At 48.7% G+C, this 143855-nt stretch overlaps 1 protein-coding gene across 9 annotated transcripts; it reads right to left on the reverse strand.

The window, feature by feature from the left end:
* Positions 1 to 13662: 13662 nt before the first annotated feature.
* fam114a1 (family with sequence similarity 114 member A1) lies at positions 13663 to 93582 on the reverse strand. Of its 9 annotated transcripts, none has more exons than XM_070870496.1 (14): positions 93562 to 93582; positions 89063 to 89473; positions 74018 to 74102; positions 66115 to 66231; positions 64086 to 64186; positions 63540 to 63674; positions 61886 to 62038; positions 60859 to 60982; positions 51311 to 51396; positions 43384 to 43539; positions 38438 to 38577; positions 35377 to 35449; positions 34864 to 34917; positions 13663 to 17353 (listed from the first exon to the last, which is right to left on the reverse strand). In XM_070870496.1, the coding sequence occupies exons 2-14, from the start codon at positions 89459 to 89461 to the stop codon at positions 17252 to 17254; spliced, it is 1725 nt and encodes a 574-aa protein (XP_070726597.1). In that variant the 5' UTR covers positions 89462 to 89473; positions 93562 to 93582; the 3' UTR covers positions 13663 to 17251. The 9 variants fall into 9 exon arrangements, with proteins under 9 accessions (XP_070726597.1, XP_070726576.1, XP_070726590.1 ...); XM_070870475.1 differs by having other exon boundaries at positions 93487 to 93562; XM_070870489.1 differs by lacking the exon at positions 93562 to 93582 and adding an exon at positions 92960 to 93007.
* Between the last annotated feature and the right edge of the window lie 50273 nt (positions 93583 to 143855).

The following is a 143855-nucleotide window of genomic DNA, read 5'->3' on the forward strand; positions in this document are numbered from 1 at the left end:
GGACACCTTGGGACCCATATCACTGTGGACAGATTATGGCTATAACAGGCAGAGAGGGGCCCAAAGAAGTACCATTGCCGCCTGATTTAAAACAGGCTCAGCTACGGGATGTAGATCTTAGAGCTGCGATTAGGGACAAGATAGACGGGAAGTCTGCAGCAGGACCTTTTGGGGCTGCAGACATAGCAGTAAAACAGGGAATGTTGTTTAAGGGAGATAGCTGGATTGTGCCAGGGCAGTGCAGGGAAGAATTCTTGCAACTAGTACATGGGGGTCCAGGAGCTGGACATTCAGGGCCAGAAACAACGTGGAATAAAGATGGTGGCCCGGGCTTAGAAGTGAGGTAAGGAATTATTACCAGAATTGTCTGGTATGTGCCGCAAACAATCCAGACCCCCACCGGAGAAAGGCTCCGTTGGGACACACAAGGAGGGTAGAGAGGCCATGGCAGTATATACAGGTAGATTTCATAGGGCACTGCCCACCTCAGGCAGAGGCAATAAATATTGTTTGGTGTTAATAGATCTCTTTACAAAATGGGTAGAAGCTTTTCCTTGTAGGGCGGCCATCGCAGTAGTCACTGCAAAGATTTTGGTGCAAGAAGTATTTTCTCGATGGGGACTGCCCCTGATAGTAGAATCAGATCAAGGGAGTCATTTCACCGGAGCAGTAATGCAGGCCATCCTAAAGCTATTAAGGATACTGGAAAAATGGCATGTGGTGCATAACCCCCAGTTGTCAGGCCCAGTAGAAAGAACAAAAGAGAGGCTTAGACAGGAGATAGGAAATACCCCGAAGAAATGGGATGAGATCCTACCCCTAATACTGATGAGCCACCGAGCCAGTCTCTCTGAGAGTACGGGACATTCCCCACATGCACTGATGACAGGGAGACTAATGAGGACCCCGACCCATATCCTAGCACCAGTCCTGACCGAAAAGCAGGTTAAAGAGGTCTCACGGGATAGGTTTGTCAGAGATCTGTATGATACTCTGAGGGGGTTGCATTGGGAAGCAGCGAACAACATGGGCAGACAGCACTAGCAGAATAAACTACTGCTGGAACCCTGGTTACACAGGAATGGAGGGTCAGGAATTATGCCAGAATAGGGGCATTTGAACCATTGTACAAAGGAAGGGAATCTTGAAGGTTTGCGTTTGTATATAAAACTGAAGTCAGATCAAGGCCGAACATTTTTGTTGTAAAAAAACATTGGCTTATTGGGAAAAAGTACTGTTTTGTTGTTAAAAAAGAAGAAAAATGTAATCTGGAGTTTTTGACTGAGACTGCAATACACCCAAAAAGGGCTCATGGAAAAAGAAGAAACTCACGAGTAATGTCTCTGGTTTTATATTTACGAGACATTAAAAGATGGAGTGTAATGTTACAAATCTACAGAAAAGCACAGAAGGAGACCATGAACTAAAAATTGATTAATACAAGCTTTTGGAATTAACTGGACAATGGAAGCAAAAAGGCGCCAGCCTTAGGGAAGATGGTGACTCACCCCAATTAAGGACACGCTGTGGTCAGGAACCAAAACTGACTTTATGCATAACAACAATGGAATTGTTACATGAGGTCTTGGACTTGATTGGCCAAGGGTAGGATAAAACAAGCTCACTAGAGACGCCAAGTCTGCAAAAAGACCAGACAACAAAGGAATCACCACAGATACACATTTTTGGGGAACGAGGTGTTAAGATGGGGAGTTATTTTGAGTCTCGCAGATTCCTTGTGCAAACTGGGAACAGGAGAGTCCATTATTGTATTCAATCAACCAGGATCACCACAAAGCAACATATCGATACATCATGATAGGCAGTCCCTCGGAATCGAGGAAGATTAACTTCCACTCCTGAAGTGAATTCTTTGGTGGCTGAACAGTCCAATACGAGAGCCACAGACTCTGTCACAGGCGGGACAGATAGTCGTTGAGGGAAGAGGTTTGCCGCACGCTCTTTCCGCTGCCTGCGCTTGATTTCTGAATGCTCTCGGCGTTGAGACTCGAGGTGCTCAGCGCCCTCCCGGATGCACTTTCTCCACTTAGGGCAGTCTTTGGCCAGGGACTCCTAGGTATCAGTGGGAATGTCACACTTTATCAGGGAGGCTTTGAGGGTGTCCCTGTAACGTTTCCGCTACTCAACTTTGGCTCATTTGCCGTGAAGGAGCTCCGCATAGAGCACTTGCTTTGGGAGTCTCATGTCTGGCATGCGAACTATGTGGCCTGCCCAGCGGAGCTGATCGAGTGTGATCAGTCTTCAATGCTGGGGACGTTAGCCTGGACGAGGACACTGATGTTGGTGCACCTGTCCTCCCAGAGGATTTGTAGGATCTTGCAGAGACATCGTTGGTGATATTTCTCCAGCAACTTGAGGTGTCTGAGCCATACAGGAGGGCAGGTATTACTACAGCCCTGTAGACCATGAGCTTGGTGGTAGATTTGAGGGCCTGGTCTTTGAACACTCTTTTCCTCAGGCAGCCAAAGGCTGCACTGGAGGCGGTGTTGAATCTCCTCATTAATGTCTTCTTTTATTGCTAAGAGGCTCCCGAGGTATGGGAAATAGTCCACTTTGTCGAGGGCCATGCCTTGGATCTTGATGACTGGGGAGCAGTGCTGTGCGGCGAGGACAGACTGGAGGAGGACCTTTGTCTTACGGATGTTTAGTGTAAGGCCCAGGCTTTCGTATGCCTCGTTGACAAACATTTGGGGGCATCCAAAACGGAGGAGGATGCTCCATAGACCCTCGAGGTTGACAGTGTCAAAGGCTTTGTAAGGTCGAAAAAGGCCATGTATAAGGGCTGGCGCTGCTCCCTGCATTTTTCCTGCAGCTGTCGCGCTGCAAAGATCATGTCCATTGTGCCCTGTAGGGGACGAAATCCGCACTGTGACTCCGGGAGGAGCTCCTCGGCCACAGGGAGAAGACAGTTGAGGAGGACTTTAGCGACAGGTTTCCCAGTGGCTGATATCAGGGAGATTCCCCTGTAAATACCGGTCGGACTTGTCCCCTTTTTTAAAGATGGTCACGATCACTGCATCTCTGAGATCTCCCGGCATGCTCTCCTCCCTCGAGATGAGAGAGACGTATCGATACAAACACTTTATCAGAAACCGCAGTGGCGGGAGATCAGTCAAAACATGGATATAAATATGCATGCTAAAAGCAGCTCAAGACACAGAAAGACATGTAAGAAGAACAGACCGAAGGAACAAATGGACGTAGAAGAAGGGTACACGTACACCCACCACCAATCGTCCATCATCGTTCGGCGGGGTAATGGCAGCGTGGTACTAACGCGAGGTACAGAACGTACATGGAAGGAACAGCACTGCAGAGAACGGCCAGAAGAATAACCAACCGCTCACGGAACCAATGACCATGAATTTACAAGCTACAACCAGGAATGGTGATTGTATGTCTCTAGCCGATTTCTCTCAGAAGTCTAGTTCTGTAGTTTTGGTTAGTTTTTCTGTGCAATAAAACTGGCACTGGGTTAAGCCTAAATTTTGTGTCACGTGTTGTCCTTTTCCCCTATAAGTTCCGAGGTCAAAGAATCAGGGTAGAGTGTTGTCATGTATGCACGCACATGGTGCTGCTCAGGTGTAAAAGGCCAGCCATTTTGAGAGTCAGACACTTCAGGCCTAAATAAAGCAGAGCCAAGGTTGTACCTTGCTTAGTTAAACAGTACTCAGTTTGAACCTTTATTGCATACTTAACATTTGGCGACGAGAATACAAGAACCTTTGTTTGCAAAATGAGCACAATTGGATTTTTAGAGCGATTCGTGGAGGGAGAAGATTGGGCAGACTTTGTGAGCCATTTGAACCAGTACTTTGTGGCTAACAAAATGAAGGGGGTCGACGATGCAGATCGGCACTGGGCCGTGTTCCTCACTGTGTGCGGTTCAAAGATCTACGGCCTGATAAAGAATCGACTCATGCCTAGTGATCCAACAGAGAAAACGTACGAGGGGTTGTGTACATTGGTACGGGAGCACCTCAAGCCAGACGACGGCATCATCATCTCGAGATACAGGTTTTATACACACATTCGATCGGAGGGCCAGAGCGCGGAGGGATTAGTTGCCGACCTGAGACGTCTAGCGGGACCGTGCAAGTTCAGGACGGTGTTGGCAGACTTGCTGTGGGACTTCTTTGTTATCGATATCAACCACGAGGTGATCCTGCACAAACTTCTGGCGGTGGAGGAGTTGGATTTAAAAAGGGCCATCCAGATCGCTCAATCATGTATGACGACGGACAGGAGTTTACAGCAAATAGCGGTGAAAAACCGAACCTCGGCAAGTACTGTAAATGCGATTTATTCGGCGTTCGGCAGAGCGGCACCTGGCAGGGCCTATCCGGCTGCGTTCTCGAAACCTGTGGCTGCCCAAAGTCTGCCAGCGGGAATGTATCCGACTTCTCCGTGTTGGCATTGTGCGGGAAATCATCGGCACCAGCAGTGCCGATTTAAGCAATATAGTTGCAAAGGCTGTCTGAGAGTGGGGCATCTCCAGCGCAAGTTTCCGCAGATGACGAAGCGAGCTGCGACACACCACGTGAAGGATGAGAGTCAGACTAGCGCGGATCGGGATACGCAATCCGTGATTCCAGAGGAGGAAGTGTATGGACTGTACTCCTTCATAACCAAGAGTAAACCAATTTTGATTAATGTGAAGTTTAACGGGATACCGGTATCACTGGAACTGGACATGGGTCAATCGATCATCAACGAGAGGGCATTTAATAAGCTGTGGGATACTAAAACTGTGAGGTCCAGGCTGAGCCCTGCTTTCCACCGCTGATCCCACCACTCACAGGGATTGCCAGGTAAGGGGTGGCAGTAGTTGCTGGGGCAGTAATGTTAAGTTTTCTGATGTCTCTTTTGGAGGGAAAGGGCCCAATATTGAGCATCAGTCCTTCCCCATAGTCATCAAATTCTTACCTTTGTTCGGCCTTGGTCTAACATTAAAGTTGCTGGCACATCTTTGGGGCTATTCTGCCCTTTTAAATTAAGCCTCCCCTTCTGGTGCTGCAGTGACGGTCTCACCGCATTTCTCTCCTCAGTAATGGCGCACTCCCTCTTGGTGTCGGGGATCCTGCTGGGAGACCCCTGCATATTAAACAGGGAAGGACATTCTCCTGGGTTGAATCGGAGTCTCCCGGAACTGAGGGCCGATCCCCCGGGCTCTGCTGCCTGCAGCCCAGGAAATAAGTACTTTACATTGATGGTTCACACCTGCCCACTTGTGTATTCCGGAGCTGCACTCTGTACTGCTATTACTAGATAAATCCTAAACCCATCTATAGCACTTCAACATTCACCTCTGTGCTGTGTGCCCACACTCTTCAACAGTCAACTGACTCAGGTCACCACCTCTATTGAACTTGGTGCTTGTGTGTCTTCGACAGTTGTCTATTAAGAGGTAGTCTCCTCCAGACTCAGACTTTAACACTTACTATTAAATATATTCACTCAGTACTCATCGAGTTCAAAAAAGTTTGAAAAACTTCATTTGAACTTTTTCGTTTCAGCTGGAGTGGCTTGTGTCATGTGGCTGCTGCCGAGAACATATCCTCCTTGTAATTTTATCTATTATCATAAATATTGCAGCTGTGATAAATTGCAAGTATAAAGCCTCTTGTGAAAAATGGCAGGTTTTTGAATTATTCAGAGCTGCACAGTAACTGATCTAGAGAAGCACTGTTAGATCTGTTCTTGTTGATGTTTGGCTTAATTTAAAGTTGTCGGCTGAGAAAAAAAAACACAAATCTTAAGGGTTGGTGACTTTAAGTATGCAGTCAGAACCCCTGAAGAACCTCCAACAATGTCAACAACTTGTATTTATGTAGCGCCTTTAATGTTGTAAAATGCCCCAATGCGCTTCATAGGAGCGTTATCAAACAATGTTTGACAACAATATTAGGATAGATGCCCAAAAGTTTAATCAAAAAGATAGGTTTTAAGGTGCATCTTAAAAGGAGGTGAGAGAGAGATAGAGAGACGGCGAGGTTTAGGGAGGCATTTTCAGAGCTTAGGGCCTTGGCAGATGAAGGCACAGCTACCATTGGTGGAGCGATTAATATCGGGGATGCTTATAGAACAGAATTGGAGGAGATCGGTGATCGCTGAGGGTTGTTGAGGAGGTTGTTGAGGAGTAAGGCCTGAAAGGATTTGGAAACGAGGATGAGAATTTTAAAATCAAGGTGTTTCCCAACCGGCAGCCAGTGTAGGTCTGCAAGCACAAGGGTGATGGGTGAACGGGACATGGTGCAAGTTAGGATTCAGACACCAGAGTTTTAGATGACATCAAGTTTACGTAGGGTGCTATATGCACCTAAAACCTTGTTTCTTTCAAGTGGAAGGGGCTGAACAATAAGGCTCTGCACCAATTTTATTTTGTAGCCCTGCATGCAGTGCCTCGTGTGGGAAATAGGCCAAGCATAGCAAGGGAAAAGAGAAGAAATTGTAAGCATTGCTCTGGGGTGGGCTGGTGCACTACCTACTGGTCAGCAGCAGTAACAACTTGCATTTATTTATATAGCATAGTAAGATGGTAAACATCCAAAAGTATTTCAGAGAGGAGAAAAGGCCCTATAGCACTATTCGAATTAGGAGAGAAGAGGGAAAACAAACAGATTGGGTTTGAGGAGTCTCTTAAAGGTTGGGAGAGAACAGCAAAGGGGTGAGGGGTTTAGGGAGGGAGTTCCTGAGAGCAGAGCTGCAATGGTTGAAGGCTTTGGTACTGATGGTGTTGCAGAAGGGAGGAAGCCAGAGTTGGAGGATGTAAGAGCACGAGGGCTGGAGGCGGTTGCTGAGGCTACGGAGGGATTTGTAAAAGAGAACAAGGATTTCAAATTCAGTGGATGGGGGACTGGGTGAAGGGCAAGCATGATTTTGTGTGAGCAGAACATGGGGTGGGGGTACACCAGAGAAAGAGAGAAAAGGTGGGACAAAGATGTAGTGCTGTCACTGCCAAAGGTGAATCAAACTTGGCGACGAGCATGGCAGCTTGTCTTAGGTCTCAGTTTCTAAAGATATAGCTGGTGATCAGGTGTGAGGACCCTGGCTGGTTTTCCCCTTCCTTAACGCAGGGGAGTTGAGATTAAATGTAGTGTCCCTACCACCACCCTAACTCAGCACAGTGCAGGGATCAAAGTCTTGACCTTTTGTTTGCATATTTACTCTGATCTGCTTTGCATCACACAAATTTAGTGAATCCCTTACCTTCAACAGGGTAGTCCCTGGAGGTGGCCATGTGATCAAATGTCATACGAACATAAGAATTAGGAGCAGGTGTAGGTCATACGGCCCTTCGAGCCCGCTCCGCCATTCAATAAGGTTATAGTTGATCTTCGAGCTCAACTCCACTTCCTTGCCCTATCCCCATATCCCTTGATTCCCCTAGAGTCCAAAAATGTATCTATCTCAGCCTTGAATATACTCAACAACTCAGCATTTACATCCCTTTGGGGTAGAGACTTCCAAATATTCACAACCCTCTGAGTGAAGAAATTCCTCATCTTAAATGGCTAATCCCTTATCCTGAAACTATGCCCCCTTGTTCTAGACTTTCCAGCCAGGGGAAACAACCTCTCAGCATCTATCCTATCAAACACCCTCAGAATCTTATATGTTTCAATGAAATCAGTTCTCATTCTTCTAAACTCCAGAGAGTATAGGCCCAACCTACTCAATCTCTCATTGTAGGAAAACCCTCTCATCCCAGGAATCAATCTAGTAAACCTTCATTGCACTGCCTCTAAGGCAAGTACGTCCTTTCTCAGATATGGAGACCAAGACTGTGCACAGTGATTAGATGTAATGTAGTTAAATCTCCAGGAATGCATCCAACCAGAGTTGGCAGCCCTAGATAGGCTGAATGTAATGGGCGCAAATCCTGCCCCGATCCTCCTGGACTATATTCAGAAAAATTCAGTTCTAAACATTCAGTTGAAATTCTTTCCAAACCTTCTCCCCCAGAATTGCAATTCTGTAATGCAATTTGCTTTCTTCAGTGCGTTGTAATATTATAATGAAAGGTGGGGCAAAAACAAAAAGCATATGTTAACATATGAACTAATTTATTTCTACATCTTAACATGGGTGTGCTTATTGTGTCCCCTCAACATGTGCAGCTACTCCTTGCTATTGAAAACTAAAATAGCAACAACTTGTATTTATATAGCGCCTTTAGCATAGTAAAACGTCCAAAAGCACTTCACAAGAGTGTTTTAAAACAAAATTTGACACCGAGCCACATAAGGAGATATAGGTAGGTTTTAAGGAGGAAACAGAGGTAGAGAACATAAGAAATAGGAGCAGGAGCCATTCAATAAGATCATGGCTGATTTGATCTTGGCCTCAACTTTACTTCCCTGCCCGCTCCCCATAGAGAAGCAGAGAGGCTTAGGGAGGGAATTCCAGAATTTAGGGCCTTGGCAGCTGAAGGCACAGCCACCAATGGTTGAGCAATTAGAATCAGGAATGTTCAAGAGGCTAGAATTAGAGGAGCGCAGATATCTTGGAGGGTTGTGGGGTTGGAGATTACAGAGATAGAGAGGGGTGAGGTCATGAAGGGATTTGAAAACAAGGATGAGAATTTCAAAATCGAGGTGTTGCTTAGTCAGGAGCCAAGGGCTAATGGGCTATGTTCCAGAGGTGGAAATAGGTGGTCCCAGTGATGGCGTGGATATGTGGTCGGAAGTTCATTTCGGGATCAAGGTTGCAGTCTGGTTCAGTCTCAGACAGTTGCAAGGGAGAGGGATGGAATTGGTGGCTAGGGAGTTTGTGGCGGAGACCAAAGATAATGGCTTTGGTCTTCCTAATTATTAGTTGGAGAAAATTTCTGCTCATCCAGTACTGGATGTCGAACAAGCAGTCTGACAATTTAAAGACATTGGAGGGGTTGAGAGAAGTGGTGGTGAGGTAGAGCTGGGTGTCGTCAGCGTACATGTGGAAATTGATGCTGTGTTTTCAGATGATGTCGCTGAGGGGCATCGTGTAGATGAGAAATAGGAGGGGGTCAAGGATAGATCCTTGGGGAACACCAAAGGTAACGATGCGGAAGCGGGAAGAGAAGCTGTTACAGGTGATTCTCTGGCTACGATTAGATAGATAAGAATAGAACCAGGCGAGTGCAGTCCCACACAGCTGGACGACAGTAGAGAGGCGTTGGAGGAGGATGATGTGGTCAATTGTGTCTAAGGCGGCAGACAAGTCAAGAAGGATGAGAAGGGATAGTTTACCTAGTTTAGGAGTGGTATAGCAAACAAAGGTAAAATGAAAATACAGTTATACAATATTACAAAAAAAATATTTGCACTGACATTAAGGTGAAAAACTCTGTCCCAAAAAAACTAGAGTTTTACAACATTGTGCAAAGAGCTTGTGTGTTGCATTTGGTTGCCCTCTGTGGGCTGGCATGGGTAGTGACTCTGAAGAACAGGAACACTGAAATTATAACCAAATTAATCTGTAATAAAGCATGTTTTTTAAAATCTCAAACCATGACCTGAAAAAGTGTGCAAACTTCTTATACAACACTAATAAAAATCTGGTTTAATTTAAATTGAAATAATAGAAGTGTATGTATGTGTTGCTAGCATGTACGCAGTAAACTGATCAGCCTTTTCATATATACCATTTATTCTTTGTGAATTGAATGTATGTACTGGTTGTAATGTTGATGCATGTTGTTCATTGTTGGGCTCACCAATGTAAAGCATTTAATTGTAATTAACTACATCATCCTCCTCCGTTGTCTTGGTGAAACTGACCTCTCTTGATTTCATTTTTGTCTATCTGATGGTAGCCAAAGCATCGCTTCTCACCCCCACATTGTCACCTTGAGTTCTACAAAGATCCATATTTAACCTCTTCCTCATTAACACGCTGACCATTATCTACAGACATTGGTCAGTTTCCACACGTACATTGCTTTATACTTGTTTGACAACTGGTGAGGTGGCATCAATGCCCAAGGTGGCACCGATAGGGTAATTTTCTGAATTCACACTGTCAGAGGGAAGCCTTGTCTTCTGACTATGCATATTGGGAAATTGCAGGTGTGCTGCCCATGATTTTCCACCCATTAAAGTTAATGAAAAGACAATCGCAGGCAAAGTGCTTGCAATATCCCAATATGCATCGCTACCAGATAAAGCTACTTACTGGTAATGTGAACTTGGAATATTACCCCCACAATAAACCCATACTGCAGGAGAATCCAGAATGATAAGCTTTGGACTCTTAAGATTTGGCAAAAACATTGCTTGGACACATTTTCTGTTACTGCAGAGAGCAGACAGCACTGACGTGGGGCAGGTCCAAACATGCCTCACAGGAATACACATCAGGTGGACAAGGAATCAATGGCAGGAATGGTTGATGGGCAGGCCTTTTGTCTTGCAATCAGTGAGACATTAAGTAAAGTGGCTGGGGTTTCAGGCCATCAAAAGACAAAGGAAAGCCATTCAACCACAGACTCACTGGAGCCACACATCGAGGTGCAGCCCAGTTGACAAAGGAACAGGCCTGAGACTTGATTTTGCTTTTGAGTTGCACAGCCTCAGGGAAGGACAGTTGGACTTTTGGCACAAGAGGAGGCATTTCTGCAAGTATAAGAGAGGCAGTTTTGGCTGCCATCTCTCTCACCTCTTCTATACCTGCTTGGTTCATTCAATGCACAAGGACTGAGCACTCTGTCTGGGACGGAGAGAATAAACACCAGAGAGCCTTGCTACTTCGACTGGGAAGCTCACCTCGAAACTGGACTTGAAGATCCCGAAGATACGCCTCATCAGGAGAAGCAGCGAGTGAGTCAGAGGGGTAATTGGTGAGCATTTATCCCAGCCAACACATCTTTAAGACCACCACATTGTGCGAAAGGGTGTCATGTGTCCCAACCAAGCCTTCGGGGTTTAAGTGGGGAGGATTTTGCAAGGATCATAAGCGTACGCACGTTCGGTTGGACAGATATCAGTGGTGCAATTTTGAATCCGAGCAGGAGTGTTTTAGACGTGGGTACTTCATGTTAGGGACCTGTTTAGACGGGCCAGACTGTGTGTTGTACTGTGTTTAGTTTGTATTACACTACCAGGGTGTGTTTTTACTGGGTGCGGGTGTGTGCTTTAACTTGAATAAAAGCACTGTGATGGTTGTGACCGAAAAGATCTTTCTTTGACTATATATTACCGCTCACAACTATAATTCTGGTGTCTAGAACTGTTGTAAGAGGGGTGATTCAAAACCACCAGGGGCAAAACTACTTACAACTCTCTTTGATGAGACCATCCTGGGCTTCTTTGCATACAAGAGCATAAAGGAAGTAGGGAAAGGTGGAGCATGAAACATCATCCAGTATCCATTACACTACCAGTCAGTAGCTTTACGTGGTGGCGATGCACACAACCACTTCACACATATGGGCTTGAATTTCCATGGGGGAGGGCGGGGGAAATTTACCCGCTCATCTGTCATAATTTCAATGGAAGAGTTGTGGAAATGTTGGAATAATGGCGGAAACAACAATTACACTGGTTTTCCATGGCATTTCTGCCAAAAGTTACAGTGGATGAGGAGAAACACATCCACAGTAATTCACCCCCATAGTATTTTACAATTCAAGCTGTTTGAAGGTATCTCTTGGGAGGCTGCATTCTAATGGATGTTCCTTTTCCGTCACAGTAAGCTTGGAAGAGTGGCCTTCCAGCACCCTGCAGTTAGTGAACTTAAGAGGGTAGCATCAGGTAAGCCACAGTACACAGATAAGGGAAAGCAAGTAATGGTGCAAGAGGAACAGAAACATGCTACCCAAATGGTTTTGGGATACAGTGCAGTGACATCAGGAATTTCATGATGTTCCTTTTATTCGGTGGTAAAGGAGGTGAATATACCAGCCCAGTTTACCAATGCATCAGTCACATGATTGATAAACGTGTGAGCTGCACATTGTGCGGAACTGAGTTGACGGTGGTGGTGATTTTGACTGCAATTAGCATTGCAAACCCTATTTTGCAAGTTGGCTGCAAGTGTTCTTTGCAGCAGGTGGTACAGCTCTGCAACTACCCCTCTTGTTAACCCAGAATCTGCTGAGGCAGTTTTTCCACATCATTGGAAGGTGGATGTACCAGGACGTTAGGTACAATTGGTGGCATAATGGCAAGTATAGTCACTCCAGGTCTGGTTTCCCTGACATGCCTCCAACTATAAATATTTGGGGCATTTAAAAACAACCTCCATTACTAATGCTTTAACCAGCACAGGGCATTATAGCTTCCAGTTGGATGTCTCATCACTCACTCAGCTGCAGTGCAAACCTATTAGTAAGAGTTCTTTTCATATTGGCTCTTCTCTGAATTGTGTGCAGAGCCTGAATATTTTTGTTGTATCTGTGCCCAGAACTAGATACAGGATTCAAAGTGTAGTCTGACCAGAGCATTAGTTGAACAAACCTTCTGACTTATATCTGACTATTTTGTTACATTTGCTCTGTTAACTGCTGCACCACATTGGCAAAGGATGAGTGATGTCTTATTTTAATATGTATACACGATAATGCATACCAAGTAATAAACACTAGTTAATAAGATGTGCTTTCAAGGGAGCTACAGATCAGTTAAATTAATTTCCCAAAGCTCCTGGTGATTGTATAAATGGTGACACTTTGCCTTCCAGCAGCAAGTTTGCATCAAAAGGCTTCTACATCACAGATGCAATTGCCAGAAGATGAATGGTGCGCACTCTATTCCAAAGAAAAATCCACATATATTAGGGAAAAAAATCTGCAACTCCATTGCACCATTAGAAGTGTGGTAGGTTGGAACTTCTGCCCGCCACTTTGACCTGGCCACAATCCCGCCCTAAATCCGGCGAATGGGATCATTAAAAAATATAAAGGCCCCTGCACCTGTAGCAGTGAAACAGGAGTGTTCACCCTGCGGAGGCATTGGAATCTCAGTGCGGCACTGTGCTGCTCCAAGAGGGGGAGCTAGGGAGCAAAGTTTGTAACTTTTTATGCTCTTACAGGTCATATGGCCCAATCTGGGATGCTAATCAATTCCTTTGGGATTGATTAGTTTGTTTTCTTGTGATGAGGATTACATTAGGCCCAGAATGAACCCACACCTACTCTCAGCAGACACAGGTGCATTTAGCAGGATTCCTGGTGTTGCTAGGAACGTCTGCCGCACCTCTACACTACTGCTGGAACACAAGTGAGGCGGGCAGAAGTGTCCACCCTTGCAATCGAAACTTGCCAATTGTTTTAAGTGTGACAGAAAAACTCAGCCCATCAGGTTCTGGACATTTTCTAACAGTCCTCCCCTCATGTTGGATTTGTGCTGCAATTACACTAATGCAATTATGCAATTTGCATCTGGTTATAGACGTAGTTGGAGAAAGATCCTCACCTTAATGTATTAGTACCAATTATACAAGTGCTGATGCCTTAAAACATACTTGGTAGATAGGCAAATTTTAGCCTTTCAATACAGTACACCAGCAGCAGATATATTTTCAGGTGGACTGCAAAACATAAATTGCTCACATACCATTTATGCTTATGGCCTTTCAGTGGGAGGAGCTATTTTGTCCATATTGTATTTGACAAGGTGCAGTGCACATTAATGAAAGACCATACATCAAACATTTTCCCTATGTAATGTTTATTCAAGACAAATGATTCATTAAGAAAAATTAAGGCAGAATCTACTGAACAGAGCAACTGTTACCCTAAATGTACCGTAAGATAAATCCATATGCTAGTTCATTTCATTTTAAGCACAGAGTGCTTCAAGTCCAAACATTAAAAACCTATTGAGCGCAGAATGGTTTTACACTTTTCAAACGATTACTTCATATAAAATACATATGAGAACTATAATGTGACATATGAAAAAAACTTTGTAAACTTCTGAATTCATATTACCATAGGAATCACTTGTGTTCCAGCAGTAGTGTGGAGGTGCGGCGAACATTCCCAGCAACACCAGGAATCCTGCTAGATGCACCTGTGTCTGCTGAAAGTTAGTGATATTGGCGGCCAAATATTTGGGTTTGCATCCTGTCCCTCTGTTCACTATTTTAACTAACCTGTTTATTTTAAAATCGATTAGTGCACTTTAAAAAAAAGACAAATGCCAATTTCAAGGCTATTATTCTTGCGCAAAGCTGAAAGAAGTGAAACAATTAAGTTACAATTCCTTTTGGGCATAAATGTTGATGCTGTTGCTTTAAAGCATTTTTGGTTATTTACTGTTGCCTTGAAGCAAGACTTGCATTTACTGAACAGTATATAATTCACAAATCATAGCAAATCTTTACATTTATGCATTATTTGAACTTCTGTTTTGTCATTAGGACAGATATTTTTCATTTTGAATGCAATTTAAACCATAAATAATACATAAATTTTAATCAAAAATATTGTAGTAATGTGAACAAGTATGTAATGACATACTTTTTAAAGCACAAATGAAAAACCACTGCTCAACCTGTGGAGGATTTATTAGTCTTTTGATTTTATGAGTAAATCTGATAATTGCTCCTCAAAAGGCGAATTCCAGAATTGGGGTTAAACTTGATAATACCTGCAAACATCAGCACTGGCGTAGTGCGAGTCTGGGATTATACAATCACTTTCAGTTTGATGCAGGGAGCAATTCCTCTCCTCAGTGCTGATGGACAGTATCAGCATAGCGTACAATCATACTGCACAAGATTCTACGGGGAAGAGTGGCGAGGATACAGCTGATGGTACATGCCAACACTCTTCAAAAAATTAGTGTTTCTTATTTACTTAGAAGTATTTTATTTGTCCCAAGCTTGTTTTGATGATTAACTCTATATAAACAAAGTTTTCTGATTGCAAACAAAGTTTTATTTTAACCTAAAAAATACAACTTGCTCGCAGGTGACTGAATTGAGGAAAAATTAAAACCTGAAAATCAGAAGGCCTAATTATTTACTATTGTCTTGAAGCAGGATTTGTATTTATTAAACAGCATATTATTTACAAATCTTTGTGTGTGTTATCTGAAATCCTGTTGTCATTAGGACAGACATTTTGCCCTTTGAATGCAATTTAAGTCATAAATAATTCATCAGTTTAAATCAATAATATTGTAGTAATGTGAGCAAGTATGTAATGACATGGATTAAAGAGGTAAGTGATAAGCCTTTCACTTTAAAAAAATAATCACCCCTCCTGAAGACATTTTGACTCCTGGAATATGGTTCCACAAACACTGGTTGATCTCCATTATCTTTCCCAAATAGCCTTTCCTCATCTGTGAACCTTGGCAGCAAGGTGATGGCCGACTATTCACCCACATGGAACATTACTGCCAAACCTGATTGTGTCCTTGTCCAGAGTCTCCAGCAGGTGTCACCGAATAGCCAATGGAAACAGGAGCCCTGGTTGATTTTGCTTTCCCTACCCAAGGGTAGCGAGGCCAATGGTAGCACCCCTTCTACAAGAGACAAAATACTGAAGCTGAGACTTTTTGTTGCTTGACTCAATTATACTACCTTTCGTATCCTAGCCATTGATGGAGCTAAGCCTTGCAGTTAATTGGTGCATTAATGCCTTAAACTAGAAGTCTTACAAGGAGTATCCTGAACTTCATTTATGGATACTTTGGTTCATGGATACTGATACCTCAGAACAATTCTCAGGTGCTCTATTTAAACTTTCCTTCATTTTTGTGAATACACTAGCCTATATAATAGCTGAATATCAAAGTGATCTGAATGCAAATTTTTGGCAAGGATTAAGGAATTAAATATGGACCAGTCGCAAGGTCAGCCTAGTTTCCCTTTCTGTACAGATTTTGTTTCATAGTTGGTGTACATCTCACAGGACAATTAGATATGCAGCTGCCTCTCATATTTCACCAATCACAAGCCAAATGCAGTGTTTTTGTGCCCATGAAGTTAGAGCCAAAGAGCTAGATTTTTCATCCACTTAATATGACTAGGCCAAAAATCTAGATAAAAGTGCATTTATCTACTATACTAGAGCTGTATTAAGCTACAGGTTTCTTTTGGTTATTGTTACATTTAAAAAAAATCTAAATACCATGAAAAATACCAGATCTTAAATCCATTTCTCATTGTTTTACTTCTCAAGATTACATAAATTGCAAGCAAGGCACGAACTAATCTGAACCTTGATAAGAATTTTTCTTGGATTCCAAGATGGGACATAGACAAGTACAGGACACATGGTTTAAGTATAAAAATGAGAAAAATAGGACTGAATTTCCACAGGGATTGGAACAATATCTTGCCATAAATTCACTGGGAGATCAACGGAGACGCTGGAGAAACTGCTGCTTTTACACGGTTTCTCCAGGGTTCTCTGCTGGTCTCCCGCTGAGGATACAGTGGGAGATCGGGACAATCCCCGTACAAATTCAGTGCATATATATTTACCAGGGATACAATTATTTTATTTTTGCCTACTTCAGTTCAGTGTAGATTAAATCAATGATAATTGTTTTAATTATTATTTTGCACAAGTTTTTAATCCAAGAAATTCAAAAATATACTACAGTTACAATTAACTTTATTCACATCAGCTTCTAAAGTATTGTAGTGATTTTCTGGCACATGACACTCTAGTATCCCCATCCTCAATCCAAGCATTATATTATAATAAAGATGAAACTAGGTGTTGAAGTAAAAATATTAGTGACGATGTTTGCCTAGTGCTTTGTATATTTCCAACTGGATCAGAAAGGATTTAGAATGAACATTTAATGTGACTAAAATAGCAAAATGCAGCTTTGGTGCCAAGTGAGTGGAAGCCTGAGTTCCTGCATCAATAGTGTGATTTAAATATCATCACAAATTGCATTTTTTATTTTGGATGAAAGGTAATTTGGAACGAAAAACAATTTCAAATAATAAATTTAATGCATGAGTTGAACCTCCATGCAGGTCTCCCAATCACATGAGTCAAGAAATCTGATTTATGCACTGTTGCTGATCATTTCTTTTAAGAGTATGGTACAACACATTTATTTCACTGTGTTAGCTCAGGTCTTTCAACAACAAAGGCGATTAGTGTTTCAATTGGTCTTCCAAAATTAACAGAAGTTCTACTAATGACTTTTGTACAGTCTTAGTGTCAACCCTTCAGTGCAGAATCAGGTTCATGTCAACTTTGCTGCAGGTTGTCTGAAATTCTGCAACTCAAAATCTAATATTACTGAATGTAAAGGTAGTCCCACAATTTCCCAACTTATTTGGCTGCTTTGTTGGTGCTGGACTGCATGTGACAAATCTGAAGAATTGGAAGCAGTAACTGAAATGCACCTTGGATGTAGTTGGTACTGTTAGAGCCCTGTAAAATGAACCAAAAGCATATTAGTTCCTTTAATTGTTAAGTCTTTTACACGCATAAGAGTGTCTTATTCTTTACAATCAAAACAAATGTAAGCATTTCTTCCAGCTTTACAATTTATTGGTTTGCTTTAAAAAAGACTGACAGAGTGGGATTCTGTGAGCCAATCACGTGATTTAGAAGCAGCAAAACTGTACCAGGTGTTTTCACAAGCAGCTTCTCCAGGATTGAATTAATTGACTGACATAGTGAATTATATTAACATAAAATAGTGAATGGGATGGTATAAATATTTTGAGAACTCTAATTCATAGTGTGTTACACAGCTTACAGTAAAAGTCTGAGACACAACTGGCTCAGAGAGCAGCATCCATTAGGATTGTTTGGAGTTCTACAGAATATTTAGATGGTAATTATTTTGTTTGAAATAAAAGTGAATAAAAAAGGGCAACTATTTTGTTCGAAATAAAAGCGATTAAAAAAGGGCATACCCATTTAGTGGCAGCTAATATTAAAGTCCTAGGGCCTCACTGATTGTATTTCCAGGTCATAAAAAAGGGAGTGAGGCCATAGCCCAGCATCACAACAAAAAAAGCAAAATGATCAGAGCATGTATTTTCAATAAAATAAAAATGGAAAATGCAAAGGATGGAAATCTGAAACAGAGATAAAATGGTGGACATATACATAATCTGTAAAGGGAAAATAGACTATGAAGTTTTTGTTGCATACCCTTCATCAGAACTGAAGACTGGAAATTAAGCATGCATTTTAGTAAGGCTGGAATAAAGGTCACAACTCTTTTTGGGGGGGGGGGGGGGGAACAAAATAACATTAGATCAAGTGCCCCCTGATCTGGGGGACACTCCAGACACTTAACTGCCCCCTTTTTTTTTAAATAAATGTTTTTTTTTGTAGGTTTTTTTTTGTGATTTTTTTTTTGGGACATTAAAACCATATATTTTTACAAGTGCCCCCTATAAAAGGGGAGGGGGACACTAAAACCCGGCAATTAAAACAAATTGAACTTTAAAACATAAAATCAAATTAAAATTTGGTTGCCGGGGGTGATGATGCACTCCAGTCCCTCCGGCGCCCACGTCTCGCGGAAGGCCGCGAGCGTACCGGTGGACACCGCGTGCTCCATCTCGAGGGACACCCTGGCCCGGATGTAGGCACGGAAGAGAGGCAGGCAGTCAGGCTGAACGACCCCCTCGACCGCCTGCTGCCTGGACCGGCTGATGGTCCCCCTTGGCCGTGCCCAGGAGCAGTCCTACGAGGAGGCCCTCGGACCTACCCGCTCCCCTCCTCACAGGGTGCCCAAAGATCAGGAGTGTGGGACTGAAGTGCAGCCAGAAATTGAGGAGCAGCCCCTTTAAATAATGAAACAGGGGCTGCAACCTCGTACATTCGATAAAAACGTGGAACACGGACTCTTCCAGACCGCAGAAATTGCAGGTGGCCTGGGAGCCTGTGAACCGGCTTAAAAATTTATTGCACGGGACTGCTCCGTGCACCACCCTCCAGGCCAAGTCCCCGATAAATAATGAGGACACCCGCGTAGAGTGCACTCCATCGGGGACCCCCGCCTCCTCCGGACGGCAAGATGGTACGCCATGGCGTGTCCGGACGGCAGACGAGGATGGCAAGTTTGAGAGTGTGCATGAGCAGCCCGTACAGAAAACCCCTCCGCGCAGAACTGAAAGGCACGGAGGGGATTTCCCCGAGGCGGCTTCAGTTGTGAGGCGCCGGCTCCAGAGGGAGGTTCTGGGGTTTGGCGCCGATGAGGAATTCCGTCCGGACGGGGGTCAGTTCGGACGGGATCGCCCCACGTGCTTGAGCCTCCTCGATACACCTAACGGAGTCAGGGCCCAGTGCTGTTTTTAGCGACTCGATGGCATCGGCCGCGCGGCGGACGTCGGCTGAATTTAAGCGCCGCGCCAGCGTGTCTGGCGCCATCCAGCCCGTTCCTTCGCCATCGAGCAGGTCCCTGACCACCTCGCCAGCCACAGCCCTCTCGTCCAACTGCCACCTAAAACCTCGGTCGTGGAGGTACGGATTCCCGAGCAGCGGCTCCTGCAGGACAGTCGCCACTCCAGCCGGTGGAGAGCTGCGCTTGGTGGAGACTTTGTTCCAGACCCTGGTGAGTTCCTTGTAAAAGACAGGCAGCTCCTGGACGGCGGTCCTGACGCCCCCCAAGCTCACAAACAGGAGCTGCGTGTCGTAGTTGAGACTGTGCTGCTGGCGGAAGAAATACGTCGCCAGCGCACGCCACCTAGGAGGGGGCTTGACGTAAAGGTATCTCTGCAGGATCTAAAGACGGAAAGTCGCTAGCTGGGTGTTGACGCACACCAACGACTGACCGCCCTCCCTAAGCGGGAGACTCAAGACCGCGGCAGAGACCCAGTGCTTCCTGTTGTTCCAGAAGAAGTCCACCAGCTTCTTCTGTATCTTGGCGACAAACGCAGGGGGAGGGGTCAAAGTGACCAGCCGGTACCACAGCATAGCGGCCACCAGCTGGTTTATGACTAGCGCTCGACCTCTGTAGGACAGCACTCGGAGCAGTCCTGTCCAGCGCCCTAGGCGAGCGGCGACCTTGGCCTCCAGCTCGGCGACCAGGCTTCCTCGTCGGGGCTAAGGTAGACTCCCAGATAGAGGAGATGGGTCGTGCTCCAGGCAAAAGGCCTGAGCTCCTCCGGCAGGGAGTCCACCCGCCACTGACCCACCAGGAGTCCGGAACATTTCTCCCAGTTGATCCTGGCGGAGGATGCGGCCGAGTAAATCTCCTGGCACTCACGCATCCTCCGCAGGTCAGCGGGATCCTCTACCGTGAGGAGCACGTCATCGGCGTAAGCCGAGAGGACGACCTCCACACCCGGCCCTTGCAGAGCCAGTCCCGTCAACCTCGTCCGCAGGAGGCGCAGTAAAGGCTCCACGCAGATGGCATATAACTGGCCGGACATGGGGCATCCCTGGCGTACCCCTCTCCTAAAGCGAAGGGGCGCCGTCAAGGACCCGTTAACTTTAATCAGACACTCCGCGGCGGTGTACAAAAGTCGGATCCGGGCGACGAAATGCGTCCCGAACCCGAAAGCGCGCAGAGTCCCGAACAGATAGTCGTGATCCACCCTGTCGAACGCCTTCTCTTGGTCGAGGGATAGGAAGGCGACCGACAGACCAGCCTCCTGGGAATGATGGATGAGGTCCCGGACCAGATGGATGTTATCGTGGATTGTCCGGCCCGGGACCGTGTAGTACTGGTCGGGGTGGATCATGTGGTCCAGCACGGCGCCGAGGCGAGCAGACATCACCCTGGCGAAGAGTTTGTAGTCCGTGCTGAGGAGGGAGACCGGGCGGCAGTTCTTAAGGAGGCGGAGATCGCCCTTCTTAGGCAGCAGGACGATGACTGCCCTGCGCCAAGAGAGGAGCATCTCCCCGGTCGCCAGACTTTCCCCCAGGACCCGGGCGTCCCAGAATGCCCTGTGGAACTCCACGGTCAGCCTGTCCAGCCCCGGAGCTTTTCCCCTCGAGAGCCGGTCGAGGCGCCGGTCAGCTCCGCCAGGCATAGCGGAGCTTCCAGATTTTCGGCGCCCTCCGAGCCGACCTTCGGCAAGTGCTCCCACAAAACTCTACGTGCCTCCTCGCTGGACGGCTCCGGAGAGAACAGAGCCCCGTAATATTCTCGGGCACTGTTGTTGACGCCCTCCGGATCCGAGACGAGAGAGCCGTCGTCGGCCAGCAGCGTCAAGAGCTGCTTACGGACATCCTGTCTTTTTTCCAGCGAGTAGAAGGGGGAGCCGCGGTCTAGATCCCGCAGGAACCGGATCCGCGACCTCACGAACGCGCCTCAGGACCCAACGTACTGCAGGTCCTTCAGCGCGGCCTTCTTCGCTTCGTACACCGTCCGCAGGGCCGGGTCCTCGACGACTTGACCAAGATGGGACTCCAGGTCGAGCACCTCTTTTTCTAGGCGCCCGATCCTGGCCACCAGCCTCTTGGTCGACCTCCTCGCATACTCTTGACAGAAGACGCGGACGTGAGCCTTGCCCACGTCCCACCATAGCCTCAAGGAGGGGAAGCCCTCCTGCTTCCTTCTCCAGTCGGCCCAGAAACGACGGAACGAGTCCTAGAACCGCTCGTCCTCCATCAGCTGGTTGTTAAAATGCCAGTACGCGGACCCCGTCCTCGTGCGGAGCGAAGCGAGCTCCGCTCACACCAGGTGGTGGTCCGAACATGGCACCGGCCGCATGGAGGCCGCCGGGACGCAGGAAACGTACGCCCGAGACACATAAGAATAAAGGTCACAAAGTTGAAGGACAGTCAACAGGTGCATCAATCTCAGGTGGATGTTGACCTGCATATTGAGAAAATATTTTCTTAAGATGCAATGAGGTTAAACTAGTGGAAAGAGAATGTGTAGTACTTCAGGAAGGGAACTGTGGACATTGGGTGATCTTCCACATGCCGTCCAGTTCTACCTCTCCACCGCCTCTCTCTATCTTGGATGAGCCATAATCTCCTCCAGCTAAATACTGAGATGACTGAAGCTATTATCTTCGGTCCTCGCCACAAACTTTGCATCTTCATCACTGAATTGATTTCCCCTCCCCAGCAACTGTCTAGGACTGAACCAGACTGTTCACAACCTAGATTTCCTATTTGATCCAATATCCTCTCCACTTACTTCCACCTCCAGCATAACCTGCCTCCACCCCTATATCTGCTAAAAATCATACACGTTTAAATCACCTACAGATTCAACTATTCCAATGCTCCCATAGCTAATCTTCCACTCTCCATAAATTTCAGCTCATATCACAGAATCATAGAATGGTTACAGCACAGCAGGAGGCCATTCAGCCCCTGCTGGCTCTCTGCAAGAGCACTTCAGCTAGTCCCACACCTCTGCCCTTTCCCTGTAGCCCTGCAAAAAAAATTTCTCCAGGTACTTAGCCAATTCTCTTTTGAAAGCCACGTTTGAGTCTGCTTACACCACCCTTTTAGGCAGTGCATTCCAGATCCTAACCACTCGCTGCATTAAAAAGTTTTTCTGCATGTCGCCTTTGGTTCTTTTCCCAATCAGCTTAAATCTGTGTCCTCTGGTTCTCGACCCTTCCGCCAATTGGAACAGTTTCTCTCTTATCTACTCTGAATAGACCCATCATGATTTGAACACCTCCATCAAATCTCCACTCAACTTTCTCTGCTCTAAGGAGAACAACCCCAGCTTCTCTAGTCTATCCACATAACTGAAGTCCCTCATCTCTGGAACCATTCTTGTCGATCATTTCTGCACCCTCTCGAAGGCCTTCACATCCTTCCTAAAGTGCGGTGCTCAGATTTGAACACAATACTCCAGTTGAGGCCGAACCAGTGTTTTATAAAAGGTTCATCATAACTTCCTTTCTTTTGTACTTTATGCTTCTATTTATGAAGCCCGTATGCTTTTTTAACTGCTTTCTCAACCTGCCCTGCCACCTTCAACGATTTGTGCACATATACCCCCAGGTCTCTCTGTTCATGCACCCGCTTTAGAATGTATTGGCTCTCCTCGCTCTTCCTACCAAAATGTATTACTTTACACTTTTCTGCATTAAATTTCATTGGTCATTTGTCTGTCCATTTCACCAGTCTGTCTATGTCTTCTTGAAGTCTACCACTATCCTCCTCACTGTTCACTATACTTTCAAGTTTTGTGTCATCTGCAAATTTTGAAATTGTGCCCTGTGCACCCAAGTCCAAGTCATTAATGTGCATCAAGAAAAGCAGTGGTTCTAATACCGACCCCTGGGGAACACCACTGTATACCTTCCTCTAGTCTGAAAAAGAACCGTTCAACACGACTCTCTGCTTCCGGTCACCTAGCCAATTTGGTATCCATTCTGCCTCTGTCTCTTTTATTCCATGTGGTTCAACTTTGCTGGCAAGCCTATTATGTGGCACTATATCAAACACCTTTTGGAAGTCCATGTACACCACGGCTTTGCTGTCATCAACCTTTCTGTTACCTCATCAAAAAACTCGATCAAGTTAGTGAAATACAATTTGCCTTTAACAAATCCGTGCTGACTTTCCTTAATTAATCCATACTTGTCCAAGTGACTGCAAATGTTATCCCCGAGTATCATTTCTAAAAGCTATCCCACTAACTAAGTTAAACTGACTGGCCTGTAGTTGCTGGGTTTATCCTTGCACCCTTTTTTGATCAAGGGTGTAACATTTACAATTCTCCAGTCCTCTGGCACCCCTCCTGTATCTAAGGAGGATTGGAAGATTATGGCCAGTACTTCCACAATTTCCACCTTAACTTCCCTCAGCATCTTGGGATGCATCCCATCTGCTTTAGGGGACTTATCTACTTTAGCCAGTATGTAACAAGCCCAACAAGGGAGGGGGCGGTTCTGGACTTAGTTTTGGGGAATGAAGAGGGGCAGTTGGAAGGGGCATCAGTGGGAGAGCATTTTGGTGCTAGTGATCATAATTGAGTAAGATTTAGGGTAGTTATGGCAAAGGACAAAGGGGGACCAGGAATAAAGCTGGGAATGCTTTCTTTGGAACAGAGGCTAAGGGAAGACCTAATTGATAGAATGGATAGGAAGGACCTGTTTCAATTGGCAGAGGAGTCAACAATCAGGAGGCATAGATTTAAAGTAATTGGGGGTGTTTTTAGAGGAGATAGGAAGGGAAATTTCTTCACCCAGAGGGTGGTGGGGGCTTGGAACTCACTGCCTGAAAGGGTGGTAGAGGCAGAGACCCTCACCACATTTAAAAGATACTTGGATGTGCACTTAAAGTGCCGTAACCTACAGGGCTACAGACCAAGAGCTGGAAAGTGGGATTAGGCTGGATAGCTCTTGGTTGGCCGGCGTGGACACGATGTGCCGAAATGGCCTCCTTCTGTGCTGTAACTTTCTATGATTCTATAAGTACAGCCAGCATTTCTAGTAGCTCCTCTATCAATTTTTATTCATCCAGTATCTCCACTACCTCCTCTTTCACTATGACCGGCAGCATCTTCTTCCTTGGTGAAGACAGATGCAAAATACTCATTTAGTAACTCACTTTTTATTTATCCATTCAAGAGATGTGGGTGTCGCTGGCAAGTCCAACAATTATTGCCCATCCCTAATTGCCCTCGAGAAGGAGGTGGTGAGCCACCTTCTTGAACCGCTGCAGACCGTGTGGTGCAGGTACTCCCATAATGCTGTTCAGGAGGGAGTTCCAGGATTTGAACCCAGTGATGAAGAAACAGCGATATATTCCCAAGTCAGGATGGTGTGTAATTTGGAGAGGAACTTGCAGATGACGGTGTTCCTATGCGCCTGCTGCCCATGTCCTTCTAGGTGGTAGAGGTTTGGAAGGAGCAGTCAAAGAAGCCTTGGTGAGTTACTGCAGTGCATATTTAGATGGTACACACTGCAGCCACGGTGCGCCGGTGGTGGAGGAAGTGAATGTTCAAGGTGGTGGATGGGGTGCCAAACAAGCGGGCTGCTTTATCCTGGATGGGTCGAGCTTCTTGAGTATTGTTGGAGCTGCACTCATCCAGGCAAATGGAGAGTATTCCAGCACACTCCTGACTTGTGCCTTGTAGAAAGTGGAAAGGCTTTGGGGAGTCAGAAGGCGAGATACTCGCTGCAAAATACCCAGCCTCTGACCTGCTCTTGTGGCCACATTATTTATGTGGCTAGTCCAGTTAAGTTTCTGGTCAATGGTAACTGCAGGAGGTTGATGGTGGGGGATTCGGTGATGGCAATGCCAAGGCGCATTGGTTAGACTCTCGCTTGTAGGAGACAGTCATTGCCTGGCACTTGTGTAGCGCGAATGTTAATTGCCACTTCTCAGCCCAAGCCTGAATTTTGTCCAGGCCTTGCTACATGTGGGCATGTACTGCTTCATTATCTGAAGAACTGAACACTGTGCAATAATGAGTAAACATCCCTATTTCTGATAACGGAGGGAAGGTCATTGATGAAGCAGTTGAAGATGACATGCCTGAGGAACTCCTGCAGCGATGTCCTGGGGCTGTGATGATTGACCTCCAACCACCACAACCATCTTCCTTTGTGCTAGGTATGACTCCAGCCAGTGGAGAGTTTTTCCCCAGATTCCCATTGACTTCAATTTTACTGGGGCTCCTTGATGCCACACTCAGTCAAATGTTGCCTTGATGTCAAGGGCAGTCACTCTCCCCTCACCTCTGAAATTCACCTCGAAAGCTGTAATGAGGTCTGGACCGAGTGGTCCTGCTGGAATCCAAACTGAGCATCAGTGAGCAGGTTACTGGCAAGTGTTGCTTGATAGCACTGTTGATGACACCTTCCATTACTTTGCTGCTGATTGAGTGTAAACTGATGGGGCAGAAATTGGCCGGATTGGGTTTGTCCCACTTCTTGTGGACAGTACATACCTTGGCAGTTTTTCACATTGTCGGGTAGATGTCAGTGTTGTAGCTGTACTGGAATAGCTTGGCTAGAGATGCAGCTAGTTCTGGAGCACAAATCTTCAGCATGACAGCCGGGATGTTGTCGGGATCCATAGCCTTTTCTGTATCCAGTGCACTCAGCCGCCTCTTGATATCATGTGGAGTGAATCAAATTGGCAGAAGACTGGCTTCTGTGATGGTGGAGACCTCAGGAGGAGGTCGATGTGGTTAATCCACTTTGCACTTCTGGTTGAAAATGGTAGCAAACACTTCAGCCTTGTCTTTTTCACTTGCGTGCTGGCCTCCGCCATCATTGAGAATGGGGATATTCATGGAGCCTCCTCCTCCTGTTATTTGGTTAATTGTCCACCACCATTCATTACTGGATGTGGCAGAACTGCTGAGCTTTGATCTGATCCATTGATTGTGGGATTGCTTAGCTGTGTCTATAAGCATGCGGTTTCCGCTGTTTAGCATGCATGTAGTCCTGTGTTCGAAAAGGAGCCAAAGAGAGGTGTGAGTTGGGGGCCCAGAAGAGGCGAGGGTCCAGGGATAGCACAGGCCAGCCCACACTGCAATATGTGTGCGCACTAGGTCTGTGCAGCAGAGCTGGTCTCCAGTCGTCTTGGATAAGCCTTGCCACTGTCAAGCCCGTGTGGTGGCTGGTGTGCAACGGCCACCACACGTTAAAAAAATCCACGCACAGGCATCTTCCACCCTTCAGTATTTAGTTCGGGATCTGGAATATTAGGTCCTTCATTGAAACATCTGTGAACTTTTTAGCGTGGAAGCAACTCATCCTCAACTCGAGGGACTGCCTATGATGAGTCCTATGTTGCAGCTTCCCTAGGTTGGCACCGCATTTTTAAGTACACCTGGTACTGCTCCTTGCATGCTCTTCTGTACTTCTCATTTAACCAGGATTGGTCCCCTGGTTTAATGTTAATGGTAGAGTGAGGGATATGCCGGGCCATGAGGCTGCAGATTGTGGTGGAATACAATTCTGCTGCTGCTGATGGCCCACAGTGCTTCGTGGAGGCCCAGTTTTGAGCTGCTAGATCTGTTCTGAATTTATCCCTTTTTGCACGTGGTACTGCCACACAACACGATGGAGGGTGTTCTCAGGGTGAAGACTTGACTTTGTCTCCACAAGGACTGTGCAGTTGTCACTGCTACCAATACTACCCTGGACAGATGCATCTGCGACAGGTAGACTGGTGAAGATGAGGTCTAATAGGTTTTTCCCTAGTGTTGGTTCATCCACCACCTGCCGCAGGCCCAGTCTGGTAGCTATATCTTTCAGGACTCAGCCAGCTCGGTCAGTATTGATGACCCGAGCCACTCTTGGTGATGGACATAGAAGTCGCCCACCCAGAGTACATTTTGTGTCCTTGCTACCCTCAGTGCTTTTTTTCCCCCAAGTAGTCTTCAACATGGAGGTATACTGATTCATCAGTTGAGGGAGGGTGGTAGGTGGTAAGCAGCAGGATGTTACCTTGCCCACGCTTGACCTGAAGCCATGAGAATTCATGGGGTCAAGAGTCAATGTTGAGGACTCCCAAGACCACTCCCTCCCGACTGTATACCACTATCCTGCCACCTCTGGTGGGTCTATCCTGGCGATGGGACAGGGCATACCCAGGGATGGTGATGGAGGAATCTGGGACATTGGTTGAAAGGTATGATTCTGTAAGTATGACTATGTCAGGCTGTTGCTTGACCAGTTTGTGGGACAGCTCTCCCAATTTTGGCACAAGTCCCCAAATGTTAGTGAGGAGGACTTTGCAGGGTCGACTGGGTTGCGTTCCCGGTAACCATGTACTCTGCCTTCATGCGCAGGTCTCCTTTTTGGTCCCTAATCAGCCCCACCTCTCCTCTTACTATCATTTACTATTTATATGCCTATAGAAGACTTTTGAATTCTCTTTTACGTTAGCTGTCAATCTATTCTCTACCCCCATTATTTTCTATTTCACTTCCCCTCTGATCTTTCTATATTCAGCCTGACTCTCACTTGTATTCTCGACTTGACATCTGTCATACAAGCTCTTTTTCTGCTTCTTCTTACCATCTCTTTCACCATTCTGGGAGCTCGGACTTTAGTTGCCCTACCTTTCCCGCTCGTGGGAATGTACTTCGACTGTACCCGAACCATGTCATTTTTAAAGGCAGGCCAATGATTGATTAGTTTTGCCTGCCAACCTTTGATTCCAATTTACCTGGGCCAGATCTGTTCTCAACTCACTGAAATTGGCCTTCCTCCAATTAAGTATTTTTACTCTAGATTGCTCCCTGTCCTTTTCCATAGCTAATCTAAATCTTATGACACTACGATTTGTTCCCTAGATGATCCCCTACTAACACTTGCTCCACTTACCCCACCTCACTCCCCAGAACCAGGAATGCCTCCTTCCTCATTGGGCCAGCAATGAACTGATCAAGAAAGTTCTCCTGAACACACTTCAGAAATGTTTTCCCCTCTCTGCCCTTTACACTATTACCATCCCAGTTTACATTAGGATTGTTGAAGTCCCCCATTATCACTACTATATAGTTCTTGCACCTCTCTAATTTCCCTGAAATTTTGCTCCTCTGTATCTATCCCACATGTGGTTGTTCAGGACACAGAAAGCGTCCTGGAGTTCCCACATGGCACAAAATGTGCATACAGGACTGAGATGTTCTGCCAAGCTTCTATTTAATAGACTATTAACAAACTTACAGAAATAAACTTAAGACTAAGGGGGAGAAATTCGGGAACGCCCCATTTGGAGTGCTAACTTTTAAAAGTTAAAAGCCAGACGCTAATAATTTTCAACAAAAAAAATTTGGGGTTTGCATTCCAGGAAGGAAGTGGAGCGCTAAATCAAGCACCCCTCTTCATTCGTGGAGCCCAACATGATGCAGGCGGGGCGGGGCTGTAGTTGTGCAGTGCTGCACAATGGGCCGTGCAGCACTGCCGCGTTCGGAGGCTCCTTCCCTCCCTTAAAGGGAAGGGCCATCGCTGCAGGCTCTGCATTGGAAACACTTACCTGGTCCCTGACCGCAGCCACGATCCAGCCCAATCAGCCCGATGCACTGCAGCAGAGTGCCGGACTGATCGATTCGCGGCCAAAGAGGATTAAAAAAAAAATTGACAGACACCATTGTAAAAATGTTTCACTTACCTCGTCCACCTCGCCTTTAAGTTTCCCCCCTGAAGTGCCCGGCCTCCCGATCAATGCCTCCTGCAGCTGCCGGTGTTTTCACCCGGCGATGCTGCAGGGGACAGAACAAAGTTCGGGTCTGGGCGCTACACATGGTGATGGGCACAATGTCCTACCGAATTTCGTGGGAGTCGTTTATCTCGCGCACCCGGTCAGTAAATGTTTAGCGCCCCGTTACTGTCCCCCTGGAGGCAATAACAAGAGGTGCTAAGTAGGCCAATTTCTAGACCTAAGAGTCTTAAAGGTTGGGCTTATCTTTAACTAAGAGCGAGAGAAGCAGCCGGAGATAAAGTCTTTATTCAAATGATGATTTATAGTTACATTAATTAGATTACAACTATCACCCAAAGCTCTGTTGCCCAAGTCCTATACCATATCAAGTACTCTGTACTCGCTGGCCTACATTGGCTCCTAGTCCCCCAATGCCTCCAAATTATAATTCTCATCCTTGTGTTTAAATCTCTACATGGCCTCATCCCTCAACCCCATTTCTGTAACGTTTTCCAGCCTTACAACACTCCCACACTGAAATCTCCATTCCCCTTACTCTGGCCTCTTGTTTGTCCCCTCCTTCCTTTGCCCCATCATCTCACATTTATCTACATTAAGATTTATCTGCTCAATCTACTCACCAGTCCATGTCCTCCTGAAGTCGCAGATAAGCACATTCTCTATTTTTGTGTCATCTGCAAATATCTTTGGTACTTTAACCAACTTGCTATCCAAGCTGCTTCATTCTCTTTAATACTGTGCACCTTAATTTTACCAACAAGCCTTCTATGTGGTAAACAGGGAAAAACTATTTCAATTGGTTTATGAACTAATAACTAGATGGCATAAATTATCACCTAGAGAAAATAGGAATAGATTAGGAGAATGTTTTGAAGTAGAGGGTTGCTGGGACATGGCATAGAATCATAGAATGATACAGCACAGGAGGCCATTTGGCCCATCGTGCCTGTGCCGGTTCTGTGAAAGAGCTATCCAATTAGTACTACTGCCCTTCTCTTTCCCCAGAGGCTTGAAAACTTTTCCGCTAATATTTATCCAATTTCCGTTTGAAAGTTATTATTGAATCTTTTTCCATCACCCTTTCAGGCAGTGCATTCCAGATCATAACTGCTGTGTAATTTATTTCTCATGTCGCCTCTGGTTCTTTTGCCAATTACCTTAAATCTGTGTTCTCTGGTGACCCTTTTGCCAATGTAAACAGTTCCTCCTTATTTATTCTATCAAAACCTTCATGATTTTGAATGCCTCTATTAAATCTCCCATTTACCATCTCAGTTTTGAGAACAAGCCCAGTTTCTCTACGTAACTGAAGTCTTTCATCCCTGGTACCATTCCAGTAAATCTCCACTACACCCTCCAAGGCCTTGGCATCCTTCTTAAAGTGTGATGTCCAGAATTGGCCACAGTACTCCAGCTGGGGCCTAACCAGTGTTTTATAAAGATGCAGCATCACTTCCTTCCTTTTGTACTCTGTGTCCCTCTTTAAAAAGCCAAAAATCCCATATGGCTTTTTAAACAGCCTTCTCAATTTATCCTGCCATCTTCAAAGACATGCAAGTACACTCCCAGATCTCTCCGTTGCTGCACCCCCTTTAAAATTGTACCATTTAGTTCATATTGCTGCTCCTCATACTTCCTATCACACAAATCACTTCACATTTCTCTGCATTAAATTTCATCTGCCACGTGTCTGCCCATTACACCAATCTGTCTGGTCATCCTGAAGTCTGTTACCACTGTTGACTACATTTCCGCGTTTCGGGTCATCTGCAAATTTTGAAATGGTGCCCTATGTACCCAAGCCCATGTCATATATCAAAAAAAGCAGTAGCCCCAACACCGACTCCTGGGGGAGGCCACACTTCTTCCAGTCTGAAAAACAACCGATCACTACTACTCTCTGTCCCTTAGCCAATTTCTTATACATGCAGCCAGTACCCCTTTAATCCCTTGGGCTTCAAGTCTATTATGTGATACTTTATCAAACATCTTTTGAAAGTCCATATACAGAACATCAACTGCACTACCCTTATCAACCCTCTCCATTACTTCATCAAAGAACTCTATCAAGTTAGTCAAACACAATTTGCCTTTAACAAATCCGTGCTGGCTGTCACCCCCACCCCCCCGCAATCAAAACTCTCAAGCACAACCATCAATAAATAAAAAATAAAACTGAAGTCCTACCTCGGCCCGAGAAGTCAGTGGACCGGCCGGCTAGTGCAGGAGGCCACTCGGTGCGGCGAAGATCGGGGCCTGCTCACAGCCCATAGGGAAGGCAGGAGCACGCGCGCAGACTTCACTGCGCATGTGCGCAGCTGCCGGCATTGCTTTCTGCGCTGGCCTGTTGCTCCGCCACCCACTTCACTAGCTAAGCCATGCTGGGACACCAGAGAGTCGGCAGAGCAGGCAGGAGGAGGCTCCGTTTCCAGCGCGCAAAGTCGGCGCATTTAAGGTAAGTGCGCCGAAAAAAGGTGTTGGGGAAAATTGGACCCTATATCTTTAGTCATCCAGAAAACTCCAGCTTAAGATACCTTTCCTCCTCATGGGAAAGGTTACTGCACATGATAAAAGTTCATGGGGTTGGGGGTAATATTAGCATGGATAGAGGATTGGCTAACAAACAGAGAACAGAGAGTCGGGATAAATAGTTCATTCTCTGGTTGGCAACCAGTAACTAGTGGGGTGCCGCAGGGATCAGTGCTGGGACCCCAACTATTTACAATCTATATCAATGACTTGGACGAAGGGACTGAGTGTAACGTAGCCAAGTTTGTTGACGATACAAAGATGGGAGGAAAAGCAATGTGTGAGGAGGACATAAAAAATCTGCAAAAGGACATAGACAGGCTAAGCGAGTGGGCAAAAATTTAGCAGATGGAGTATAATGTTGGAAAGTGTGAGGTCATGCACTTTGGCAGAAAAAAATCAGAGCAAGTTATTATTTAAATGGAGAAAGATTGCAAAGTGCTGCAGTACAGCGGGATCTGGGGGTACTTGTGCATGAAACACAAAAGGATAGTATGCAGGTACAGCAAGTGATCAGGAAAGCTAATGGAATCTTGGCCTTTATTGCAAAGGGGATGGTGTATAAAAGCAGGGAAGTCTTGTTACTGCATGCAGTTTTGGTTTCCATATTTACGAAAGGAAATACTTACTTTGGAGGTAGTTCAGAGAAGGTTCACTAGGTTGATTCTGGGGATGAGGGGATTGACTTATGAGGAAAGGTTGAGTAGGTTGGGCCTCTATTCATTGGAATTCAGAAGAATGAGGTGATCTTATCAAAACATATAAGATTATGAGGGGGCTTGACAAAGTGGATGCAGAGAGGATGTTTCCATTGATGGGTGAGACTAGAACTAGAGAGCATGATCTTAGAATAAGGGGCCGCCCATTTAAAACAGAGATGAGGAGAAATTTCTTCTGAGGGTTGTAAATCTGTGGAATTCGCTGCCTCAGAGAGCTGTGGAAGCTGGGACATTGAATAAATTTAAGACAGAAATAGACAGTTTCTTAAACGATAAGGGGATAAGGGGTTATGGGGAGCGGGTGTGGAAGTAGAGCTGAGTCCATGATCAGATCAGCCATGATCTTTTTGAATGGCGGAGCAGGCTCGAGGGGCCATATGGCCTACTCCTGTTTCTATTTATGTTCTTATCGAAACATAGAAAACAGGTGCAGGAGTAGGCATTCGGCCCTTCGAGCCTGCACCACCATTCAATAAGATCATGGCTGATCATTCACCTCAGTACCCCTTTCCTGCTTTCTCTCCATACCCGTTGATCCCTTTAGCCGTAAGGGCCATATCTAACTCCCTCTTGAATATATCCAATGAACTGGCATCAACAACTCTCTGTGGTAGGAAAGTCCACAGGTTAACAACTCTCTGAGTGAAGAAGTTTCTCCTCATCTCAGTCCTAAATGGCTTACCCCTTATCCTTAGAATATGACCCCTGGTTCTGGACTTCCCCAACATTGAGAACATTCTTCCTGCATCTAACCTGTCCTGTCCCGTCAGAATTTTATATGTTTCTATGAGTTCCCCTCTCATCCTTCTAAACTCCAATGAATACAGTCGATCCAATCTCTCCTCATATGTCAGTCCTGCCATCCCAGGAATTAGTCTGCTGAACCTTCGCTGCACTCCCTCAATAACAAGAACATCCTTCCTCAGATTAGGAGACCAAAACTGAACACGCTATTCAGGGTCAGGCCTCACTAAGGCTCTGTACAACTGCAGTAAGACCTCCCTGCTCCTATACTCAAATCCCCTAGCTATGAAGGCCAACATACCATTTGCCTTCTTCACCGCCTGCTATACCTGCATGCCAACTTTCAATGACTGATATACCATGACACCCAGGTTTCATTACACCTCCCCTTTTCCTATTCTGCCGTCATTCAGATAATATTCTGCCTTCATGTTTTTGCCACCAAAGTGGATAACCTCACATACATCCACATTATACTGCATCTGCCACGCGTTTGCCTACTCACCTAACCTGTCCAAGTCACCCTGCAGCCTTTTAGCGTCCTCCTCACAGCTCACACCACAACCCAGCTTAGTGTCATCTGCAAATTTGGAGATATTACACTCAATTCCCTCATCCAAATCATTAATGTATATTGTAAATAGCTGGGGTTCCAGCACTGAGCCCTGCGGCACTCCACTAGTCACTGCCTGCCATTCTGAAAAGGACCCGTTTATCTCGACTCTCTGCTTCCTGTCTGCCAACCAGTTCCCTATCCAAGTCAGTACATTACCCCTAATACCACGTGCTTTAATTTTGCACACCAATCTCTTGTGTGGGACCTTGTCAAAAGCCTTTTGAAAGTCCAAATACACCACATCCACTGGTTCTCCCTTGTCCACTCTACCAGTTACATCCTCAAAAAATTCTAGAAGATTTGTCAAGCAGGATTTCCCTTTCATACATCCACACTGACTTGGACCGATCCAGTCACTGCTTTCCAAATGTACTGCTTTTCCATCTTTAATAATTGATTCCAACATTTTCCCCACTACTGGTATCAGGCTAACTGGTCTATAATTACCCATTTTCTCTCTCCTTTTTTAAAAAGTGGTGTTACATTAGCTACCCTCCAGTCCATAGGAACCGATCCAGAGTCGATAGACTGTTGGAAAATGATCACCAATGCATTTCTAGGGCTACTTCTCAAAGTACTCTGGGATGCAGACTATCAGGCCTCAGGGATTTATCGGCCTTCAATCCCATCAATTTCCCTAACACAATGTCCCGCCTAATAAGGATTTCCTTCAGTTCCTCCTTCCCACTAGACCCTCGGTCCCCTCGTATTTCCGGAAGGTTATTCGTATCTTCTTTTGTGAAGACAGAACCAAAGAATTTGTTTAACTGATGAATCTGAATGTGTGTAGTCTGCACCCAAATGATCTCCTCATTGAAGACATCCCATCGCTCACTTATAAGGCAAGTCCTACAAGAGACAGATGTGTAAAGAGAATCCATATAGCTTTTAAAAGTGTAGATATACATTTTTTTTAAGCAAAAATGTAAAAGGGTATGGAGAAAATGCAGGGGGGGAATGGGATAAAGTGGATAGCTGTTTGAGAGAGCTGGTACAGCCTCAATGACTGAATGACCTCCGTCTGTTCTGTTAAATTCTATGATGTGAGATTAGATTGTCTTTACATACTCGGCCTGCAAGACTTTACATACTGGCTAAATTTTAAAACAGTAACCCTTATTCTGAACATTTTACTAGACATCCTAGTGTTTTAAGGAAATGTTAATGGTAGGGGAGATAAATAACAATGACCTCATACAAAATAAAGAACTATACTAGGGAGCATTGTACAGGACTTATTTTTTAAAAAGTATAAAGCTCACCTCCATTAATACAGTATTAATCTGTGGATTTAAAACCTCTGCCTTCGTTTTAGCCTGTAAAAATAACATGTAGTAAATTACACAAAAGCAATTAAAATGCAATTAAAAAAAATCTGCCTATTTTAATTTGGCTGACTCTTTAAAATATGGGAGGAATTTCATCAGTATGATAAAAAGTAAAGAAGGTACTTTTAGGTTTTAATTACTATGAATAGTAAGTACAAATCAGTGCTTGTTATGTAAAGTAATTAATATATGTTTAAAAATAATCCTATTTACAGTGAAGTATCTTTTGCCCTGCATTTTCTCAGCAATGCATTCTTACTTCATGGAATTCTTAACTTGTGGTGCTCCAATTAATGGTCCAACCAAAAATATATTGAACTTCTTTTGGACTGTGAGATGACCATTAAGCTAACTGATCACCTTGATGTCCATATAACAGTTTCAAGCAGACATCTTCTGCAAACTTACGACAAAAGTGATTAAATATATATAATTACAATAACTTACCCCTGCTTGAATCAAACAGGAAGCAAATTTCTTAGCGAGTGAGGACATTTCCTTACACATAGCAACAGTTAACCTGGATCAACATAAAATAAAATATGATTTCTAAAACAAAATCTTAAATAATCAAACTTGCATACAAATGCTTGGTAAGAGTTATACATAAAAGCTTTCACATGCAATCCTAGAATAGTTATGCAAGACTAAACTGAATGCTCAAGCATGTTCTGATTTATTATGCATCTCAGCCTGTAACAGTGAAAGGAAGTCTCATGCCCTCAGAAGATAATTAATGCTGCAGATTTAAAACAAAATATTTTTATTTTAGTTTTTCTCATGTCTTTCCCTTAATCCCATGGGCATGTCCCAATCTTCATTTTGCTTCCTGTACAATGATTTAAATGTAATTTCTATTTCCTGTTTCTTACTTCTGGCTTTGTAGTCTGCATGTCTCAGTGAGGATTCTTCAATCTGATTGGTTTAAGAGCCTCTCTGCTGTTTCACCTGCTCACAGACACCACAGATCCCATGTAGAGGGTGCCCCATTCAAACAGACACTGGATGACTGAAGTCGCCGCTGACAAGCCCGCTAAAGGTCTCTGGGCAAATGTACGCAAGGCGAACAGCAAAAGCTGTTCCTTTGCCGCTCCATGCAAAATCCGAGCCATAGATATTCTCAAGATGCCCTAAAGCACTTCACATCCAATTGATTATTTTGAAGTGTAATGACGATTATGTAGACTAAATGTGGCAGACATTTTGCACACACCAAAATTTCACAAGGAGCAATGGAATGAATGGCCAGTTCATCTATTTTTTTTATGTAATCGTGTAAATTATGAAACTAAAATTCATAGATCCCATGTAAAGCTCATTTATCCCAAACTACCCACATCACAATATTTAATTAAAAGTAAAGTCATAAGCTACATCCTTTATATTGAAACTAGACGGCATAGTTTACATAATTTATCCACAATTAGAATGCACTTGGATATAGGTGAAATAAGGTTTTGAACTTAAAAAAAAAATTAACAGTGAAAGGAAGCCATATTAAGATAGTGATATTTGTTTTGACAGCGAGGTAATGGATGACAATGGGATAAGAAGTGATTAGGGCCTCCTCAACCTCAATTGACAAAGTTGAATAGGTTAAAAGAATTTTGCCTCATGTAATTTTGTGATAAAAAGCACAATGAAAGTTCATGCCATAAACTCTTATTTAATGCAAATATAAATTATAACTAAAGAAATTTATTACAATTCTTAAGAAAAGAATTGAAAGATCTCACTGCATGCCCACAACAGGCCAAGAAAATAGTAACTTTTTCACATGGAGTTTTTAAAAATTTTAGTCCGTGAATAATGAAGATAATTTGACTATTTGAAAAGACGAAGACTTGCATTTATATAGCACCTTCCACGACCTCAGGACATCCCAAAGCACTTTACAGCCAATGAAGTGCTTTTGAAGTGTAGTCACTTGCTGTAATGTAGGAAAACGCAGCCACAAACAGCAATGTGATAATGACCAGATAACCTGTTTTTAGAAACACAGAAAATAGGTGCAGGAGTAGGCCATTCGGCCCTTTGAGCCTGCACCATCATTCAATAAGATCATGGCTGATTATTCACCTCAGTACCCCTTTCCTGCTTTCTCTCCATACCCCTTGATCCCTTTCGCCGTAAGGGCCATACATATCTAACTCCCTCTTGAATATATCCAATGAACTGGCATCAACAAGTCTCTGCGGTAGGAAATTCCACAAGTTAACAACTCTGAGTGAAGAAGTTTCTCCTCATCTCAGTCCTAAATGGCTTACCCCTTATTCTTAGACTATGTCCCCTGGTTCTGGACTTCCCCAACATCGGGAACATTGTTCCTGCATCTAACCTGTCCAGTCCCATCAGAATTTTATATGTTTCTATGAGATCCCCTCTCATCCTTCTAAACTCCAGTGAATACAGGCTCAGTCATTCCAGTCTCTCCTCATATGTCAGTCCTGCCATCCCAGGAATCAGTCTGGTGAACCTTCGCTGCACTCCCTCAGATTAGGAGACCAAAACTGAACACAATATTCCAGGTGAGGCCTCACGAAGGCCCCATACAACTCCAGTAAGACCTCCCTGCTCCTATACTCTAATCCCCTAGCTATGAAGGCCAACATACCATTTGCTTTCTTCACCACCTGCTGTACCTGCATGCCAACTTTAAATGACGGGTGTCATGGTACATCAAGGTCTTGTTGCACCTCTCCTTTTCCTAATCTGCCGCCATTCAGATAATATTCTGCCTTTGTGTTTTTGCCACCAAAGTGGATAACCTCACATTTATCCACATTATACTGCATCTGCCACACGTTTGCCCACTCACCTAACCTGTCCATGTCCCTCTGCAGCCTTTGAACGTCCTCCTCACAGCTCACACTGCCACCTAGCTTAGTGTCATCTGCAAACTTGGGAGCTATTACACTCAATTCCTTCATCCAAATCATTAATGTATATTGTAAATAGCTGGGGTCCCAGCACCCTGTTGATTGGGGGATAAATATTGGCTAGGACACCGGGGATACCTCTCCTACTCTTCTTCGAAATAGTGCCATGGAATCTTTTACGCCCACTTGAGAGAGCAGATAGGGCCTTGGTTTAACCTCTCATCTAAAAGTCAGCACTTCCGACAGTGCAGCACTCCCTCAGTACTGTATTGGAGTGTCAGCCTAGGTTTTTATGCTCGAGTCTCTGGACTGGGACTTGACAGAGGCGAAGTTGCTATCAATTGAGCCATGACATTTCTCAGCAGCCAGCTAAAGAGAAGCAGAGACCTGGGATAAGTCATATGCACACTTCTTTAGGTTAAGTGAGAAGGGAGTGGGAGGGTTAGAAGGAAAAATATTGAAAAATAGTACATTTAAAAAAATATTGGCAGCAAATTCCATCTCCTGCATAATACTGCCGTTGTAAGAATATTTCTTTCCTAAGCACAGTATATTGAACACACACATTTTTGATTAAATCAAATAAAATTATTCCAAATGATGATCAACAATCTAGTTTTAAGTCTTACGCAGTGAGAATTTTAGCCTGATCCAATGCTGGTTTCTCCACATCCTGTCCATGAAGTATTAACTCAGCCACCTTATGGAGTTGTTCAATGCAGCGTGCTGTTATCTCAGCCAGACTCTCAATGGATAACATCACAACATCCTGCATTCAAAACACAGGGTTTTTTTTTAAAACAAATATTTTCTCTACAATTTTTGCCCCTTCTTCCTTGCTGGTTAGTATTCCCAAAGCGCCAGCCACCTTACACTATCTTGTCCAAATGGACATTACCATGTACAATCTTCAACTATGAACATCACAGCCAAGCCCAATCCTATCCCCACTTTATGTCCACTCAGGCACTTCCAGTAGAACTTGTTAGATGAAGAACCCACCCTTTTGCCCTCCATAACCCAGGAGCGCTGGGTAATTCTCCTGCCGCTGCCCCATCTAATATCAACTAATTCAGCAGAGACTAGAGATTCAACCTGGCACCTTCTAGGGTTATTTGGCTCAGTTATTCACTGGATAACTGAGCCATCAAGGAATTGTTAGATTATTAATTCTAGTTGTATAAAACCTAAAAAGAACGAATGAGAGTTTATATAATGCTTTATTGGTCCGGATTTGGCTGAACTAATAATGGCAGGCTGTTGGTGCTGCTGTTGCAGAAGGGAGGGATTCAAATTCCTGGGACCAGTACAAAGCGGACGGTCTGCACCTGGGTAGGACCGGAACCAATGTTCTAGGGGGAGTGTTTGCTAGTGCTGTTGGGGAGGAGTTAAACTACTATGGCAGGGGGATGGGAACCTATGCAGGGAGATAGAGGGAAACAAAATGGAGTCAGAAGCAAAATATAGAAAGGAGAATAGTAAAAGTGGAGGGCAGAGAAACCCAAGGCAAAAAACAAAAAGGGCCACATTACGGCAAAATTCTAAAGGGGCAAAGTGTGTTTAAAAAAAACAAGCCTGAAGGCTCTGTGCCTCAATGCGAGGAGTATTCGGAATAAGGTGGATGAATTAACTGCGCAGATAGCAGTTAACGGATACGATGTGATTGGCATCACGGAGACATGGCTCCAGGGTGACCAAGGCTGGGAACTCAACATCCAAGGGTATTCAGCATTTATGAAGGATAGACAGAAAGGAAAAGAAGGCGGGATGGCGTTGCTGGTTAAAGAAGAAATCAATGCAATTGCAAGGAAGGACATTGGCCTGGATGATGTGAAATCTGTATGGATAGAGCTGCGGAATTCCAAAAGACAGAAAACGCTAGTGGGAGTTGTGTATAGACCACCAAATAGTAGTAGTGAGGTTGGGGACAGCATCAAAGAAGAAATAAGGGATGTGTGCAATAAAGGTATAGCAGTAATCATGGGCGACTTTAATCTACATATTGATTGGGCTAACCTAACTGGTAGCAATGCGGTGGAGGAGGATTTCCTGGAGTGTATTAGGGATGGTTTTCGAGACCAATATGTCGACAGGGAGCTGGCCATCCTAGACTGGGTGATGTGTAATGAGAAGGGACTAATTAACAATCTTGTTGTGCGAGGCCCCTTGGGGAAAAGTGACCATAATATGGTAGAATTCTTTAATAAGATGGAGAGTGACAAAGTTAATTCGGAAACTAGGGTCCCGAACTTAAGGAAAGGTAACTTCGACGGTATGAGGCATGAATTGGCTAGAATAGACTGGCAAAGGATACTCAAAGGGTTGATGGTGGATAAGCAGTGACAAACATTTAAAGATTACATGAATGAACTTCAGCAATTGTTCATCCCTGTCTGGAGTAAAAATAAAACTGGGACGGTAGCTCAACCATGGCTAACAAAGGAAATTAAGGATAGTGTTAAAGCCAAGGAAGAGGCATATAAATTGGCTAAAAATTGCAACAAACCTGAGGACTGGGAGAAATTTAGAATTCAACAGAGAAGGACTAAGGGTTTAATTAGGAGGGGGAAAATAGAGTATGAGAGGAAGCTTGCAGGGAATATAAAAACTGACTGCAAAAGCTTCTATAAATATGTGAAGAGAAAAAGATTAGTAAAGACAAACATAGGTCCCTTGCAGTCGGATTCAGGTGAATTTATTATGGGGAACAAAGAAATGGCAGACGAATTGAACCAATACTTCGGTTCTGTCTTCACGAAGGAAGATACAAATAACCTTCCGAAGGTACTAAGGGACAGTGGGTCGAGTGAGAAGGAGGAACTGAAGGATATCCTTATTAGGCGGGAAATTGTGTTAGGGAAATTGATGGGATTGAAGTCTGATAAATCCCCGGGGCCTGATAGTCTGTATCCCAGAGTACTTAAGGAAGTGGCCCTTGAAATAGTGGATGCATTGGTGATCATTTTCCAACAGTCTATTGACTCTGGATCAGTTCCTATGGACTGGAGGGTAGCTAATGTAACACCACTTTTTAAAAAAGGAGGGAGAGAGAAAACGGATAATTATAGACCAGTTAGCCTGACATCGGTAGTGGGGAAAATGTTGGAATCAATCATTAAGGATGAAATAGCAGCGCATTTGGAAAGCAGTGACAGGATCGGACCAAGTCAGCATGGATTTATGAAAGGGAAATCATACTTGACGAATCTTCTGGAATTTTTTGAGGATGTAACTAGCAGAATGGACAAGGGAGAACCAGTAGATGTGGTATATTTGGACTTTCAAAAGGCTTTTGACAAGGTCCTGCACAAGAGATTGGTGTGCAAAATCAAAGCACATGGTATTGGGGGTAATATACCGACGTGAATAGGGAACTGGTTGGCAGACAGGAAGCAGAGAGTCGGGATAAACGGGTCCTTTTCAGAATGGCAGGCAGTGACTAGTGGAGTGTCGCAGGGCTCAGTGCTGGGACCCCAGCTGTTTACAATGTACATTAATGATTTAGATGAAGGAATAGAGTGTAATATCTCCAAGTTTGCGGATGACACTAAACTGCGTGGCGGTGTGAGCTGTGAGGAGGACGCTAAGAGGCTGCAGGGTGACTGGGACAGGTTAGGTGAGTGGGCAAATACATGGCAGATGCAGTATAATGTGGATAAATGTGAGGTTATCCATTTTGGGGCAAACACACAAAGGCAGAATATTATCTGAATGGCGGCAGATTAGGAAAAGGGGAGGTGCAACGAGACCTGGGTGTCATGGTTCATCAGTCACTGAAAGTGGGCATGCAGGTACAGCAGGCGGTAAAGAAGGCAAATGGTATGTTGGCCTTCATAGCTAGGGGATTTGAATATAGAAGCAGGGCGGTCTTAATGCAGCTGTACAGGGCCTTCGTGAGGCCTCACCTGGAATATTGTGTTCAGTTTTGGTCTCCTAGTCTGAGGAAAAACTTTCTTGCTATTGAGGGAGTGCAGCGAAGGTTCACCAGACTGATTCCAGGGATGGCTGGGCTGTCATATGAGGAGAGACTGGATCAACTGGGCCTTTATTCACTGGAGCTTAGAAGGATGAGAGGGGATCTCATAGAAACGTATAATATTCTTACAGGACTGGACAGGATAGATGTGGGAAGAATGTTCCCGATGTTAGGGAAGTCCAGAACCAGGGAACATAGTCTTAGGATAAGGCGTAGGCCATTTAGGACTGAGATGAGGAGAAACTTCTTCACTCAGAGTTGTTAACCTGTGGAATTCCCTGCCGCAGAGAGTTGTTGGTGCCAGTTCATTGGATATATTCAAGAGGGAGTTAGATATGGCCCTTACGGTTAAAGGGATCAAGGGGTATGGAGAGAAAGCAGGAAAGGGGTACTGAAGGAATGATCAGCCATGATCTTATTGAATGGCGCTGCAGGCTCGAAAGGCCGAATCGCCTACTCCTGCACCTATTTTCTATGTTTCTATGTTATTACTGGGTAAAATGGACAGCAAATTCTGGCATCCGCACATGTGCAGTTAAATGCAGAAATCTGGTCGTTGCTGTCCGTGATACCCTGCTCCTCCACAGGCTGCGTTGTTGCCGTCTTTGACGATTGAATCTGCACAGAGGTCAATGTAATGACACAAACTTAAGCTAATTATCCATTAGTTTCACTCTAAGGAGATGAAGTTAAGACTTGTACAATCAGGAACAACTAAGTTTTTAAATGGCTTAGGAAGTGATAATTACAGCTGAACAACTTCTCTGACCTGAAAAATTAATTTTATAAGTGTGCAGTCTCATTCCCTCAGAAGAAAATTAATGTTGCAGATTTAAAACAAAATATTTTTTATTATTGTTTTTGTCATGTCTTTCCCTTAATCCCATAAGCATATCCCAAGCTTTATTTTGCTGCCTGTACAATGATTTAAATGTAATTTCTATTTCCTGTTTCTTACTTCTGGCTTTGCAGTCCACATGTCTCAGTGAGAATTCTTCAATCTGATTGGTTTAAGAGCCTCTCCGCTGTTTCAACTGCTCACAGACCCCATGTAGAGGGCGCCCATTCAAATCAGACATTGGATGACTGGAAATCCCTGCTGAAAAGCCTGCTAAAGGTCTCTGGGCAAATGTACGCAAGGTGAACAGCAAAAGCCGTTCCTTCGCTGTTCACTGCAAAATCTGGGCCAGAGATATTCTCAAGATGCCCTAAAGCATGTCATATCCAATTAATTATTTTGAAGTGTAATAACTTATGTAGACTAAATATGGCAAATATTTTGCACACACCAACATTTCAAAAGGAGCAATGGAATGAATGATCAGTTCATCTATTTTTTTAATGTAATCATGTAAATTATGGAACCATAATTCACAGATCCCACATAAAGCTCATTTATCCCGAACTACCTACATCACAATATTTAATTAAAAGAAGTCATAAGCTCCATCTTTTATATTGAAACTAGAAGGCACAGTTTACATAATTTAACAATTAGAATGCGATTGGATATCATAGGTGAAATAAGGTTTTGAATTTATTCAGAATATCTTTCAATTTAAGCAGGTGTAGACACTTCACATCTTAGGACAATCTCACCTCTACAGATATTGTGTCTTTTTGACTTTTGTTGTGTTTTTCTTTCTCTTCCTGTTCATCCTCTTTTTCATTATTTGTTTCTGTTACCTTTACTTCAGCGTTTGCAACAAGCAAAGAATTGGTCTCTTTCACCCAATCATAAGCCTTTCTTCTTGCCTGGAAAAATGAGTGCTATCAATTAGGACCTCAGCATTACATAAATCTCTTCTTTAAAATCATATTTTTAACATCTGATCATACCTTGTGCCATTATCACAATAGATTAAATCAGAACAAAAGTTCTGTATTTCAATATATTGTAAAATATAAAATATAAGCTTATAGGGCTAGACTTTCCATTATCATCGCTATCGCCCAGAAATGAGCGATATTTCCGGCGTTACTGGTAGTTTTATTTTTCAGGATCGCCGGAATATCGGCCATTTTCAAAAACCCTTTTGCCCTTTTAACTTGGGCGATAGCTGTAGCGGTGTGAAATGGGCGATAGCGATGTATTCAGTCGTGCAAGGCTAGCGTCCATAGCAACAGCTGTTCTGCGCATGCGTGAGTTTTTTTTCAGGCAATTAACTTTTCACGCGATTCGTGAGGTCAGGGGTCATCTGCGCATGCTCAGAAGACAAAGGAAGGGAGAGAGAGACCGCATTTTTCTTTTAGAGCTAAGCAGGAAGGTTGTGTCGAGGCTAGGAAAAAGAAAAATTGGATACTTAATTTAAAAATGGAGATGGATTATGAGGAGTTGGGAGTGAGTGATGTTGGTAAGGTGGCAGATGTGGGTGAGGAAGAGATTGATTTGGCAAAGGTTGGAGGGAGGAGATTTAAACACTTTTCAGTTGAGGCAAACGCAGCCCTTGTCCATGAGGTGGAAACTCGGTGGGGCCAATTAACCCGGTGTGGGCGTGGTCGTGGGAACCCCCCCCCCCCCCCCCACCTATACAAAAGAATCTGGGCGGAGAGCGCCGAAGTTGCTTCATCGCGGCCCATGATGTTCGAGAGCCAAACCAGTGTTGCAAGCGCTGGAACAACCTGGTTGGGTCTGCAAGAGTAAGTATTAAATTAAGAATTGTAATGGTGCACTGACTCATTAATCAAAATTTAAATCTGCTGGATGTAATTAAGCTGGGTAATCTTGGCATCACGCATTAGTTCCTAACCACGATCTTATTAAATTTATTCTCTGAATGTAGATATAACCATGCATCAATTGCATACAAAGTGTATTAGCATATAACGTTAACGATGAATACCATGGGCGATGACGAATTGTGGATTATAGTATGTGTTCTGTAATAGTATCTAGTAATATCTGTAATAATACCTAGGCAATTAGCTTATACCATGCTCTTGTCACCTTTGCAGAGGAAGATATGTAAGAATCGCGCTGAGCGCAGACGGACAGGAGACTGCTGACCTATATCAACTAACCGACCTGGAGGAATGGGCCTCAACACTTGTCGGTGCGCATAATCGTTCGGCCACTCGTGATGGTGCTGATCCCGTTGTTGTGCTACGTGAGTAATGTATAAACCATTGGTAATTTAAAGTAAGTTAATGCCATTTGAGTATAATGAGTGATGTAATGTTATGTAATTAATGATGGGATCATGCAATCTCATTGTAATACCATGCAGCTTCTGTACTCTCATGTTAATTATATGCGACGTCTGTTGGTGATAGTTATTGCACTAGTGTTGGTCATTGTACATATGCCTGCGCAGTGTAAGCATTCTCATGTCATCCTGGCCTCCCCTTCTCTTTTACTAACCTTAATTATGTTTTCTAGCTCCCCAGGAGCAACGTAGGAACATGGAGGCCCCTGGAGCATCACCTCTTCGGATGCAGGTTATGCTGACCACAGAAGAGACAACTGAGGAGGATGATGAGCCTCAACCGTGCTGCTCAGCGCAGGTTGAGGCCTCAACTCAAGGGTTTAATGTACCTGCAGCCACATCCTCATCAACTGATGAAGTAGCGGGGCCAAGCATCTTGCAGCAGGGTGCTCTGGGAGTGGTCCAGTGCTTATGCCGACCCCGTGGAGGTTGGTTCGGTGAGGTAGGCATGCGCAACGACCGGCGGACATCAACCTGGACATGGTTTGACTGTCGAGGGCGAGCGTCAATATTGGTCGACAGCTCCTCCAGGCGGTGGATTGACCAATAACATTGCCGTACTCACTGCGCATATTTCGGAGGACATGGTGCAGATGGTTGCGCAATGCCTGATTCCATCGATGCCATGCGGCAGACGATGGTCTCGGGATATGGCACTGCACCCCAAGGTGCCATACCACCTATGCCGACAGATGTGAGTCAGGAGGAAGCAGTTGCTTCTGACTTGGAAGATGTTTCTTTGGAAATGTCTTCTTCAGCTTCCCATGTGACTCTGTCACCGTCACCACCCCACCCACCCACAGCAGCAGCGCTTCAGGTGCCCTGCTGTAAGTCGGCTTGGTGTCAATGCGGGTAGAAGGGGGAGTGCAAGTTAGAAAGGGGCGGGGGGGGGGGGGGGGAGGGGTGGAGGCAGAAGAAAGCGTGGCTGCAGGTGGGGGGGGCTTTATTCTTGTTTTTGTTGTTATTAAATTGTTGACTGTTGGCAAGGTTGTTGTTGGAGTTATTATTATTAAAATGTGTTGATTGTTGGTGTGGGGGGGGGAGGGTGTGTGTGTGTGGGTGTTTGTGTCCTGTTATGTTCATTATTATTGAAAAATTATTTAAAATTTGTTGACTGTTGGGGGTGGGGGTGAGATGGATGTTCATATTCAATTATTTATTTAATGTGTATGTTTGTTTTTTCACTTTAGTTTGTTTTAAAAAAAACAATTTAACTTACAATTGTTGTGCAATGTCTTCTAATAACAGAAAGGTTAACCATCAAAACAAGGGTTGCAAACAATGGTCAGCCAGGCCAGGTAAGGATGAAACCTAACGTAACGCAACGGTTACCTATAACTGTTACCAACGTAACTTCACGCAAAGCAGTCATTTATGAGCTGCTAATGTAACAGTCTTGCAGCTACGTAACTACCACGGGGCTTTTCCTGTGGTGTAGGATGGAGTAGGGGCGTGGGTTCATCGTCAGGTGGATTGTCCTCCCAGAGGTCCTCGTCGTCCTCCTCTTCCGCCTCCCCTCTCGCCTGACGTGGACCGGCAGTCCTATCTGGCAATTCTTGTCCCCTCCTGATAGCTAAGTTATGCAACATTCAGCTCACGACAATGAACTCAGCGACCTGCTCAGGGTGGTATTGTAGGTTGCCTCCTGAGTGGTCCAGGCATCTGAAGCGCTGCTTAAGCACTCCAATTGTCTTTGACGATATTGAGTGTGATTATATGGCTTTCATTGTAGAGCATTTCGGCTTCTGTCCGAGTCTTTTGTAGGGGTATAATGAGCCAGCTGGCAAGGCCATATCCTTTACCCCCCCAGCATCCAACCGTGACTTTGTGGCTGACTCTTAAACAAGTCAGAGACAGTGCTCTCATGCAAGATATGTGCATCATGAATGCTACCTGGAAAATTTGCATTTACTGCCATGATTATTTGCTTGTGATAGACAACGAGCTGCACATTCATGGAGTGAAATCTCTTTCGGTTACAGCAAACCTCTGCATCCTCTAAAGGTGCTCGCAGGGCGATGTGTGTACAGTCTACTGCACCCTGCACCTTGGGGTAGTTTGCTATTCTCGAGAACCCCAAACCCTCACTCTGTGCCTCCCTGGTCATAGGTAAGTTTATAAAGTCCATCCTACGAGCGAAAAGGGCTTCAGTCACCTGTCGAATGCAGCAATGTGTGGCGTGCTGAGATATGCTGCAAATGTCGCCAGCTGAGACCTGAAAGGAGCCCGATGCATAGAAGGAAAGTGCCGCAGTAACAATTTCAATGGGCAGTGTGGTCCTGATGGTGCTGGTAGGCTGCAGATTAATTAGCTGGCATATCTCACTGATGACCTCCTTTCGGAAGCTCAGCCTCCTAACGCACGTGTTATTGGACAAGTCCAGGTATGATCGCTTATCCTTGTAAATGCATTGGGTGTAAGGTCTCCTCCTCCTCAGCAGTCTGCCACCTCTGATTGGGCAAATAATGCTCTTCAAAGAACCTTCTCCCATCTCTATTCTGCAGCATGTGAGTAGTCATTAATACTGGCTGAGAAATTACAGGCCCCATTACTATAAATGCCCTAATCGGTCTTCAAAATTCATAAATTGTCCTCTACAAACACAATATAAACTCAAAATTCACCATAATGTGATTAGATGATTGTCAAGATTTAAAAACGCCCTTAAAATCACTCACAAATTACTTCAATGGTCCCATCAACTTGAAGCAGCCTCTTATTAAAATCCTCCAATTTACAAAATGGCGTCCATACCACTGGGTTGTCAGGTCAGGTGAGTGCAGCTTTTCTTGAGTGGCTTTTTGGGCGAGCGATCATTTGGGCGGTATATGGGCGAGATGCCGAAAGTAGCGCTTGGCGATAATCTGGGCCGTATTTGGGCGTTAGTTTCCATTATAAATAGTCTTCTGGGCGGTGCACAAGTGATGACGGCAGATTCTATTTAAAAAATATGGACAGACGGTTCAGCTCATTCCCAGCAGTAATTGTATGCCGAAAGTTCCGCCGGTGATAAATGGACGATAATCAGGCGTTAGTTTCCATTTATAATCAAATATGGGTGGTAAACAGAATCTTGGCGGTTATACGGGTGCTAAATGGGTGATATATGCCGAAAGTAACAATGGCTCATAGTAACAATGGCCCTGAAATCGGCGGCACAGCTAAGGAATACGCCGTCGACCTCCAAAAGAAATCCGTATGTAACTGGTGCAAGGCCACCATCGAAAACTTGCTTTGTTTCGCTGTGGAGTTGTGCAAAGCGTAGTGGCCCATGGATCCCAGGGGTGCACCGTGTGCATTAGTGTACCTGGGATTACGTGGTGCGCAAACAGGAAACAGAAATCTCTGATGCCCAGCATCAATCAATTTTTCAATTCACACATTACACCATTTATCTGACTCATGGGATAACAGTGGTAGACCATAATAATTAAGTGAACATGGTCGATTTATCCCTGGGTTAAGCTCAGCACCTCATTACTCACTATATTAAATGCACTGCTTAATTTAACAAATCTTGCAGTTCTGAGGAAGCTGATCATGACATGCAGTCAAACCCATTCGCTGAACTTCATTGCCCTGATGTGCTGTAAAACATGTCATTTTAGCAAAGCACATGACAAATAAACATTGCCCTTTGAACACTCAAGCTGCTGTTTTTGATGCGTCATCCACATCCCCCTCCCCTTACGCTGTGCAAACAGGCTCCTCCGCCTGTTTGCACCAACCGTAAAAATTTTCCTGCATAATTGCTGGGCAGTTAGCCCAACATTATGCTAGCAATGAGGATAATACAGTCGCAGCGGATAATCTGTTGACAGATCACAAGTATGATTTATCCTGAACTTGCGGTCAATTTCAAAGATGGTATGATGTCAGAGTACATCATCAATACCGACTGCAAATTCTGCCCCAATGATTAAAAAAAATTGCTTTCTTGCTTTATTCATTTGCATCTGTTCACCCAAATGTGCCGCTGCAAGGTCTCTCGATCCATATCAGGAGATTTTCTTGGATAAATCATCATAGGCAGTCCCTCGAAGCGAGGATGACTTGCTTCCACGCCAAAAAGGAATGAGTTCACAGGTGTTTCAATGAAGGACCTAATATTCCAGATTCCGAACTACATCTTGGAGGGTGGAAGATGCCTGTGCATGGATTTTTTTTTTAATAAAAACGTGTGGTGGCCGTTGCACACCAGCCACCACACGGGCTTGACAGAGCTAGGTCTTGGTCCAGTAGCAAGGATTACCCAAGACGACTGGAGACCAGCTCTGCTGCACGGACCAAGTGTGTACACATATCGCAATGTGGGCTGGTCTGTGCTGCCCCTGGGCCCTCGGCTCTTCTGGGCCCCAGTCACTTCCTTCTACAAACTCTTGCCGCTTCTTCGCCCCTCCTGCTGTGCCTGCCCGCACTGCAATCAGTGACCTGACTTCGCAGCCGTCGCCCTCCTGCAGTGATATGCCGCCGCATGCTGCTCCCTCTGATGGCCCCGGCCTGCTGATGGTCTTGCAGGCCGGGACCGCGCTGCTGCACACTGCTCCCTCTATTGCTACCTTGGATAAATATCTTAGGTATGGTTACACCTTTTACTTTCATCAGTTGAACCCAACTATCATAATTTGTGCATTATTTGTGTGAAGCACAATTCACTTATTTTATGTTTCAACTCTCATTATGCAACCAAAAATGCAAATTATTATTTTAACCTTTTTATCAATTATTTTTTCACAATTAGATATGGGTGTAACCATACAATAAAAGTTATCCATTGGTCATCAGAGAGATTTTGCATCTAAATAATTCTATTTAATCCAAGTACTTGTACTCTTTGTAGAACACACAGGGTTAAAAGGGTAAGCAATGTAACTGGAACCACGTTTGATGTAATGGATACACTAGTATATTGTTTTGTTTGTTTCAAAACTGAATAAAGCCAGTGGGCCATTTCTGAACAGCTGTACAATAAAGGAAAAAGCCCCATAATGTCTCAGTAACAGTAGTTGCAGGGTCAAGAATATGATTATTGTACTTGTGGGAGAATGGTTCATTTTAGGAAGTACTGTTTGCAGTTCCTTTTGGAATAGTGCCTGGACATTAGATTTATTCATCGCAATGTCAATTATACTCACTAGTCATACATCCAAATGGAAAATAGACTTAATGGCTGCATATAAATTCAGGACTGGTCAGAATAGCCATAAGGTTTTGCAACACTGCAAATTTACCCAAGGAAATAACAGCTCAGATCATTTAATAAAAACGTTGACATTGATATGAAATCGACGCTATTAGAATAAAAAACCTTGCGCTTTTCCTAAATGGAGCTGTTCACATTACCAACAATGTTATTTCAATTGAAAGCTTGACTGAAACCATGCAAATATGTATAATTGAGTTAAAGAAAAGAAAGTCTCAGAGCACTTAGTGTTAATGAAGTACTTTTGATCTGCAAATACTGTTAGAGAAACCCACTAACCAAATTGTGCACAGCAAGGTCCCACAAACAGTATGGAGATAAATGCTTCATAGAGTTTAAATATTCTGGACGTTTTTAAATAGTTCTCCAACCAGCAAAATATAACAGGGTAGGTGTTAAAGTAATGCTCCCAGCCAGTAATAAATTAAGCATAGTTTATTTGTTTACTGACTGACTACAAGATATAATTATTTTTAAAAGCAATCCCCTTTGTATTAAAAAGTCAGGGATCCCCTAATGACTCACTGGGTAAATGCATGCGGTGCAATATTGAGCTATATCGACCAAGATCATCTCAGAATTGATCCCCAGTGTGTACAAAGTTAGCTTCAGTAAACCAAGGTTGAAGTAGGACCACTACACTTGGCCTTAGAATGGCTGGACTAGAGAATGGCTGTCCCTGATTATTGGGCAGCGATCTCTGCTGAAAGGTATACTTGATTGGACTTTGGTCGAGGATAGGATCAGGCTCATATGACTAGTATGCAGATACTCACCATTTTAGCTTATACAGGAAGAATGGCTATTAGAAGGAGGTAGTGATTCTGATTAGTTTGAAAACAGATAAATGGTACTTAATGAATATCAAGTAGCATATATATTCTCCCAGATCACTGCCGAGCATCAGAGTAATATGATTGAAAGATCTCTCTCTTCTATCATGAGAAAGGAGGAGTTTTTAAACTAAGAGTTAAATGCTTAATAAAAAACACAAAAGGGCAAGCACTTTACATCAATAGTACTCCCCCACACACCATTACCTTCTCAGTTAAGCAATTGCTGTGCTTCCCCAAAAGCTATGGTGAATGTACTGTAATTATTCACAACATCTACTTGCCTTGTTGAGCTTGTCTGGAGTAGCAGCCACATGCAACTCAAATAGTAGTTCAGTTAACATGTTCACAAACTCCTCACCATCATCTGCTAGAAACAAAAAAACATTCCACCTCTTTACTGCACTACATTCATGTTAACAGGAATTACAAGTGATAATGGTTTCTTCCTGAAGCATTTGAGGATACATCAGTGTGTCACACCATTCATGCAAGATAATCTAGTATCTGTACTATACATCCAATTTCCCACTGAAGTGGTGGTAAATTATTTAATTTTATTTGACTGTACTGTAGAGAGAACATTTTCTCATGCATGTATAGAACTTCTTTAGGGAGGAATGCAGAATTATTTGGGAAATAATTTTGGAAATTTAAATTCTGAAACATGTGATATGATGGCAAGAGATATTTGGATCTGTGCATGTTGAGTTTTTGCTTCTGGTGAGTTTAAAGACAAAAGGCCAGGTAAATTTTGTGTGGGAAATATATTTATTGTTTTTTTTTTAAAACTACTTTGCCCCTCCTATACTATATGCCATTCCTCAGCTAGTATAGATTATGCAACATGTTTCTCAGTAACTTACTGCTGAAAGTGAGAATAGTTCTCCATGTTCCTCGAACAGTTGAGGTGACACATTCTGCGATACCTCCTTCCTGTAGCGAAACTGATTCTTTTCACTATCATAGGAACAGGTGTAAGCCATTCAGCCCCTCAAGCTTGTTCCACCATTTAATTAGATCATGGGTGACCTGTACCTCAATTCTATTTGATCCATATCCCTCGATACCCTTATTTAATTAAAAATCTGTTGATCTTGAAAATTTCAATTGACCCAGCATTCACCGCCTTTTGGGGGAAAAGAATTCTAGATTTCCATTACCCTTTGTTTGGAAAAATCGCTTCCTGATTTCACTCTTGAATACCTACCTCTAATTTTTAAGATTGTGCCCCCTTGTTCTGGATTCCTCCACCAGAGGAAATCGCTATTCTGTATCTACCCCATCAAATCCTTTTTAAAAAAAATCATTTTAAGCATCTCAATTAGATCACTACTCTGCCTTCTGAACCCAAGGGAATACAAAGCAAGTTTATGCAACTTGTCCTCATAATTGAACCATTTAAGCACTCATTTTATTCTGGTGAACAAGATAAAATAAACGTTAAAGTAATTTAAGAAATATGAATAATAAATAGTGAAAAGAGAAAAAAAATGTCCGTTAAGGGAAAGATAAGAGAGAAAAATGTGAAGCACAGCAAACTATTTTTAATTAAAGACATTTTAAAGTATTCATCATTTTAGTAACATATATCAGTAATATAGAAATAAACCTATTAATGACATCAGGGTAGTAATATTAGGGAATTGTTTAACTGTCATCGCACATAGGGTGAAATGTTAAAAAAAACACAGGCCAGCTGCTAAATAATAAGTTTAGTTAAATGTAATGGATAGGAATGGAAAGGGGGTCAGAGAAGCCATCAGATTCGAGCATAGTACTGCCAATGATTTGCTTACTGAACGCATTGCAGCTGTGAGAATAAGAATGTGCTGGATAAAGTGTTGGTGCCCACTGATAAGAGGTACAAAGATTGAAGTGTTACTTCAGCAAAAGAGCACCATCTGCTCAGACAAATATATTAAAGTTATGTAAAGTCTGGGATACAAAGGGGAAAGCAGCCAGTCACCACAGGGAGCAGCACGAGCAGCTCAGAGAGGGCGACAAAGGCGAAGAGGACGACTACATTCGACGTCACCGGAACCCAAAAAGCGGATTGGTGGGGTGTCGTGAAGTAGAAAGGGCGCGAGAGCGGGAGGAGCAGCAACCCTACAAAAGGACCAGAGAGCTGAGCAGCCAGCCCAATCAGCAGCAAATGACCTGCTAAGATTAGTAAAAATCAACGTGTGACGTCACAGGAAGGCAGGGAAGTGATTAGTTCGTGAGTTTCTCTCTCTTTTTTTGGGCATTGCTTTAAATTAAGAGCCGGGATTAAAAATTAAATCTAATTAATTAAATGCATTATAGATGGCAGGGCAGGCGATGTGTTACTGCTGCAGCACGTGGGAGCTGATGGACACCATTGAGGTCCACCGCGACCACATCTGCAACAAGTGTCTGCAGCTCAAGGAACTTCGGCTTCGCGTTGATGAGCTGGAGTCCGAGCTGTATGACTCATCAGGGAGCCGGTGGGGGGGGGGGGGGGGGGGGGGGTGGGGAGAGAAAGAGTAACCTGGACACTGCATTCCAAAAGGCAGTCACACACCTTAGATTAATTAAGTCAAATTTGGTCCATGGTCAGGGACAGGAGGATGTGACTATGAGTGAGGCAGGTATGGGGACCGAGGAATTAGCATTGGAGGAGCCTCAGCCCTTGCAATTATCTAACATTACGAGATTCTTACTCCCCGAGTGGACGAGAGCAGGGACTGCAGGGAGAATGAGCAAACTGACCACAGCGCCGTGGTACAGGGGGCCATTCAAGTGGGAGGAATAAAAAGAAACATTGTAGTGGTAGGGGACAGTATCATTAGGGGGATAGATAGGGTTCTCTGCAGCTGAGAGCGTGAGTCCCGAAGACTGTGTTGCCTGCCCGGTGCTAGGGTTATGGACATCTCCTCAGGGCTAGAGAGGAACTTGGAATGGGAGAAGGAAGATCCAGTTGTCGTGGTCCACGTGGGTACCAACGACATAGATTGGACAAAGAAAGAGGTTCTGCTAAGGGAGTATGAGCTGCTAGGGGCCAAATTAAAAAGCAGAATCACAAAAGGTAATAATCTCTGGATTACTACCTGAGCCACGAGCAAATTTGCATAGGGTAAATAAGATCAAAGAGTTAAACACTTGGCTCAGAGACTAGTGTGAGAGAAATGGGTTTTGGTTCCTGGGGTACTGGCACAAGTACTGGGATAAGAGGGAGCTGTTCTGATGGGATGGGCTTCACTTGAACCGTGCAGGGACTAGTGTCCTGGCGAATCAAATAACTAGGGCTGTATAGAGGGCTTTAAACTAATTAGTTGGGGGGGGGGGGGGGGGGGGGGGAAACGGGTTCAGGTAAGCGGAAATTAAAAAAGGCAAAGAGCAAGGCAAAGGCAATAAAGCAGGGTAGCACTGGGAGAAATGATAACCAGAGTGTGACAGGAAGGAACAGAATGTATAAACATAAGAGTGTATTAGAAAGTGGGTTCAAAGCAGGGAAAAATGGTTAAAAAAAAATCAAAATTAAAAGCTCTTTATCTGAATGCATACAGCGTTTGTAACAAAATAGATGAGTTGACGGCACAGATAGATACAAATGGATATGATCTGATGGTCATTACAGAGACGTGGTTGTAAGGTGACCAAGGCTGGGAACTAAATATTCAGGGGTATTTGACAATTCAGAAGGATAGACAGAAAGGAAAAGGAGATGGGGTAGCTCTTAATAAAGGATGAGATCAGTGCAGTAGTGAGAAATGATATTGGCTTAGAAGATCAAGATGTTGAATCAGTTTGGGTGGAGAAAAGGAATAAAGGGATGAAGTCATTGGTGGGTGTAGTTTATAGGCCCTTTAACAGTAGCTACACTGTTGGATGGAGTATAAATCAAGAAATAATGGAGGCTTGCAAAAAAGGAATGGCAATAATCATGGGCGATTTTAATCTTCATATTGATTGGACAAATCAAATTGGCCACAGTAGCTTTGAGGAAGAGTTCATGGAATGTATCTGGGATAGTTGCCTTGAACAGTACATTGTGAAACAAACCAGGGAGCAGGCTATCTTTCATCTGGAACTGTGTAATGAGACAGGATTAATAAATGATCTACTAGTAAAGGATCCTCTAGGAAAGAGTAATCATAGCATGGTTGAATTTCAAATTCAGTTCGAGGGTGAGAAAGTTGGATCTCGAACCAGTGTTCTAAGTTTAAATAAAGGAGACCACAAAGGTATGAAGGCAGAATTGGCTAAAGTAGACTGGGAAAATAGATTAAAGAGTGGGACGGTTGACGAGCAGTGGCAGACAATTAAGGAGATATTTCATAACTCTCAACAAAAATATATTACAATGAGAAGGAAAACTTTAAGAGAAGGGATAACCATCCTTGGTTAATTAAGGAAATAAAGGATGGTATCAAATTGAAAACAATGGCATACAAAGTGGCCATTAGTGGGAGGCCAGAGGATTGGGAAACTTATAAAAACCAGCAAAGAATGGCTAAATAAATAATAGAGGGACGATAGATAAAGAAAGTAAACTAGCAAGAAATATAAAAACAGATACCAAGAGTTTCTACAAGAAATCTGCAAAGGGATATAGACAGGCTAAGTGAGTGGGCAAAATTTTGGCAGATGGAGTATAATGTGGGACAGTGTGAGGTTATCCACTTTGGCACAAAAAAATAAAAGCGCAAATTATTATTTAAATAGGTATATAAAAGGGAAGAGAGAGTGGCTAAAGTAAATGTTGGTCCCTTCAAGGATGAGACTGGGGAATTAATAATGGAGAACAGGGAAATGGCAGAGACTTTGAACAAATATTTTGTATCGGTCTTCACGGTAGAAGACACTAAAAACATCCCAATAATGGATAATCAAGGGGCTATAGGGAGGGAGGAACTTAAAACAACCACTGTCACTAAAGAAGTAGTACTCAATAAAATAATGGGACGAAAGGTGGACAAGTCCCCTGGACCTGATGGCTTGCATCCTAGGGTCATAAAAGAAGTGGCTGCAGAGATAGTGGATGCATTGGTTGTAATCAACCAAAATTCCATGGATTCTGGGGAGGTCCCAGCGGATTGGAAAACCACAAATATAACGCCCCTATTTAAAAAAGGAGGCAGACAGAAAGCAGGAAACTATAGACCAGTTAGCCCAACATCTGTTGTTGGGAAAATGCTGGAGTCCATTATTATGGAAGCAGCAGCAGGACATTTGGAAAAGTATAATTTAATCAAGCAGAATCAGCGTGGTTTTATGAAAGGGAAATCATGTTTGACAAATTTGCAGGAGTTCTTTGAGGATGTAACGAGCAGGGTGAATAAGGGGGAACCAGTGGATGTGGTATATTGGATTTCCAGAAGGCATTCAATAAGGTGTCACATAAAAGATTACGGCACAAGATGAAAGTTCATGGGGTTGGGGTTAATAGATAGCATGGATAGAGGATTGGCTAACTAACAGAGAACAGAGTGTCAACATAAATGGGTCATTTTCTGGTTGGCAAACTGTAAATAGTGGGGTGCCACAGGGATCGGTGCTGGGGCCTCACCTATACTATTTATAATCTTTATTAATGATTTGGATGAAGGGACCGAGTGTAATATAGCCAAGTTTGCTGATGATACAAAGATGGGTGGGAAAGCAAGTTGTGAGGAGGACAAAAAATCTGCAAAGGGATATAGACAGGCTAAGTGAAGTGGGCAAAATTTTGGCAGATGGAGTATAATGTGGGACAGTGTGAGGTTATCCATTTTGGCACAAAAAATAAAAGCGCAAATTATTATTTAAATAGAAAAAAATTACAAAATACTGCAGTACAGAGGGACCTGTGCATGAAACACAAAAAGCTAGTATGCAGGTACAGTAAGTAATAAGGAAGGCAAATGGAATGTTGGCCTTTATTGCAACGGGGATGGAGTATAAAAGCAGAGAAGTCCTGCTACAACGGTCCAAGGTATTAGTGAAGCCACACCTAGAGTACTGAGTACAGTTTTGGTCTCCTTATTTAAGGAGGGATAGACTTGCATTGGAGGCAGTTCAGAGAAGGTTCACTCGGTTGATTCCTGAGATGAAGGGGTTGACTTATGAAGAAAGGTTGAGCCTATACTCAGATGAATGAGAGGTAATCTTATTGAGACATATAAGATAATGAGGGGGCTCGACAAGGTAGATGCAGAGAGGATGTTTCCACTCATGGGGGAATCTAGAACTAGGGGGCATAGTTTTAGAATAAGAGGTTGTCCATTTAAAACTGAGATGAGGAGGAATTTTTTCTCAGAGTTGTAAATCTGTGGAATTCCCTGCCCATGAGAGCTGTGGAGGCTGGGTCATTGAATATATTTAAGGCAGAGATAAGACAGATTTTTGAGCAATAATGGAGTAAACGGTTATGGGGAGCGGGCAGAGAAGTGGAGCTGAGCCCATGATCAGATCATCCATGATCTTATTGAATGGCAGAGCAGGCTCGAGAGACCATATGGCTTACTCCTGCTCCTATTTCTTATGTTCTTATGTTCAGCTGGTGAGCCATACTGACAGTCACAAGGTTGTAAAAATATAGTGTGACTGCACCTAGCAATTGAACTACAACGGGAATCCTCCACAGAAGAATCTCAGCTGAGGCAGTTCCCTGGACAGATGGTTTCATTGTGATTGTTATGTCCTGTTTTTAGATAAGGTAACCATATGGCAGAAAGTAGCGAGCTATCCTCTTACCACAATGAAACTTTACTGCTTTGTTGATTTTGAAGTCTGTCATATTCATGTCTGATTTGACAGGCCTAAGACACAGCACCTACGATTTGGCTAAAATAGGCCAAGGAATCCAGAATCTCTGGAATAGGTAATCTAAAGATTAAAATTCAAGGGGACCGAAATTTACCTTCGCCTGAAACGGGTCGCACCTTCCGCTCCTGATGGTTTTTTTCCGTCGCGTGGGAGAAGGTCGACTCTTAAGCGAAATTTAGGTCTTTGGTGGGTTTTTTCCCAGTCGGTCATAATGGGGGTGGAAGTGGGGCGGTAAGTACTGCAGAGGGGTGGAAGTGGAGGCGGGACGCAGTCTCCACTGTTGTCAGTCAGTAGCGGAGTGGAGATGACATCACGACGCATGTACGTCACCACGCTCTCCCCTTCACTTAAAAGGGAGAGCTTCGGCATTTTGAAACATCGGTCCACTGTGCCACCTGGAAGGGTTTCGGCCGGGCCAGCGGTTTGGTGGCCTGGCCGAACCCGGGGGCATATTTGGCCAGCCGATCTGGAAGTTGGCCGGAAAAAAGGATATGGCGGCCACGATAGTGCGCCTCCTTGAAGAGCCGCCGTGCTGCCAAGGTGCACTGACAGAAAAAGCTTTCGGGGGCATCGCGCGGTGGATTCAAGATTTTTCTAACTAAATTTCACGGGAGGTGCAATGCAGGTGTGGGAGATCGGCGGTGCACCCTTTGGTGACGCACTTAAGACGTTCGGCAGCAGCGGGGCGGAAGTGGGCGACGCCAGAAAAATCCTCGAGGTGAATTTCGCTGGCGGTGGCCATTGGAAAGGAAGTCGGCAGCCGCTCGACTCTGCCGCCTGGCCACAGCTTTCTGGCGGTAAGTGGCCTTTTTGGGGACCTGAATTTCGGCCCATGTTTGAAGCTAGCATTAAGGAAGAAATAGCAGGACATCTAGATAGGAATAGTGCAATCAAGCAGACGCAACATGGATTTATGAAGGGGAAATCATGTTTAACTAATTTACTGGAATTCTTAGAGGATATAACGAGCATGGTGAATAGAGGTGTACCGATGGATGTGGTGTATTTAGATTTCCAAAAGGCATTCGATAAGGTGTCACACAAAAGGTTACTGCAGAAGATAAAGGTACGTGGAGTCAGAAAATGTATTAGCATGGATAGAGAATTGGCTGGCTAACAGAAAGCAGAGTCGGGATAAATGGGTGCTTTCGGGTTGGAAATCGGTGGTTAGTGGTGTGCCACAGGGATCGGTGCTGGGACTACAACTGTTTACAATATACATAGATGACCTGGAAGAGGGGACAGAGTGTAGTGTAACAAAATTTGCAGATGACACAAAGATTAGTGGGAAAGCGGGTTGTGTAGAGGACAGAGAGAGGCTGCAAAGAGATTTAGATAGGTTAAACGAATGGGCTAAGGTTTGGCAGATGGAATACAATATTGGAAAATGTGAGGTCATCCACCTTGGGAAAAAAAAAGTAAAAGGGAATATTATTTGAATGGGGAGAAATTATAACATGCTGCGGTGCAGAAGGACCTGGGGGTCCTTGTGCATGAAACTCTTTTTGGAGTTTATCTACAAAACAAAAAAAACATTAAACCGTGCCACCCGACCTGGGTGACACACCAGACATTTACAAGGCCCTTTTTTTTTGTGTTTTTCTTTTTTTTGGGTTTTTTTTTGGGCACTAAAATCACAATTTTTCCCCAGTGCCCCCTATAAAAGGGAAGGGGGACACTAAAAGCACCGGCAATTAAAACAAATTAAACTTTAAAACGTAAAATCAAATTAAAATTTGGTTGCCGGGCGTGATGATGCACTCCAGTCCCTCCGGTGCCCACCTCTCGCGGAAGGCCGCGAGCGTACCGGTGGACACCGCGTGCTCCATCTCCAAGGACACCCTGGACCATGAAACTCTTTTAGAGTCTACCTGCAAAACATAAACATTAAACTGTGCCACCCGACCTGGGTGACACACCAGACATTTACAAGGCCCTTTTTTTCCTTTTTTTGGTTTTTTTTTGTGTTTTTTGTTTTGTTTTTTTGGTTTTTTTTTTGGGCACTAAAATCACAATTTCTCCGGTGCCCCCTATAAAAGGGAAGGGGGACACTAAAAGCACCGGCAATTAAAACAAATTAAACTTTAAAACGTAAAATCAAATTAAAATTTGGTTGCCGGGCGTGATGATGCACTCCAATCCCTCCGGTGCCCACCTCTCGCGGAAGGCCGCGAGCGTACCGGTGGACACCGCGTGCTCCATCTCCAAGGACACCCTGGACCATGAATCCCAAAAAGTTAGTTTGCAGGTGCAGCAGGTAATCAGGAAGGCGAATGGAATGTTGGCCTTCATTGCGAGAGGGATGGAGTACAAAAGCAGGGAGGTCCTGCTGCAACTGTACAGGGTATTAGTGAGGCCGCACCTGGAGTACTGCGTGCAGTTTTGGTCACCTTACTTAAGGAAGGATATACTAGCTTTGGAGCGGGTACAGAGACGATTCACTCGGCTGATTCCGGAGATGAGGGGATTACCTTATGATGATAGATTGAGTAGACTGGGTCTTTACTCGTTGGAGTTCAGAAGGATGAGGGGTGATCTTATAGAAACATTTAAAATCATGAAAGGGATAGACAAGATAGAGGCAGAGAGGTTGTTTCCACTGGTCGGGGGGACTCGAACTAGGGGGCACAGCCTCAAAATACGGGGGAGCCAATTTAAAACCGAGTTGAGAAGGAATTTCTTCTCCCAGAGGGTTGTGAATCTGTGGAATTCTCTGCCCAAGGAAGCAGTTGAGGCTAGTTCATTGACTGTATTCAAATCACAGATAGATAGATTTTTAACCAATTACGGAATTAAAGGTTATGGGGAGCGGGCGGGTAAGTGGAACTGAGTCCACGGCCAGATCAGCCATGATCTTGTTGAATGGCGGAACAGGCTCGAGGGGCTAGATGGCCTACTCCTGTTCCTAATTCTTATGTTCTTATGTATTCTGTTCTTCTGTTTAAATTCTTCAGTTGTAGTTACATCATAATTGTCATTTCTTATTAGCTTTCTAATGCTGACTCTTTTCGTCACCTTTTGAGAAACTGAGCAGAGACACACGAGTATCATATTAGTATACCTTTCTCTTCCTCTTGCTCTTCCTCTGTATTTACTTTCAATAAGAAGACATCTTTAATGCTGATCAGGTCCTTCTTCAGGGTGTCCAATTCTTCTCCTGTAAGGGACATCAAAACTGACTGAACCTGGAACAACAGAAGCCAGTGTTCAATAAAGTGAATAAAACCATACACCGAGATCATAATTATTTATACAATACTTTTTAGCAAGGGAGAAGACAATACTGTGGAACCCCTCTCCAAGATAATGGTGCTCTATTGTTTCTTTAAAGAGATCATGGCAATGTCTGCAGACTTACCAATAATATATAACTCTGAAGCTGCAACTACTCCAAATACATCAAATAAAGAACTGGTAAAGCAACTCAAGTGGCAAAATTAACATCGAGAATTAAATAGTTGGAAACATCTAATCATCAAAGATAGTTCTACCCTACAAGGATAATTTATTTTCAGTTTATAATGTCATCATGTAATCTTTCCCATATCCAAAGACAAGATCCTAATGTTCCTAACACCCCAGTCCCCCACCCCCACTCCCCACTGAAAATTTCAGAATAATTTCCAAGCCTTTAAAAAGGCTACCATGTCTTCTTATTTCCAAATGCAGCTGCTTAAATTTAAGTGACCATATCTGTCTAATTTTAAAATGTAGTTCATCAGGAATGAATGCTCACAACATTCTGTGGTGCCCCCTTTAGCTCACTCCCTGCACAAGGCGTGCAAAATAATGATATTCATGAAATGGCCTTGCTGCATAATTTTTCTGCTCGTGCACAATTTGAACCTTACAAAGGAATGCTTTGGCTTTTAGCTGAGTCTTTAGATACATTGCACATAAACAGTTTATGGATTCATTAAAACTAATACAAGGAGAGAAATATCACTATTGTCATTAATTCCTTTGTTTAATTACAACAGACATTGGCAACATATTTAATTCAAAGAATAAAGTATGAGAAAGAGAGAGAACACCAGATAAAGAACATGGAGAGAATAAGACAGCGAGAGAAACTTTTCAGTACTCACTTTTATTTCACTCTCATTGGACAGAATTTCCAAAGCTTCCAAATGAGAAAGTCCTTGGAAGTCATCAAACAACACCCCATAGTGAACAGTCTTCTCTACAGTAATTTGATGAGAAAGTCGTTGCTTTTCTTTTTCTTTTGCTTCTCTTAACATCTATTTGGGAAAAATATATTATGAGTTTGCTCAGCGCTATAATACTAGGTTTTTGAACTATATATTAATATGAATAAAGTGGTCTGCACTGATGTCGACAGTGAAATGTGCACATCTCATGATGCAGTGACGTAACTAGATTCAAGGATATCCACACCACAGCATTTTTGAGGCGGTTATGAAAATTGCAAGATTGAATTGCCACTGTAGTGTTTAATACTGCCCTCTGACCCTTTCCAAAATGAGCCCAATGTTTACATCGTGAAATGAAAATCTTGATGGATAAAGTAGTCCCTTTTAGTAGTTATTGAAATCATAATGAATGAGCTGTACTATGGTCTGGATGAGCCCAGTTTCTATTCCTGCCGAGATAAACATTGGATTCCTTTATAATCTGACACTAATGCTCTGCCAATTCCTCCCAACTCAATCTTATAACATTCCTCAGCTTTTAACTGATGAATTTTAATCACACATAACAAAAGTAAGCATGAAAGATTCAGCTACTTGACAAACCCACGACCATGAAATGGCAAATTGTCACAAGTTTTTACATATATCTCTACAATTATCTATCAATAACACATTTTTATTTGACGTGCTTAGCAGATTCAGGGCAAATGCTTAGAAGTGTATGGAAACTATACTGCAGTACTGTACCAAGTCTTGTAAAGAAATAAACACATTATTTGAGGTATCTCATGTGTGATCAAGGAGTGATATGGGTTTAAAAACAAATGTAAAAGATCTAGATTAATTTAAAAACTACTCTTCCATTGCCAAAAAAATTGCTCCAGCTTTCAAGAAATTTAGAATGAGAAATACAAAATGAATCTGTCCAGTTTTTAGATGTTCTGTTTAGTGAAGATGAGATTTCAAAATGACATTGAGATATGTAATGAAATTAGTATTTGTAATGATAGAGGGTAGCTTTTAGCGTGTCATCAGTTGAATTGGCTACTGTGAAATTAGGAGAAAATGGTGCCATGTACTGCAAGTGACAAATGTGCACATTCTAATACAGCACATCATTTTTTTTTAAAATGAGGGCAACATTCCCTTTACTTTCTCAGTTATTTTTCTTTCCTGATATCTCTGCAGCATGTAACATCAATATCCAAGATCGAGTTGGATGGGACTTACATTCAATCACTGATGTTCTCAGAAGGCCACTAGTAGGTGTGTGATACTCCCAACTACTGGCTTTGAGAAATTGTGGAGCTCAACAAATGAAACATTGCAGGCACATAAGCATATTCTATCATTCTGTGGCACAGCACGTTGGTGCTCCCGCACACCGTGCCACATACCACTCAGTACCCTATTTTATAAAAAGTGATCAATGCATACAAACATATACATGAATATTAAAACAACTGACATCTTTCTGAAGTGACTGCAAATGCCTTTACGAGACCAATAAAAAAATTTTTTTAATCCGGTGTAAAAATGCTATTGTAGTTCTTTAATATTCAATTATTGTGAGGTGCATTCTCAATACCTGGGACAAGGTAGCAGTTCGATGTATTAATATCTTTGTTTTCTTGAATCCAGGGTCACTTTCTGCAAGGACATTCATGGTCTTCTTGCCAATAAATTCTAGTGCATCCAATCCACCCGTGATCACAGATTTGCCCTGCACAAAAACCACAGGAAACAATATACAGTATTTATAAGTGTTCACCATTTTTACAATTGATAAATTATTCCACACTACATCTTACCACATACACCATCACCTATTTCATACATGTGCATCAGACCATTGCCAAGTTATAAACTCCCTTACATTAGTAGACCGTTTCCAGAACAACTGGGCAATATGGAAGCTTGGGCGAGGTAAAAGCTAGTATTGCCTGATGTGCTTGAGTATATTTCTCCTCTTTTCAGATGGGCTTTGTAAAATACTATGCAAAAGCACGTTAGTCCCTTTTAATAGATAAAAAAAAGCCAGACTAGAAGTTGTTGATTAAAGAATGAAAAATATCTTGCATGAAAATCATAATGTGAGCTGCCCATGCCAATCATCATGTCGCATTTCACTTACTGTGTTTTGAACAACATTAGAAATGGTTGACAACATGCCACGAGATCCAGCAGTGGGGGAAGAGGGTGGAATATCTATAGGATGGGTTTCTTCTTCTAGATCTGTCAAGAAAATTAAAAGTACTTTACTAAGAACATATCATATCTCAGTTAGTAAGGAACTTAAAGCCGCACATTTCTATCAATTTTCTTAAACTATTTCCCACAATAAAAATAAATCACCCTCTAATCCTTTTTGCTGCAGTTCGGTCGCTCTGTAATTCTGTGAATCTACTTTCACATTAAAGAACTATTCTTAGTAATCCTGCGCCACCACCTCTGATGTAGTCCCGAAACTCATGGTCACCCGTTTTGTTTTGATTTTTAAAAACAGAAAATCCATTGTGGTTCACTGAGACAACTCAGAGTATGCCGGTCCTCTTCTACCATCTGGCAAGTCCCATCTTCTAATAGGTTCAAAACCTGGCATGAGAATGGCATCACAAACATTAAAGAAGGTATTCTACATTGGATAGCCATTGCCCTTTGAATAACTGGCCTCCCAATACTCTCTCCCAAAATGATCAATTCCCTCACCTCCAAAGCCAGGACATCATCATACTCTGCTCCACGATCTCCAATAGAAGATCATGGAGCAGACCCATGATCTCCAAAAACAATCAAATAAGTATAGCTCTCCATCTTATCCTAAACTTTTAGCCATTCATTGTGCCATGTTCCTCTCCTCGTATTCAGAGATCACAGAAGACCCAAGTGAAGTTAACATTTGGATTGACTGCTTACCACAAGAAGAAAATGCAGCAGAGGCTCAGTTTGAAACCAATGCATAGAACGTTCAGCAATTCATACAAATTCCAGCCCTCCCCCTCAGAGCAATATTGGAAAGAATTTGGTACATTTTACACACATTTTGGTAACCATATTGAATAGAAGTACTAACAATCAAAGGTCTTGATGAGACTAGTATCTCTCCAGAACCCTATCCTGTGCTAGCGTGATCCAGGGACAGCTGAACCATAGAAACTAGTACAATTCTTACTACTTGCAAACAAGAAAGCGCATTTCATCCTCATATCAACCATGTTGGCAGATTTTTAGGACATTTGTCAATCTGTACAAACTTTTCATGGTCTATGACTAGAGTTGGGAAATACCAACCCATCTGGGGCCTGTTCTTGGCAGCCTACCTCCTCCATTCTTTATCCTCAGGAGAGCCAGACTAGCTTGATGCGAGGATGGTGTGTTAGAAATTAGTACATCAACCTCTAGCCCCCACCCCCAAGCATTCAGTCCATGCTGATTTTTTGACCTCTATGCAAGCATAAAGTCCTAATACATCTCAGGAGTGAAGCTTTGCAAAAACTATCTTGATGCTGTATCTATTGATATTTTTTAATTTTAAAAATCATATTACTATTGTATTGTCAGTTTGTGATACCAAGGAAGTAAAAGGAGAGTTTGTGTGGAATGTAAGCTCTCTGGGGAAACACAGAATTAATAATAAAGGCCGGGAGGGGTAAAGAGAAAGAGATAGAAGGTCAAAATCACGTTGAAACTTTCCAAGATTCCAATGTAGCACTTTTTCTCCCAGTTGATATGGTTAATTTGAGTATTACAAATATGAAATGGCATAAATTGAATACAATTGGAAAAGCTGCAGAATTACTCTCTGTGCAGTGTAACCAAAAAGGGAAATGCAACTGCAGAACAAATTCTATTTCATCCAATTTACTTATTTTGATAAATACAGATTAAGCAAGATAGGTAAGATTTTATTGGCTCCCTCAGTGGCTCAGTGAATTTGTCCAGTGAAATATTTAGCCAGGAAAGTTCCCTGTTCAATTCTCGTTTTGTGCTGATAGGACTCTCAATCACAACAGCCCAGGTTCACATAAACGATGGACCCTTTAGTGAAGTTACCAGAAGGCACCTAATGCCATTTGAAGCACACACAAGGAGTCAGTGCCTTCAGGAGAGGAGCAGGGGAGAAAACAGGCAAGAAAAAAATATGAAACTTTTTTTTGAACTACCTGACGCTGTGGTAACTTCTTCTGACTTAGATAGTTTTCTCTCCTCGGATGCTTGAGGACTACTGTGTATTTTGAGGGATGCTTCTGCCTTCTCCATTACAGTGCTCAGTCCATGACCTGAAATTGAGATTATGTGTTCATTTGTTCAAGATACAGATAATGCTTCAAAGCAGAAAAGGAAGAGAGTCCTTTTTCCATCAAAGGTCACTAGAAAAAAACTTTAAATCTCTTAACAACATAAAAATTAGGAGCAGGAGTGGGCCATATGGTCTCTTGAACCTACTCCGCTAATCAATAAGATCATGGCTGAACTTTTACATCAACTCCACTTTCCCACCCTATCCTCGTATCCCTTGATTCCCATGGAATCAGTCATTAAGGATGAAATAGCAGTGCATTTGGAAAGCAGTGATAGGATTGGTCCAAGTCAGCATGGATTTAAGAAAGGGAAATCATGCTTGACAAATCTTCTGGAATTTTTTGAGGATGTAACTAGTAGAGTGGACAAGGGAGAATCAGTGGATGTGGTGTATTTGGACTTTCAAAAGTCTTTTGACAAGGGATTGGTGTGCAAAATCAAAGCACATGGTATTGGGGGTAATGTACTGACGTGGATAGAAAACTGGTTGGCAGACAGGAAGCAGAGAGTCGGGATAAACGGGTCCTTTTCAGAATGGCAGGCAGTGACTAGTGGAGTGCCGCAGGGCTCAGTGCTGGGACCCCAGCTCTTTACAATATATATATTAACGATTTAGATGATTTAATTGAGTGTAATATTTCCAAGTTTGCAGATGACACTAAACTGGATGGCGGTGTGAGCTGTGAGGAGGACGCTAAGAGGCTGCATGGTGACTTGGACAGGTTAGGCGAGTGGGCAAATACATGGCAGACGCAGTATAATGTGGATAAATGTGAGGTTATTCACTTTGGGGGCAAAAACACGAAGGCAGAATATTATCTGAATGGCGGCAGATTAGGAAAAGGGGAGGTGCAACGAGACCTGGGTGTCATGGTTCATCAGTCATTGAAAGTGGGCATGCAGGTACAGCAGGTGGTGAAGGCGGCAAATGGTATGTTGGCCTTCATAGCTAGGGGATTTGAATACAGGAGCAGGGACGTCTTACTGGAGTTGTACAGAGCCTTAGTGAGGCCTCACCTGGAATAGTATGTTCAGTTTTGGTCTCCTAATCTGAGGAAGGACGATCTTGCTATTGAGGGAGTGCAGCGAAGGTTCACCAGACTGATTCCAGGGATGGCTGGGCTGTCATATGAGGAGAGACTGGATCAACTGGGCCTTTATTCACTGGAGTTTAGAAGGATGAGAGGGGATCTAATAGAAACGTATAAGATTCTGACGGGACTGGACAGGTTAGATGCGGGAAGAATGTTCCCGATGTTGGGGAAGTCCAGAACCAGGGAACATAGTCTTAGGATAAGGGGTAGGCCATTTAGGACGGAGATGAGAAGAAACTTCTTCACTCAGAGTTGTTAACCTATGGGATTCCCTGCCGCAGAGAGTTGTTGTATCAGTTCATTGGATATATTCAAGAGGGAGTTAAATATTGCCCTTACGGCTAAGGGGATCAAGGGGTATGGAGAGAAAGCAGGAAAGGGGTACAGAGGGAATGATCAGCCATGATCTTATTGAATGGTGGTGCAGGCTCGAAGGGCCGAATGGCCTACTCCTGCACCTGTTTTCTATGTTTATACGAGTCCAAAAATCTATCGATCCCAGCCTTGAATATACTCAACGACTGAACATCAACAGCCCTCTGGTGTGGAGAATTCCAAAGAGTCACAACCCTCAGTGAAGAAATTCCTCCTCATCGCAGGGCTAAACAGCCAACCCCTTATCCTGAGACTATGATCCCTAGTTCTAGACTCTAGCCAGGGGAAACCTCTTACCAATATAAACCTGGCATTTGATTATTTAAAATAGAAAGTAAATAATCCAGTTTGAATGACTAACAGTAAATTAATTTAACCTTCAGCACACTCCTCCAGAGTTTACTCCTCTGGATGTTACTCCTCTTCTCTATATCATCATCATCATCCTAGGCAGTCTCTCGGAATCGAAGACTTGTTTCCACTATTAGAATGAGTCCTTAGGTGGCTGAACAGTCCAATACGAGAGCCACAGTCACTGCCACAGTGGGACAGACAGTCGTTGAGGGCAAGGGAGGATGGGACAAATTTGCTGCGCGTTCCTTCCGCTGCCTGCTCTCGTTTTCTGCATGCATTCGGCGACGAGACTCGAGACACTTAGCGAACTCCTGGATGCACTTCCTCCACTCAGGGCGTTCTTTGGCCAGGGACTCCCAGGTGTTGGTGGGGATGCCGCACTTCATCAGGGAGGCTTTGAGGGTGTCCTTGTAACGTTTCCTCTGTCCATCCTTAGCTCGTTTGCCATGAAGGAGTTCCGAGTAGAGCACTTGCTTTGGGAGTCTTGTGTCTGGCATGCGGGCAATGTGGCCTGCCCAGCAGAGTTGATCAAGTGTGGTCAGTGCTTCAATGCTGGGGATGTTGGCCTGGTCAAGGACACTAATATTGGTGGGTCTGTCCTCCCAGGGGATTTGTAGGATCTTGTGGAGACATCGTTGATGGTATACTGTACATGGTTCATGCCTCTGAGCCATATAGGAGGGCAGGTATTACTACAGCCCTGTAGACCATGAGCTTGGTGGTAGATTTGAGGGCCTGGTCTTTGAACAGTCTTTTCTTCAGGCGGTCGAAGGCTGTGCTGACGCACTGGAGGCAGTGTTGAACCTCCTCATCAATGTCTGCTTTTGTTGATAAGAGGCTCCCGAGGTATGGGAAATGGTCCACGTTGTCCAGGGCCGCGCCGTGGATCTTGATGACTGGGGGGGGGGGGGGGGGGGGGGGGGCAGTGCTGTGCGGCGAGGACAGGCTGGTGGAGGACCATTGTCTTACGGATGTTTAGCGCAAGGCCTATGCTTTCATATGCCTCATTAAATACGTCGACTATATCCTGGAGTTCAGCCTCTGAATGTACGCAGACGCAGGTGTCGTCCGCGTATTGTAGCTCAACGACAGAGGTTGGGGTGGTCTTGGACCTAGCCTGGAGGCGGCGAAGGTTAAACAGTTTCCCACTGGTTCTGTAGATTAGTTCCACTCCAGCGGGGAGCTTGTTGACTGTGAGGTGGAGTATGGCAGCGAGGAAGATTGATAAGAGGGTTGGAGCGATGACGCAGCCCTGTTTGACCTCGGTCCAGATGTAGATCGAGTCTGTAATGGATCCGTTGGTAAGGATCACGGCCTGCATGTCGTCGTGGAGCAGACGACGGAAGGATGTTGACAAACTATTGGGGGCGTCCGAAACGGAGGACGACGTTCCATAGACCCTCGCAGTTGACAGTGTCAACGGCCTTTGTAAGGTCGAAGGCGGCCATGTATCAGGGCTGGCGCTGCTCCCTGCATTTTTCCTGCAGCTGTCGCGCTGCAATGATCATGTCCGTTGTGCCCCGTAGGGGACGAAATCCACATTGTGACTCCAGCAGGAACTCCTCGGCCACAGGGAGAAGACGGTTGAGGAGGACTCTAGCGACAACTTTCCCAGTGGCTGATAGCAGGGAGATTCCTCTGTAGATTCCACAGTCGGACGTCCCCTTTTTTAAAGATGGTCACGATCACTGCATAAGAACATTAAAAAAAAAGGAGCAGAAGGCCATACGGCCTCTCGAACCTGCTCCGCCATTTAATACGATCATGGCTGATCCGATCATGGACAGGTCCACTTCCCTGCCCGCTCTCCATAACCCCTTATTCCCTTATAGTTTAAGAATTTATCGATTACTGTCTTAAATTTATTCAATGTCGCAGCTACCACAGCTCTCTGAGGCAGCGAATTCCACAGATCCACAACCCTCAGAAGAAATTTCTCCTCATCTCAGTTTTAAATGGGCAGCCCCTTATTCTAAGATTATGCCCTCTAGTTCTAGTCTCCCCCATCAGTGGAAACATCCTCTCTGCATCCACCTTGTCAAACCCGCTCATAATCTTATACGTTTCGTTAAGATCACCTCTCATTCTTCTGAATTCCAATGAGTAGAGGCCCAACCTACTCAAGCTTTCCTCATAAGTCAACCCCCTCATCTCTGGAATCAACCTTGTGAACCTTCTCTGAGCTGCCTCCACAGCAAATATATCCTTTCGTAAATATGGAAACCAAAACTGCACACAATATTCCAGGTATGGCCTCACCAATACCCTGTACAACTGTAGCAAGACTTCCCTGCTTTTATACTCCACCCCTTTTGCAATAAAGGCCAAGATTCCATTGGTCTTCCTGATCACTTGCTGTACCTGCATACTAATCTTTTGTGTTTCATGCACAAGTACCCCCAAGTCCCACTGTACTGCAACACTTTGCAATCTTTCTCCACTTTAATAATAATTTGCTCTTTGATTTTTTTCTGCCAAAGTGCATGACCTCACACTTTCCATCATTATACTCCATCTGCCAAATTATTGCCCACTCACTTAGCCTGTCGATGTCCTTTTGCAGATTTTGTGTGTCCTCCTCACACATTGCTTTTCCTCCCATCTTTGTATCGTTGGCAAACTTGGCTACGTCACACTCAGTCCCTTCCTCCAAGTCGTTAATATAGATTGTAAATAGTTGGGGTCCCTGTGGCACCCCACTGGTTACTGATTGCCAACCCAAGAATGAACCATTTATCCCGACTCTCTGTTTTCTGTTAGTTAGCCAATCCTCTATCCATGCTAATATATTACCCCCAACCCCGTGAACTTTTATCTTGTGCAGTAACCTTTTATGTGGCACCTTGTCAATGCCTTCTGGAAGTCCAAATACACTACACCCACTGGTTCCCCTTTATCCATCCTGTTCGTTACATCCTCAAAGAATTCTAGCAAAGTTGTCAAACATGACTTTCCCTTCATAAATCCATGCTGACTCTGCCTGACTGAATTTTGCTTTTCCAAATGTCCTGCTACTGCTTCTTTAATAATGGACGCCAACATCTTCCCAACCACAGATGTTAGGCTAACTGGTCTATAGTTTCCTGCTTTTTGTTTGCCTCCTTCTGAGATCTTCCAGCATGCTCTCCTGCCTCCAGATGAGAGCGATGAGGTCATGTATCCGCGCCAATAGTGCTTCTCCGCCATACTTTAGTGCCTCAGCAGGGATTCTATCCGCTCCCGTAGCCTTGCTGTTCTTGAGCTGTCGAATGGCTTTTCCTACCTCGTGCAACGTTGGGGTCTTACTGAGGTGGTGGCGGGTCGTATGCTGCGGGATGGAGTCGAGAACACTCGAGTCAAAGGCAGAATCTCGACTGAGGAGATCTTCGAAGTGCTCCTTCCAGCGAGCCCTGACTGCGTCGGTGTCCTTGATGAGTGTTTCCCCGTTCTTGGCCAGCAGCGGTGTGGGGCCTTGGGAGTTTGGACCGTAGGTGGCTTTGACTGCAGTGAAGAATCCTCGCACATCATGGCTGTCGGCCAGTTGTTGAATTTCCTGTGCTTTCTCCATCCACCATCTGTTCTTTAGGTCCCGGGTTTTTTATGGGACCTCAGCCTTGAGCCGCCAGTAATGTTGCTTTGCTGCTCAAGGCTCAGAAATGTTCTGCGCTTGTGATCTATTAGCTCTTGGATCTCCTGATCATTCTCATCAAGCCAGTCCTGGTGTTTTCTGGTTGTGACCAAATGGGTCTCTTCGCAGGCACTGGTTATGGAGGCCTGGAGGGCAGACCAAGCGCTGTGGACATTCTTCATCTCAGGGTCATCAAGGCATGCCAGGTTAGCTGTGAGGCGCTGGCTGTATAGGGCTCTCTTAGCTGGGTCTTTGAGTGCCCAGGCATTGACTTTTTTTGCGGCACTACTTCTGCTGTCCCCTCCGCTTTGGGGCTATGTTGATGTCGATGATGGATCGGATTAGGCGGTGGTCCGTCCAGCAGTCGTCAGCTCCTGTTATGGCGTGGGTGATGCGCACATCCTTGCGATCCCTGGCTCTGACGATGACATAGCCGAGCAAGTGCCAGTGTTTGGAGCGAGGGTGTTGCCACAATGCCTTTTATTTGTCCCTCTGGCGGAAGAAGATGTTGGTGATGAGAACTTCATGTTCTAGACATTTTGCTAGGAGTAGGGTACCGCTGGAGTTGGCTTTCGCTACTCCCTCTCTACCAATCACGCCTCCCCAGAGGGTTGTGTCTTTGCCGACCCTGGCATTGAAGTCACTTAGGAGGATCAGTTTGTTGCCCGCTCGGACGTGGGACAGGGATTTTGAGAGGTTAGAATAAAAACCCTCGTTGGTCTCATCCGTTGCATCGAGTGTTGGGGCGTATGCACGGATGACTGTGGCACATTGGTTCCGGGATAGGGTGAGTCAAAGAGTCATGAGACGTTCGTTAACCCCGCAGGGGGAGTCTTTGAAGCGGTCGACCAACTCGTTTTTGATGGCGAAGCCGACTCCGTCAAGGTGGCGTTCTTCCTCTGGTTTCCTTTCCAGAAAAAGGTGCAACTTCCACCTTGTTCCTTGAGCTGGCCTTCCCCTGCCCACCGGGTCTCGCTTAGGGCGGCGATGTCGATGTCAAAGCGTCTAAGTTCCCGGGCAACTATGGCGGTGCGGCGTTCCGGCCTGTCGCTGTTGGAGTTGTCCATGAGGTTCCCAATGTTCCAGGTCCAGAACTTCATGTTAACGGAGTGGAAGATGCCTGTGCGTGAGTTCTTTTAACGTGGGGTGATCGTTGCACACCGGCCACCACACGGGCTTTGCTGAGCAAGGTCTTGGTCCAGTGGCAAGGGGGTCCAAGACGACTGGAGACCAGGCATTGCTGTATGAGCCTAATTGCTTACGGCGAGATGTTGGTTACAAGCTTGGCGCCGAGTAGCGCCCTTGATGGTAGGTGGTCCGAGGCTTGGTTGGGGACAAGCATTAGGAAGGTCAGTTGTCCGCTGGAGTTCTGAGTGGGAGGTCAGCAAAGTATGGGAGGATGGAAGCGTCATAGTCATGATGCTCACCAGTAAAAGAGGCCTGTGGGGAAGGAGAGGTCCGATCGCCACTGGAGGGATGAAGGCCCGCCGCTGGAAGAATGTAGGCCCGCCGCAGGAGTGGGGGTGGGGGTGGGTGGTGGAGGGGGTGATGTTCCAGGTCCCAGTCGCCTGGTTGGAAGCTCACCTGCTCACCAGGCGTCATTGTGAGTAACCCGGTTTCAAATGACTGAAAGTGATGCTAATAAAACATACCAAACTATTTTCTAGTTAGATTGGGTTAAAGTATTCAATTCCTTAGTAAAGATTTTTTTAAAGAAAATCATTCTTGAAAATTCCTCCACGTTGTTTAAAAGTTTCTCCAGAAGTTTTTAAAGTTTTCCCAAATTGTTTAAAAGTTTCCCAAGTTGTTTAAAAGTTTAAAATGAAAGTTAATAGTAAGTTACTTCCTTTGGTATTGTTCCATGGGTGCTGCCAGCCCTCTGCAGCTGTACAAAGCCCTGGTTAGACCACACCTGGAGTACTGTGGGGAAGTAGAGGCCCAGTCGTCTCTGGGGAGAGGTCTGGATGCCGCCGGGGGCCCGAATACTTGGTCGCCGCTGGAGAGGCCTGAACGCCGATATTACCCCATCAGTAATTGTTGCAGAAGGTTGTACCTTCTCTGGGCACATTGGGAATTTGGGTTCAGAACTTTTCAGCTATCTCTGGGTCCAAATTCTCTATTAGAATACTTATCGATCCGCTTATCTTGTGTCGCATATTACTGTTATTGCAAAATCTGAGCCTCCCAATGTCTTGTGATGAACCTCACTGTATACAGAACCCCAGGTATGATCCCAATTCTCACCACTCTCACACACTGCATTAATGTATCAACCTGTAAACCTGTCAACACTTTTAGTTCTCCTAGGCACTAAATTTTATCCATGTCACTTACCAACAGTTGCTGTTGCTGTGGAGAGTAGCGATTTTCCCCAAGTTCCCCAGGATCCCCAAGCTCTACTTTTATTAGGAGTTGAATCCTGTAGAATAGATGCACAAAAGAAAATGTTTACCTGATACAGCAGCAGCTATTTTTTAAGGACCTTTGGCAATGTCCAATCTGCACTGAAAGTAAAATCTAATTTCATATAACTAGTTATATTAGGCAAAAAAATGGTTACACATATTCCTTGATTTTACAATCTTACACTCTCTGGACAAAACTTCATAACCAAGAATTTGGACCCAGAGATTGCTGAAAAGTTCCGAACCCAAATTCCCAATGTATTCCTGACGTAGAAGTGCCAAGGGGATGATCACAGATGCCAGTCTTCAGCCAATTCGATTCAGTCCACATGACATCCAAAGGCTATGGGCCCCAACAATATCCTAATTGTCGTGCTGAAGATCAAAACTAGCTGCACCTCTAGGCAAACTGCTCCAGTACAGCTACAATACTGGAAGGACTCATCAAAGGTACTATCAAGCAGCATTTACTCACCAATAGCCTGCTCACGGATACTCAGTTTAGGTTCTGCCAGGACCACTCTGCTCCAGACCTCATTACAGCCTCGGTACAAACATGGATAAAATAATTGAATTCCAGAGGCGAGGTGAGAGTGACTGCCCTGGACATCAAAGCAGCATTCGACCGAATGTAGCACCAAGGAGCCCTAGTAAAACTGGTCAATGGGATCAGAGAGAAAGCTCATCTATGCTGGAGTCATACCTGGCACAAAGAGAAAGGGTTTCATCACAAGTCAGGAGTGTTATGGAATACTCTTCACTTGCATGGATGGATACTGCTGCAACAAGTCTCGACACCATCCAGGACAAAGCATTCTGCTTGCCAGAGATGCCCATATCCAGAGAATGAGTATTAAAAAAAAATCATTGGACGGAAAATTATGGGCAGCACTTGAAGGAAACAAATTTGCAGGGCTACAGAGAAAGGGCAGAGGACTGGGACTAGCTGAAGTGCTCTTGCAGAGAGCTGATATGGGCTCGATGGGCCAAATAGCCTCCTTCTGTGCTGTAACCATTCTATGATTCTAATTTCTAATATACAGCCAACAGGTGAGGTACCTTGTTGGTAGTGCAAAATTGGAAAAATTATCCGTTAAAGATCGTGATTTGGACACTTTTAAAGCAACTCAAAGTATCAGTTTCACACTGACTTACTAAATGGCACTGAACTCTGTAGCTTAAAGTACTTTTAATGTTGATATCATGTGATAATATCACAGTGCTGCGATGGCAATCACATGACTGTACCACCTTCTCATACCATATAAAAAGGCATCTCATCAAAGCCGCCCAAGAGAGGACAAAATAAAACTACAATTTTCCATCCAATGGGATTGTTCCCTCCAGTGTAATTCAAAACTAGAGCATCCAGCAGCTTCACCTGGTTTTCACTGAAAAACCCTTCACTAATTTTCCAATCTTGCATGTAAATGAGTAGCTTTTAGTGGTCAAAGTATGTCCTGATCTGCAGGCAGAATTAATGCCTGCCATTACTTCTGCCCATTCAGACCAGGCATTGGAGTTAGCGTGAAAATATTTTTTGATACCTTTTTTGGATGGATTTTTACTAGCTTTTTTTTTAAATTGAATTATTTACTTTATGTTTGGATCATAACAGAGAAAATGTTTATGCTGTTAGACATGTGATCAAATCATTGTTTCGGGCAACAGAGAAATTAACTATAAAATATTTCCAAGAGTTCAACAAAACAGCCAGCTTTTTAAAGAGCGGATCTATAAAAGGGCTCCTACAATATTAATGTGACATAAATTAAGAATTTTTGTCTATTTTTCACTTAGTTGCTGATCAACTTATAGAAGCCACAGCTCAGGAGACGACCATTTGGCCCATCTGTGCTGTTGCTAGCTCTTTAACTGGGAAGCTTTTAAAAGCCAGCAAAGATAGACTAAAAAAATGATTAAGAGAAGATAGACTATGAAAGTAAACTAGTGCAAAATATAAAAACAGGTAGCAAGAGTTTCTATAGGTATATAAAAAGGAAAAAGGTGGCTAAAGTAAGTGTTGGTCCCTTAGAGGACGAGGCCGTGGAATTAGTAATGGGGAACATAGAGATGGCAGAAACACTGAACAAGTATTTTGCATCAATCTTTATGGTAGAGGACACTAACAATATTCCGACAGTGGATAGTCTAGGGGCTATAGGGGGTGAGGAACTTAACACAATCACAATCACTAAGGAGGTGGTACTCAGTAAGATAATGAGATGAAAGGCAGATAAATCCCCTGGACCTGATGGCTCGCATCCTGGGGTCTTAAGAGAAGTAGCGGCAGGGATTGTGGATACATTGGTTGTAATTTACCAAAATTCCCTGGATTCTGGGGAGGTGCCAGCAGATTGGAAAATGGAAAATGTAATGCCCCTATTCAAAAATGGAGGCAGACAAAAAGCAGGAAACTATAGACCAGTTAGCCTAACATCTGTGGTTGGGAAAATGTTGGAGTCCACTATTAAAGAAGCAGTAGCAGGACATTTAGAAAAGCATAATTCAGTCAGGCAGAGTCAACATGGTTTAAGAGGAGGAAGTCATGTTTGACAAATTTGCTGGAATTCTTTGAAGATGTAAAGAACAGGGTGGATAAAGGGGAACCAGTGGATGTGGTGTATTTGGACTTCCAGAAAGCATTTGACAAGGTGAGACATAAAAGGAACCAACTAGAGGGCTGGCCATCCAAGACTGGGTGATGTGTAACGAAAAAGTACTAATTAGCAATCTTGTTGTGCGAGGCCCCTTGGGGGAAGAGTGACCATAATATGGTAGAATTCCTTATTAAGATGGAGAGTAACACAAGATAAAAGTTCATGGGTTTGGGGGTAATATATTAGCATGGATAGAGGATTGGCTAACTAACAGAAAGCAGAAAGTCGGGATAAATGATTCATTCTCTGGTTGGCAACTAGTAACTAATGGGGTGCCGCAGGGATCAGTGTTGGGACCCCAACTATTTACGATCTATATAAACGACTTAGAAGGGACTAAGTGTAATGTAGCCAAGTGTGCTGATGATACAAAGATGCGAGGAAAAGCAATTCGTGAGGAGGACACAAAAAACCTGCTAAAGGACATACACTTTGGCAGGAAAAAAATCAAAGAGCAAGTTATTATTTAAATGGAGAAAGATTGCAAAGTGCCGCAGTACAGCAGGATCTGGGGGTACTTGTGCATGAAACACAAGAGGATAATATGTAGGTACAGCAAGTGATCGGGAGGGCCAATGGTATCTTGGACTTTATTGCAAAGGGGATGGAGTATAAAAGTAGGGAAGTCTTACTACAGCTAGACAAGGTATTGGTTAGGTCACACCTGGAATACAGCGTGCAGTTTTGGTTTCCATATTTATGAAAGGATATACTTGCTTTGGAGGCAGTTCAGAGAAGGTTCACTAGGTTGATTCTGGGGATGAGGGGGGTTGACTTATGAGGAAAGGTTGAGTAGGTTGGGCCTCTACTCTTTGGAATTCAGAAGAATGAGAGGTGATCTTATCGAAACGTATAAGATTATGAGGGGGCTTGACAAGGTAGATGCAGAGAAGATGTTTCCACTGATGGGGGAGACGAGAACTAGAGGGCACGGTCTTAGAATAAGGGGCCGCCCATTTAAAACAGAGATGAGGAGAAATTTCTTCTCTGAGGGTTGTAAATCTGTGCAATTTGCTGCCTGAGAGCTGTGGAAGCTGGGACATTGAATAAATTTAAGACAGAAATAGACAGTTTCTTAAACAATAAGGGATAAGGGGTTAGTCACGTGCTAGTCAGAGTAAGAACTGCAGGATAGCTAAAATGAATACGTGGCTTGAGGAGTGATTCATATTCCTGGGACATTGGAACCGGTTCTGGGGGCAGGTGGGACCAGTACAAACCGGACAGGACCGGAACCAATGTCCTGGGGGGAGTGTTTGCTAGTGCTGTTGGGGAGGGGTTAAACTAATATGGCAGGAGAACGGGAACCTCTGCAGGGAGACAGAGGGAAGTAAAATGGGAGCAGAAGCAAAAGATAGAAAGAAGAAAAGAAAAAGTGGAGGGCAGAGTAACCCAAGGCAAAAATCAAAAAGGGTCACATTACAGTAAATGTCTAAAGGGACAAAGTGTGTTAAAAAGACAAGCCTGAAGGCTCTGTGCCTCAATGAGAGAAGTATTCGTAATAAAGTGGACGAATTAACTGCACAAGCAGCTATTAACGAATATGATATAATTGGGATTAAAGAGACAGGGTTCCAGGGTGACCAAGGTTGGGAACTCAACATCCAGGGGTATTCAACATTCAGGAAGCATAGACAGAAAGGAAAAGGAGGTGGGGTAGCGTTGCTGGTTAAAGAGGAAATTAACGCAATAGTAAGGAAGGGCATTAGCTTGGATGATGTGGAATCTGTATGGGTTGAGCTGCGGAATACCAAAGGGCAGAAAACACTTGTGGGAGTTGTGTACAGACCACCACAGTAGTAGTGAGGTTGGGGACAGCGTCAAACAAGAAATTAGGGATACGTGCAATAAAGATACAGCAGTTATCATGGGTGACTTTAATCTACATATAGATTGGGCTAACCAAACTGGTAGCAGTACAGTGGAGGAGGATTTCCTGGAGTGTATTAGGGATGGTTTTCTAGACCAATATGTTGAGGAACCAACTAGAGGGCTGGCCATCCAAGACTGGGTGATGTGTAACGAAAAAGGACTAATTAACAACCTTGTTGTGCGAGGCCCCTTGGGGGAAGAGTGACCATAATATGGTAGAATTCCTTATTAAGATGGAGAGTAACACAGTTAATTCAGAGACTAGGATCCTGAACTTAAGGAAAGGTAACTTCGATGATATGAGACATGAATTGGCTAGAATAGACTGGCAAATGATACTTAAAGGGTTGACAGTGGATAGGCAATGGCAAACATTTAAAGATCACATGGGTGAACTTCAACAATTCTACATCCCTGTCTGGAGTAAAAATAAAACGCAGAAGGTGGCTCAACCATGGCTAACAAGGGAAATTAGGGAGAGTGTTAAATCCAAGAGGCACAACAATTGGCCAGAAAAAGCAGCAAACCTGAGAACTGGGAGAAAGTTAGAATTCAGCAGAGGAAGATAAAGGGTTTAATTAGGAGGGGAAAAATAGAGTGTGAGAGGAAGCTTGCTGGGAACATAAAAACTGACTGCAAAAGCTTCTATAGATATGTGAAGAGAAAAAGATTAGTGAAGACAAACGTAAGTCCCTTGCAGTCAGAATCAGGTGAATTTATAATGGGGGAACAAAGAAATTGCAGGCCAATTGAACAAATACTTTGGTTCTGTTTTTACGAAGGAAGACACAAATAACCTTCCGGAAATACTAGGGGACCAAGAGTCTAGCGAGAAGGAGGAACTGAAGGAAATCCTTATTAGTCAGGAAATTGTGTTAGGGAAATTGATGGGATTGAAGGCTGATAAATCCCCAGGGCCTGATAGTCTGCATTCCAGAGTAATTAAGGAAGTGGCCCTAGAAATAGCATGGGTGATCATTTTCCCACAGGCTATCGACTCTGGATCAGTTCCGATGGACTGGAGGGTAGCTAATGTAACACCACTTTTTAAAAAAAGGAGGGAAGGGAGAAAACGGGGAATTATAGACCAGTTAGCCTGTCATCAGTCGTGGGGAAAATGTTGAAATCAATTGTTAAAGATGAAATAGCAGCGCATTTGGAAAGCAGTGACAGGATCAGTCCAAGTCAGCATGGATTTATGAAAGGGAAATCATGCTTGACGAATCTGAATTTTTTGAGGATGTAACTAGTAGAGTGGACAAGAGAGAACCAGTGGATGTGGTGTATTTGGACTTTCAACAGGCTTTTGACATGGTCCCACACAAGGGATTGGTGTGCATAGAAACATAGAAAATAGGTGCAGGAGTAGGCCATTCGGCCCTTCTAGCCTGCACCGCCATTCAATGAGTTCATGGCTGAACATTCAACTTCAGTACCCCATTCCTGCTTTCTCGCCATACCCCTTGATCCCCCTAGTAGTAAGGACCTCATCTAACTCCTTTTTGAATATATTTAGTGAATTGGCCTCAACAACTTTCTGTGGTAGAGAATTCCACAGGTTCACCACTCTCTGGGTGAAGAAGTTCCTCCGCATCTCGGTCCTAAATGGCTTACCCCTTATCCTTAGACTGTGACCTCTGGTTCTGGACTTCCCCAACATTGGGAACATTCTTCCTGCATCTAACCTGTCTAACCCCGTCAGAATTTTAAATGTTTCTATGAGATCCCCTCTCATTCTTCTGAACTCCAGTGAATACAAGCCCAGTTGATCCAGTCTTTCTTGATAGGTCAGTCCCGCCATCCCGGGAATCAGTCTGATGAACCTTCGCTGCACTCCCTCAATAGCAAGAATGTCCTTCCTCAGGTTAGGAGACCAAAACTGTACACAATACTCCAGGTGTGGCCTCACCAATGCCCTGTACAACTGTAGCAACACCTCCCTGCCCCTGTACTCAAATCCCCTTGCTATGAAGGCCAACATGCCATTTGCTTTCTTAACCGCCTGCTGCACCTGCATGCCAACCTTCAATGACTGATGTGCAAAATTAAAGCATATGGTATTGGGGGTAATGTAATGATAGAGAACTGGTTGGCAGACAGGAAGCAGATAGTCGGGATAAACGGGTCCTTTTCAGAATGGCAGGCAGTGACTAGTGAGGTGCCGCAGGGCTCAGTGCTGGGATCCCAGCTATTTACAATATCCATTAATGTTTTAGATGAAGGAATTGAGAGTAATATATCAAAGTTTGCAGATGACACTAACCTGGGTGGCGGTGTGAGCTGTGAGGAGGATGCTAAGAGGCTGCAAGGTGACTTGGACAGGTTAGGTGAGTGGGCAAATGCATGGCAGATGCAGTATAATGTGGATAAATGTGAGGTTATCCACTTTGGTGGCAAAAACAGGAAGGCAGAATAGTATCTGAATGGTGACAGATTAGGAAAAGGGGAGGTGCAACAAGACCTGGGTGTCATGGTACATCAGTCACTGAAGGTTGGCATGCAGGTGCAGCAGGCGATGAAGAAGGCAAATGGCTTGTTGGCCTTCATAGCTCGGGGATTTGAGTATAGGAGCAGGGAGGTCTTACTGCAGTTGTACAGGGCCTTGGTGAGACCTCACCTGGAATATTGCGTTCAGTTTTGGTCTCCTAATCTGAGGAAGAACACAGAAACATAGAAAATAGGTGCAGGGGTAGGCCATTTGGCCCTTCGAGCCTGCAGCACCATTTAATAAGATCATGGCTGATCATTCCCTCAGTACCCCTTTCCTGCTTTCTCTCCATACCCCTTGATCCTCCTAGCCGTAAGGGCCATATCTAACTCCCTCTTGAATATAGCCAATGAACTAGCATCAACAACTCTCTGTGGCAGGGAATTCCACAGGTTAACAACTCTCAGTGAGGAAGTATCTCCTCATCTCAGTGCTAAATGGCCTACCCCTTATCCTAAGACTATGTCCCCTGGTTCTGGACTTCCCCACCATCGGGAACATTCTTCCCGCATCTAACCTGTCCAGTCCCGTCAGAATTTTATACATTTTGATGAGATCCCCTCTCATCTTTCTAAACTCCAGTGTATAAAGGCCCAGTTGATTCAGTCACTCCTCATATGTCAGTCCAGCCATCCCTGGAATCAGTCTGGTGAATCTTCGCTGCACTCCCTCAATAGCAAGAAGGTCCTTCCTCAGGTTAGGAGACCAAAACTGAAAATATTCCAGGTGAGGTCTCACCAAGGCCCTGTACAACCACAGTAAGACCTCCTTGCTCCTATACTCAAATCCCCTAGCTATGAAGGCCAACATACCATTTGCCTTCTTCACCGCCTGCTGTAGCAGCATGCCAACTTTCAATGACTGATGAACCATGACACCCAGGTCTCGATGCACCTCCCCTTTTCCTAATCTGCCGCCATTCAGATAATATTCTGCCGTCGTGTTTTTGTCCCCAAAGTGGATAACCTCACATTTATCCACATTATACTGCATCTGCCATGCATTTGCCCACTTACCTAACTTGTCCAAGTCACCCTGCAGCCTCTTTGCGTCCTCCTCACAGCCACCCAGTTTAGTGTCATCTGCAAACTTGGAGATATTACACTAAATTGCTTCATTAATGTAAATTGTAAATCATTAGTGTATATTGTAAAGAGCTGGGATCCCAGCACTGAGCCCTGCGGCACTCCACTAGTCACTTCCTGCCATTCTGTAAAGGACCCGTTTATCCCGATTCTCTGCTTCCTATCTGCCAACCAGTTCTCAATGCACGTCAATATCTTACCCCCAATACCATGTGCTTTGATTTTGCACACCAATCTCTTGTGTGGAACGTTGTCAAAAGCCTTTTGAAAGTCCAAATACACCACATCCACTGGTTCTCCCTTGTCCACTCTGCTCGTTGCACCCTCAAAGAATTCCAGAAGATTCGTCAAGCACGATTTCCCTTTCATAAATCCATGCTGACTTGGACCGATCCTGTCACTGCTTTCCAAATGCGCTGCTATTTCATCCTTAATGATTGATTCCAGCATTTTCCCCACTAATGATATCAGGCTAACCGGTCTATAATTACCCGCTTGCTCTCTCCCTCCCTTTTTTTTTTTAAAAAGTGGTGTTACATTAGCTACCCTCCAGTCCATAGGAACTGATCCAGCGTCGATAGACTGTTGGAAAATGATCATCAATGCATCCACTACTTCTAGGGCCACTTCCTTAAGTACTCTGGGATGCAGACTATCAGGCCCCGGGGATTTATCGGCCTTCAATCCCATCAATTTCCTGAACATAATTTCCCGCCTAATAAGGATATCCTTCAGTTCCTCCTTCTCACTAGACCCTCGGTCCCCTCGTACATCCGGAAGGTTATTTGTGTCTTCCTTCGTGAAGACAGAACCAAAGTATTTGTTCAATTGGTCTGCCATTTCTTTGTTCCCCATTTTCAATTCACCTGACTCTGACTGCAAGGGACCTACGTTTTTCTTTACTAATCTTTTTCTCTTCACATATCTATAGAAGCTTTTGCAGTCAGTTTTTATGTTCCCGGCAAGCTTCCCCTCCTACTCTATTTTCCCCCTCTTAATTAAACCCTTAGTCCTCCTCTACTGAATTCTAAATTTCTCCTAGTCCTCAGGTTAACTGCTTTTTCTGACCAATTTATATGTCTCTTCCTTGGATTTAACAATGTTCTTGCGATTGAGGGAGTGCAGCAAAGGTTCACCAGACTGATTCCCGGGATGGCAGGACTGACATATGAGGAGAGACTGGATCGACTAGGCCTGTATTCACTGGAATTTAGAAGAATGAGAGGGGATCTCATAGAAACATATAAAATTCTGACGGGCCTGGACAGGTTTGATGCAGGAAGAATGTTCCCGATGTTGGAGAAGTCCAGAACCAGGGGTCACAGTCCAAGGATAAGGGGTAAGCCATTTAGGACCGAGATGAGGAGAAACCTCTTCACTCAGAGTGTTGTTAACCTGTGGAATTCTCTAGCGCAGAGAGTTGTTAATGCCAGTTCATGAGATATATTCAAGAGGGAGTTAGATATGGCCCTTATGGCTAAAGGGATCAAGGGGTATGGAGAGAAAGCAGGAAAGGGGTACTGAGGTGAATGATCAGCCATGATCTTATTGAATGGTAGTGCAGGCTCAAAGGGCTGAATGGCATACTCCTGCACCTATTTTCTATGTTTCTATGTTCTGGGGAGCAGGCGGGGAAGTGGAGCTCAGTCCATGATCAGATCAGCCATGATCTTATTGAATGGCGGAGTAGGCTCGCGGGGTGGTATGGCCTACTCCTGTTCCTATTTCTTATGTTCCTATGTTACTTACTCTAATCCCATTTATTTGCTGCTTCCCCTTATCATTTTAGATTCTTCCTTTTCAAATATTTATCCAATTCTATTTTAATGATGATATTACAGTTTTGCTGCAATAGTCACTTTTGGGTAGTCCTATCCCACAGTACTATCTGACAAGGTCCCACATGGCAGACTGGTTACGAAAGTAAAAGCCCATGTTTCCAGTGGGGTTCTGCATGGATCAGTACTAGGCCTATTGTTTTTTGCGGTATATATCAATGATTTGGACTTGAATGTTGGGAGTATGATTAAGAAGTTTGCAGATGATACAAAAATAGGTTGTGTGGTTGATAATGAAGAAGAAAGCTGCAGTCTGCAGGAGGATATCAATCAACTGGTCAGGTGGGCAGAACAGTGGCAAATTGAATTCAATCCAGAGAAGTGTGAAGTAATGCATTTGGGGAGGGCTAACAAGGCAAGCGAATACACATTAAATGGTAGGAGACTGAGAAGTGTAGAGGAACAAAGGGACTGTGGAGTGCAGGTCCACAGCTCCCTGAAGGTAGCAGGCCAGGTAGATATAGTGGTGAAGAAGGCATGCAAAATACTTGCCTTTTTTTAGTCAAGGCATAGAATACAAGAGCAGGGAGGTTATGCTTCAACTCTTCTAAAATACCTCTAAGGCCACAGCTGGAGTAATGTGCAGTTCTGGTCACCTCATTACAGGAAGGATGTGATTGCACTGGAGAGGGTAGAGAGGAGATTTACGAGGATCCTGCCTGGTATGGAAAATTTTAGCTATGAGGAAAGATTGAATAAGCTGGGTTTGTTTTCCTTGGAACAGAGGAGGCTGAAGGGTTAGAAACATAGAAAATAGGTGCAGGAGTAGGCCATTCGGCCTTTCGAGCCTGCACCGTCATTTAATATGATCATGGCTGATCATTCCTTCAGTACCCCTTTCCTGCTTTCTCTCCATACCCCTTGATCCCTTAAGCCATAAGGGCCATATCTAACTCCCTCTTGAATATATCCAATGAACTGGCATCAACAACTCTCTGCGGCAGGGAATTCCACAGGTTAACAACTCTGAGTGAAGAAGTTTCTCCTCATCTCAGTCCTAAATGGCCTACCCCTTATCTTAAGACTATGTCCCCTGGTTCTGGACTTCCCCAACATCGGGAACATTCTTCCCACATCTAACCTGTCCAGACCCGTCAGAATCTTATATGTTTCTATGAGATCCCCTCTCATTCTTCTAAACTCCAGTGAATAAAGGCCCAGTTGATCCAGTCTCTCCTCATATGACAGTCTAGCCATCCCTGGAATCAGTCTGGTGAACCTTCATTGCACTCCCTCAATAGCAAGAACGTCCTTCCTCAGATTAGGAGACCAAAACTGAACACAATATTCCAGGTGAGGCCTCACTTAGGCCCTGTACAACTGCAGTAAGACCTTCCTGCTGCTATACTCAAATCCCCTAGCTATGAAGGCCAACATACCATTTGCCTTCTTCACCGCCTGCTGTACTTGCATGCCCACTTTCAGTGACTGATGAACCATGACACCCAGGTCTCGTTGCAACTCCCCTGTACCTAATCTTCCACCATCCAGATAATATTCTGCCTTCGTGTTTTTGCCCCCAAAATGGATAACCTCACATTTATCCACATTATACTGCATCTGCCATGCATTTGCCCACTCACCTAACCTGTCCAAGTCACCCTGCAGCCTCTTTGCGTCCTCCTCACAGCTCACAACACCACCCAGTTTAGTGTCATCCGCAAACTTGGAGATATTACACTCAATTCCTTCATCTAAATCGTTAATGTATATTGTAAACAGCTGGGGTCCCAGCACTGAGCCCTGCGGCACTCCACTAGTCACTGCCTGCCATTCTGAAATTACCTTATTGGAGGTGTATAAAATTATGAGGGGCCTAGATACAGTGTATAGGAAGGACCTATTTCCCTTAGCAGAAGGGTCAACAACCAGGGGACATCGATTTAAAGTAATTGGTAGAGGTTTAGAAGAGATACAAGGGGAAATTTCTTCACCCAGATGGCGGTGGGGGTCTGGAACTTATTGCCTGAAAGGGTGGTAGAGGAAGAAACCCTCACCACATTTAAGAGGTGCTTGGATGTGCACTTGAAGTGCTGCAACCTACAGGGCTACGGACCAAGAGCTGGAAAGTGGGATTAGGCTGGATAACTGTTTGTCGGCCGGCACAGATACGATGGGCCGAAATGGCCTCCTTCCGTGCTGTAAATTTCTATGAATAAAATAGGATGTACATTCACAAAATGAAATCTGTATTCCACTTCTAACTCATTAAGAGTTAAATATAATGCTGCCTTATCCTGTTGAAATGAAATATAGAAAAAACTAGTTAGTCACCTGGAGTAGGCCCAAAGACAGCCTCACTCTCATGCCAAATGAGGTATGGCAATTGACCATGTGTGCTTGGAGTACACATTTCAACTAGCTGATACCAAGACTATCAAGATCATAGTTTTCTCACATGAGGTATTAGAAGTATGAAATTCAAATTACAAGGATATAGGAGGAAAGCAGTCAAGATTAGATTTCTATCTTCTCTTCATAAAATGGGATGAAAGTGGCATTTACTGTGATCCCATTTAAATATGAAAAGTGAAACATCCTTGATTTGAATGTGAAAAGTGGAAAACTTAGAAGATGTTGGTTCCCGAGAAGCTTTTACTTTACAACTACTGTAGGTGGCGTTTGGGAGGAGGAGAGGAGCAAAGAGGCAAACATAAATGTAGCATGAAGTATACCCAAATTAATATAAGATTTGGAGGGGTCAAAATTCAGGTGCGCTAGAAAGCTGGCGCACCTATGCTTTTTAGAATGGTACTTACCGCTGACTCCTTGTTACGGTAGTTAGAGCCATTTTCAGGACGTTGAAATGTTTTCAAAGTCCCACAGGAAATGACTTGTACTGGGGGCGGGCCTTAGACTGAAAGCCAGGCTGACTGGCTGAAAATGGGTTGGTCGGGATCTCCGCCACTGTCAATCAGCGGTGGAGTCGTGGCTACGTCACAGCGCGTATGCATCACCACGCTCTCTCCCCTCCGTTAAAGAGGAGATTCTATAATTTTGTAATCTTTGGCCGTTGGGCCACCAGGGAGGGTTTCGGCCGAGCCAACGGCCAGGCTGCCCGTTGGCGGCCTGGCCAAACCCGGGGGCAGTATTTTGCCAGTCGATCTGCAAGTCGACCAACAAAAATGTTCCCATTGCGGCCGCGGCAGTGGGCCCTCCCCAAGGGCTGCACAAAGTGCAGAGATGGTGCACCGGGCAGAAAAACCTGCCGGGGGATCGACGAGTTCAGCTGAATATTGGGAGGTAAGTATTTTTATTGATTAAAATTGGCGGTGCAACCACTTGGGCAGGATGGGGTCGGGCCGAGAAATCCCCGACCTGAATTTAGGTCGGGCTGGCCAGCTGACTCCAAAGCGACGGTCATTCGATTTTTAAGAATGGCCGCTGCAAACGGGCATTTACGGGTTTCTTTGAGACCCTGAATTTTGGCCCCGGCACCTCTTCTGTATATCCTGATTCTTGTTAGGTCACCACAGGTGCATCATAGTGAAAGTGGCTTGCAAAGTTCATGATTTACCACCAGTAAAGTACATGCAATCCATCCTCCAGAGAACTAGGACTGAATATTGCAGATAATGTCAGAACTAATACCAGTAAGACTTTACCAATGATCCCAAATGGAAACAAGTGATTACACATTCAAATTAGAACATGCAATGGTTAAAACTGTAATCTGTAGCCAGCAGTATAATTCATTATTTTTGGAAAAATAAATTCTGCCAGTCAGTGTTAGGGAACACAATTGGCCTCAGCATGTCTATGCCAGCAAAGAGGGGGAATAAAAAAGACAGGCTTCTCTATCCTGATCGCTATCCAGTAATCGTTCTATAAAATATAAAAATAAACACTGAGTGAAGGCTTGATTAAGACTGGATTAACCCATGGTTAAATAATCTGCCAGCATTTGCCATCTAAAAAGGACCTTGTGCTTGAATTAACATGTATCAGGATATCCCAATGTGCTTCAGATGCAATGACTTACTTTGAAGTACAGTGACTGTAGCTATGTGGACAAACATGGCAGCAACTTTGTATATTGCAAAGACCCAAAAACAACAAGATGATGCATGACCAGTTCATTTTGTTTTGGGAAGAATACTGGCCAGGACACTTTGAGAACTCCTTGCCTGTTCTTTGCTACATTATCTTTAATATCAATCTGAACAGGGTGACAGGTCCTTGGTTTCATGTCCCATCTAAAGGATGGCTCCTCCAACAATGCAGCATCCCCTTAGGACTGCACTCAAGTGTCAAACTGATTATGTGCGTAGGGTCTTAAAATCACATGAAGGATGCTCTGGCAAGGTAATAAAGGGTTGCCGAGCCCATAGAACTATAATCCAATCTACCTTTGAGAGAGAAGGAAATAAACAGGAGTGACAAATGTTTGCTTACTTGTGTATTGTTTAATTACTATAACTTATCTCTGTAAAAGTATTAAATATCTGCAATAATTATATAGAACCCAAAGAATAATTCCCAACATGCATGAAATTCCTTGTTGATTTGGGGCTTATATAAAAACCTTCATGTACTGGATCAAAATCAGATACAAGCCAAACAGACTTTTATAATGCATCATCAAACAATTCTCCATAATATATATTTTAAGTTGTTACTATATTGTGAAAAGCATAATGGCCAGATGGGAATCCTTTATTAGCTAAAGAGTTATTTAGCCTAGAATTTAGAACATTATTAAATATATAGATACATGCACTGAATGCAGATTTAACCATACCAATGATCGTATTTATTAAAATACTCCATCAATAATTTAATTGCATAATTATAAAATAATTGGCACAGCCCCAGTTTACATAATATTCAGTCATCAGTATTGGTAAATTACCATTCTAGCGGTCATGAAACAAGCTGCTCGCAAGCAAGCACAAGTAGTAAGAATCAACTATACCATAATATATTATATATAGTGTGACCTAAACAGAATCTGGCATTAGCAACCTGCATGGTAGTGAGAACTAATCTTATTCGGATTATTTATGATCACCTTTCAAATGTACCACATACCTCAATAACATTTTCCTCTGCTGATGAATGTCCATCCAATACCTGGTGTCTGCTGGATTCTGATTCAAGACTTACTGCTTCATTACACTCAGCAGGTATGCTCTTAAATGTATTTTCTGTGAACAGAGGATCTTTTGCTGCAGGGTCTTCTACTAGACCACTCTGTATAGGTTCATCTATAGCCCCAGTCTGGTGTACACTGTCTTGGTGAATTGAGCTCCTATTGTCAATTGGCACTTGACTGGGACCAGACTCCAAAGAATCACTCACTTGAGAAGATGTTATATTGGTTGGGATTTTAGCACCATTTCCAGATGGCACACTGGACCCATCTTCCACAGATAGGCTCATCACCGCAGCTGAAATATCACCCCTTGTGTCATCCTCTGCCCCAGACATTGCCAATCATACCTATCAAATAAAATGTTAATTATTACCACTCGCATTTATTCCCTTAAACTCACTCAAACAAATGTACTGTCAGTTGAAGCATTTCAAACACAAATAAGTATGCATTAAAAATTATAAAAGTGCCCCAATATCTCCACCCTAACTCAGGCACATAATATTCCATAGCCAGTTGGACTAGCCCATGGACATCTTCAGAGAGCAGGTAACTAACCGGAAGGTATCCATAAGTGGTGCATGAAGAACTCATCAAGGAATAGTTTTGTTAACTGGACATTAATTTAAGAAAAACCAATTAAGTACTATTTCTCTGAAGTGTAGTCACTGTTGTAATGTAGGAAACGCGGCAGCCAATTTGCGCACAGCAAACTCCCACAATGTGATAATGACCAGATAATCTGTTTTAGTGATGTTGATTGACACATAAATATTGGCTAGGGCACCGGGGATAACTCCCCTGCTCGTCTTCGAAATAGTGCCATGGGATCTTTTACATCCACCTGAGAGAGTAGATGGGGCCTCAGTTTGACGTCCCATCCGAAAGATGGCACTGGCAACAGTGCGGAACCCCCTCAGTACTGCAATGGAGTGTTAGCCTAGATTTTTGTGCCCAAGTGTCTGGACGAGGACTTGAACCCACAACCTTCTGACTCAGAGGTGAGGGTGCTACCAACTGAGCCACTGGCCGACAGTAAAGAAGTAAAATTATAAAAAAATACCTAGCTTTTGATGCTAAACATTTTCCCTTAATTTTGGGTCTGCTCAATAACTACTTGAATACATCCAGATACATAAAAAGGTACCAAGGGGTCAATTTTCCTCTTTCTCTATCTTCTCTCCACCCCTTCCCCATCCTGCACCTGAATGCCTGTTTTTTGACTCCAGGATATTAGCAGGAGCCCGACATGCCCCTGGTACAAAAACACCCCTTGGGATTAACATACTCAGGGAAGAAGCAGCACATTTGACACCTTACATTTGGTGCCTGTTTGAGGCAAGGACACTCTATCCTCGCTCGGAAAGAGGATAGACACAACATAATGGGTTGTCAAAACCTTTTCTTATACTTTGAGCCCACGTAATAGGCATGTTCCAGGAGCAAAGTGGAGGAAATTGGTAGTAAAATGTTTCCACCTGAAATTTTTATAAATTCTGATGACCTTGACCCCTCTGTCCTTGTAAACTACCGGCCCACCTCCAACATCCCTTTCCTCTCCAAAGTCCTTGAATGTTTTGTTGCCTCCCAAATCCATGCCCATCTTTCCTGCAACTCCAGGTCAGAAATGACTGTGAACATGGTGAGCTATCCCTCCATATCCTTCTTGACCTGTTCGCAGTCTTTGACACGGTTGACCACATCATCCTCCTCCAACACCTCGCCTCAGATGTCCAGCAGGGTGGGGCTGCCCTCTTATCTATCCAATCGTAGCCAGAGAATCTCCCACAATTGCTTCTCTTTCCACCCCAGACCACTACTATCCTTGGCCCCCTCCTATTTCTCATCTATGTGCTGCCCCTTGGCAACATCATCTGAAAACATGTCAGGTTCCACATGTACTCTGACGACACCCTGCTATATCTCACCACCACCTCTATTATCCCCTCCACTACCTCTAATTTGTCACGCTGCTTGTCCTACATCTATTTTTGGATGAGCAGAAATTTCCTTCATTTAAATATCGGGAATACCAAAGCCTTTGTCTTCAATCCCCACCACAAACTCCATTCCTTAGCCACAGACTCCATCCCTCTACCTCGCCACAGTCTGAGGCTGAACCAGACTATTCGCAACCTTAGCATTCTATTTGACCCGGAGCTGAGCTTCCATATCCGCTACATCACCAAGACCACCTACCTTCATCTCCGTTGTATCACCAGTCTCTCCCCTGCCTCAGCTCAACTGTTGCTGAAAGCCTCATCCATGCCTTGGTTACCTCCAGACCCAACTACCCATATACTCTGCTGGCCAACGTCCCACCTTCCGTAAACTTGAGCTCATCCAAAACTCTGCTACCCATATCTTAACTTGCACCAAGTCCTGTTCCCCATCAGCCCTGTGCTCGATGACCTACATTGGCTCCCCTTTCTGTGGTCCATCAATGCTTGATTTTAAAATGCTCATCTTTGCATTTAAATCTCTCCATGGGCTCACCCCTCCCTATCTCTCTAACCTTCCCCGGCCCAATAACCCTCCGAGATCTCTGCACTCCTCCAATTCTGGCCTCTTGAGCATCCCATATTTTAATCTCAACCACTGGCAGTCATGCCTTCAGCTGCCAAGGCCCTAAGCTCTGGAATTCCATCCCTAAAGCTCTCTGCCCCTTTCTCCTCCTTTAAGATGCTCCTTAAAAGTTACCTCTTTGACCAACATCTGAACTAATATCTCCTTATGTGGCTCGGTGTCAAATTTTATCTGATAATGCCCCTATGAAGCGACTTCGTACGTTTTACTACGTTAAAAAGGTGCTATATAAATACAAGTTGTTGTTGTTGACTCTTTAAATAGTGGAGTTATACCGATCATAATAAAGGCAGACCCAGAACATGTCCTGTTCGTCTGTTTAATGTCATTTGTAGGAAAACCACTAAAGCCCGGCCATAGCGAGTTTAAAACTGACGTGAACTTTGTGGTACCATCAGCACAGGAGCAGCGCTTGCCCGGCAGGTGAGTGATGCAAACAGCAATACACGGGGAGTGAGAGTGGGCGACTTTGCTTCTGCCCATCCAGCCAGCGTCGGTTGTTTAGTTCCCCTGTAAACTGCTCGGGTACACAACTCCTCCAATCCGGACTTTAACCCCCTGGAGAGGAACGTGCGGACTAAAGGGGGCGGCCGCCGTGTCGCGAGCTTCACCGGGCTGAGCCGTGTACCTGCCGCCGTGCGGTGTCAGCGGGGGAACACTGTGCCCCGCGCCTGACGCTGCCGGTTAGATTTCAAACCCCGGGGCGGTGCTCGAGACTCACCTGTCCGCGCGCGCGCCGCTTCTGCTCGCTCGCTCGCGCTCGTTCTCGTTCTCGCTCTCCACCCTTCTCGGCGCCGCCACGTCGACAGCAAAGACCCATCCTGGAGCCGGAACCTTCTGCTCAGCACAGCGCGGCCCACCGGAAAGGAGTGACCCAGCCAATTGGGCTCGGCTCGGCGGTTCAGCAGCACCGAGCGCCACAGTTGGAAGGGCAGGCCGCGGGAGGTTCCAGAGTTCCATTGTGACGCAGAGCCCGCGCTGAATCCAGGGTCAGCCCCGGGACCGGGAATAACTTTATTCGGCACTTAGTATTGTAGGCTGCAGCGTCACTGCCAAGTTTGCATTAGTGCAATAAAGAGTCAACTCCCTCCATCACCTCGCCCCTCCCTGCATTTGTAACCTCCAACCCTGCATTCATCCATTTTTGGCCTCTTGTGCATCCCGTTTTCCTTCACCCCACCATTGGGGCCCTATCTGGAATTCCCCCCCTAAAGCTCTAATCCTTTAAGATGCTCCTGAAAACCTACCTTTGTCCAAGCTTTTAGTCACCTGTTGACGCTTTCAAACTCAGAAGTCAACATATTTCTGATCTTCCGAGAGCACAAAAGCCAAGCAGTGTGACGCCTTTTCAATTTGTCATCTGACACAATAACTTTCATTAATATAGCACTGTTAACATAGTATAACATCCCAAGATGCTTTACATGATCCTAATTGTCATCATTATCATAGACAGTCCCTCGACACAAGGATGACCCGCTTCCCCGCCGAAAAGGAATGAGTTCACAGGTGTTTCAATGAAGGACCTAATATTCCAGATCCCGAACAATGTCTTGAAGGGTGGAGGATGCCTGTGCGTGGATTTTTTTAACGTGGGGTGACCGTTGCACACCAGTCACCACACGGGCTTGACAGAGCTAGGTCTTGGTGCAGTGGCAAGGATTAACCAAGACGACTGGAGACCAGCTCTGCTGCACAGACCTAGTGCGCACACATATCGCAGTGTGGGCTCGCCCGTGCTGCCCCTGGACACTCGGCTCTTCTGAACTCACACCTCTCCTGGGCTCTGATCACAACCATCTACAAACTCTGCCGCTCCTTCGCCCCGACCTCGCCGCTCCTGCTGTACCTGCCCGCACTGCAATCAGCCGTCACCCTCCTGTAGCAGCACGCGCTGCCCCCTGAAGTGGCACACTGCCGTCGCCGCATGCTGCTCCCTCTAATGGCCCCGTCCTGCATTTACTGCATAGAGAATAGGTGCAGGAGTAGGCCATTCGGCCCTACGAGCCTGCACCACCATTCAATAAGATCATGGCTGATCATTCCCTCAGTACCCCTTTCCTGCTTTCTCTCCATACCCCTTGATCACTTTACCTGTAAGGGCCATATCTAACTCCCTCTTGAATATATCCAATGAACTGGCATCAACAACTCTGCTGTAGAGAATTCCACAGGTTAACAACTCTCTGAGTGAAGAAGTTTCTCCTCATCTCGGACCTAAATGGCTTACCCCTTATCCTTAGACTGTGACCCCAACATCGGGAACATTCTTCCTGCATCTAACCTGTCCAGTCCCGTCAGAATTTTATATGTTTCTATGAGATCCCCTCTCATCCTTCTAAACTCCAGTGAATACAGGCCCAGTCGATCCAGTGTCTCCTCATGCAGACCTGCCATCCCGGAATCAGTCTGGGGAACCTTCGCTGCACTCCCTCAATAGCAAGAACGTCCTTCCTCAGATTAGGAGACCAACACTGAACACAATATTCCAGGTGAGGTCTCACTAAGACCCTGTACAACTACAGTAAGACCTCCCTGCTCTTATACCCAAATCCCCTAGCTATGAAGGCCAACATACCATTTGACTTCTTCACCGCCTGCTGTACCTGCATGCCAACTTTCAATGACTGATGTACCATGACACCCAGGTCTCGTTGCACTCCCCCTTTTCCCAATCTACCGCCATTCAGGTAATAGTCTGCCTTCATGTTTTTGCCACCAAAGTGGATAACCTCACATTTATCCACATTATACTGCATCTGCCATGCATTTGCCCACAAACCTAACCTGTCCAAGTCACCTTGCAGCCTCTTAGCATCCTCCTCACAGCTCACACCGCCACTCAGCTTAGTGTCATCTGCAAACTTGGAGATATTACACTGAATTCCTTCATCTAAATCATTGATGTATATTATAAATAGCTGGGCTCCCAGCACTGAGCCCTGCAGCACCCCACTAATCACTGCCTGCCATTCTGAAAAGGACCCGTTTATCCTGACTCTCTGCTTCCTGTCTGCCAACCAGTTCTCTATCCACGTCAATATATTACCCCCAATACCATGTGCTTTAATTTTGCACACCAATCTCTTGTGTGGGACCTTGTCAAAAGCCTTTTGAAAGTCCAAATACAGCACATCCATTGGTTCTCCCTTATCCACTCTACTAGTTACACCCTCAAAAAATTCTAGAAGATTTGTCAAGCATGATTTCCCTTTCATAAATCCATGCTAACTTGTACCGATCCTGTCACTGCTTTCCAAATGCGCTGCTATTTCAACATTTTCCCCACCACTGATGTCAGGCTAACCGGTCTATAATTCCCTGTTTTCTCTCTTCCCTCCTTTTTTAAAAAGTGGTGTTACATTAGCTACCCTCCAGTCCATAGGAACTGATCCAGAGTCGATAGACTGTTGGAAAATGATCACCAATGCATCCACTATTTCTAGGGCCACTTCCTTAAGTACTCTGGGATGCAGACCATCAGGCCCTGGGGATTTATCGGCCTTCAATCCCATTAATTTCCCTAACACAATTTCCTGACTAATAAGGATTTCCTTCAGTTCCTCCTTCTCGCTAGACCCTTGGTCCCCTAGTATTTCTGGAAGGTTATTTGTGTCTTCCTTCGTGAAGACAGAACTAAAGTATTTGTTCAATTGGTCTGCCATTTCTTTGTTCCCCATTATAAATTCACCTGGTTCTGACTGCAAGGGACCTACATTAGTCTTCACTAATCTTTTTCTCTTCACATATCTATAGAAGCTTTTGCAGTCAGTTCTTATGTTCCTAGCAAGCTTCCTCTCATACTCTATTTTTTCATGGGTTCTTCGCTTAAGAATTTCTAGCAATACATTGCTATTAACTAGTTGGTTTATTAGCAAAAGGTTTAACAATCACACTACACATTACCAGTTCAACTATTTTAGTTGTGCACTTTAGACAAATGCCCCCTGCTAGGGGGGGACACACTCCAAAATATTTTTTTTTCCAGTGGCCCTTTTTTGGTGGCGGGGAGGGGTTGGTTTAGGGCACTAAAAACAGAAGTTATACAAGTGCCCTCTGGCAAAAAAAAGGGCATGGGGGCACTAAAACCAGCACATTAAACAAATTAAACTTTAAACTTAAATGATCAAATTAAAATTTGGTTGCCGGGGGTGATGATGCACTCCAGTCCCTCCGGTGCCCACCTCTCGCGGAAGGCTGCGAGCGTACCGGTGGACACTGTGTGCTCCATCTCCAGGGACACCCTGGCTCGAATGTAACCGCGGAAGAGAGGCAGGCAGTCGGGCTGAACGACCCCCTCGACCGCCTGCTGCCTGGACCGGCTGATGGCCCCTTTGGCCAAGCCCAGGAGCAGTCCTACGAGGAGGCCTTCGGACCTGCTCGCTCCCCTCTGCACAGGGTGCCCAAAGATCAGATGGTTGAGACTGAAGTGCAACCAGAATTTGAGGAGCAGCCCATCAAATATTGGAAGAGGGGCTGCAACCTCGCACACTTCATAAAAACATGGAACACGGACTCTTCCAGACCGCAGAAATTGCAGGCTGCCTGTGAGTCCGTGAACCGACTTAAAAACTTATTGCATGGGACTGCTCCATGCAACACCATCCAGGCCAAGTGACCAATGAATAGAGGGAGGACTCCTGTGTAGAGTGCAATCCACTGAGGACTCCCGCCTCCTCCGGATGGCAAGGTAGTGCGCCATGGCGTGTCCGGACAGCAGACGAGGATGGCAAGGTGGAGAGTGTGCAAGAGCAGCCTGTACAGGAAACCCCTCCGCACAGAACTGAAAGGCGTGGAGGGTATTTCCCCGAGGCGCCGGCTCCCAAGGGAGGTCTCGAGGCTTGGCGCCGATGAGGAATTCCGTCCGGACAGGGGTCCGTTCGGACGGGATCTCCCCACGTGCTTGAGCCTCCTCGACACACCTAATGGAGTCAGGGTCCAGTGCTGTTTTTAACGACTCGATAGCATCGGCCGCGTGGCGGACGTCGGCCAAATTTAGGCGCCGTGCCAGCACGTTTGGCGCCATCCAGCCCACTCTTCCACCATCGAGCAGGTCCCTGACCCTGGTCACCTCGCCAGCCACAGCCCTCTCGTCCGCCTGCCATCTAAAACCTCGGTCGTGGAGGTACGGATTCCTGAGCAGCGGCTCCTGCAGGACAGCCGCCTCTCCAGCCGGTGGAGAGCTGCGCTTGGTGGCGACTTTGTTCCAGACCCTGATGAGTTCATGGTAAAAGACAGGAGCCCCTGCGTCAGGCAGATCCTGATTCCCCCCAAGCTCACAAACAGGAGCTGTGTGTCGTAGTTGAGGCTGTACTGCTGGCGGAAGAAATATGTCGCCAATGCACGCCACCTAGGAGGGGGTTCGATGTAGAGGTATCTCGGCAGGGTCTGAAGACGGAAAGTCACAAGCTGAGTGCTAACACACACCAATGCCAGACCGCCCTCCCTAAGCGGGAGACTCAAGACCGCAGCAGAGACCCAGTGCTTCCTGTTGTTCCAGAAGAAGTCCACCAGCTTCTCCTGTATCTTATAGACAAATGCAGGGGAGGGGTCAAATTGATCAGCCAGTACCACAGCATAGCGGCCAGCAGCTGGTTTATGACCAGCGCTCGACCCCTGTAGGACAGCACTCGGAGCAGTCCTGTCCAGTGCCCTAGGCGAGCAGCGACCTTGGTCTCCAGCTCCTGCCAGTTCGCCAGCCAGGCTTCCTCGTCGGGGCTAAGGTAGACTCCCAGATAAAGGAGATGGGTCATGCTCCAGGCGAAAGGCCTGAGCTCTTCCGGCAGGGAGTCCACCCGCCACTGACCCACCAGGGATCTGGAACATTTCTCCCATTTGATCCTGGCGGAGGATGCGGCCGAGTAAATCTCCTGGCAGTCACGTTTCCTCCGCAGGTCAACGGGATCCTCGACCATGAGGAGCACGTCATTCGCGTAAGCCGAGAGGACAACCTCCATGCCTGGCCCTTGCAGAGACAGTCCCGTCAACCTCTTCCGCAAGAGGCGCAGGAAAGGCTCCACGCATAAGGCATATACCTGGCCGGACATGGGGCATCCCTGGCGCACCCCTCTCCTAAAGCGAAGGGGAGCCATCAAAGACCCGTTAACCTTAATCAGACACTTTGTGGCTGCATACAAAAGTCAGATCCGGGTGACGAAATGCGTCCCGAACCCAAAAGCGCGCAGAGTTCCGAACAGATACTCATGATCCACCCTGTCGAACGCCTTCTCTTGGTCGAGGGATAGGAAGGCAACTGACAGACCAGCCTCCTGGGAATGATGGATGAGGTCCCGGACCAGATGGATGTTATCGTGGATTATCCAGCCCGGGACCGTGTAGGACTCATCGGGGTGGAGCATGTGGTCCAGAACGGCGCCAAGCTGAGCAGACATCACCCTGGCAAAAATATTGTAATCTATGCTGAGGAGGGAGACCAGGCGTCAATTCTTAAGTAGGCGGAGATCGCCCTTCTTAGGCAGCAGGACTTTGACTGCCCTGCGCCAAGAGAGGGACATCTCTCCGGTCGCCAGACTTTCCCCCAGGACCCGCACGTAGTCGTCCCCCAAGACGTCCCAGAACGCTCTGTGGAACCCCACGGTCAGCCCGTCCAGCCCCGGGGACTTTCCCCTCGAGAGCTGGTTGAGGGCACCGGTCAGCTCCACCAGGCTTAGCAGAGTGTCCAGATTTTCGTCGCCCTCCGGGCCGATCTTCGGCAGGTCCTACTCTCGGCCCTGTTGCTGATGCCCTCTGGGTCCGAGACCAGGGATCCGTCATCGGCCAGCAGAGTCAAGAGCTGCTTACGGACCCCCCGTCTTTTTTCCAGCGAGTAGAAGAAGGGAGCGCCGCGATCTGCACGTCGGGACCCGATGAGCTGCAGGTCCTTCAGCACGGCCTTCTTCGCTTTGTTCACCATCCGCAGGACCGGGTCCTCGACGACTTGACCCAGACGGGCTTCCAGGTCGAGCACCTCCTTCTCCAGGCGCCCCACCCTGGCCTCCCGCCTCTTGGTCGACCCCTTCGCATACTCTTGACAGAAGAGACGGACATGAGCCTTGCCCACGTCCCACCATAACCTCAAGGAGGGAAAACCCCCGTGCTTCCTTCTCCACTCAGCCCAGAAACGACGGAACGAATCCTGGAACCGCTCGTCCTCCAGCAGCAGGTTGTTAGTGCCAGTACGCGGACCCCATCCTCGCCCAGAGCGAAGTGAGCTCCGCCCACACCAGGTGGTGGTCCGAACACGGCGCCGGCCGCATGGAGGCCGCCGGAACGCAGGAGCCGTATACCCGAGATTCGTAAATGCGGTCGATTCTGGACCATCCTCTTCCAGGCCTCACCCAAGTAAAGACGCTGGAGGCGGGATGGAGATTTCGCCAGACGTCCACCAAGTCGAAGGACCCGACCAGGTCCCTCAACTTCTCCATCGCCGTCGTGCTCTGCGGGGCACCGGAGCGGTCCCTCGCCTGGAGGGTGCAGTTAAAATCCCCCCCGAGGACAATGCAGTCGCCGACGCCGATGGAGCCTAGAAGAGTGGACACTTCTTCGAAGAAGCGCACTTGCTGCTGGCCGGGCTGGGTGGCGTACACATTCACAAGATGGAGTGGCACAGGCGAACCGTGACGTGCAGCAAGCGGCCTGGCACAGGCTCCTCGACCCCCAAGATCTCCGGTTGAAAATGTGCTACCAGCAATATAGCCACCCCACAAGAAGTGGCTCATGCAGACCTCTCCTTGCCATTCCAGGAGCCACGTGGCCTCGTCTCCTGGAATGGTGTGGATTTCTTGCAGGAAGCACACCGCATATTTCCCCTTCCATAGGAGCGAAAAATTGTTAAATCTACGGCGTGCCTCTCTGCTGCCGTTGATGTTGAGGCTGGCTATGGTTATCTTCATGACAAGAGCATAGTGCAACCTCTAACTTAAAGTACGGTAGCGGGGGAGCGGAGTGGCGGTGGCACCAGCCTTGGCCGCTCTGGCTGTTTTAGTGGCTTTGGAGGCGGGCAGTTCTTTCGGATGTGCCCCACCTCCCTACAGACGTGGCACTGCAGGCCGTCCGACATCCAGAAGACGCGGTAGGCAGTCCCCTCGTGGACCACATTGAATGTACCCTCTGTTACCTCCTCCCAGGCCAGCTGAACGAAAAGCTGGCGCCGGAAGGAGAACACATGACGGAGGCTGGCCTCCCTGAAGCTGAGCAGTATCGGTGTTATCCCCGACCTCATCTCCCCCAGTTGACATAGGTGGGGGAGGAGGAGCTCCCCAGGAACAAAGGGCGGGATGTTCGAGATGATGACTCTCTGCGCGGTGGCCTTGAGAGGATCCACCGTCAGGAAGGTCCTGTCCACCGTGAGCCCCTTACTGAGGGCCAGGGACACCGCCACTCCGACCCCAGGAAGAACACAGCCTTCCCGTACATTTTGGAGGTGGTGTCAATGGCTGAGGGGCCGACTATCACAGCCATTGCCCTCACGCACTCCTCGATGGTCATGTTGGAGTGAGTGTAGCTCTTGACCCCATTCTTTTTAGTAATGAGCCTGAAAGATGGCGGGGCAGCAGGAGCCGCCGTGGCCTTTGCTGCCACGCGCGCATAAGTTTGTGCTGCCCCGCCACCGGCAAAGATGGAGTCGCCATATCAGGGTCCATTTAATGGCTACAACTATGTTGAGTTGTATCAGTAATCAAGTGCCCCCAGATTACAGGCGGGGGCACACTCCAAAAACTTTTCAGGTGCCCCCTTGTTTTTTTTACTTTTTTTGTTTTTTCCGAGGGCACCAAAACACAAATTATACAAGTGCCCCCTGGCAAAAAGGCGGGGGATGGGGGGCACTAAAATCGACAAACATAGATAAATTAAACTTTAAACATTACATGGTCCAAATTAAAATTTGGTTGCCGGGGGTGATGATGCACTCCAGTCCCTCCGGTGCCCACCTCTCGCGGAAGGCCGCGAGCGTAACGGTGGACACCACGTACTCCATCTCCAGGGACACCCTGGCTCGGATGTAACCGCGGAAGAGAAGCAGGCAGTCGGGCTGAATAACCCCCTCGACCGCCTGCTGCCTAGACTGGCTGATGGCACCCTTGGCCGTGCCCAGGAACAGTCCTACGAGGAGGCCCTCGGACCTACCCGCTCCCCTCCGCACAGGGTGCCCAAAGATCAGGAGTGTGGGACTGAAGTCCAACCAGAAATTGAGGAGCAGCCCCTTCAAATAATGGAATAGGGGCTGCAAACTCGCACATTGCATAAAAACGTGGAACACGGACTCCTCCAGACTGCAGAAATTGCAGGCGGCCTGGGAGCCCATGAACCAACTTAAAAATTTATTGCACGGGATCTGCTCCGTGCACCACTCTCCAGGCCAAGTCCCCAATAAATAGGGAGAGGACTCCCGCGTAGAGTGCACTCCATTGGGGACCCCCGCCTCCTCCGGACGGCAAGATGGTGTGCCATGGCGTGTCCGGACAGCAGACGAGGATGGCAAGGGGGAGAGTGTGCAGGAGCAGCCCGTACAGGAAACCCCTCCGCGCAGAACTGAAAAGCACGGATAAGATTTCCCCGAGGAGATTCAAGTTGTGAGGCGCCGGCTCCTGAGGGAGGTTTTGGGGTTTGGCGCCGATGAGGAATTCCGTCCGGACGGGGGTCAGTTCGGATGGGATCTCCCCACATGCTTGAGCCTCCTCGACACGCCTAGTGGAGTCAGGGCCCAGAGCTGTTTTTAGTGACTCGATGGCATCGGCCGCGCGGTGGACGTCGGCCCAGTTTAGGCGCCGTGCCAGCGTGTCTGGTGCCATTCAGCCCACTCCTCTGCCATCGAGCAGGTCCCTGACCCTGGTCACCTCGCCAGCCACAGCCCTCTCATCCGCCTGTCACCTAAAACCGTGGTCGTGGAGGTATGGATTCCTGAGCAGCGGCTCCTGCAGGAAGCCGTCACTCCAGACGGTGGAGAGCTGCGCTTGGTGGCGACTCTGTTCCAGACCCTGATGAGTTCCTGGTAAAAGACAGGCAGCCCCTGCATCAGGCAGGTCCTGATGCCCCCCAGGCTCACAAACAGGAGCTGCGTGTCGTAATTGAGGCTGTGCTGCTGGCGGAAGAAATACGTCGCCAACGCACGCCACCTAGAAGGGGGCTCGACGTAAAGGTATCTCTGCAGGGTCTGAAGACGGAAAGTCGCTAGCTGGGTGCCGACGCACACCAACGACTGACCGCCCTCCCTAAACAGGAAACTCAAGACCGCAGCAGAGGCCCAGTGCTTCCTGTTGTTCCAGAAGAAGTCCACCAGCTTCTTCTGTATCTTGGCGACAAACGCAGGGGGAGGGGTCAAATTGACCAGCCGGTACCGCAGCATTGCGGCCACCAGCTGGTTTATGACCAGCGCTCGACCCCTGTAGGACAGCACTCGGAGCAGTCCTGTCCAGCGCCCTAGGCGAGCAGCGACCTTGGTCTCCAGCTCTTGCCAGTTCGCCGGCCAGGCTTCCTCGTCAGGGCTAAGGTGGACTCCCAGATAGAGGAGATGGGTCATGCTCCAGGCAAAAGGCCCGAGCTCCTCCGGTAGGGAGTCCACCCGCCACTGACCCACCAGGAGTCTGGAACGTTTTTCCCAGTTGATCCTGGCGGAGGATGTGGCCGAGTAAATCTCCTGGCACTCACGCATCCTCCGCAGGTCAACGGGATCCTCGACCATGAGGAGCACGTCATCGGCATAAGCTGAGAGGCCGACCTCCACGCCCGGCCCTTGCAGAGCCAGTCCCGTCAACCTCTTCCGCAAGACGCGCAGGAAAGGCTCCACGCATTTGGCATCAACAGCTCTACAACTATTTTGTTGTATCTATAAAACAATAAATCATTAAATCGAGTGCCCCCTGATTAAAGGGGGGGGAACTAAAACTGACAAACTTAAATAAATTCAACTTTAGACATTACGTGGTTTAAGTTAAAATTTGGGTGCCGGGTGTGATGATGCACTCCAGTCCCTCCGGCGCCCACCTCTCGTGGAAGGCCACGAGCGTACCAGTGGACACTGCGTGCTCCATTTCCAGGGACATCCTGGCTCAGATGTAACCGCAAAAGAGAGGCAGCCAGTCGGGCTGAACAACCCCCTCGACTGCCCGCTGCCTGGACCGGTTGATGGCCACCTTCGTCATGCCCTGGAGCAGTCCTACGAGGAGGCCTTGTGACTCGATGGCATTGGCTGCGCGCCGGACGTTGGCCCAGGATAGGCGCCATGCCAGCTCCACTGGTGCCATCCAGCCCGCTCCTCCACCATGGAGCAGGTCCCTGACCCTGGTCACCTTGCCAGACACAGCCCTCTCGTCTGCCTGCCACCTAAAACTGTGGTCGTGGAGGTACGGATTCCTGAGCAGCGGCTCCCGAGTCATGAAGGTCATAGCTGCCAGACTGGGCCTGCAATGCGGCAGTTGGCGAGAGAACCAACACAAGGGAAAAACCTACTTGACCTCATCCTCACCAATTGACCTGTCGCAGATTCATCTGTCAATGAGAGCATTGGTAGCAGTGACCAGCGCACAGTCATTGTGGAGACAAAGTCCCGTCTTCACACTGAGAGTTGAGTGGCACTACCACTGTGCTAAATGGGATAGATTCAGAACAAATACTGCAGCTCAAAACTGGGCCTCCATGAGGCAATATGGGTCATCATCAGCAGCAGTATTATATTCCACCACAATCTGTAACCTCGTGGCCCACCATGTCCCTCACTCTACCTTTACCATCAAGCCAGGTGACCACCCCTGGTTCAATAAGGAGTGTAGACGAGCATTCCAGGAGCAGCACTAGGTGTACCTAAAATTGAGGTGCCAACCTGGGGAAGCTGCAACACAAGACTACATGCATGCTAAACAATGGAAGCGGAATGCTATAGACAGAGCTAAGCAATCCCACAATCAACGGATCAGATCAAAGCTCTGCAGTCCTGCCACATCCAGTAGTGAAAGGTGGTGGACCATTAAACAACTCACGGGAGGATGAGGCTCCATGAGTAAGAACATAGGAATTAGGAGCAGGAATAGCCCATTCGGCCTCTCGAGCCTGCTCCGCCATTCAATGAGATCATGGCTGATTTTCTACCCCAACTCCACTTTCCTGCACAATCCCCATATCCCTTGATTCCCTTAATATCCAAAAAATTATCGATCTCTGTGTTGAATATACTCAAAGACTGAACTTCTACAGCCCTCTGGAGTAAAGAATTCCAGAGGTTCACCATCCTCTGAGTGAAGAAGTTTTCCGTCATCTCAGTCCTAAATGGCTGACCTCTTATTCTGTGACCCCTGGTTCTAGACTCCTCAGCCAGAGGAAACATCCTCCCTGCATCTACCCTGTCAAGCCCTGTAAGAATTTTATATGTTTCAATGAGATCACCACTCATTCTTCTAAACTCTAGAGAATATAGGCCTGGTCTACTCAATCTCTCCTAATAGGACAATCCCCCCATCCCAGGAATCAGTCTGCTGAACCTTTGTTGCATTCCCGCAAGGGCAAGTATAGCCTTCCTTAGGTAAGGAGACCAAAACTGTACACAATACTCCAGGTGCGGTCTCACCAGGGCCCTAAATAACTGCAGTAAGATGTCTTTACTCTTATACTCAAATCCTCTTGTAATAAAGGCCAACATACCATTTGCTTTCTTAATTGCTTGCTGCACCTGCATGTTAACTTTCAATGATTCGTGTACAAGGAGACCCAGGGCCCTCTGAACACTAACATTTCCCAATCTCTCACCATTTAAAAAATACTCTGCTGTTCCATTTTTCCTACCAAAGTGGATAACTTCACAGTTCTTCACATTATATTCCATTTGCCATGTTCTTGCCCATTCACTGCCTGTCTATATCCCCTTGAAGTCTCTTTGCACCCTCCTCACAACTAACATTCCCACCTAGCTTTGTATCATCAGCAAACTTAGATATATTACATTTGGTCCTGTAGGGTGTTCGTTTTCCACTCTACTTTGATTCATAGACCTCGGGAATTATACGAAGGACTCCATGTAACAAAAGATTTAGGCTTAAACCCGTGTTAGTTTATTACCCAAAAACCAACTAAAAACTACAGAATAAGACTTCTTAGAGATTGATCGAAGACATACAATCACCCATCCAGCTAGTTGCTGCTGCTGTCGACTGTAGGCCTGTGGAGCTAGGGAAGATGGTGGGTTCTGGCTCCTCTTCGAGGTACTTCTTGTTAGCTCCATGCCTTCTCTGCTTGCCTGCCTTCTTGCATCTGTTAGCTTCTTAATATATATTCATTTGATCATACAAGTCTCTTGCTGGGCTGCTTCCAGTTAATGCATTTGGATGAGTTTGATGGCTGTAATGATGGGTTTGGATGGCCACAATTTGCACCTCATTATCTGTTGCTTTCATCACTATTGCAAGGAATTGGCAGGGCAAAAGATAAAACCTCCACTTTTTTTGCTTGCTTAATGCCCACTTAACGCCCATTTTACTGCTGAAATGACATATAATGCCGATATATTGCCCATTTTGGCACAAAATGGAAACTAACGGGCTTTTTTAGGAAACTTATCGTTGAGCATTACTTTCCCCATATGCTTAACGCCCGTAAAAAATATTATCGCCCGCCCACTTTTTGGGGGCGGAATTAGCAGAATGGGTGAAATCAACGGCCATAATATCGTCCGACGTTACTTTCCACACGGAATTAACACCAAGATTCAATATTAACGCCCGCCCACTGTTTTTTGTCATAAAGAACGTATTTACCCAAACTAGCGGCCATGGAGATCGCCCATCATCAATTTCACCACCTCGCACACATATCGCCCACAATATCGCTCGCTCAAAAATGCCCACAAAAAGTGGAACTAACTGGAACGAATGCCAGCGGTGTGGCTGGCATTTTTAAAATCCCACTCTTACGTGAGAAGCTGATATCTGAAAGATTTGCCTGAAAGAGCATTGATGTGAGTGACAATGCTGACACACTGCTGTGTGTGTGCAGCTCAGACATCAATGGTGCTCATCAACTTGGTGCCAGTTAAAGTTTTCATTGATTGATGTTAAGTTGTATTTACCCATTCATGATAAGGAATCACCTCTGTGTAACGGTCCAGCTATCTGAGACAATGCAATGTTCAATAACAAAAATTTAATACCAACATTGGTCTGAAATCATAAGTATCACAGCCAATAACATCCAATCCCCGCCCACACCACAGTTTTTCCACCATTGACATAAACCACATGGTCAACATGTCCAGCAACACAGAATACAAAGGCAAAGCAGGAGCGTGGTTGCCAGCCCCCATACATTGCAACAAATTGCATACACCCAGATGGAGATATAACATAGCCATCACCTGCGCACATGCACCACATTTTCCTTCCCCCCTCTCCTCCCCACCTCAACCCCTTCCCCTCCTCGCTCCACGGCGCCTGGTTGAGGAGCTCCTCAGGCAGTGCCTCATTGAGGGGGATGAAGGCAGATGCGTTGGTTGGATGGGTACCGGAGCAGGGAGGTGCCGAGGGGGCAACATTTTCTGATGCAGAAGCAGGATCTTGGTCCTTACTCTCATTTGTCGTTCGCAGTGGTGGTGCAGAACCTAGGGGTGGAGTGTCGCGCTCGGGGACCACTGGGAGGCCTGTGGCAGCAGTGTTCCTGGCTAATGCATCCCGGACTCCGCCATGCGCGGAATGTACTCGGTCATGGTGTCGGGATATGCCCCCCCAATGCTTCGATGAGCTGGTCACCAATGTCTACAGTCCTCCTGGACAACTGTACCATCTCTCCGCTTTCATGTCGCACTCATGGAACAGACCTGCCACGTCCACGAGACCTCCGCGGGGTCGGCGCCGTATTGGGGGCAAATGGGGTGCCCTGTGGAGAGGTGCTTGGGGCCGGTACCTCCAGGGTGGAGGCGCGAATGACCGGAGGACCATTAGATGGCCTTGGGGTGGAATGGCTTCTGGAGCGTGGCAAGTTCTTCGAAGTCCGCGTTCTCATCCATGGAGAACTGACCCAGCGGATTGACGGGTGAGAATCGGAGCTCCTCAGCACCTGATGTAGGATCGTCCGCTGACTCCTGCCCCTCGCCCCCACCTTCTGGCCTCTGTGGTCTTACCTGGGGCCGCGCTGCTGGCTGAACTGAAAAACACAAATGAGGTTATTAGAGAAGGGGGTGCAAGGATGACAAGGTGAGTCCAGCTCTACACACAGCATATGCACGACAAAAGCATCACCACTCTCAAAATCATCGCTGACATCACATTTCATGACCATCAACACATTGTGCATTGCAATGATTTTCATTAGGCCAGCATTATTTTTATGACACTTTTAGAAATCATCTATCATATATGATTGTTCGGATATGAGTGGGTGTGACATCTATAGACTTTACATGATGCAATGATGTAAGCTTTACTCATGTGGCATCACTTCAGGGTCTGCAGATGCGTCCGTTCCTGTCCGGGTGTGCTTCCCCATGAGTGCGAGCACTCGCTCCTCCATCTCTGTGATGTTGCTGGGGACTGGTGGCCCCTGACCTGTTCGCCTCTGCACGGACCTCATCGTCGATAGCTTCTTCTGTAAAAGGTGACAGGACGAGATATCATGAGATCATTGCGTGATATCATTGCTAGGTACTGACATAGATACTGATACAACACATAACCGACAGATATAATCATGATTATTAAGATTATTGTCATTCTTTACCTAAAGACGTACACCGTGACCGCAGGCTTTGAATAAAACATTCCCGGTAAAAGTGCAAGAGCTCACATCTGCTGATAGTCACTCATGACTGTGACAAATCAAATTATATAAATACATAAGTACATGTAAATCAATGTAAAACTTACTCGTGCGAATCCCACAAGGTCGTTCCATCGTTTGCGGCATTGGTTGCCCTCACGCACCTCGTTGGTCACCGACGAGACCACCTCTGCTTTCTCAGTCCATATCCTCTGATAGGTCTTTGGGGTGGGCTTCCCACGCCCTCCCTGTGTCAAATCACCCCAGCGTGACTCAGCCTCCTGCAGGAGGGAGGCATTTGCCTCGTCCGAGAACCTCCTGGCTCTTTTGCGGTCTCTGACGTGCTTCTCTCCCACCTCACTGCTCTCTCCAGCGTCAGTCTCCACAGCGTGCTGTGATGCTTCCCCCTCTCTCTCCATTATAGGCCAAATTCTGTCAAATATGTGGCTGGTAACAGCGAGTTTTTGTTTGCCTACTTGCTGTGAAGCTCTAAAGTCTCCGTTCTTCCTCCTAAAGCAGCCACACCACACCCAGCCACGCCTTCAGTCTCTCTGAGCTCCCTCTCTCTGTCTCCTCTTCTGTGCATGTCATAGTGACCCTTGACCTCCAGAATCGCAGGAATCGAGCGTTGCCATGCCGTTGTTAAGGATGGCCACGCTTTACAGCAGTAGGTCAATAAAATTTAACACTACCACCCATTTTATATCGCTCGCAGTAACGCCCATTTTCAAAAGTGGAGACTAGGTGGTTTGAGAATGGACGAGAAGCCGGTGATCTGAAACCCCTTTTTTACTGCCCATGCTGGAAATAACGCCCAAAAAACAAAAGTGAAGGTGCTAGCCCCTTATCTTTTATGCCTCGCTATCCAAAAATGCACATATTTTAGGATCCTTTGTGGTCCTGGGTTGTGGTCCTGGGTCCTGGGAACTGGTTTTCCCCTCCGGCCAATTAGTCCATGGGCTTCTCTGCCTGATTGTATCAAAACCCTTTGTCTTGGTGTTAATCGGGTCTCGCTCCATACCCTAGAAATCTCATTAATCGGTTATGAGTCACCGACTGCCTCGGGCTGGTGCTCTTTTTCCAGTCCAAAAGGTTCTTTTTTTTTTAAACCATTTCGGTCCGTGGCATCTTGCTGTGCTCTGATCATAAAACGTGTAAATCCTTACAGTTCCCTCATCTATATCAATTGATATAGATTGTGAATAGTCGAGGTCCAAGCACTCGATCCTTGCGGCACCCCACTAGTTATAGCCTGTCAACCTGAAAATGACCTGTTTGTTCCTACTTTCTGTTTTCTGTCCATTAACCAATTCTCAATCCATGCTGGTATATTACCCCCAATCCCATAAGCCCTAATTTTGTTCAATAACCTCTTGTGTGGCACTTATTGAATGCCTTCTGAGAATCCAAATACACCACATCCACTGGTCCCCCCCTTATCTATTCTACTAGTTACAACCTCAAAAAACTCCAATAGATTTGTCAAACATGATTTCCCTTTCATAAATCCGTGTTGACTTTGCCCAATCCTATTATTATTTTCTAAGTGCCCTGTTACCATGTCCTTAACAATAGATTCCAGCATTTTCCCTACTACTGAGTTCAGGCTAACTGGTCTGTAGTTCCCCATTTTCTCTCTCCCTCCTTTCTTAAATAGTGGGGTAACATTAGCTACCTTTCAATCTGCAGGAACCATTCTAGAATCTATGGAATTTTGAAAGATGACAACCAACGCATCCACTATCTCTATAGCCATTTCTTTCAAAACCCTAGGATGTAGGCCATCAGGTCCAGGGGATTTATCGGCTTTATTTCTCCAGTACTATTTTTTTACTAATACTAATTTCTTTTAGTTCCTCATTCACACTAGACCCCTGACACTCCACTATTTCCGGGAGGCTTTTTGTGTCTTCTTCCGTGAAGACAGACACAAAGTATTTGTTTAATTTCCCTGCCATTTCCTTATTTCCCAATATAATTTCTCCTGTCTCAGCCTTTACATTTACGGGGATCCACATTTACATTCACAAATGTTTTCCTTTTTCCATACCTATAGAAGCTTTTACAGTCTGTTTTTATGTCTCTCACTAGTGTACTCTCATATTCTATTTTCCCTTTCTTTATCAATGTCTTGGTCTTCCTTTGCTGAATTCTAAAATCCTCCCAATCCTCAGGCTTACTGCTTTTTTGGCAACATTATAAGCTTCTTTCTTTGATCTATTACTATCTTTAACTTCTTCAATTTTAAATAGCCCCATCCTCAATGATGGCAGAACCCAGCATGTGAGTGCAAAAGACAAGGCTGAAGTGTTTGCAAACATCTTCAGCCGGAAGTGCCAAGTGGATGATCCATCTTGGCCTCCTCCTGAGGTCCTCACCATCACAGAAGCCAGTCTTCAGCCAATCAATTCACACCACATGATATCAAGAAATGGCTGAGCGCACTGGATACAGCAAAGATTATAGACTCCGACAACAGCCCGGCTGTCGTGCTGAAGACTTGTACTCCAGAACTAGCTGCGCCTCTAGCAAAATTGTTCCACTGCAGTTACAACACTGAATTCTATCTGACAATGCGGAAAACTGCTCAGGCATGTTCTGTCAGCGCCGACCCGACCTGCGAGGAGACATCACCGGCAGCGGAGCAAGGTCGGAACCCAGGAACGGAGCGAGGTCGAGAACCAGGAGCGGAGCGAGTTCGAGAACCAGAAACGGAGCGAGGTCGAGAACCAGGAGAGGGGCGAGGTCAAGAACCAGGAACGGAGCGAGGTCGAGAATGAGGAGAGGAGCGAGGTCGAGAACCAGGAGCGGAGCGAGGTCGAGAACCAGGAGAGGAGCGAGGTCGAGAACCAGGAGAGGAGCGAGGTCAAGAACGAGGAGAGGAGCGAGGTCGAGAACCAGGAGAGGAGCGAGGTCGAGAACCAGGAGAGGAGCGAGGTCGAAAACCAGGAGAGGAGCGAGGTCGAAAACCAGGAGAGGAGCGAGGTCGAGAACCAGGAGCGGAGCGAGGTTGAAAACCAGGAATGGAGCGAGGTTGAGAACCAGGAGAGGAGCGAGGTTGAAAACAAGGAGAGGAGCAAGGTCGAGAATCAAGAGTGGAGCGAGGTCGAGAACCAGGAGAGGAGCGAGGTCAAGAACCAGGAACGGAGCGAGGTTGAGAACCAGGAGCGGAGCGAGGTCGAGAACCAGGAACGGAGCGAGGTCGAGAACCAGGAGCAGAGCGAGGTCGAAAACCAGGAAAGGAGCGAGGTCGAGAACCAGGAGCGGAGTGAGGTCGAGAACCAGGAGCAGTGCAGTCGGGTCCCAGGAGTGGAGCGAGGTTGGGTCCCAGGAGTGGAGCGAGGTCGAGAACCAGGAGCGGAGCGAGGTCGAAAACCAGGAAAGGAGTGAGGTCGAGAACCTGGAATGGAGCGAGGTGGAAAACCAGGAGAGGAGTGTAGTCGAGAAACAGGAATGGAGCGAGGTCGAGAAACAGGAATGGAGCGAGGTCGAAAACTAGGAGAGGACCGAGGTCGAGAACCAGGAACGGAGCGAGGTCGTGAACCAGGAGCAGGACGAGGTCGAGAACCAGGAGCGGGACGAGGTCGAGAACCAGGAGCGGGACGATGTCGAGAACCAGGAGCGGAGCGAGGTCGAGAACCAGGAGCAGAGAGAGGTCGAGAACCAGGAGCGGGGCGAGGTCGAGAACCAGGAGCGGGGCGAGGTCGAGAACCAGGAGCGGGGCGAGGTCGAGAACCAGGAGCGGGGCGAGGTCGAGAACCAGGAGCGGAGCGAGGTCGAGAACCAGGAACGGAGCGAGGTCGAGAACCAGGAGCGGAGCGAGGTCGAGAACCAGGAACGGGGCGAGGTCGAGAACCAGGAGCGGGGCGAGGTCGAGAACCAGGAGCGGAGCGAGGTGGAGAACCAGGAGCGGAGCGAGGTGGAGAACCAGGAGCGGAGCTCGGTCGAGAAGCAGGAACGGAGCGAGGTCGAGAACCAGGAACGGAGCGAGGTCGAGAATCAAGAACGGAGCGAGGTGGAGAACCAGGAGCGGAGCGAGGTAGAGAACCAGGAGAGGAGCGAGGTCGAGAACCAAGAACGGAGCGAGGTCGAGAACCAGGAGCGGAGCGAGGTGGAGAACCAGGAGCGGAGCGAGGTGGAGAACCAGGAGCGGAGCGAGGTGGAGAACCAGGAACGGAGCGAGGTGGAGAACCAAGAACGGAGCGAGGTGGAGAACCAGGAACGGAGCGAGGTGGAGAACCAGGAGAGGAGCGAGGTCGAGAACCAAGAACGGAGCGAGGTGGAGAACCAGGAGCGGAGCGAGGTGGAGAACCAGGAGCGGAACGAGGTGGAGAACCAGGAGCGGAGCGAGGTCGAGAACCAAGAACGGAGCGAGGTGGAGAACCAGGAGTGGAGCGAGGTGGAGAACCAGGAGCGGAGCGAGGTCGAAAACCAGGAGCAGAGCGAGGTCGAGAGCCAGGAGCGGAGCGAGGTCGAAAACCAGGAGAGGAGCGAGGTCGAGAACCAGGAGCAGAGCGAGGTCGAGAACCAGGAACGGATCGAGGTCGAGAACCAGGAGAGGGGCGAGGTCGAGAACCAGGAACGGAGAGAGGTCGAGAACGAGGAGAGGAGTGAGGTCCAGAACGAGGAATGGATCGAGGTCGAGAACGAGGAATGGATCGAGGTCGAGAACGAGGAATGGATCGAGGTTGAGAACCAGGAACGGAGCGAGGTCGAGAACCAGGAGCGGAGCGAGGTCGAGAACCAGGAGCGGAGCGAGGTCGAGAACCAGGAGAGGAGCGAGGTCGAGAACCAGGAGAGGAGCGAGGTCGAGAACCAGGAGAGGAGCGAGGTCGAGAACCAGGAGAGGAGCGAGGTTGAAAACCAGGAATGGAGCTAGATTGAGAACCAGGAGAGGAGCGAGGTCGAAAACCAGGAGAGGAGCGAGGTGAGAACCAGGAGCGGAGCGAGGTCGAGAACCAGGAGCGGAGCGAGGTCGAGAACCAGGAGAGGAGCGAGGTCGAGAACCAGGAACGGAGCGAGGTCAAGAACCAGGAGTGGAGCGAGTTCGAGAACCAGGAGAGGAGTGAGGTTGAAAACCAGGAATGGAGCTAGGTTGAGAACCAGGAGAGGAGCGAGGTCGAAAACCAGGAGAGGAGCGAGGTCGAAAACCAGGAGAGGAGCGAGGTCGAGAACCAGGAGCGGAGCGAGGTTGAGAACCAGGAATACAGTGAGGTTGAGAACCAGGAATACCGCGAGGTTGAGAACCAGGAGAGGAGCGAGGTCGAGAACCAGGAACGGAGCGAGGTCGAGAACCAGGAGAGGAGCGAGGTCGAGAACCAGGAACGGAGCGAGGTCGAGAACCAGGAGTGGTGCGAGGTCGAGAACCAGGAAGGGAGCGAGGTCGAGAACCAGGAGAGGAGCGAGGTCGAGAACCAGGAGAGGAGCGGGGTCGAGGGCCAGGAGCGGAGCGAGGTCGAAAACCAGGAGAGGAGCGAGGTCGAGAACCAGGAGCGGAGCGAGATCGAGAACCAGGAACGGATCGAGGTCGAGAACCAGGAGAGGAGCGAGGTCGAGAACCAGGAACGGAGCGAGGTCGAGAACGAGGAGAGGAGCGAGGTCGAGAACCAGGAACGGATCGAGGTCGAGAACCAGGAGCGGAGCGAGGTCGAGAATCAGGGACGGAGCGAGGTCGAGAACCAGGAGAGAAGCGAGGTCGAGAACCAGGAGAGGAGCGAGGTCGAAAACCAGGAGTGGAGCGAGGTCGAGAACCAGGAGCGGAACGAGGTCGAGAACCAGGAGCGGAGCGAGGTCGAGAACCAGAAGAGGAGCGAGGTCTAGCCCTCGGAGCGGAGCGAGGTCGAGAACCAGGAGCGGAGCGAGTCGAGAACCAGGAGCGGAGCGAGGTCGAGAACCAGGAGCGGAGCGAGGTCGAGAACCAGGAGAGGAGCGAGTTTGAAAACCAGGAATGGAGCGAGGTTGAGAACCAGGAGAGGAGCGAGGTCGAAAACCAGGAGAGGAGCGAGGTCGAGAACCAGGAGCGGAACGAGGTCGAGAACCAGGAGCGGAGCGAGGTCGAGAACGAGAAGAGGAGCGAGGTCTAGCCCTCGGAGCGGAGCGAGGTCGAGAACCAGGAGCGGAGCGAGTCGTGAACCAGGAGCGGAGCGAGGTCGACAACCAGGAGCGGAGCGAGGTCGAGAACCAGGAGAGGAGCGAGGTTGAAAACCAGGAACGGAGCGAGGTAGAGAACCAGGAGAGGAGCGAGGTCGAAAACCAGGAGAGGAGCGAGGTCGAAAACCAGGAGAGGAGCGAGGTCAAGAACCAGGAACGGAGCGAGCTCGAGAACCAGGAGCGGAGCGAGGTCGAAAACCAGGAGCGGAGCGTGGTCGAAAACCAGGAAAGGAGCGAGGTCGAGAACCAAGAGCGGAGTGAGGTCGAGAACCAGGAGCAGTGCAGTCGGGTCCCAGGAGTGGAGCGAGGTCAGGTCCCAGGAGTGGAGCGAGGTTGAGAATCAGGAGAGGAGCGAGGTCGAGAACCAGGAACGGAGCGAGGTCGAGAACCAGGAGCGGAGCGAGGTCGTGAACCAGGAGCAGAGCGAGGTCGTGAACCAGGAGCAGAGCGAGGTCGTGAACCAGGAACGGAGCGAGGTCGAAAACCAGGAGAGGAGCGAGGTCGAGAACCAGGAGAGGAGCGAGGTTGAGAACCAGGAACGGAGCGAGGTTGAGAACCAGGAACGGAGCGAGGTCGAGAACCAGGAGCGGAGCGAGGTCGAGAACCAGGAGTGGAGCGAGGTCGAGAACCAGGAGAGGGGCGAGGTCGAGAACCAGGAACGGATCGAGGTCGAGAACCAGGAGAGGGGCGAGGTCGAGAACCAGGAACGGAGAGAGGTCGAGAACGAGGAGAGGAGTGAGGTCCAGAACGAGGAATGGATCGAGGTCGAGAATGAGGAATGGATCGAGGTCGAGAACGAGGAATGGATCGAGGTCGAGAACCAGGAACGGAGCGAGGTCGAGAACCAGGAGCAGAGCGAGGTCGAGAACCAGGAGCGGAGCGAGGTCGAGAACCAGGAGCGGAGCGAGGTCGAGAACCAGGAGAGGAGCGAGGTCGAGAACCAGGAGAGGAGCGAGGTTGAAAACCAGGAATGGAGCTAGGTTGAGAACCAGGAGAGGAGCGAGGTCGAAAACCAGGAGAGGAGCGAGGTGAGAACCAGGAGCGGAGCGAGGTCGAGAACCAGGGGCGGAGCGAGGTCGAGAACCAGGAGCGGAGCGAGGTCGAGAGCCAGGAGCGGAGCGAGGTCGAAAACCAGGAGAGGAGCGAGGTCGAGAACCAGGAGCGGAGCGAGGTCGAGAACCAGGAACGGATCGAGGTCGAGAACCAGGAGAGGGGCGAGGTCGAGAACCAGGAAAGGAGCGAGGTCGAGAACCAGGAACGGAGCGAGGTCGAGAACCAGGAAAGGAGCGAGGTCGAGAACCAGGAGCGGAGCGAGGTCGAGAACCAGGAACGGAGCGAGGTCAAGAACCAGGAGAGGAGCGAGGTCGAGAACCAGGAGTGGAGCGAGGTCAAGAACCAGGAGTGGAGCGAGGTCGAGAACCAGGAGAGGAGTGAGGTTGAAAACCAGGAATGGAGCTAGGTTGAGAACCAGGAGAGGAGCGAGGTCGAAAACCAGGAGATGAGCGAGGTCGAAAACCAGGAGATGAGCGAGGTCGAAAACCAGGAGAGGAGCGAGGTCGAGAACCAGGAGCGGAGCGAGGTTGAGAACCAGGAATACAGCGAGGTTGAGAACCAGGAATACAGCGAGGTTGAGAACCAGGAGAGGAGCGAGGTCGAGAACCAGGAACGGAGCGAGGTCGAGAACCAGGAACGGAGCGAGGTCGAGAACCAGGAACGGAGCGAGGTCGAGAACCAGGAGTGGTGCGAGGTCGAGAACCAGGAAGGGAGCGAGGTCGAGAACCAGGAGAGGAGCGAGGTCGAGAACCAGGAGAGGAGCGGGGTCGAGGGCCAGGAGCGGAGCGAGGTCGAAAACCAGGAGAGGAGCGAGGTCGAGAACCAGGAGCGGAGCGAGATCGAGAACCAGGAACGGATCGAGGTCGAGAACCAGGAGAGGAGCGAGGTCGAGAACCAGGAACGGAGCGAGGTCGAGAACGAGGAGAGGAGCGAGGTCGAGAACGAGGAACGGATCGAGGTCGAGAACCAGGAGCGGAGCGAGGTCGAGAATCAGGGACGGAGCGAGGTCGAGAACCAGGAGAGAAGCGAGGTCGAGAACCAGGAGAGGAGCGAGGTCGAAAACCAGGAGTGGAGCGAGGTCGAAAACCAGGAGTGGAGCGAGGTCGAGAACCAGGAGCGGAACGAGGTCGAGAACCAGGAGCGGAGCGAGGTCGAGAACCAGAAGAGGAGCGAGGTCTAGCCCTCGGAGCGGAGCGAGGTCGAGAACCAGGAGCGGAGCGAGTCGAGAACCAGGAGCGGAGCGAGGTCGAGAACCAGGAGCGGAGCGAGGTCGAGAACCAGAAGAGGAGCGAGGTCTAGCCCTCGGAGCGGAGCGAGGTCGAGAACCAGGAGCGGAGCGAGTCGTGAACCAGGAGCGGAGCGAGGTCGACAACCAGGAGCGGAGCGAGGTCGAGAACCAGGAGAGGAGCGAGGTTGAAAACCAGGAATGGAGCGAGGTAGAGAACCAGGAGAGGAGCGAGGTCAAAAACCAGGAGAGGAGCGAGGTCGAAAACCAGGAGAGGAGCGAGGTCAAGAACCAGGAACGGAGCGAGCTCGAGAACCAGGAGCGGAGCGAGGTCGAAAACCAGGAGCGGAGCGTGGTCGAAAACCAGGAAAGGAGCGAGGTCGAGAACCAAGAGCGGAGTGAGGTCGAGAACCAGGAGCAGTGCAGTCGGGTCCCAGGAGTGGAGCGAGGTCAGGTCCCAGGAGTGGAGCGAGGTTGAGAATCAGGAGAGGAGCGAGGTCGAGAACCAGGAACGGAGCGAGGTCGAGAACCAGGAGCGGAGCGAGGTCGTGAACCAGGAGTAGAGCGAGGTCGTGAACCAGGAGCAGAGCGAGGTCGTGAACCAGGAACGGAGCGAGGTCGAAAACCAGGAGAGGAGCGAGGTCGAGAACCAGGAGAGGAGCGAGGTTGAGAACCAGGAACGGAGCAAGGTTGAGAACCAGGAACGGAGCGAGGTCGAGAACCAGGAGCGGAGCGAGGTCGAGAACCAGGAACGGAGCGAGGTCGAGAACCAGGAGCGGAGCGAGGTCGTGAACCAGGAGCAGAGCGAGGTCGTGAACCAGGAGCAGAGCGAGGTCGAAAACCAGGAGAGGAGCGAGGTCGAGAACCAGGAGAGGAACGAGATCGAGAACCAGGAATGGAGCGAGGTTGAGAACCAGGAGAGGACCGAGGTTGAAAACAAGGAGAGGAGCGAGTTCGAGAACCAGTAGAGGAGCGAGGTCGAGATCCAGGAACGGAGCGAGGTGGAAAACCAGGAGAGGAACGAGGTTGAGAACCAGGAGTGGAGCGAGGTCAAGAACCAGGAGAGGAGCGAGGTCGAGAACCAGGAGAGGAGCGAGGTTGTGAACCAGGAGGGGAGCGAGGTCGTGAACCAGGAGCAGAGCGAGGTCGAAAACCAGGAGAGGAGCGAGGTCGAGAACCAGGAGAGGAGCGAGATCGAGAACTAGGAATGGAGCGAGGTTGAGAACCAGGAGAGGACCGAGGTCAAAAACAAGGAGAGGAGCGAGTTCGAGAACCAGTAGAGGAGCGAGGTCGAGATCCAGGAACGGAGCGAGGTGGAAAACCAGGAGAGGAACGAGGTTGAGAACCAGGAGTGGAGCGAGGTCAAGAACCAGGAGAGGAGCGAGGTCGAGGACCAGGAGAGGAGCGAGGTTGTGAACCAGGAGGGGAGCGAGGTCGTGAACCAGGAAGGGAGCGAGGTGGAGAACCAAGAACGGAGCGAGGTGGAGAACCAGGAACGGAGCGAGGTGGAGAACCAGGAGAGGAGCGAGGTCGAGAACCAAGAACGGAGCGAGGTGGAGGACCAGGAGCGGAGCGAGGTGGAGAACCAGGAGCGGAGCGAGGTGGAGAACCAGGAGCGGAGCGAGGTGGAGAACCAGGAGCGGAGCGAGGTGGAGAACCAGGAGCGGAGCGAGGTGGAGAACCAGGAACGGAGCGAGGTCGAGAACCAGGAGCGGAGCGAGGTCGAGAACCAGGAACGTAGCGAGGTCGAGAACCAGGAGCGGAGCGAGTTCGAGAACCAGGAGCGGAGCGAGGTCGAGAACCAGGAGCGGAGCGAGGTCGAGAACCAGGATCGGAGCGAGGTCGAGAACCAGGAACGGATCGAGGTCGAGAACCAGGAGAGGGGCGAGGTCGAGAACCATGAACGGAGCGAGGTCGAGAACGAGGAGAGGAGCCAGGTCGAGAATGAGGAACGGATCGAGGTCGAGAACCAGGAGCGGCGCGAGGTCGAGAACCAGGAACGGAGCGAGGTCGAGAACCAGGAACGGAGCGAGGTCGAGAACCAGCAGCGGAGCGAGGTCAAAAACCAGGAATGGAGCGAGGTCAAGAACCAGGAGCGGAGCGAGGTCAAGAACCAGGAACGGAGCGAGGTCAAGAACCAGGAGAGGAGCGAGGTCGAGAACCAGGAATGGAGCGAGGTCAAGAACCAGGAGAGGAGCGAGGTCGAGAACCAGGAGAGGAGCGAGGTTGAAAACCAGGAATGGAGCTAGGTTGAGAACCAGGAGAGGAGCGAGGTCGAGAACCAGGAACGGAGCAAGTTCGAGAACCAGGAGAGGAGCGAGGTCGAGAACCAGGAGAGGAGCGAAGTCGAAAACCAGGAGAGGAGCGAGGTCGAGAACCAGGAGCGGAACGAGGTCGAGAACCAGGAGAGGAGCGAGGTCGAGAACCAGAAGAGGAGCGAGGTCTAGCCCTCGGAGCGGAGCGAGGTCGAGAACCACGAGCGGAGCGAGTCGAGAACCAGGAGCGGAGCGAGGTCGAGAACCAGGAGAGGAGCGAGGTCGAAAACCAGGAGAGGAGCGAGGTCGAGAACCAGGAGCGGAGCGAGGTTGAAAACCAGGAATGGAGCGAGGTTGAGAACCAGGAGAGGATCGAGGTCGAAAACAAGGAGAGGAGCAAGGTCGAGAATCAAGAGTGGATCGAGGTCGAGAACTAGGAGAGGAGCGAGGTCAAGAACGAGGAACGGAGCGAGGTCGAGAACCAGGAGCGGAGCGAGGTCGAGAACCAGGAATGGAGCGAGGTCGAGAAACAGGAGTGCAGCGAGGTCGAAAACTAGGAGAGGACCGAGGTCGAGAACCAGGAACGGAGCGAGGTCATGAACCAGGAGCGGGACGAGGTCGAGAACCAGGAGCGGGACGATGTCGAGAATCAGGAGCGGTGCGAGGTCGAGAACCAGGAGCGGAGAGAGGTCGAGAACCAGGAGCGGGGCGAGGTCGAGAACCAGGAGCAGAGCGAGGTCGAGAACCAGGAGCGGAGCGAGGTGGAGAACCAGGAGCGGAGCGAGGTGGAGAACCAGGAACGGAGCGAGGTCGAGAACCAGGAGCGGAGCGAGATTGAGAACCAGTAATGGAGCGAGGTTGAGAACCAGGAGAGGACCGAGGTCGAAAATAAGGAGAGGAGCGAGGTCGAGAACCAGGAATGGAGCGAGGTCGAAAACCAGGAGAGGAACGAGGTTGAGAACCAGGAGAGGAACGAGGTCGAGAACCAGGAGAGGAGTGAGGTTGAGAACCAGGAACGGAGCGAGGTTGAGAACCAAGAGCAGAGCGAGGTCGAGAACCAGGAACGGAGCGAGGTCGAGAACCAGGAAGGGAGCGAGGTCGAGAACCAGGAGAGGAGCGAGGTCGAGAGCCAGGAGCGGAGCGAGGTCGAAAAGCAGGAGCGGAGCGAGGTCAAGAACCAGGAGAGGAGTGAGGTCGAGAACCAGGAGAGGAGCGAGGTTGTGAACCAGGAGGGGAGCGAGGTTGTGAACCAGGAACGGAGCAAGGTCGAGAACCAGGAGAGGAGCGAGGTCGAGAACCAGGAACGGAGCGAGGTCGAGAACCAGGAGAGGGGCGAGGTCGAAAACCAGGAGAGGAACGAGGTCGAGAACCAGGAGAGGAGCGAGGTTGAGAACCATGAACGGAGCGAGGTTGAGAACCAAGATCAGAGCGAGGTCGAGAACCAGGAACGGAGCGAGGTCGAGAACCAGGAAGGGAGCGAGGTCGAGAACCAGGAGAGGAGCGAGGTCGAGAGCCAGGAGCGGAGCGAGTTCGAAAACCAGGAGCGGAGCGAGGTCGAGAACCAGGAGAGGAGCGAGGTCGAGAACCAGGAGAGGGGCGAGGTCGAGAACCAGGAACGGAGCGAGCTCGGGAACCAGGAGCGGAGCGAGGTCGAAAACCAGGAGCGGAGCGAGGTCGAAAACCAGGAAAGGAGCGAGGTCGAGAACCAGGAGCGGAACGAGGTCGAGAACCAGGAGAGGAGCGAGGTCGAGAGCCAGGAGCGGAGCGAGGTCGAAAACCAGGAGCGGAGTGAGGTCGAGAACCAGGAGAGGAGCGAGGTCGAGAACCAGGAGACGGGCGAAGTCGAGAACCAGGAACGGAGCGAGGTCGAGAATGAGGAGAGGAGCGAGGTCGAGAACCAGGAACGGAGCGAGGTCGAGAGCGAGGAGAGGAGCGAGGTCGAGAACCAGGAACGGATCGAGGTCGAGAACCAGGAGTGGAGCGAGGTCGAGAACCAGGAACGGAGCAAGGTCGAGAACCAGGAGAGGAGCGAGGTCGAGAACCAGGAGAGGAGCGAAGTCGAAAACCAGGAGAGGAGCGAGGTCGAGAACCAGGAGCGGAACGAGGTCGAGAACCAGGAGAGGAGCGAGGTCGAGAACCAGAAGAGGAGCGAGGTCTAGCCCTCGGAGCGGAGCGAGGTCGAGAACCATGAGCGGAGCGAGTCGAGAACCAGGAGCGGAGCGAGGTCGAGAACCAGGAGAGGAGCGAGGTCGAAAACCAGGAGAGGAGCGAGGTCGAGAACCAGGAGCGGAGCGAGGTTGAAAACCAGGAATGGAGCGAGGTTGAGAACCAGGAGAGGATCGAGGTCGAAAACAAGGAGAGGAGCAAGGTCGCGAATCAAGAGTGGATCGAGGTCGAGAACTAGGAGAGGAGCGAGGTCAAGAACGAGGAACGGAGCGAGGTCGAGAACCAGGAGCGGAGCGAGGTCGACAATCAGGAATGGAGCGAGGTCGAGAAACAGGAGTGCAGCGAGGTCGAAAACTAGGAGAGGACCGAGGTCGAGAACCAGGAACGGAGCGAGGTCGTGAACCAGGAGCGGGACGAGGTCGAGAACCAGGAGCGGGACGATGTCGAGAATCAGGAGCGGTGCGAGGTCGAGAACCAGGAGCAGAGAGAGGTCGAGAACCAGGAGCGGGGCGAGGTCGAGAACCAGGAGCGGAGCGAGGTCGAGAACCAGGAGCGGAGCGAGGTGGAGAACCAGGAGCGGAGCGAGGTGGAGAACCAGGAACGGAGCGAGGTCGAGAACCAGGAGCGGAGCGAGGTCGAGAACCAGGAACGGAGCGAGGACGAGAACCAGGAGCGGACCGAGGTCGAGAACCAGGAGCGGACCGAGGTCGAGAACCAGGAGCGGAGCGAGGTCGAGAACCAGGAACGGAGCGAGGTCGAGAACCAGGAGCGGAGCGAGGTCCAGAACCAGGAACGGAGCGAGGTCGAGAACCAGGAGCGGAGCGAGGTGGAGAACCAGGAGCGGAGCGAGGTGGAGAACCAGGAGCGGAGCGTGGTCGAGAACCAGGAGAGGAGCGAGGTCGAGAACCAGGAGCGGAGCGAGGTCGAGAACCAGGAACAGAGCGAGGTCGAGAACCAGGAGCGGAGCGAGTTCATGAACCAGGAACGGAGCGAGGTCGGGACCCAGGAGCGGAGCGAGGTCGAGAACCAGGAGCGGAGCGAGGTCGAGAACCAGGAGCGGAGCGAGTTCATGAACCAGGAACGGAGCGAGGTCGGGACCCAGGAGCGGAGCAAGGTCGAGAACCAGGAGCGGAGCGAGGTGGAGAACCAGGAATGGAGCGAGGTGGAGAACCAGGAATGGAGCGAGGTCGAGAACCAGGAATGGAGCGAGGTCGAGAACCAGGAACGGAGCGAGATCGAGAACCAGGAGCGGAGCGAGGTCGAAAACCAGGAGCGGAGCGAGGTCGAAAACCAGGAAAGGAGCGAGGTCGAGAACCAGGAGCGGAGCGAGGTCGAGAACCACGAGCGGAGCGAGTCGAGAACCAGGAGCGGAGCGAGGTCGAGAACCAGGAGAGGAGCGAGGTCGAAAACCAGGAGAGAAGCGAGGTCGGCAACCAGGAGCGGAGCGAGGTCGAAAACCAGGAATGGAGCGAGGTTGAGAACCAGGAGAGGATCGAGGTCGAAAACAAGGAGAGGAGCAAGGTCGAGAATCAAGAGTGGTTCGAGGTCGAGAACTAGGAGAGGAGCGAGGTCAAGAACGAGGAGCGGAGCGAGGTCGAGAACCAGGAATGGAGCGAGGTCGAGAAACAGGAGTGCAGCGAGGTCGAAAACTAGGAGAGGACCGAGGTCGAGAACCAGGAACGGAGCGAGGTCGTGAACCAGGAGCGGGACGAGGTCGAGAACCAGGAGCGGGACGATGTCGAGAACCAGGAGCGGTGCGAGGTCGAGAACCAGGAGCAGAGAGAGGTCGAGAACCAGGAGCGGGGCGAGGTCGAGAACCAGGAACGGAGCGAGGTCGAGAACCAGGAGCGGAGCGAGGTCGAGAACCAGGAACGGAGCGAGGTCGAGAACCAGGAGCGGAGCGAGGTCGAGAACCAGGAGCGGAGCGAGGTCGAGAACCAGGAGCGGAGCGAGGTCGAGAACCAGGAACGGAGCGAGGTCGAGAACCAGGAGCGGAGCGAGGTCGAGAACCAGGAAAGGAGCGAGGTCGAGAACCAGGAGCGGAGCGAGGTGGAGAACCAGGAGCGGAGCGAGGTGGAGAACCAGGAGCGGAGCGAGGTCGAGAACCAGGAGCGGAGCGAGGTCGAGAACCAGGAACGGAGCGAGGTCGAGAACCAGGAGCGGAGCGAGGTCGAGAACCAGGAGCGGAGCGAGGTCGAGAACCAGGAACGGAGCGAGGTCGAGAACCAGGAGCGGAGCGAGGTCATGAACCAGGAACGGAGCGAGGTCGGGACCCAGGAGCGGAGCGAGGTCGAGAACCAGGAGCGGAGCGAGGTGGAGAACCAGGAATGGAGCGAGGTCAAGAACCAGGAACGGAGCGAGATCGAGAACCAGGAGCGGAGCGAGGTCGAAAACCAGGAGTGGAGCGAGGTCGAGAACCAGGAGAGGGGCGAGGTCGAGAACCAGGAACGGAGCGAGGTCGAGAACCAGGAACGGAGCAAGGTCGAGAACCAGGAGAGGAGCGAGGTCGAGAACCAGGAGAGGAGCGAAGTCGAAAACCAGGAGAGGAGCGAGGTCGAGAACCAGGAGCGGAACGAGGTCGAGAACCAGGAGAGGAGCGAAGTCGAAAACCAGGAGAGGAGCGAGGTCGAGAACCAGGAGCGGAACGAGGTCGAGAACCAGGAGAGGAGCGAGGTCGAGAACCAGAAGAGGAGCGAGGTCTAGCCCTCGGAGCGGAGCGAGGTCGAGAACCACGAGCAGAGCGAGTCGAGAACCAGGAGCGGAGCGAGGTCGAGAACCAGGAGAGGAGCGAGGTCGAAAACCAGGAGACGAGCGAGGTCGAGAACCAGGAGCGGAGCGAGGTTGAAAACCAGGAATGGAGCGAGGTTGAGAACCAGGAGAGGATCGAGGTCGAAAACAAGGAGAGGAGCAAGGTCGAGAATCAAGAGTGGAGCAAGGTCGAGAACCAGGAGAGGAGCGAGGTCGAGAACCAGGAGAGGAGCGAGGTCGAGAACCAGGAGAGGATCGAGGTCGAGAACCAGGAGAGGAGCGAGGTCGAGAACCAGGAACGGAGCGAGGTCGAGAACCAGGAACGGAGCGAGGTCGAGAACCAGGAGAGGAGCGGGGTCGAGAGCCAGGAGCGGAGCGAGGTCGAAAACCAGGAGAGGAGCGAGGTCGAGAACCAGGAACGGATCGAGGTCGAGAACCAGGAGAGGAGCGAGGTCGAGAACCAGGAACGGAGCGAGGTCGAGAACGAGGAGAGTAGCGAGATCGAGAACGAGGAACGGATCGAGGTCGAGAACCAGGAGAGAAGCGAGGTCGAGAACCAGGAATGGAGAGAGGTCGAAAACCAGGAGAGGAGCGAGCTTGAGAACCAGGAATGGAGCGAGCTTGAGAACCAGGAATGGAGCGAGGTTGAGAACCAGGAGCAGAGCGAGGTCAAAAACCAGGAGCGGAACGAGTTCGAGAACCAGGAACGGAGCTAGGTCGAGAACCAGGAGAGAAGCGAGGTCGAAAACCAGGAGCGGAGCGAGGTCGAGAACCAGGAACGGAGTGAGGTCGAAAACCAGGAACGGAGCGAGGTCGAGAACCAGGAACAGTGCGAGGTCAAGAACAAGGAGAGGAGTGTGGTCGAGAACCAGAAGAGGAGCGAGCTTGAGAACCAGGAACGGAGCGAGGTCAAAAACCAGGAACGGAGAGAGGACAAAAAACCAGGAGAGGAGCGAGGTCGAGAACCAGGAGAGGAGCGAGGTCGAAAACCAGGAGAGGAGCGAGTTCGAGAACCAGGAGAGGAGTGAGGTTGAGAACCAGGAACGGAGCGAGGTTGAGAACCAGGAACGGAGAGAGGTCAAAAACCAGGAGAGGAGCAAGGTTGATAACCAGGAGTGGAGCGAGGTCAAGAACCAGGAGTGGCGCGAGGTTGAGAACCAGGAATGGAGCGAGGTTGAGAACCAGGAGAGGAGCGAGGTCGAAAACAAGGAGAGGAGCGAGTTTGAGAACCAGGAGAGGAGCAAGGACGAGAACCAGGAATGGAGAGAGGTCTAAAACCAGGAGAGGAGCGAGGTCGAGAACCAGGAGAGGAGCGAGGTTGAGAACCAGGAACGGAGCGAGGTTGAGAACCAGGAGCGGAGCGAGGTCGAGAACCAGGAACGGAGCGAGGTCGAGAAAAAGGAGCGGAACGAGGTCGAAAACCAGGAACAGAGCGAGGTCGAGAACCATGAGAGGAGCGAGGTCGAAAACCAGGAGAGGAGCGAGGTTGAGAACCAGGAAGGGAGCGAGGTCGAGAACCAGGAATGGAGAGAGGTCGAAAACCAGGAGAGGAGCGAGCTTGAGAACCAGGAATGGAGCGAGCTTGAGAACCAGGAATGGAGCGAGGTTGAGAACCAGGAGCAGAGCGAGGTCAAAAACCAGGAGCGGAGCGAGTTCGAGAACCAGGAACGGAGCTAGGTCGAGAACCAGGAGAGAAGCGAGGTCGAAAACCAGGAGCGGAGCGAGGTCGAGAACCAGGAACGGAGTGAGGTCGAAAACCAGGAACGGAGCGAGGTCGAGAACCAGGAACAGTGCGAGGTCAAGAACAAGGAGAGGAGTGTGGTCGAGAACCAGAAGAGGAGCGAGCTTGAGAACCAGGAACGGAGCGAGGTCAAAAACCAGGAACGGAGAGAGGACAAAAAACCAGGAGAGGAGCGAGGTCGAGAACCAGGAGAGGAGCGAGGTCGAAAACCAGGAGAGGAGCGAGTTCGAGAACCAGGAGAGGAGTGAGGTTGAGAACCAGGAACGGAGCGAGGTTGAGAACCAGGAACGGAGAGAGGTCGAAAACCAGGAGAGGAGCAAGGTTGATAACCAGGAGTGGAGCGAGGTCAAGAACCAGGAGTGGCGCGAGGTTGAGAACCAGGAATGGAGCGAGGTTGAGAACCAGGAGAGGAGCGAGGTCGAAAACAAGGAGAGGAGCGAGTTTGAGAACCAGGAGAGGAGCAAGGACGAGAACCAGGAATGGAGAGAGGTCTAAAACCAGGAGAGGAGCGAGGTCGAGAACCAGGAGAGGAGCGAGGTTGAGAACCAGGAACGGAGCGAGGTTGAGAACCAGGAGCGGAGCGAGGTCGAGAACCAGGAACGGAGCGAGGTCGAGAAAAAGGAGCGGAACGAGGTCGAAAACCAGGAACAGAGCGAGGTCGAGAACCATGAGAGGAGCGAGGTCGAAAACCAGGAGAGGAGCGAGGTTGAGAACCAGGAAGGGAGCGAGGTCGAGAACCAGGAATGGAGAGAGGTCGAAAACCAGGAGAGGAGCGAGCTTGAGAACCAGGAATGGAGCGAGCTTGAGAACCAGGAATGGAGCGAGGTTGAGAACCAGGAGCAGAGCGAGGTCAAAAACCAGGAGCGGAGCGAGTTCGAGAACCAGGAACGGAGCTAGGTCGAGAACCAGGAGAGAAGCGAGGTCGAAAACCAGGAGCGGAGCGAGGTCGAGAACCAGGAACGGAGTGAGGTCGAAAACCAGGAACGGAGCGAGGTCGAGAACCAGGAACAGAGCGAGGTCAAGAACAAGGAGAGGAGTGAGGTCGAGAACCAGAAGAGGAGCGAGCTTGAGAACCAGGAACGGAGCGAGGTTGAGAACCAGGAATGGAGAGAGGTCGAAAACCAGGAAAGGAGCAAGGTTGATAACCAGGAGTGGAGCGAGGTCAAGAACCAGGAGTGGCGCGAGGTTGAGAACCAGGAATGGAGCGAGGTTGAGAACCAGGAGAGGAGTGAGGTCAAAAACAAGGAGAGGAGTGAGTTTGAGAACCAGGAGAGGAGCAAGGACGAGAACCAGGAATGGAGAGAGGTCTAAAACCAGGAGAGGAGCGAGGTCGAGAACCAGGAGAGGAGCGAGGTTGAGAACCAGGAACGGAGCGAGGTTGAGAACCAGGAGCGGAGCGAGGTCGAGAACCAGGAACGGAGCGAGGTCGAGAAAAAGGAGCGGAACGAGGTCGAAAACCAGGAACAGAACGAGGTCGAGAACCAGGAACGGAGCGAGGTCGAGAACCAGGAGCGGAGCGAGGTCGAAAACCAGGAGCGGAGCGAGGTCGAAAACCAGGAAAGGAGCGAGGTCGAGAACCAGGAGCGGAACGAGGTCGAGAACCAGGAGAGGAGCGAGGTCGAGAGCCAGGAGCGGAGCGAGGTCGAAAACCAGGAGCGGAGTGAGGTCGAGAACCAGGAGAGGAGCGAGGTCGAGAACCAGGAGACGGGCGAAGTCGAGAACCAGGAACGGAGCGAGGTCGAGAATGAGGAGAGGAGCGAGGTCGAGAACCAGGAACGGAGCGAGGTCGAGAGCGAGGAGAGGAGCGAGGTCGAGAACCAGGAACGGATCGAGGTCGAGAACCAGGAGTGGAGCGAGGTCGAGAACCAGGAACGGAGCAAGGTCGAGAACCAGGAGAGGAGCGAGGTCGAGAACCAGGAGAGGAGCGAAGTCGAAAACCAGGAGAGGAGCGAGGTCGAGAACCAGGAGCGGAACGAGGTCGAGAACCAGGAGAGGAGCGAGGTCGAGAACCAGAAGAGTCGCGAGGTCTAGCCCTCGGAGCGGAGCGAGGTCGAGAACCACGAGCGGAGCGAGTCGAGAACCAGGAGCGGAGCGAGGTCGAGAACCAGGAGAGGAGCGAGGTCGAAATCCAGGAGAGGAGCGAGGTCGAGAACCAGGAGCGGAGCGAGGTTGAAAACCAGGAATGGAGCGAGGTTGAGAACCAGGAGAGGATCGAGGTCGAAAACAAGGAGAGGAGCAAGGTCGCGAATCAAGAGTGGATCGAGGTCGAGAACTAGGAGAGGAGCGAGGTCAAGAACGAGGAACGGAGCGAGGTCGAGAACCAGGAGCGGAGCGAGGTCGAGAATCAGGAATGGAGCGAGGTCGAGAAACAGGAGTGCAGCGAGGTCGAAAACTAGGAGAGGACCGAGGTCGAGAACCAGGAACGGAGCGAGGTCGTGAACCAGGAGCGGGACGAGGTCGAGAACCAGGAGCGGGACGATGTCGAGAATCAGGAGCGGTGCGAGGTCGAGAACCAGGAGCAGAGAGAGGTCGAGAACCAGGAGCGGGGCGAGGTCGAGAACCAGGAACGGAGCGAGGACGAGAACCAGGAGCGGACCGAGGACGAGAACCAGGAGCGGACCGAGGTTGAGAACCAGGAGCGGAGCGAGGTCGAGAACCAGGAGCGGAGTGAGGTCGAGAACCAGGAACGGAGCGAGGTCGAGAACCAGGAGCGGAGCGAGGTCCAGAACCAGGAACGGAGCGAGGTCGAGAACCAGGAGCGGAGCGAGGTGGAGAACCAGGAGCGGAGCGAGGTGGAGAACCAGGAGCGGAGCGTGGTCGAGAACCAGGAGAGGAGCGAGGTCGAGAACTAGGAGCGGAGCGAGGTCGAGAACCAGGAACGGAGCGAGGTCGAGAACCAGGAGCGGAGCGAGGTCATGAACCAGGAACGGAGCGAGGTCGGGACCCAGGAGCGGAGCAAGGTCGAGAACCAGGAGCGGAGCGAGGTGGAGAACCAGGAATGGAGCGAGGTCGAGAACCAGGAACGGAGCGAGATCGAGAACCAGGAGCGGAGCGAGGTCCAAAACCAGGAGTGGAGCGAGGTCGAAAACCAGGAAAGGAGCGAGGTCGAGAACCAGGAGCGGAGCGAGGTCGAGAACCACGAGCGGAGCGAGTCGAGAACCAGGAGCGGAGCGAGGTCGAGAACCAGGAGAGGAGCGAGGTCGAAAACCAGGAGAGGAGCGAGGTCGGGAACCAGGAGCGGAGCGAGGTCGAAAACCAGGAATGGAGCGAGGTTGAGAACCAGGAGAGGATCGAGGTCGAAAACAAGGAGAGGAGCAAGGTCGAGAATCAAGAGTGGATCGAGGTCGAGAACTAGGAGAGGAGCGAGGTCAAGAACGAGGAGCGGAGCGAGGTCGAGAACCAGGAATGGAGCGAGGTCGAGAAACAGGAGTGCAGCGAGGTCGAAAACTAGGAGAGGACCGAGGTCGAGAACCAGGAACGGAGCGAGGTCGTGAACCAGGAGCGGGACGAGGTCGAGAACCAGGAGCGGGACGATGTCGAGAACCAGGAGCGGTGCAAGGTCGAGAACCAGGAGCAGAGAGAGGTCGAGAACCAGGAGCGGGGCGAGGTCGAGAACCAGGAACGGAGCGAGGTCGAGAACCAGGAGCGGAGCGAGGTCGAGAACCAGGAACGGAGCGAGGTCGAGAACCAGGAGCGGAGCGAGGTCGAGAACCAGGAGCGGAGCGAGGTCGAGAACCAGGAGCGGAGCGAGGTCGAGAACCAGGAGCGGAGCGAGGTGGAGAACCAGGAGCGGAGCGAGGTGGAGAACCAGGAGCGGAGCGAGGTCGAGAACCAGGAGCGGAGCGAGGTCGAGAACCAGGAACGGAGCGAGGTCGAGAACCAGGAGCGGAGCGAGGTCGAGAACCAGGAACGGAGCGAGGTCGAGAACCAGGAGCGGAGTGAGGTCATGAACCAGGAACGGAGCGAGGTCGGGACCCAGGAGCGGAGCGAGGTCGAGAACCAGGAGCGGAGCGAGGTGGAGAACCAGGAACGGAGCGAGGTCAAGAACCAGGAACGGAGCGAGATCGAGAACCAGGAGCGGAGCGAGGTCGAAAACCAGGAGTGGAGCGAGGTCGAGAACCAGGAGAGGGGCGAGGTCGAGAACCAGGAACGGAGCGAGGTCGAGAACCAGGAACGGAGCAAGGTCGAGAACCAGGAGAGGAACGAGGTCGAGAACCAGGAGAGGAGCGAAGTCGAAAACCAGGAGAGGAGCGAGGTCGAGAACCAGGAGCGGAACGAGGTCGAGAACCAGGAGAGGAGCGAAGTCGAAAACCAGGAGAGGAGCGAGGTCGAGAACCAGGAGCGGAACGAGGTCGAGAACCAGGAGAGGAGCGAGGTCGAGAACCAGAAGAGGAGCGAGGTCTAGCCCTCGGAGCGGAGCGAGGTCGAGAACCACGAGCAGAGCGAGTCGAGAACCAGGAGCGGAGCGAGTTCGAGAACCAGGAGAGGAGCGAGGTCGAAAACCAGGAGACGAGCGAGGTCGAGAACCAGGAGCGGAGCGAGGTTGAAAACCAGGAATGGAGCGAGGTTGAGAACCAGGAGAGGATCGAGGTCGAAAACAAGGAGAGGAGCAAGGTCGAGAATCAAGAGTGGAGCAAGGTCGAGAACCAGGAGAGGAGCGAGGTCGAGAACCAGGAACGGAGCGAGGTCGAGAACCAGGAACGGAGCGAGGTCGAGAACCAGGAAGGGAGCGAGGTCGAGAACCAGGAAGGGAGCGAGGTCGAGAACCAGGAGAGGAGCGGGGTCGAGAGCCAGGAGCGGAGCGAGGTCGAAAACCAGGAGAGGAGCGAGGTCGAGAACCAGGAACGGATCGAGGTCGAGAACCAGGAGAGGAGCGAGGTCGAGAACCAGGAACGGAGCGAGGTCGAGAACGAGGAGAGGAGCGAGATCGAGAACGAGGAACGGATCGAGGTCGAGAACCAGGAGAGAAGCGAGGTCGAGAACCAGGAATGGAGAGAGGTCGAAAACCAGGAGAGGAGCGAGCTTGAGAACCAGGAATGGAGCGAGCTTGAGAACCAGGAATGGAGCGAGGTTGAGAACCAGGAGCAGAGCGAGGTCAAAAACCAGGAGCGGAGCGAGTTCGAGAACCAGGAACGGAGCTAGGTCGAGAACCAGGAGAGAAGCGAGGTCGAAAACCAGGAGCGGAGCGAGGTCGAGAACCAGGAACGGAGTGAGGTCGAAAACCAGGAACGGAGCGAGGTCGAGAACCAGGAACAGAGCGAGGTCAAGAACAAGGAGAGGAGTGAGGTCGAGAACCAGAAGAGGAGCGAGCTTGAGAACCAGGAACGGAGCGAGGTCAAAAACCAGGAACGGAGAGAGGACAAAAAACCAGGAGAGGAGCGAGGTTGAGAACCAGGAGCAGAGCGAGGTCGAGAACCAGGAGAGGAGCGAGGTCGAAAACCAGGAGAGGAGCGAGGTCGAGAACCAGGAGAGGAGTGAGGTTGAGAACCAGGAACGGAGCGAGGTTGAGAACCAGGAACGGAGAGAGGTCGAAAACCAGGAGAGGAGCAAGGTTGATAACCAGGAGTGGAGCGAGGTCAAGAACCAGGAGTGGCGCGAGGTTGAGAACCAGGAATGGAGCGAGGTTGAGAACCAGGAGAGGAGCGAGGTCGAAAACAAGGAGAGGAGCGAGTTTGAGAACCAGGAGAGGAGCAAGGACGAGAACCAGGAATGGAGAGAGGTCTAAAACCAGGAGAGGAGCGAGGTCGAGAACCAGGAGAGGAGCGAGGTTGAGAACCAGGAACGGAGCGAGGTTGAGAACCAGGAGCGGAGCGAGGTCGAGAACCAGGAACGGAGCGAGGTCGAGAAAAAGGAGCGGAACGAGGTCGAAAACCAGGAACAGAGCGAGGTCGAGAACCATGAGAGGAGCGAGGTCGAAAACCAGGAGAGGAGCGAGGTTGAGAACCAGGAAGGGAGCGAGGTCGAGAACCAGGAACGGAGCGAGGTCGAGAACCAGGAGCAGAGCGAGGTCGAGAACCAGGAAGGGAGCGAGGTCGAGAACCAGGAGAGGAGCGAGGTCGAGAACCAGGAGAGGAGCGAGGTCGAGAACCAGGAGAGGAGCGAGGTCGAGAGCCAGGAGCGGAGTGAGGTCGAAAACCAGGAGAGGAGCGAGGTCGAGAACCAGGAGCGGAGCGAGGTCGAGAACCAGGAGAGGGGCGAGGTCGAGAACTAGGAATGGAGCGAGGTCGAGAACCAGGAATGGCGCGAGGTCGAGAACCAGGAACGGATCAAGATCGAGAACCAGGAGAGTAGCGAGGTCGAGAACCAGGAACGGAGAGATGTCGAAAAACAGGAGAGGAGCGAGGTCGAGAACCAGGAACGGAGCGAGGTCGAGAACCAGGAACGGAGAGAGGTCGAAAACCAGGAGAGGAGCGAGCTTCAGAACCAGGAATGGAGCGAGCTTGAGAACCAGGAATGGAGCGAGGTTGAGAACCAGGAGCAGAGCGAGGTCAAAAACCAGGAGCGGAGCGAGTTCGAGAACCAGGAACGGAGCTAGGTCGAGAACCAGGAGAGAAGCGAGGTCGAAAACCAGGAGCGGAGCGAGGTCGAGAACCAGGAACGGAGTGAGGTCGAGAACCAGGAACGGAGCGAGGTCGAGAACCAGGAACAGAGCGAGGTCAAGAACAAGGAGAGGAGCGAGGTCGAGAACCAGAAGAGGAGCGAGCTTGAGAACCAGGAACGGAGCGAGGTCAAAAACCAGGAACGGAGAGAGGTCAAAAAACCAGGAGAGGAGCGAGGTCGAGAACCAGGAGCAGAGCGAGGTCGAGAACCAGGAGAGGAGCGAGGTCGAAAACCAGGAGAGGAGCGAGGTCGAGAACCAGGAGTGGAGTGAGGTTGAGAACCAGGAACGGAGCGAGGTTGAGAACCAGGAACGGAGAGAGGTCGAAAACCAGGAGAGGAGCAAGGTTGATAACCAGGAGTGGAGCGAGGTCAAGAACCAGGAACGGAGCGAGGTTGAGAACCAGGAGCGGAGCGAGGTCGAGAACCAGGAACGGAGCGAGGTCGAGAAAAAGGAGCGGAACGAGGTCGAAAACCAGGAACGGAGCGAGGTCGAGAACCATGAGAGGAGCGAGGTCGAAAACCAGGAGAGGAGCGAGGTTGAGCACCAGGAGAGGAGCGAGGTTGAGAACCAGGAACGGAGAGATGTCGAAAACCAGAAGAGGAGCGAGGTCGAGAACCAGGAGAGGAGTGAGGTTGAGAACCAGGAACGGAGCGAGGTTGAGAACCAGGAATGGAGAGAGGTCGAAAACCAGCAGAGGAGCGAGCTTGAGAACCAGGAATGGAGCGAGCTTGAGAACCAGGAATGGAGCGAGGTTGAGAACCAGGAGAGGAGCGAGGTCGAAAACAAGGAGAGGAGCGAGTGTGCGAACCAGGAGAGGAGCAAGGTCGAGAACCAGGAACGAAGCGAGGTCGAGAACCAAGAACGGAGCGAGGTGGAGAACCAGGAGCGGAGCGAGATCGAGAACCAGGAGCGGAGCGAGGTCGAGAACCAGGAGCGGAGCGAGGTCGAGAACCAGGAACGGAGCGATGTCGAGAACCAGGAGAGGAGCGAGGTCGAGAACCAGGAGAGGAGCGAGGTCGAGAACCAGGAGAGGAGCGAGGTCGAGAACCAGGAACGGAGCGAGGTCGAGAACCAGGAACGGAGCGAGGTCGAGAACCAGGAGCAGAGCGAGGTCGAGAACCAGGAAGAGAGCGAGGTCGAGAACCAGGAGAGGAGCGAGGTCAAGAACCAGGAGAGGAGCGAGTTCGAGAACCAGGAGAGGAGCGAGGTCGAGAGCCAGGAGCGGAGTGAGGTCGAAAACCAGGAGCGGAGCGAGGTCGAGAACCAGGAGCGGAGCGAGGTCGAGAACCAGGGGCGGAGCGAGGTCGAGAACCAGGAAGGGAGCGAGGTCGAGAACCAGGAGAGGAGCGAGGTCGAGAACCAGGAGAGGAGCGAGGTCAAGAAGCTGGAGAGGAGCGAGGTCGAGAACCAGGAACGGGGCGAGGTCGAGAACCAGGAGCGGACCGAGGTCGAGAACCAGGAGCGGAGCGAGGTTGAGAACCAGGAGAGGAGCGAGGTTGAGAACCAGGAGAGGAGCGAGGTTGAAAACCAGGAGAGGAGCGAGGTCGAGAACCAGGAGAGGAGTGAGGTTGAGAACCAGGAATGGAGAGAGGTCGAAAACCAGGAGAGGAGCGAGCTTGAGAACCAGGAATGGAGCGAGCTTGAGAACCAGGAATGGAGCGAGGTTGAGAACCAGGAGAAGAGCGAGGTCGAAAATCAGGAGAGGAGCGAGGTCGAGAACCAGGAGAGGAGTGAGGTTGAGAACCAGGAGAGGAGCGAGGTCGAGAACCAGAAAGGGAGCGAGGTCGAGAACCAGGAGAGGAGCGAGGTCGAGAACCAGGAGAGGAGCGAGGTCGAGAAGCTGGAGAGGAGCGAGGTCGAAAACCAGGTACGGAGCGAGGTCGAGAACCAGGGGCGGAGCGAGGTCGAGAACCAGGAAGGGAGCGAGGTCGAGAACCAGGAGAGGAGCGAGGTCGAGAACCAGGAGAGTAGCGAGGTCAAGAAGCTGGAGAGGAGCGAGGTCGAGAACCAGGAACGGGGCGAGGTCGAGAACCAGGAGCGGACCGAGGTCGAGAACCAGGAGCGGAGCGAGGTCGAGAACCAGGAGCGGAGCGAGGTGTAGAACCAGGAATGGGTCGAGGTCGAGAACCAGGAGAGTGGCGAGGTCGAGAACCAGGAGCAGAGCGAGGTCGAGAACCAGGAGAGGAGCGAGGTCGAGAACCAGGAGCAGAGCGAGGTCGAGAACCAGGAAGGGAGCGAGGTCGAGAACCAGGAGAGGAGCGAGGTCGAGAACCAGGAGAGGAGCGAGGTCGAGAACCAGGAGAGGAGCGAGGTTGAGAACCAGGAGAGGAGCGAGGTTGAGAACCAGGAGAGGAGCGAGGTCGAAAACCAGGAGAGGAGCGAGGTCGAGAACCAGGAGAGGAGTGAGGTTGAGAACCAGGAATGGAGCGAGGTTGAGAACCAGGAATGGAGAGAGGTCGAAAACCAGGAGAGGAGCGAGCTTGAGAACCAGGAATGGAGCGAGCTTGAGAACCAGGAATGGAGCGAGGTTGAGAACCAGGAGAAGAGCGAGGTCGAAAATCAGGAGAGGAGCGAGGTCGAGAACCAGGAGAGGAGTGAGGTTGAGAACCAGGAGAGGAGCGAGGTCGAGAACCAGAAAGGGAGCGAGGTCGAGAACCAGGAGAGGAGCGAGGTCGAGAACCAGGAGAGGAGCGAGGTCGAGAAGCTGGAGAGGAGCGAGGTCGAAAACCAGGTACGGAGCGAGGTCGAGAACCAGGGGCGGAGCGAGGTCGAGAACCAGGAAGGGAGCGAGGTCGAGAACCAGGAGAGGAACGAGGTCGAGAACCAGGAGAGGAGCGAGGTTGAGAACCAGGAACGGAGCGAGGTTGAGAACCAGGAGCGGAGCGAGGTCGAGAACCAGGAACGGAGCGAGGTCGAGAAAAAGGAGCGGAACGAGGTCGAAAACCAGGAACAGAGCGAGGTCGAGAACCATGAGAGGAGCGAGGTCGAAAACCAGGAGAGGAGCGAGGTTGAGAACCAGGAAGGGAGCGAGGTCGAGAACCAGGAACGGAGCGAGGTCGAGAACCAGGAGCAGAGCGAGGTCGAGAACCAGGAAGGGAGCGAGGTCGAGAACCAGGAGAGGAGCGAGGTCGAGAACCAGGAGAGGAGCGAGGTCGAGAACCAGGAGAGGAGCGAGGTCGAGAGCCAGGAGCGGAGCGAGGTCGAAAACCAGGAGAGGAGCGAGGTCGAGAACCAGGAAGGGAGCGAGGTCGAGAACCAGGAGAGGAACGAGGTCGAGAACCAGGAGAGGAGCGAGGTTGAGAACCAGGAACGGAGCGAGGTTGAGAACCAGGAGCGGAGCGAGGTCGAGAACCAGGAACGGAGCGAGGTCGAGAAAAAGGAGCGGAACGAGGTCGAAAACCAGGAACAGAGCGAGGTCGAGAACCATGAGAGGAGCGAGGTCGAAAACCAGGAGAGGAGCGAGGTTGAGAACCAGGAAGGGAGCGAGGTCGAGAACCAGGAACGGAGCGAGGTCGAGAACCAGGAGCAGAGCGAGGTCGAGAACCAGGAAGGGAGCGAGGTCGAGAACCAGGAGAGGAGCGAGGTCGAGAACCAGGAGAGGAGCGAGGTCGAGAACCAGGAGAGGAGCGAGGTCGAGAGCCAGGAGCGGAGTGAGGTCGAAAACCAGGAGAGGAGCGAGGTCGAGAACCAGGAGCGGAGCGAGGTCGAGAACCAGGAGAGGGGCGAGGTCGAGAACTAGGAATGGAGCGAGGTCGAGAACCAGGAATGGCGCGAGGTCGAGAACCAGGAACGGATCAAGATCGAGAACCAGGAGAGTAGCGAGGTCGAGAACCAGGAACGGAGAGATGTCGAAAAACAGGAGAGGAGCGAGGTCGAGAACCAGGAACGGAGCGAGGTCGAGAACCAGGAACGGAGAGAGGTCGAAAACCAGGAGAGGAGCGAGCTTCAGAACCAGGAATGGAGCGAGCTTGAGAACCAGGAATGGAGCGAGGTTGAGAACCAGGAGCAGAGCGAGGTCAAAAACCAGGAGCGGAGCGAGTTCGAGAACCAGGAACGGAGCTAGGTCGAGAACCAGGAGAGAAGCGAGGTCGAAAACCAGGAGCGGAGCGAGGTTGAGAACCAGGAACGGAGTGAGGTCGAGAACCAGGAACGGAGCGAGGTCGAGAACCAGGAACAGAGCGAGGTCAAGAACAAGGAGAGGAGCGAGGTCGAGAACCAGAAGAGGAGCGAGCTTGAGAACCAGGAACGGAGCGAGGTCAAAAACCAGGAACGGAGAGAGGTCAAAAAACCAGGAGAGGAGCGAGGTCGAGAACCAGGAGCAGAGCGAGGTCGAGAACCAGGAGAGGAGCGAGGTCGAAAACCAGGAGAGGAGCGAGGTCGAGAACCAGGAGAGGAGTGAGGTTGAGAACCAGGAACGGAGCGAGGTTGAGAACCAGGAACGGAGAGAGGTCGAAAACCAGGAGAGGAGCAAGGTTGATAACCAGGAGTGGAGCGAGGTCAAGAACCAGGAACGGAGCGAGGTTGAGAACCAGGAGCGGAGCGAGGTCGAGAACCAGGAACGGAGCGAGGTCGAGAAAAAGGAGCGGAACGAGGTCGAAAACCAGGAACGGAGCGAGGTCGAGAACCATGAGAGGAGCGAGGTCGAAAACCAGGAGAGGAGCGAGGTTGAGCACCAGGAGAGGAGCGAGGTTGAGAACCAGGAACGGAGAGATGTCGAAAACCAGAAGAGGAGCGAGGTCGAGAACCAGGAGAGGAGTGAGGTTGAGAACCAGGAACGGAGCGAGGTTGAGAACCAGGAATGGAGAGAGGTCGAAAACCAGCAGAGGAGCGAGCTTGAGAACCAGGAATGGAGCGAGCTTGAGAACCAGGAATGGAGCGAGGTTGAGAACCAGGAGAGGAGCGAGGTCGAAAACAAGGAGAGGAGCGAGTGTGCGAACCAGGAGAGGAGCAAGGTCGAGAACCAGGAACGAAGCGAGGTCGAGAACCAAGAACGGAGCGAGGTGGAGAACCAGGAGCGGAGCGAGATCGAGAACCAGGAGCGGAGCGAGGTCGAGAACCAGGAGCGGAGCGAGGTCGAGAACCAGGAACGGAGCGATGTCGAGAACCAGGAGAGGAGCGAGGTCGAGAACCAGGAGAGGAGCGAGGTCGAGAACCAGGAGAGGAGCGAGGTCGAGAACCAGGAACGGAGCGAGGTCGAGAACCAGGAACGGAGCGAGGTCGAGAACCAGGAGCAGAGCGAGGTCGAGAACCAGGAAGAGAGCGAGGTCGAGAACCAGGAGAGGAGCGAGGTCAAGAACCAGGAGAGGAGCGAGTTCGAGAACCAGGAGAGGAGCGAGGTCGAGAGCCAGGAGCGGAGTGAGGTCGAAAACCAGGAGTGGAGCGAGGTCGAGAACCAGGAGCGGAGCGAGGTCGAGAACCAGGGGCGGAGCGAGGTCGAGAACCAGGAAGGGAGCGAGGTCGAGAACCAGGAGAGGAGCGAGGTCGAGAACCAGGAGAGGAGCGAGGTCAAGAAGCTGGAGAGGAGCGAGGTCGAGAACCAGGAACGGGGCGAGGTCGAGAACCAGGAGCGGACCGAGGTCGAGAACCAGGAGCGGAGCGAGGTTGAGAACCAGGAGAGGAGCGAGGTTGAGAACCAGGAGAGGAGCGAGGTTGAAAACCAGGAGAGGAGCGAGGTCGAGAACCAGGAGAGGAGTGAGGTTGAGAACCAGGAATGGAGAGAGGTCGAAAACCAGGAGAGGAGCGAGCTTGAGAACCAGGAATGGAGCGAGCTTGAGAACCAGGAATGGAGCGAGGTTGAGAACCAGGAGAAGAGCGAGGTCGAAAATCAGGAGAGGAGCGAGGTCGAGAACCAGGAGAGGAGTGAGGTTGAGAACCAGGAGAGGAGCGAGGTCGAGAACCAGAAAGGGAGCGAGGTCGAGAACCAGGAGAGGAGCGAGGTCGAGAACCAGGAGAGGAGCGAGGTCGAGAAGCTGGAGAGGAGCGAGGTCGAAAACCAGGTACGGAGCGAGGTCGAGAACCAGGGGCGGAGCGAGGTCGAGAACCAGGAAGGGAGCGAGGTCGAGAACCAGGAGAGGAGCGAGGTCGAGAACCAGGAGAGTAGCGAGGTCAAGAAGCTGGAGAGGAGCGAGGTCGAGAACCAGGAACGGGGCGAGGTCGAGAACCAGGAGCGGACCGAGGTCGAGAACCAGGAGCGGAGCGAGGTCGAGAACCAGGAGCGGAGCGAGGTGTAGAACCAGGAATGGGTCGAGGTCGAGAACCAGGAGAGTGGCGAGGTCGAGAACCAGGAGCAGAGCGAGGTCGAGAACCAGGAGAGGAGCGAGGTCGAGAACCAGGAGCAGAGCGAGGTCGAGAACCAGGAAGGGAGCGAGGTCGAGAACCAGGAGAGGAGCGAGGTCGAGAACCAGGAGAGGAGCGAGGTCGAGAACCAGGAGAGGAGCGAGGTTGAGAACCAGGAGAGGAGCGAGGTTGAGAACCAGGAGAGGAGCGAGGTCGAAAACCAGGAGAGGAGCGAGGTCGAGAACCAGGAGAGGAGTGAGGTTGAGAACCAGGAATGGAGCGAGGTTGAGAACCAGGAATGGAGAGAGGTCGAAAACCAGGAGAGGAGCGAGCTTGAGAACCAGGAATGGAGCGAGCTTGAGAACCAGGAATGGAGCGAGGTTGAGAACCAGGAGAAGAGCGAGGTCGAAAATCAGGAGAGGAGCGAGGTCGAGAACCAGGAGAGGAGTGAGGTTGAGAACCAGGAGAGGAGCGAGGTCGAGAACCAGAAAGGGAGCGAGGTCGAGAACCAGGAGAGGAGCGAGGTCGAGAACCAGGAGAGGAGCGAGGTCGAGAAGCTGGAGAGGAGCGAGGTCGAAAACCAGGTACGGAGCGAGGTCGAGAACCAGGGGCGGAGCGAGGTCGAGAACCAGGAAGGGAGCGAGGTCGAGAACCAGGAGAGGAACGAGGTCGAGAACCAGGAGAGTAGCGAGGTCAAGAAGCTGGAGAGGAGCGAGGTCGAGAACCAGGAACGGGGCGAGGTCGAGAACCAGGAGCGGACCGAGGTCGAGAACCAGGAGCAGAGCGAGGTCGAGAACCAGGAGCGGAGCGAGGTGTAGAACCAGGAATGGGTCGAGGTCGAGAACCAGGAGAGTGGCGAGGTCGAGAACCAGGAGAGGAGCGAGGTCGAAAACCAGGAGAGGAGCGAGGTCGAGAACCAGGAGAGGAGTGAGGTTGAGAACCAGGAACGGAGCGAGGTTGAGAACCAGGAACGGAGAGAGGTCGAAAACCAGGAGAGGAGCAAGGTTGATAACCAGGAGTGGAGCGAGGTCAAGAACCAGGAGTGGCGCGAGGTTGAGAACCAGGAATGGAGCGAGGTTGAGAACCAGGAGAGGAGCGAGGTCGAAAACAAGGAGAGGAGCGAGTTTGAGAACCAGGAGAGGAGCAAGGACGAGAACCAGGAATGGAGAGAGGTCTAAAACCAGGAGAGGAGCGAGGTCGAGAACCAGGAGAGGAGCGAGGTTGAGAACCAGGAACGGAGCGAGGTTGAGAACCAGGAGCGGAGCGAGGTCGAGAACCAGGAACGGAGCGAGGTCGAGAAAAAGGAGCGGAACGAGGTCGAAAACCAGGAACAGAGCGAGGTCGAGAACCATGAGAGGAGCGAGGTCGAAAACCAGGAGAGGAGCGAGGTCGAAAACAAGGAGAGGAGCGAGTGTGCGAACCAGGAGAGGAGCAAGGTCGAGAACCAGGAACGGAGCGAGGTCGAGAACCAAGAACGGAGCGAGGTGGAGAAACAGGAGCGGAGCGAGATCGAGAACCAGGAGCGGAGCGAGGTCGAGAACCAGGAGCGGAGCGAGGTCGAGAACCAGGACGGAGCGATGTCGAGAACCAGGAGAGGAGCGAGGTCGAGAACCAGGAGAGGAGCGAGGTCGAGAACCAGGAAGGGAGCGAGGTCGAGAACCAGGAGAGGAGCGAGGTCGAGAACCAGGAGCAGAGCGAGGTCGAGAACCAGGAAGGGAGCGAGGTCGAGAACCAGGAGAGGAGCGAGGTCGAGAACCAGGAGAGGAGCGAGGTCGAGAACCAGGAGAGGAGCGAGGTCGAGAACCAGGAGAGGAGCGAGGTCGAGAGCCAGGAGCGGAGTGAGGTCGAGAACCAGGAGAGGGGCGAGGTCGAGAACTAGGAATGGAGCGAGGTCGAGAACCAGGAATGGCGCGAGGTCGAGAACCAGGAACGGATCAAGGTCGAGAACCAGGAGAGTAGCGAGATCGAGAACCAGGAACGGAGAGATGTCGAAAACCAGGAGAGGAGCGAGGTCGAGAACCAGGAACGGAGCGAGGTCGAGAACCAGGAACGGAGCGAGGTCGAGAAAAAGGAGCGGAACGAGGTCGAAAACCAGGAACAGAGCGAGGTCGAGAACCATGAGAGGAGCGAGGTCGAAAACCAGGAGAGGAGCGAGGTCGAAAACAAGGAGAGGAGCGAGTGTGCGAACCAGGAGAGGAGCAAGGTCGAGAACCAGGAACGGAGCGAGGTCGAGAACCAAGAACGGAGCAAGGTGGAGAACCAGGAGCGGAGCGAGATCGAGAACCAGGAGCGGAGCGAGGTCGAGAACCAGGAGCGGAGCGAGGTCGAGAACCAGGACGGAGCGATGTCGAGAACCAGGAGAGGAGCGAGGTCGAGAACCAGGAGAGGAGCGAGGTCGAGAACCAGGAAGGGAGCGAGGTCGAGAACCAGGAGAGGAGCGAGGTCGAGAACCAGGAGCAGAGCGAGGTCGAGAACCAGGAAGGGAGCGAGGTCGAGAACCAGGAGAGGAGCGAGGTCGAGAACCAGGAGAGGAGCGAGGTCGAGAACCAGGAGAGGAGCGAGGTCGAGAGCCAGGAGCGGAGTGAGGTCGAGAACCAGGAGAGGGGCGAGGTCGAGAACTAGGAATGGAGCGAGGTCGAGAACCAGGAATGGCGCGAGGTCGAGAACCAGGAACGGATCAAGGTCGAGAACCAGGAGAGTAGCGAGATCGAGAACCAGGAACGGAGAGATGTCGAAAACCAGGAGAGGAGCGAGGTCGAGAACCAGGAACGGAGCGAGGTCGAGAACCAGGAACGGAGAGAGGTCGAAAACCAGGAGAGGAGCGAGCTTGAGAACCAGGAATGGAGCGAGCTTGAGAACCAGGAATGGAGCGAGGTTGAGAACCAGGAGCAGAGCGAGGTCAAAAACCAGGAGCGGAGCGAGTTCGAGAACCAGGAACGGAGCTAGGTCGAGACCCAGGAGAGAAGCGAGGTCGAAAACCAGGAGCGGAGCGAGGTCGAGAACCAGGAACGGAGTGAGGTCGAGAACCAGGAACGGAGCGAGGTCGAGAACCAGGAACAGAGCGAGGTCAAGAACAAGGAGAGGAGCGAGGTCGAGAACCAGAAGAGGAGCGAGCTTGAGAACCAGGAACGGAGCGAGGTCAAAAACCAGGAACGGAGAGAGGACAAAAAACCAGGAGAGGAGCGAGGTCGAGAACCAGGAGCAGAGCGAGGTCGAGAACCAGGAGAGGAGCGAGGTCGAAAACCAGGAGAGGAGCGAGGTCGAGAACCAGGAGAGGAGTGAGGTTGAGAACCAGGAACGGAGCGAGGTTGAGAACCAGGAACGGAGAGAGGTCGAAAACCAGGAGAGGAGCAAGGTTGATAACCAAGAGTGGAGCGAGGTCAAGAACCAGGAGTGGCGCGAGGTTGAGAACCAGGAATGGAGCGAGGTTGAGAACCAGGAGAGGAGCGAGGTCGAAAACAAGGAGAGGAGCGAGTTTGAGAACCAGGAGAGGAGCAAGGACGAGAACCAGGAATGGAGAGAGGTCTAAAACCAGGAGAGGAGCGAGGTCGAGAACCAGGAGGGGAGCGAGGTTGAGAACCAGGAACGGAGCGAGGTTGAGAACCAGGAGCGGAGCGAGGTCGAGAACCAGGAACGGAGCGAGGTCGAGAAAAAGGAGCGGAACGAGGTCGAAAACCAGGAACAGAGCGAGGTCGAGAACCATGAGAGGAGCGAGGTCGAAAACCAGGAGAGGAGCGAGGTTGAGCACCAGGAGAGGAGCGAGGCCGAGAACCAGGAACGGAGAGATGTCGAAAACCAGAAGAGGAGCGAGGTCGAGAACCAGGAGAGGAGTGAGGTTGAGAACCAGGAACGGAGCGAGGTTGAGAACCAGGAATGGAGAGAGGTCGAAAACCAGCAGAGGAGCGAGCTTGAGAACCAGGAATGGAGCGAGCTTGAGAACCAGGAATGGAGCGAGGTTGAGAACCAGGAGAGGAGCGAGGTCGAAAATCAGGAGAGAAGCGAGGTCGAGAACCAGGAGAGGAGTGAGGTTGAGAACCAGGAGAGGAGCGAGGTCGAGAACCAGGAAGGGAGCGAGGTCGAGAACCTGGAGAGGAACGAGGTCAAGAACCAGGAGAGGAGCGAGGTCGAGAAGCTGGAGAGGAGCGAGTTCGAAAACCAGGTACGGAGCGAGGTCGAGAACCAGGAGCGGAGCGAGGTCGAGAACCAGGAAGGGAGCGAGCTTGAGAACCAGGAGAGGAGCGAGGTTGAGAACCAGGAGAGGAGCGAGGTCGAAAACCAGGAGAGGAGCGAGGTCGAGAACCAGGAACGGAGCGAGGTCGAGAACCAGGAGCAGAGCGAGGTCGAGAACCAGGAAGGGAGCGAGGTCGAGAACCAGGAACGGAGCGAGGTCGAGAACCAGGAACGGAGAGAGTTCGAGAACCAGGAGCAGAGCGAGGTCGAGAACCAGGAACGGAGCGAGGTCGAGAGCCAGGAGCGGAGCGAGGTCGAAAACCAGGAGAGGAGCGAGGTCGAGAACCATGAGAGGAGCGAAGTCGAGAACCAGGAACGGAGAGATGTCGAAAACCAGGAGAGGAGCGAGGTCGAGAACCAGGAATGGAGCGAGGTCGAGAACCAGGAATGGAGAGAGGTTGAAAACCAGGAGAGGAGCGAGCTTGAGAACCAGGAATGGAGCGAGCTTGAGAACCAGGAATGGAGCGAGGTTGAGAACCGGAGCAGAGCGAGGTCAAAAACCAGGAGCGGAGCGAGGTCGAGAACCAGGAACGGAGCTAGGTCGAGAACCAGAAGAGGAGCGAGGTCGAGAGCCAGGAGCGGAGTGAGGTCGAAAACCAGGAGAGGAGCGAGGTCGAGAACCAGGAGAGGAGTGAGGTTGAGAACCAGGAATGGAGCGAGGTTGAGAACCAGGAGCAGAGCGAGGGCAAAAACCAGGAGAGGAGCGAGGTCGAGAACCAGGAGAGGAGCGAGGTTGAGAACCAGGAGAGGAGCGAGGTCGAAAACCAGGAGAGGAGCGAGGTCGAGAACCAGGAGAGGAGTGAGGTTGAGAAACAGGAATGGAGCGAGGTTGAGAACCAGGAATGGAGAGAGGTCGAAAACCAGGAGAGGAGCGAGCTTGAGAGCCAGGAATGGAGCGAGCTTGAGAACCAGGAATGGAGCGAGGTTGAGAACCAGGAGAAGAGCGAGGTCGAAAATCAGGAGAGGAGCGAGGTCGAGAAACAGGAGAGGAGTGAGGTTGAGAACCAGGAGAGGAGCGAGGTCGAGAACCAGGAAGGGAGCGAGGTCGAGAACCAGGAGAGTAGCGAGGTCGAGAACCAGGAGAGGAGCGAGGTCGAGAACCAGGAAGGGAGCGAGGTCGAGAACCAGGAGAGGAGCGAGGTCGAGAACCAGGAAGGGAGCGAGGTCGAAAATCAGGAGAGGAGCGAGGTCGAGAACCAGGAGAGGAGTGAGGTTGAGAACCAGGAGAGGAGCGAGGTCGAGAACCAGAAAGGGAGCGAGGTCGAGAACCAGGAGAGGAGCGAGGTCGAGAACCAGGAGAGGAGCGAGGTCGAGAAGCTGGAGAGGAGCGAGGTCGAAAACCAGGTACGGAGCGAGGTCGAGAACCAGGGGCGGAGCGAGGTCGAGAACCAGGAAGGGAGCGAGGTCGAGAACCAGGAGAGGAGCGAGGTCGAGAACCAGGAGAGTAGCGAGGTCAAGAAGCTGGAGAGGAGCGAGGTCGAGAACCAGGAACGGGGCGAGATCGAGAACCAGGAGCGGACCGAGGTCGAGAACCAGGAGCGGAGCGAGGTCGAGAACCAGGAGCGGAGCGAGGTGTAGAACCAGGAATGGGTCGAGGTCGAGAACCAGGAGAGTGGCGAGGTCGAGAACCAGGAGCAGAGCGAGGTCGAGAACCAGGAGAGGAGCGAGGTCGAGAACCAGGAGCAGAGCGAGGTCGAGAACCAGGAAGGGAGCGAGGTCGAGAACCAGGAGAGGAGCGAGGTCGAGAACCAGGAGAGGAGCGAGGTCGAGAACCAGGAGAGGAGCGAGGTTGAGAACCAGGAGAGGAGCGAGGTTGAGAACCAGGAGAGGAGCGAGGTCGAAAACCAGGAGAGGAGCGAGGTCGAGAACCAGGAGAGGAGTGAGGTTGAGAACCAGGAATGGAGCGAGGTTGAGAACCAGGAATGGAGAGAGGTCGAAAACCAGGAGAGGAGCGAGCTTGAGA

Source organism: Pristiophorus japonicus, chromosome 2 (assembly GCF_044704955.1).
Source record: "Pristiophorus japonicus isolate sPriJap1 chromosome 2, sPriJap1.hap1, whole genome shotgun sequence".
Lineage (NCBI taxonomy): Eukaryota > Metazoa > Chordata > Chondrichthyes > Pristiophoridae > Pristiophorus > Pristiophorus japonicus.

Bases quoted from the DNA above. Each gene is read 5' to 3' on its own strand.
- fam114a1 (XM_070870496.1), bottom strand. From the start codon at position 89,461: ATGTCTGGGGCAGAGGATGACACAAGGGGTGATATTTCAGCTGCGGTG. The intron at 66,232-74,017 runs GTAAGTGACATG...TCTCAATTTCAG, and splicing joins CACAGCAACAGCAACTGTTG to GTCATGGACTGAGCACTGTA. The intron at 38,578-43,383 runs GTGAGATTGTCC...TTTTGAATGCAG, and splicing joins AAGACACAATATCTGTAGAG to GATGTTGTGATGTTATCCAT.